Genomic DNA, 144179 nt, shown 5'->3' with positions numbered 1-144179 from the left:
AATGAAATAGTTTGGAACCTGGGCCCTAAACTGTCCATCCTGTCGAGCTGTGAGAGCCGAATGCGGGGCCTCTCGGCCCGGAGTCTGCGGTATTCCGTTACAGAAGCCCAAACTTCAGCTAAAGGCTTTTCCAAAACATCCGGCAGATAGTGTGGGCTCGGTCATGACTCATCCTCACCTTGTGCATTGAGCAAGACATGCAGAGGTCAGGATGTTAGGACTATGGCACGCATCGGGGGACCAAGGGCACCTCTGGGGTCAGGACACCGCTGAGATCAGCTGTTCTCCAATCAGAAGCAACCTCATGTCACACACCTCACATTCTCCCTGTCCTGTTCTTCACCAGGTCTTCCCCCAGCTCGGGACATGGTTCAGCAGCCTCCCCAGAGGTTGGGAGCCTCGGCAGTGCCGCCTTAGTGGTGGATACTCTGATCATGTGACTTCATACCTCTGCTGACTGCTTCTCGAAGGGCCAACTGTTCACAGTGACACAGCTGAGCCCCGGCCATCTGGTCTGCCCATCCTTTACTCTCCAGCTAACCTCTGTCTGGTCTCAACACTGGTCTCCAACTCTGCTTTGGCCAATTTTTTAACTCCTACCCATTGTACACACCCTAGAGTTCCATCACTGAGGACGATGGTGTTGGAGAGACGTCTCAGTCCATGGGAAGTAACTCTTGGGCCGCTGCCTCACTTCTCACCGTTTCCTCTCCATGTTTCCCGGATGTATCCACAGAGATCCTTCAAGATTCAAAGAGGAAGACAGGAATCCTAGGTTCCCTCCAGGAACCACAGAGTTAGCCTCCAGGAAGCCAGAAGCACACAGAATGACTGGCTTTGACATCTTAGGGGCAATCTAGAATTCCAGTTGTCCTCCTTTTATTTCTTATATTCCTTGCATGTGTTTCCTGTGTTGTGTTTTGTTTTGTTTTCAGGCAGTCTCATGGATCCGGGACTAGCCTCGCTCTTGCTGCACAGCTGAAACAGGGAGGCAGAGGCAGGCAGATCTCCACGAGTTTGAGGCCTACCTGATCTACATAGAGAATTCCAGGCCAGCCAGGGATACATATTGAGACCCTGTCTTAAAAAAAGGAAAAAAAAAAAAAAGCATTAGTGCTTTCCACAGACACTCAGACAGGTTAGAGCAAAGTTATCAAAGATTTTATTCTCTGCTCCACCTTTGGAATTTATCCTAAGAACCAAGCCCGTGGAGGCCGGACAGTAGGTGTCCCGTACACTTACAGCTGTGTACTTGACAGTCACCAAAGACCACAGCACAACAACATGGAGCAGGCCGGAAAAGACACAGAATGTTGGCTAGGACTGCCAGGCGTGACACCGTAGCCCTGGAGAAGCAGAGGGAGGGGGCACACAAGCTGCAACACAGCCTGGCCTATATAGTAAGACCCTAACAAATTAATTAGTTTCATTTTTTTAAAAGCTGAACAAGAGCAAATGAAACTGAACCTCAGACTGAAGTCTGCCCTCCCCTGTCTTCTTCGCTTTTTCAGACTGGGAACTTTGCCCCACTTCTGTCCCTCACCGCCAGCCTCCTTGGACCTGCTGGCTCATCTCTACCTGGAAGCCTAGCTTTTGCTCCCTTTGGTTCAGAATTATTAACACAAGCCCAGGGATGTCTCTGGCCCTGGCTGCTAGGGAAATTAGTGCCCTCTCACCTTTCCAACCTGAGAGACCCGTCCTGACTGGCTCTGCTTCTCCCTTCTTCTCCTTCCCCATACTCCAACACCTGTTCCCCCCGACCCACCTTTTTGTCTCCAACACCTGCCCCCCCCACCTTTTTGTCTAGTGCTGGGAATAATCTAGTAATCATTGTGTGCATGAGCAAGGGCACGGGCAGCAGACACTTCCTAAAGACAATGAACCTTCCTCCCGGCAGCCATCAACTGCCAATACTCCTGTGTAGGGGTGGATCTCCACGAGCCTCCTCCCATCCACGATGGAATTTTTGACTAGTTTGATCTGGTTCAAACAACCAGAGCTGCTGTGGGTTCGTGGATACAACTACCAGGCCACGTGGGAGAACAGCGGTTCCTAGTTCTCTTTCCCAGCTGTAGCACTTACATCCTTTCTACCACCTCTTCCTTAGTGTTCTCTAATCCTTGTAGGGAGGTGTGTGTGTGTGTGTGTGTGTGTGTGTGTGTGTGTGTGTGTGTGTCTGTAAGCCGTAGGGAGTTGTGTGTGTGTGTGTGTGTGTGTAAGCCAGAGGTCAATGGCAAGTGTCTTCCCTCAATTGATCTCCATCTTTTTTTCACTTTAGAAAGAGTCTATCACTGAGTCTGAAGCTTATTGATTTAGCAAGACTGACCAGCCAGTGAGATCCAGGTAACCACCTATAATATCTTAGCTAGGGTTTTGCTGTGATAAAGCATCATGACCACAGAAACTCTTGGGGGAGGAGTTCAAGATAGGGTTTCTCTGTGTAGCCTTGGCTGTCCTAGAACTTGTTCTGTAGACCAGGCTGGCCTCGAACTCATAGAGATTCACCTATCTCTGACTCCTGATTGCTGGGATTAAAGGCATGCACTACCACCACTTAGCTACACAGAAACTCTTATAAAAGAAAGTATTTAATTGGGGCTGACTTACAGTTCAGAGGTTTTGTCCATTGTCATTAAGGTGGGAAGCATGGCAGTGCCCAGGCAGACATGGTGCTGGAGAAGGAGCCCAGAGATCTCCATCCTCATCTGGAGGCAGCAGGCAGAGAGAAAGAGCCACCAGACCTGACTTGAGCATCTGAAACCTCAGAGTCCACCCCCAGTAACGCACTTCCTCCAACAAAGCCATACCTACTCCAACAAGTCCACACCTCTGAAGAGTGCCCCTCCCTAGGACCCTATGGGGGCCGTTTTCATTCAGACAACCACAACCTATCTCCACCCCAGCTCTGGGTTACAGATGTGCATCACCATGGCAGGCATTCGCTTGTGAGCTGGTGCTCCAAACACGAGTCCTTATTACTATGGCAAGGAGTTTACTGACTGAGCCATCTCCTCAACTCCCTTGGGTAGTTCTCAGAAGAAGGTGCTAGGGAAGCACCGAGGATACGACTGTTACAGCCACTCATTTGTCCATCCAGATGCTACGTATCACCTTTATTTTATGCAACAATGAAGAGAAATAGGAGAAATTCAGTGGCTTTGTCTTCTTTGCCAGTGTTTGTCCTTTGAGTGGTGGAAATTTTAGAAACTCAAATTCTAGTTCTCATCATAGAGCCTTCATCCAGCAACTGATGGAAGCAGATGAAGAGACCCACCGCCAAGCTCTGGGCTGAACTCCGCGAGGTCAGTTGAAGAGAGGGTAGAGGGATTGTATAAACAAGGGTGATGGTCAAGATGGTGACAGGGAAGCCCGCAGAGAGAGCTGACCTGAGCTTGTGGGAGCTCATGGACTCTGGAGGGACAGCTAGGGAGCCGGCATGGGACCCACCTAGGCCCTCTTCATCAGGGGAACAATTGTGTCGTTTGGTCTTTTGTGGGCCCCTAGCAATAGGACCTGTTCCTGATGCATGAACTGGCTTTTTGGAACCTATTCCCTAGAGTGGGGTGTCTTGTTTAGCCTTGATGCAGCAGGGAGGAGCTTGTTTCTGCCTCAGCTGGATGTGCCCTGCTTTGTTGACTCCCGTGTGACGCCTTACCCCATCTAGTGGAGACAGAGGAAGAGTGGATGGGGGAGGGAGTAAGAAGGAGGGGAGGGGAGGGAGAAGAAGGAGAGGAAGGAGGGGAGATGGTGGTTGATGTGTAAAATAAATTTTAAAATGACGGGAAAAAAAGAAACTCAAATTCAAAATTTTATTAAAACAAAGATGCTTGGCAAATCCCCAGCAAGCAAAGCGAGACACTGGCAGTGAGATCTGTTCTCTCCGCTCAGCCAGACTGCAGACAGGAATGAGCTATGTGTCCTGCCAAGGCGGGAGCACACGCAGCTGTGACGTGGATGCTTTTAGATTGATGTTGAAACTGAAACTTTGAAACACAGACAGTCATTAACAATGACTCCGCTCATCTTTTCTAATGAGAACCAATATGCAAGTTACTCAATCTCCACAACAGGAGTTAGATAAATCAGTTACAGAGGCAGGAACGGCGTGAAGGACACCTTGCTACTGCTGGTGAATCTTGACTCGTTTCTCATCTGTACACCAGTCTGATTAACTTGAGGGGTCATGAATTTGCTTAACTTGGGCAAAGGTAGCTTTGACACCAATATATCTTTTTGATCCAAAGTCTACTCAATTTACTTTGGGGGGGATCTTTTAAGTTTCACTAATGTGAAGGTAAGTAATAAAGAAAAATTCTCCTTTGACGATATCTTTTTAATTTTTTTGTTTATTTATTGATTTTATGCATAGATGCATGTGGACACTTTCATGTGTGAGGGCTCTTGAATGCCACGACACACATGCAGAAGCCAGAGGTCAGTCATTGCCGTCCAGCCTTTTTTTCTGAGGCAGGTCGTTGTTGCCTTTTGCTGCCGTGCTGAGCTTCTGTGTGTGTGGGGGGGTGTTCTCCTGGCTCCAGCTCCCAAGTGCTGGGATTGCAGACATGCACTCTGCCTAGCTCTTACATAGATAATGGTGTCCGTCTCAGGGCCTGAAGCTTTCATTCCAATGCTTTCACCTGCTGGGCCCATACCTGGCCGAGTAAGTTGCCCTCAAACATGTCATTGTCCTGCTTCGTCCTCCTGAATGCTGAGATTGCAGGCAGACACCATTATATCTAGCTAATGTTAGTTGTTTTTTTATTAATAAAAAATCATTTAATTTTTTGTTTTATTTTTTGTTTTTGTTTTTCAAGATAGGGTTTATGTGCAGCCCTGGCTATTAAGGAACTCGCTCTACAGACCAGGCTGCCCTCAAACTCAGAGATCTGCCTCCCTCTGCTTTCCAAGTGCTGGGATTAAAGGTATGTACCATCTCTAACTGACTTAATATGTAAAAATTTTGGGCCATCTTATGTAAACCTACGTCTTCAACCATGTTACATGAAACTCAATACAAAGGAAGTATTTCAATGGAAGTTTCACGTTGAAATCAGCATGTGCTATAAGTAAAATCTAAACACTAAGCTTCCCAGACTTAATATGAAAAATCATATAAAGCATCTCATTTATAATTTTTAAATCAAATGTTGGAATGAGACTATTAGGGGTATTATTAAACGAAATATATCATTAAAATTAATTTCACTTACTTTTTGATGTGAATACTAGAACACTCGTGTGCATGCATGTGTATGCACGTGTACATGTGAGTACAGAGCACAGAACAGCACAGATGTTCCCCGGGAGCTTCCACCTTGCTTTTCGACAGGGTATCTTACTGGTATGGAATATAACAAGTAGGTCAGGCTGTCCAGTAAGCCTCAGGGGTCTGCATGTCTCTGCCTCCCCAGGACTTAGAAGATGCCATACCTCATGTCCCCACCACGGGTTCTGAGGGTCAAACGTGGGTCCCCATGCTGACACAGCAAGCTCTTTGCTGACTGAGCCATCTCACCAGCCACAGACACGAAAGCACTAATGTACAAAGGTGACGCGCACTGTGTTTTTACGGGCTAGCTCTCATCAAGAATGTAACTGTTGGTGAGGGGATAGCCCAGTAGAGGAGACCCTGAGTTTGACTGCTAGTACAAGAGAGAGAGAGAGACAGAGACAGAGAGAGACAGAGAGACAGAGACAGAGACACGCAGAGAGAAACTGCTATAAGCCATAATTTCTTCACTATGGAAGCTGAGGCAGGAGGATGATAAGTTTTACAGATGCATGAAGCAGCAGTCTCATTCCCCAGCAATCTAAAAGAGGAAAGGAGAGAAGGGAAAGAAAAGGGCAAAATAAAAAGAAAGGACAAGAACATGGGAGTTTAGGGACTGAGATTACAGCTCATTTAGAGTTCTTGCCTTGCACGAATGAGGCTCTAGATTCAATCACAACCTCCCCACACACACCACCACTACCACACATGAAAGTATACAGGCATGCACGCATGTAGGCATGGAAGAATTTACAGAAGAGGCCATCAAGATAGCTCAGTGTGTAAAGGCTCTTGCCACCAAGCTTGGTAACCTGAGCTTGAACACCAAGGCCCACACGGTAGAGAGGACTCACTCCCTCAAGTTGTGTTTTGATCTCCATGACACACACAGATAAATAAAGCAGGTAAAAGAATGTGCAGAAATGATAGGAAGGGCTAGAGCCACACCCTTGGAAGTAGTGCTTGGAACTGCACTGCAGGCTTCCCAGGGTCTGCCACCCCCAAAAAAGCAGGACTGGGGAAGCCTCATCCGCGGCTGCTGACTTCCATTGCTATGGCTTCAAGTGCTCATGATACACCATTCCCAGGAGAACCAGTCCAGGGAGAAACAGGTCCCTGATCTGCCTCTTGACAACCACAGTGCCAGCGGCTGGCCAATGGACACACTGCCAAGACTGCAGTGGCGAGCCTGCCCACACAGCACCATGCAGATGCCTTGCAAAGCCCACACCAGTCTATCGAGACTGCAGCACTTGAGAAACAGCCCCGAAGAATCCTCTCCCAGATCCCCACCCTCCTCATCTGGTTACCCTCTCACATGAACACTCTCTCCTCCAGGAAATCTTCCCTGATTTCCACAGACTATGTGGAGCAAGCTTCCATCTGTTTCGTTCAGCTATCTGATTCTAGTGTGTTTGTATTTTCCCTCTGATAGATCATGAGCTCCACGAGGAGGCCTAGGCCTGCTCACTCACAACCACTTCCTCCACACGATGCTAAATTAGCAGGGAATGAATGAATAAACACATGAAGATTTGAACCCATCTTTATGCCACAGACTTCCTTCAGAAGCCACCTGCAGGCTACCAACAGGGGTCTGGCACCTGCCAGTGAGAAGACTGTGATTGGCGCTTCCCTCACTAGAAGACAAGCTTGCCATCTTGGAGAAGAGCCTGGGGCCATTTCTAAGAAACAGAGGGAGACTGTAACTTGCACAATAGCTTTCAGGAAAATGCCACAGGCTCTACGACACTGGGCTCAAGTTCAAGTCCTTGTCTATCATCAGCCAAGGAAAGGCTGGCGAATGCAGTGCCAGGCACGGCCCGTGGCACACCCAGACGGGGCTCCTGCCATCAGGACACCAGTGAGGGACTGGGAGAAAGAGCGGGTTGGGCAAACAATGACATTTTGCACATGAACATTTCCGTGCCTCGTGACGCTCCTGCAAATATGGTGACTCACCATGCGCTGCCTGTGGAATCTGAGGCACAGAGAAATGAGCACCTTGCTGAAGGGCAAGGGTCAAGTCCTGGTCATGAACTCAGGCTGTCTTGGGCTATGGTTACAACAGCGGCTGTGGAACTGCACGGGGACGAGTTCCAAGTCACCCTTTGCCACTCGGCCATCACCAGTGCTTCGTATTTCCATGTCCATTTTCTCAAGTCTGACACACAGACGCTGCTTTCTAACTCACAGGCTTGCGTGGGACTTCAAAGAAGAGGTTTGGGTGAACAACTTAGGCCAGTTGTGGGGGTGCAGGCCTATAACCCTAGTGCTCAGGATGAAGAGGCAGGAAGACTTCAAAATCAAGGCCAGCCCGGGCTACACAGAGAACGGAGCTGAGCTCCACGCCTTGCGAAGATGACGGATTTAGTAAACAATGTTTGTCACACTGATCTTTCAAGCTTAGAATCTCTTCCATTACCACAGACTGCCTGCCGATTGTTCAGACATTAAGATGGTGTTTTGCATTTACCCTCGCATGCCTCTGGAAAGCTGAAGTGACAAGATTGAAGGAGGGAAGTCAACAGACGTTAGAGGGACGGTGCACATTCCAGGGCAGATAGACTCACGTACCGCCATACACCTTCCCTAGAGACTAAATTGCAAATGGCATTGCAAAATGGCAAAACCAACTTAGACTAACCTTCAGCAAAGGTTCTCTGGATAACCCACATGCTGGAATGTAGCACCATCAAAGAAGTAGTTGCACCAGGCCCTTGATAGGATGTGGAAGACCACAGAGGACAGGATGTTATCAAGATTTCTCTAGTGTGGTGATGCAAACCTGGAATCCCAGCACTCAGGATGAGACAGGAGGCATACAAGAGCCCAGGGTCAGCCTGGGCTACAGGGCGAGTGGGGAAGACAAGCTCCACGTGGCTCCTGGGCAAGCTTCTGGGCGGCTTGGCTTCCTTCGCCAGGAATCCTGGAAGCCCCTTCTCTGAGGCCACCTCTAGCACTCAATATCCTTAAAGACCAGCATAGGCCAAGGGCCTCCAGAGTGTGTGTCTAGCCTCAGCCTTTCCCCTGAGTTTTGGGTGGCACATGCCTGATGCCCACTTGACACTCCAGCTGTAGGGCATCAAACAGGACTCTAAACTCTCAATAGCCAAAACTCAGCCCTTGGCCCCTCCCTCCCAAGCCTCCAGCTCTCCATTACCACAGCCTCGAAGCTTAGAAGATGGCCAAGTCCTAGAAATCAGCCTTGGTTCCTACCCTCTGCCTCACCCCCCACCTGCCAATCAATCATCAAGGCCAAGGCCTCAGATGAAACCCCTATGACCTCCATCCTCTCTCAAATGACCCTCAGGAGCCTCCCAATTGACTTCCCTGACACACATCAGGCTCTCACGCTAGTTTCCCCTTCCCTAGGGGCTGTACTTTCTACTGCTGCCTCCTGTCGGCCCCAGACTTGTGGGCTTCAACCTCTAACTGCGGACTTGCACCAGCAACTTGCGAAGACCTTTGAGAGCTTTGCAACCTTTGATGAGGCACTGGGCCTCAGTGCTCACTCTGGGGCTTCCTGGCCCTCCAGCCTGCAGTCTGCCACTACCGCCCCGTCGGCTGCTCTAAGGAGTCCCCTCACAGTGTAAAGTAGGCAAGTCAAGACTTCCAGCGGAAGCCTCCAGGGGGCTCCTCTCCCTCAGCCTGGCTCCACCCTCCCCCTCTCTAGCTCTTCCTCCTCGCATCCACACCTGGCTTACTTGAGTCCAGGGCGCTGGCTTCTTTTTCTCCTTCCACAGTGACGACATGTGACCTCCTTAGAACTGAATCACAGCCTACTTACTGTTGGCCCTTCTGTTAGGGATACTTCTCCACCGGGCTTTGCCTTGTCCACATCCCCGTGTCACCTTTAAGTCACCTCCTCAGAGAAATCTTCCCCAGCTACCGTGTCTGTAGAAGCCACTCCAGGGCTCCAGGACAGTTGTAATGTGCCCACAACCCTTATCCCAGCTGCCTTTGTCTCTTCTCTAATTGTTTGTGTGTGTTTCTCTCCTAGTTTGATGAGGCAAAAACTGCTATTCCCTGGAGTCTCCGTGTACCTCCAGCAATGCTTGGCAAGGAGGAAGCGGAGAAATAGTTACCCAATGAATACATAAATGATGTGATTAGGATCACTTTTATGGCACTTGTGAAATATTCTGTCCGTGTGAAAATTTCTGTCCGTGAAGACAATGTAGTGTGTTTGTTTATATTACAGACCACTAGTCAGCGATGAAAAGCAATAAGCAGCAAATAAATACACTAAAAGTCTGTTGAGCAAAAGAAGGTAGGCCCAAAAGACTATATATGCCACGTGACTCTACTCATATAAAAAGACAGATAAAATTAATCTATGGGATTAGAATTAAATTAGTCATCTTTGGAGTTGGAGACTAACCAGAACAAGCAAGCATACAGAAGGTTTCCGTAAGAATGAAGCCACTCTGTCCCTACCATTAGTTAAGATACACAGGTTTATGTATTTGCTAAAGTTCATCAAATCTGTCTACATCCCTGTATGCATTTGGACCCAAAGAAAAGAATCTGCATTAACCAATAGTAACTCTGTTTCATTATGTTTGGGGTCCCCTTTACCCAAGGCTCCTCTTCATTACCAAGCCAGGAAGTGAATATCATTTGCCCAGTAGCTGCCTTATTGACTGGCAAGAGAGGCTCAGGGAAGTAGAGCACCTGGTGTGAGCGTCTGTGGCCAGAGCCAGGTTCTGTCCCTCTTTGTGGGTAACAGAGGAGGAGAAAGCCTTGACAGTCCCAGAATAGTATGATCAGCAGCAGCGGGTTCCATATTCCTACAAGGACTGTGCTCTGCCGGCAGTCAGTTAGGGGTACCTCAGGTGAACCACCTCCTTGTGGGATGAAGCCTCTTCCCAAGCAATGGCATCAGCTTAGCTTGTCGCTTCCCCAGGGCTGACATTAAGCTCCCTCTGTGCTTTCCAGCAGGTTTTAAAGGGCCTGTTTCTGCACGCCCATACCTTCCCAGAAAGATTGTTATCTTGGGCACCTAGGCAGGATGCTTGGGCCAGCAAGATTGTGTGAGCGATAAGCCTATGACATTCTGCTCACGTCAGGGAAACTGACATGGGTCAGATGGACCCAGTACGAAGTGAGAGCCTTTGAGAAGCCACATGGAGTCAGGGGGAAGTGAGTGGGAGGTGGCCCCAGTTTGTTCAGGAATGGTTTCTGCCATTGGCCTTCCCCAAACCCACAGTTCAATCTTCACAGGAAGGCAAGGCAAAAATGCCCAGATAAGGGAGGGGCGTGGCTTCCTCAGGAGGAACTTGGAGCTCTGGGTCCAGTGATTACCCAGTTGAACTAAGCACTGGGGACTTCCTGTGTGTACATGGCATTCAGCTCTTGTCTGCATTAACGAAAATTCCAAGGATAGATCTCAGTACATAAGAAGACCCTTTCTCTTACATCTCTCTCAAATGGCAGTCCAAGAAGCCAATGCCCTGGTTCCGATTCCAAATCCATTGGCTATATGCATGCTCTTAAGGGCATCCTTAACCTCCTTGAGTCTTTGCCTGCATGTAAGACAGGAAGACTAGCTCTTACTTTTAGGGTTTGTTGTAAAAACCAATGTGCACATCATTTAGCACAGTGTCTGCCACATTAAAAAGACCCATAAATGAGCTTCATCCACCCAGTAAGTACTTAGTTTAGGTACCACGTCTCATACCAGGAATGGTTAACTTAAGTCAGTTATTCAGCTGAACTAGGTAACTGGCTTAACTAGAGCAAAAATGGTATATCTCCCGAATAATTAACCAACGAATATGACCTGCCTGGTTTCCCTGGAATGTGGCCAAGCCACCTGTCTATCTTGGCAGTGATGCTGATTCATAAGGCTGAGTTCTCAGTTATGAATTGAGACGTTCAGAGTTGACAAAAGGAGGCCAAAAATGAAATTTTCAGAAGACTGTCTCTAACTCTATAGATAAGAATTAAATGTTTGAAAAGTTAGGATTTAGTCCAATAGGATGACATTATGGGAAACAGGATTCTTTCTTTATCTTCCTTATGATTTGTTTGTTTGTGTGAGACAGGTTATTATTACCTCGTTCTGGCTTGTCACAAATTTAGTGGTACTCCTATCTCAGTTTTTGGATGTTGAACTTTCAAGTTTTGAGTGAGTACCTCAATACCTATTAAGAAACGAATTTCTGCTCTGAGTCGGGATGGGATCTTTGTCTCACGGAGCTTCCTGGGATACATGTGTTGTCTCCAGAAACAATGAGCTCCTGGCTCTGGGGCGAGCATGAGCCCCCAGCATGACCCTTTCAGGCCAGCGTCTACACAGCTTTCAGATTTGCACACACACGAAAACTACCAAGGAAGCTTGCTTTTCTTCTCCCCTCCTTCCAATGCAGAAGCAGGCTCAGGGGAAGCATGTTCCTTGCCTAAGGACACACACTCAGGAGGTGGTACCACCAGAACTGGACCTCTGATCCTTTGCTCCATCCACTTCAGTCTACTCGGGCAAGCTTCTATGACAACGGGCATCCACCAGTCCCAGCTCACAACTGGGTGTGTATTGGGGGGGTTCTTTACAGAGTACAGATTCTGGGGTTCCATCCAGGCCTCCCAATCCAAACTTGCAGAGATTGGCTGTGATGGTTTTTCTTAAATCCCCTTATTGACAAGACAGGTATTAGATTCAGGAAAAGTTACCTGGAGGTGCAGGAGAGAAATACTTGACTGGCGAGAGGCCCATGGGGTGTCCGGCCACCCTGGGAAAATGGCAACCTACAGGGAAGTGCTTGGGGTCACATAGCCCTCATGCTGTTCCGATGGACCAAACTGCTATGAAAGCTGCAGGCCTCTGCCGCTACCGCAATGCAGCAGCACTGGGCTCCATTCGGCCCTTAGGGTTTCTTTCTACCTTAAAGTGATCCGACCCTGAATTAAGGAGAATTTCTGCAACCCCGTGGAGTTCTCAAGAGCTAAGCTGGGCTCCGCCAGGTTGCTAGATACAGCTGTTAGTGCAGCACCTCCACCCGTTGCTGGGCTCCTGACATGCCACAGGTCATTGCTGCTTTGGGGTTTCCTGGGTCACCAGCATCCTGCCTGCTAAGCATGAGAGGACCTGACAGAGTCCGGGTTAGTCTTGACAAGAAGACAGCTTCTAACAGGAGGATTGTCTGCCCATGTGGGCGAGCCACGGTCTGTTTTTAGGTTGCTCTGCCTTAATGTGCTGGTTGAAATGATGACAGGTTTCACCACCCAGACTGACATATAGCTGTCCCCACTGGCCACTGTCTCCCAGGCTTAATTTAAGCTCAGCGGGGTTGCTTCAACCCAAGGTGGCATATACAAATAAGAGGCTGAGCCCAGGCCACCATCACCTCCCTGCAACACCCCCACCCGCAAGAGTGAGTCAGAGGGACTGGTGATGAGGACATACACATACAGACAGACACACACACAGACACAGACACACAGACACTCACAGATAGACATTCACATACATACACACAGAGAGAGAGAGAGACAGAAACACACATACATACACACACACACACAGACATATGCATGTACATACAGACACACACAGACAGACACACACATACATACACACAGACACATGAACATGCAGACATATACACATAGACACACAGACACTCTCACTCCACACATACACATATACACAGAGAAACACACAGACACATGCATACATATACATATATACACACACAGACACTCCTGCACTCCACATATACACACACAAACACACACACACATTCCATACATATACACACAGACATAAGCAAACACACATATCCACAGACACACACACACTGCATACATATACACACAGAGACACACAAGCAAACACGCACAAACACAGACACACACACATACACACACACTGCATACATATACACACAGAGAAACACAAGCAAACACACATATTCACACACACACACACACACACACACTGGCCTGATTACTATTGTCAGCAGAAAGGCCGAGAGCTCAATGTAAAAATGACAGCACAGAAATCTGAGTGCAGAAGAAGCCACTTAGAATCCCCCAACCTCCACAGAGTGGACATTCCTGTGCCAGAGGTCTCTAAAGGGAGGAGGATGCGCCCCCAAGTTTACAGGACAATCACTGGCATGGAAGAACGTATTAGAACCTTCACTGAATTTTAGTTATTTTTCTCTAGCATTTAGTTTTTCTATTCCCTTTGTATTTTTACATTCTATTTGTCTTCTTGCACAGCAGCCAGAAGAATGAGTGATGTTAAGGCATTCTTACTCCACGCCAGGCAGCATTCGGAGAGCTTATGTATATATACAGCGTCTGCTTCACCCCCACAGCCTCCTACAGCTACAGAGAGACTGGGGACTCCGCCCACACCACAGTTGACCAACTACAGAGCTGAAACTCAAACCCTGTGATTCGCCTGCAGAATTTAAATGCACTGCTCTCCTATTCTGCTTCTCACATAGAAACACAATTTGCATTAAGACATTTTTACTAGCAAATATTCATTACATAAAATATCAGATATCAATGTGACATTTGCATATGTGCAAATAGTATGCCTTGATCTCATAATTTACAAATTTAAACAAATATGTCTAACTGTCTGCCCAAGATTTGAAAAAAACTTTTACTAAATTTATGTGTATGATTGGTTTGCCTGCATGTCGGTATGTGTGCCACATGCGTGTCTGGTGCCCAAGGAGGTCAGATACGGCATCAGATCCCCTGGGACTGGAGATGTAGACAGTTGTGAGCCACCCCTGTGGGTGCTGGGAACTGGACTGGAGTCCTCTGCAAGAGCAGGAAGTGCTCTTAGCCACTGTGCTTTCTCTCCAGCCCCAGAGCCCTTCCAACGCCTTTCACTCCATGAAGGTTAGGAGAGCATGTGCTTGTAGACACATGTGTGGGTCAGAGGACAATTTCACTTCCTTCCACCATGTGGATCCCAGAAACTGAGTTCACATTGCCAGGCTTGGCAGCAAGCGCTGTCATCCAGTAGGTCGCCTCTGTGACTCCTGCTCAAGACTTTGAGGGGTTTTTGTTGTGTTTGTTTTTCTATTTTTCCTGAAACATGATCTCACTGTATGACCCTGGCAAGCCTCACACAAGACGTTTCTGTCAATGCTGGAATTCCATCACTCAACCCTCGTCAGAGAAACTTCCCGAGGTAGATGGAAATTAACAAAAGAGTCACAGCTGCATGGCGTGCAGAGAGCGAGAGTCTGTGGGGCCTAAATGCGACGTCTGCACTGAAGCTCTCCCCTTAAGGCCCAGGGATCTGGGAGAGGAGGAGACAGAGTGAGCGCCAGAGGTGGTGGGTGAGTCTCCAAGGAAACAGAATCTTCTAGACACAGCAGGTCTGACGCACCTAAGAGCTCACAGAGACTGTGACAGGACACACAGAACCTGCACATACTCAAATCAAGTAAAAATCCCAGCACTGAGAAGGGGAAGCAGACATAAAATCCCACGCTTAAGTAAGAAGCTATTTGCAATTGACAACTGCTGGAAAAGGGAAACTCTGATTTTCCAACGATGTATCGCTGGTACATCAGCCACAGTCCGGGACAGGTTCCACGCCCAGGCAAAGTTGGCTAACACAAAACAGACACCATGGTTTGTTCTGTTCTGTTTGGTTTGGTTTTGTTTTGGTGCACTTTTTGTCTTGTTCACCTTATTTTTTCGTCTTGTTGATTTTCTTTATAGTTCGTCTTGATTTTTCTTTGTTTTTCCTGTTAGAGAGAACAAGAAGGTGGATAGGGAGAGGAGCAGGGAGGGTCTGGGAGGGGTCTGAGGAGGGGGAAATATGATCAAAATATAATATGCAAAAAAATAATAGAATATTTTTTAAAAACAAACAAAAAAGAGAATGCGTTTGTTTAGTAGTTGGACTATTGAGTTGCTGGGCTTCGCACAGGCTAGGTAGGCGATCCCCGGCACAGCTGCCAGCCTCAGCACCAGCGTTCACTAACGTGACCCTTTCGTTGATTATCTTGGGCTCTGAGCAGGTAATTACATTATCTGGACATTGTAACGACTTTATCCCTTCCCTTATTTGCTTTGTTTTTTGGTTTTGTTACAATGGCCAGGACCTAACTTCCTGCAGCTAGGTTTTAGCACCTTGTGTATGCATGGAACAACGGGCTCTCTTGTATTACTCCTGACATCACTGGATGCTTTACGCTTCCACTGTTAATGAGACATTTTGGATAGACTTCTTTAAGATACCGATTCTAAAGTTAAAATAGATTCTTTTCAGGGTTTGATTGGATTTTAAAATCAGCCATTGGTGTAAAATTTAATTGGGTATCTTTTTATGATTTATTCTGATAACCATAATTACTTCTACATAAATGAATTATTGAAAAGGACTTTCTTGCTAGATTTCTCTATGTTGAACTATCTTGAAAGCTTTGGAATAAACTCTGATGAGTACTTTTTTATTATATTAATAATTCAATTTAGTATAATTTACCTAGGATATTTGCACCTGTGCTCATAAACATATTAGATTACATTTTTTCTCTTATTCTTTTATGTTGTCCACAACCTGTTTTCCTGAATTATCAAATGGTGCTAGCTATGTCAAATGAACCCAATCGCCATTATTTTTTTCTCATGCTTCTAAAACATCTAATAAAACACATGGAAATGCTTAGACCTGTTCTGTAACTTAATTCTAGAATAGTCTGACCCAGTGTCTTTCTCTCAAATTTGAGGAAGAGGATGATGTACTGATCTGCTCTGTCTCTTTAAGAGACAGGCCACGCCCACTCCCCCCTCTTGCTGAGACAGGCTGATCTTCAGCTTCCAGCCTGAGTTCTCTCTCTTTTCCATCTCCCTCTTAGAGAGGCAGTTTTCGTCTCTCCCTTCTCTCTCCTCTCTCTCTCTCCCTCCCTCTCTGTTCTTCTCCCCTTCTCCCCTCCCTTCCATGACCACTAAATAAATATCCAACCTCACTCTGCATGGCATGCCTATTCATGTCTCTGTCTCTTGCCTGCCACTGCATGTCTCCCTGCCCTGGACCAGCCACTGCTCGGGGATCTGCAGCCGTCCCTGCCTGAGACTGGCTGCTCTCAGGGCTCAGCTGCCTGCTGCCACATGGCCCACTGCCACTGCTTGGGGACCTGCAGTGTTTCTGCTGCCTGCCACCACGGGGGATTGCCGCCACGGGGAATTCTACAGCAATTTTTTAAAAATATTTATTTATTATGTATACAATGTTCTGTATGTGTGTATGCCTGCAGGCCAGAAGAGGGCACCAGACCTCATTACAGATAGTTGTGAGCCACCATGTGGTTGCTGGGAATTGAACTCAGGACCTTTGGAAGAGCAGGCAATGCTCTTAACCGCTGAGCCATCTCTCCAGCCCCTCTGCAGCAATTTTTTATTAATTAATCCATTACAGATAAGGATAGAGATTTTCCAAATATCTTTTACATTTCTTCTAGGGTCTCTCAATTATTCTTATTTTTAATTTTTCCTCAATTAATTTTTAAATTTTCCTGGAAACTGACCACATTTTTTAAACATTTTTATTGAAATGTGCCTCAAGTACCATACAGCTCATTCCTTTGAAGTATGCAATTCAACGGTTTTTATAACATCCAGAGTTACAAAACTATCAATTTCAGGACATTTCCATCAATCATCCCAACAGTCATTAGCAGCCATCATGTTTCCCCTTCATTTCCTCTCTATTTCCCCTTCATTTCCTCCCTATTTCCTCTTCATTTCCCAATTCTCCAGTCTTGGGCAGCTACTAACTGACAAAGAATAATTATGTCTCATCTGCTAACGAAGACAGTCTGCTCCTCTTTTCCAATCTGAATGTCTCTTATTTTTGTTTTGAATATGGCTAAGCGGGATTTACCTCAGGAATGTAAGAGTGACTCAACACATAAATGACAGCCATGGGGCTGGAGAGATGACTCAGTGGTTAAGAGTGCTTGCTGCTTTTTCAGAAGTCCAGAAATTAGTCCTCAGCATCTACATCAGACACCTGTAGCTCCAGCTCCAGGGGAGCCGACACCCTCTTCTGGCCTCCAGGGGCAGTCGCATGCATGAGTACAAAGGACACAGACACATAAACATGCACACAAATAAATAAAACAGGTACTTAAAATCAATCAGGCTAAGAGACTATATATGTATATATTGGTTTTTCGAGACAAGGTTTCTCTGTGTAGCTTTGGAGCCTGTCCTGGCACTAGCTCTTGTAGACCAGGCTGGCTTTGAACTCACAGAGATCCACCTGCCTTTGCCTCTGCCTCCTGAGTGCTGAGATTAAAGGCGTGCGCCACCACCGCCTGGCTGCTAATAGACTATATTAATGGAATAAGGAAAAGCCATTGAAAGGTCATCTCAGAAGTTGTAATATTGTTGTAATATGAACAGCGGGGCTGCGTCCCCGGCACCCGGCCGCCCGCATGGCTAGCTTATGCCCCGAAATAATTACACGGAAACTGTATTCTTTTAATCACTGCCTGGCCCATTAGTTCCAGCCTCTTATTGGCTAGCTCTTACATATTGATCTAACCCATTTCTAATATTCTGTGTAGTACCACGAGCTGGCTTACCAGGAAAGATCTTAACCTGCGTCTGTCTGGAGTGGGAGAATCATGGCGACTCTATGACTTGGCTTCTTTCTCCCAGCATTCTGTTCTGTTTACTCCACCCACCTAAGGGCTGGCCTATAAATGGGCCAAGGCAGTTTCTTTATTATTTAACCAATGACCTTCCTCCATCATAATATTCAATTAAAATTGTAATACTCAATTAAAGCTGTAATCAATTTAAAAAAAAAAAGTCACCTCAACAGAAATAAGAGGCAAAAAGTTGAGGCCAGAACTACAGTTTTTCTCTCAGAAATGTGTGCTTGCTATCACGTGAAGCTGTGTGGACCAGAAGCTAAGCCACAAAGAAAGTCTCAGACATAAGCAACTGAGGGTAGTCCAAAGGGAGAGAACAGCCAGAGGCAGTCACGGCCATTTGAGCCAGGGCTTGAGACTTAACAGAGACCAAACTGAGGGTGGCACAAGTGCTGGCAATCATGTTACCACCGAGTGGTGCCCCCAACCCTTTTATAAAACTTCATCTGTAATTTTAGATAGGTTGATGTTTTCCTTGTCTTGTTCTGAGTGACACAGATAGAAAGGCTGACTCACCACTGAGGTAGATGATATTTACTTGTTTACTTATTTGCTTATTTCGATTTTTCGAGACAGGGTTCCTCTGTGTAGGAATCCTGACTGTCCTGGAACTCACTCTGTAGATCAGGCTGACCTCAACATGCAGAGATCCCACCTGCCTCTGACTTCTGAGTGCTGGGATTAAAGGTGTGCACCACCACCGCCTGGCACGGGGGTTATCTTATTAAGTGGACTGACTTCAGAAACCTCTAACCAGCACTTCCTAACTAGGTACCTATCTGTGGGGACATTTCCAGAGAGGACTACCAGAGGAGGGAAGACCCACCCTGAGTATGAAAGGCACAGCTACCAGACCATCCTGGAAGAGGGAGAGGGAAAGGCACAGCCAGCAAACCATCCTGGAAGGAGAGAGAAGGGCACAGTCACCAGACTGTCCTGGAAGGAAAGAGGAAGGCACACCCCTCAGGCTGACATCCTGGAAGGAGAAACCAGCTGAGAACCCAGACTGGAGATCCGGAGTCTCTCAACCTCCTGGTCTGTGTAACATGATCAAGTCTTGCCACCGCTGGCTAAGCCACGCCTGCCATCAAGCTCCGCCTGCTGTGGTAGCCTGTCTTCCCTGAACCATGAGCCGAAACAAACCTTCTTCCTTACCTTGTTTCTTACTGTGTTCCAGCCACAGAGGCAAGGAAAGTTAAGATTCACCTGTATAACTGGAATCGGCAAATAAAAATGAAACCAAAATGCTGGGAGTAAAAAATATCATACACAAAAAAGTTGAAATCTAATTTAAGAGTAGTTTGGACCTAGGCCAATGTCTGAGTTATGGCATGGATCCGCAATGCAGAACAGTTTGGAGATATTGTTTCTGTCACCTTTGACCTCTAGTTACACATATTACCTCTTTCACCGTGTTTTGTCTCTTGGCTTCATATCTATAGGTGCATCATCTAATTTTTAAAACTATTATTATTTTATTTATGCGTCTGAGTGCTACTCATTCATCTTTGCATGTACACCGTGTGTGCTTGCTGTCTGTGAAGGTCAGAATTGGGTATCAGGTCTGACGAGAGTTCCAGGTGGTTGTGCGTCACTTGGTGGATGCTGGAAACAGAACCTAGGTCCTCTACAATAGCAGCAAGTGTTCAAAGCTGCTAAAACGTCTCTCCAGACCCCACATTTGTCATTTAAAAAAATCTATAGTCTGAATATTTTCTTTTATAATTCAGTCACTAATCCATTCTTTCTGGCTCCAATTGCATTGGCCTACGTCCTTGAGGTGCCCTTGCCAATTGGCCTCTATGAGTGTGGCCAGTAGGAGACAAAAGGGTAAGAAGAGAGAGGGGTTGGGGGTCACCTTCCCTGTTCCCTCTATCCTTGGATGCTGCGTTCACAGCTCTTGTGTACACAATTCCTCAGTTCCGTTGGTACCACTTTCCCTTCAGGTGGAGATAGTAGCAACTTCCTGCTGTCCTGGTTGCCTTGACATCCACTGATGGGCCCTGCAGCTCCAAAGAGTCATTCTCTAAGAGTCTCATAACTTGATCTTGTGGAGTTTGGGTCTTTCAGTGCTGTCTCTAGATCTCCTGTGTCCTTAGATGCAGACTCAAGCTCAATGGTTTAACTGAAGTGTTGTTTCCAATGGCAAAATACCAGAGCCTGACTGATGTACCTCCCAGAAAGCAGAGACATCGATATCAATAGTGTGACACTTGTGGGATGGGATTCAGCTCTGTTATTAAAAAAAATCATAGTTTCTCTGCAAGGAAGTAAACAGTAATGTTCCCCCAGATTTAATATTATGAAATAAGAGATAACCCTGTCAGTATCTCAATTGGTTACCCAACAAAGAAGTTCATGTGTATATATAAATATAAAAAAGTATGTATGTGTGTATAAATACATGAACATGGTACTCTCAATTGACTTTTTACCTGTTTGAATTTTTGCTCTCTTGTGTGGATGTGGCAGTTTCTCAAGAGATTTCTTTTAAACATTTTTAAAAATAAAGTACCATATTTAGTCAGAACCACTCGTTAATCATTTGGCAACGCAGCCTCCTCTTTCCTTCTTGCCTCGTGTCACTTGAAAATACACCGTCAGCCAATCTCAGTCTCTTGCTTAAGCCGAGCTTCAAAGGAACTTGAGTAACTCAAACAGTCGGTCCGGGTTTCGCTGACCTTTGCCAGGTGCCTGCGTGGCTTTGCTCGTTATCGGGGAGATAAACCTCCTCTAGGTTGACACTTGTTCTGGAGGAGAGAGAAGGATAGGAAGTGACTACTTACATCCTCTCCCCACCCAGGCCTGCCCTGGGGTGAGTATCACTTAATCCGCAGAGGTTCAAACTCTAGATGCTTCTGGATTGGTTGAATTCCTGGTCACCTCTTGCTGATGAGTGAGGCCAGGCACCTAACACGGGTTGTGCTCCCTGGCATAGCTAAAAGGTTACCAAGTGGTCAGTCCTAAGAGAGTACCAAAACTAAAACTTCAGAGTGGCCTTCAGCAATGATGGCAGAGGGGCGCTTCAGAAAGTATTGTCCACTGAGGACTCCTCGCGTTATAACTGCCCATGCTGCCATCTGCCGTGACTGAGAAGATGCTCAGACATGAAATTGCTTCCCACTTTGAAAGGTTTTTATTTTTTTTTTTGAGTTGGGGTCACATAGCCCAGGCTGACCTCAAAGTCACCATCTAGCTGGTGGTAACTTGGAGCTGACCCTCCCACTCAAACAGCACCTCCTCTAGGAAGATCCCAGAATACCCAAGGAGAGTTCTCCACCTAAGGACCTTTGAGGTCCTGAGGTCAGGTAACTGATGGCCCTAAAGTCACACCCGGTGGCTTGTTGTGAATGCAAGTGTGTGCCTGTTTTCCCTGCAGAACTGCAACTTCCAGGAAGCCTCAAATAGACCAGGGGCTCAATACACTGTGACATTAATGAATCATTAAAAACTGTAATAATTTCCTAGCTCATGCCCACTGTCTCATTCGAATTCATACTCAGCCTGTGGCTCAGTGGGGGTGTTTATTTTTCCTATCTGTCAAGTGGGACCTCAGGATCAGGCAGGGGAAGCCATATACATAACCAAACACACAGCAGAGCCCCAAGCAGGGGTCCTCATTCCCTTGGTGGATTATACATTTGGCCCAACTGTACTTTAAGAAAAAAAAAATGATAATGAAATCTGGAAAGGTCAAAGTTGAAGGTTCATTCGAATGAATCTAAGTAGAGTACCTAAGGTAGCACCGACAGCAGATTCAACACAATCTCCCCAGAGTAGGGGAGGACCTGCCCCGGTGACCAGGAAGGAGGCTGGAGTGAGGACATCTTGGGTCATTATCAGGTCAAAGTCTTGCCAATGGGAGGGACAGGTCTGTTTCTTTTGTGCTGTTTTGTTGTGTTTGTCTTTCAACAGCATCTCTTGTAGCCCAGGCTGGCCTCCAACTTCCTAGGTATCTGAGGATGCCCTTTAACTTCTAATCATCCTGCTTCCATCTCCCAAAGGCCAGGATGACAGCAGCATGCCTTTAGGCCTGGTTTATGTGTCACTCAAGATTAAAGCCAGAGTTTCATCCATGCTAGGCAGGTATTCTACAAAATAAACGACATCTCTAGGTCGTAGGCCTGTTTCTTATCGGCAGGACCAATTGTCCAGGTTTGCTCTGGATGACAGAAGTCCCAGGATCCTAGACATTAGGAGATACAAGAAAGCAATTCACTCTATTAATTTACAAATAGCAAGTAGGGAATGCCAAGTATTTCCAACAATGGCTTCAAAAATTCCTTGGCCAGTGGTTCTCATTCTGTCCTTATTAGAACCTTATGGGACTATTTTCGCTTTGGAACACGGTATGATAGTAACTTCAATCTGTGCTTCTACGCCTTGGTCACTCCTGTTTGTCTCCCTTCCAGGTGAGAGCTGGATTCTCCTGTCCCATGGAATGGAACCGAGGGCAGCCTTTCTGGGCTTCAGAAGGCTTGCTGAGATGATGAGCCTCAATGTCAGACACGGAATAGAGAGTACCAGCTGTCCACAGGCAAAGGGGATCTGCTAGCTGGGCAAGTCTGTGCTGAGCTGAAGAACTCTTGAGATGTGACTCAGGAAGACAAGGGGGGTGTAGGGGGTAGTCGGTGCAGAGGGTACAGGTGCTGGTGGTGGCATGAGTGGAGACACAGCCATGGTCCCTGAATGGCAGCCTCTGCCTATCGTGGCTTTATTGTTTATCTAATCTCACAACCCTGAATACACTGCCTAACTATTCTGCACCTCATTTTTCTCCTTTATAAAACTGAGGCTAGGGAAGCCAGAATCAGGCGAGACTGTAGTTTAGTTGGCAGAGTACTCGCCTGGCATGCAGGAGGCCCTGGGTTTGCTCACTGGCGACACACAGAATGAGCATGGCGATGCTTCTCACCTGGAGGTGGAGGCAAGAGGATCACAGGTTCGAGCCACATAGTGAATTTGAGGGTCGGCCAGAGATGCATGAGACTACTTCAGAACAAGACAAGAACACCTAAGAAGCTGGAATCTACTTCCTTGGGTGGATCCTGAAAGTAAACGAAGCAATAGACACAAAATGTGGATTCGTGACCCGCACTCAGAAAGCACTCCATACAACCCGCCAAGCTCACAGTTGGCAAGGGACTCAGGAAGGTCTTGTTTGTTCGGAGCTTTTCCGTCGCTTCCCTCCTGTGCCTTATTTATCATCTTGGCTTGCCATTATTTCGGGAGTCACTTACAAGCAATCTCAGATGGGCTTACGCAATATCGGCGGAGGCTAATTAGTATTCGAGCACACGAAGCCTCCTTTATGCTCACATAATGAGACAGCCATTCATTGACTTAAGCTCTCTGGCTCTAATTATGAGTCTCGGTACACGAACGTGCCGGCCCAGTCTCTGTCGCTGCTTTGCCGCGCAGTATCTGTGAAGGAGGCATGCCGGTGGGGTGGACGCAAGCGCCTCAGACGTCTTCACACACCCGCCGTGACTCACAGCTGCAGTCGGGGGCAATCACTATCGATTACCTCAGTGGTAAAAAACACACAAACAACTGGTTTTGTCTGTGGTCAGAGGAATCAGTCAGGATTAGCAAATTTGGCTCCAGCTCATCCTTTCCACGAAAGCCTCATATTAGAACTCAAATCTTGCTCTGTTGTAAAAGAAATTGCCGTGTGTGTATGTGTATCCATGCATTTCCCATCATTCACTGGACACCAGTTGGAAGGCGGAGCCTCTGGCAGCCTGCCAACTTCACATATACCTCAAGTGACAATGCAACCTGAAGCCTTTCTCATCTACTAAATGTTTATAAACTAATAGGACTGCTTACAATAGAGTGTTTTTATATCTATTTAATGATGTTTTTCTGAGCATGCGTGGGGATGTGGATGTTTGTAAGTGTACAGGTGCTAAGAAGACGGCTCAGTCAGTAAAGCATTGGCCATGCAAGCGTGAGGACCTGCGTTTGGATCCCCAGACCCATTTAAGGGTGAAGTGTGAAGTCTAGCACCTCAGCTAGAAGGAAACGGGAGGATCCATGAGGCTTGCTGCCCAGTCTGGCCTAAGTGTCAAACTACAGGTTCTGTGAGAGACCCTACATCAAAAACTAAGGTGGAGGGCAGTTGGGGAAGGTACCTGGTGTTGAACTCTGACCCCACATGCTCAAGGACATGGGAAGAATTAGACAACAGGCCCTCCAGGCTCCTTCGGGAGATTTGGAGGCTCAATGCCAGACATGGGACGTAAGCATCAGGTCCGGGGGCAAATACGATGTACCCATAGGAAGCTGTCTGTGTTGAGCTGAAGGGACCTTGAGACATGACTCAGGAAGATGGGATAAAGGGGGAGGGTGTGGGTAGTCAGTGAAGAGGGTACAGGTGCTGATGACATGCATGAAGATACAACCACAGTACCTGAGAAAGACAACGCCAGACCCAGGACCTCCAAGAGCAGTCTTGACACTGTTAGGGCTTCATTTTGGTCCAATTCCCTGAGCCTGAACACACCGTCTAAGCTCTGTGTGTCAAACACCTAGAGATACATGTACTTTTCTCATCTTACCAAGTAGTCTTTTCAGACAAAGTTGTAGCTGATGAGGTTATAAACTTCTTCCGGGGCAACACAGACCACCCCCCCCCCCTCAGTGGAGCCCTGGTTTGCCATCATATGCAGAATGACAGAGATGGCCCTCCCTGGCGTTTGAGGGTCTTCACTGGTTTGGTTTCAGGCAGCCTTCCCAGCACTGTCTCCACTTAGTCCTAACTGACAAATGTCCTCCAACAGGTTCTAAGCAAATGAAAAAATGTGGAGGAGGGACAAGAGGCCAGAATGACATTGAGGGCTGGGAATTCAGGTTAGTGGTAAAGCCCTTGCCTAGCATGTGGAAGGTCCTGGGTTCGGTACCACCACCAGAAAACAAACAAAAAACAGAAAGGTCATTCTTCTACTCCAACACAAGGACATTCAGAATCAAAAATCAGAATAATGTGTCCTCCCACTGAGGAAATCTATCTTCAAGTCTATTCTCAGTGACTCCAGAATTCTAAGAAAGTGGTTAACCAAAGATGCTTCTCATTCCTCTTTTCTCCCCTCTCAAATGGCTTTAATGCATCCATTAAGTGAGACATCCATTACGGTTTCTACTAGAAAATGTGCAAATGCTCTTCTTGGAAGGCCCCACCGTGTGACACAAAAGTGAGCCCATCCCGGGGTGCAGGGGTTATTCAGACAAGTGTCTCACGGACGAGCTCTAAGAAAACGTCAGATACGGGATCTGAGTTATGTTTTCTGCTGTCGTTTTTTGTTTGTTTGCTTGCTTTTTTGAGACAAAGTTTCACTATGTGACCTAGGTTGGCGCCAAACTCATTTATCTCCCTTTCATAGCTTTCCAAGTGCTGGGGCTGCCAGCCTGTTACGCCCAACTTTTTACTTTTTGACTTCTCATTTTTAATAGGCTGTTTTTTAAGAAGAGTAATTTGAGATCGGTAGCAAAATTGAGAACGGTTCATAGATTTCCCAATACCTCTCCCTGTCGTCATGCCTCAGTCAGAACTGTACCCGCGTTAGGATTGATGGCCATGTATTGATGCCTCAACACCCAACGTCCCCGCTCACTCATCTTCTCAGCGGAAATAACTGCCTCCAAAGTCTTCCATTCGGAGCCTATAACTTCCAGATGTTAATTCTGGCATTCCTATTCCCATGCTTCGGTAGAGGCAGCTTGTTATTGCCCCTCAATTGAGCAACTCTGCCTTCAGGGAATCATGACTTTTTAAATGCCGCAAACCTGATGCTTAAACATTCTTCTTAGAGTTTGCCTGGGCATTGGATAAGATTCTCGCCATGTGTGCGTGTTTGTTTCTCATCACGGACAGGAGCCAGCTCTAAGGAGCACTTACTATAGTCCTCCATGCTCAGAACTTCACAGACATCAACTCAGCTCTATTTCAAGGTGGACTGTGAGGACCCCCAACTCACTAAGAAGGGAGTAGACCCAAAGGGTGAGGCAACCTGCCCGAAAGCCCATGACAAGTAAGCATTGGCCTGGGCTGGGAAGTCAGGCTGCCTGACTCAAGCTATTTCATTTGGAAGTAGCATTCTTAAGTGAATGTGTTTTGAATCCTGTGGACTTCGACAGGAAGCACTTTATGGCCACATTAATGTGTATCTTGTCATTCATCCCTGGTCCCCAAACCAGGACGTAGTTTGCTATGTGATAAAAGTAGGATTCCCCTTGGTTGGATCTAAAATACCACAGATTCTGTCTGATTTATAATCCATGCTTGAGTCTTGTAACGTACCGTGCTGCTTAGCTTTGCCCATGTTAGAGATGTTCAAGTCGATTCACAGTAACTACTAAAACTAAATCATGTCCTTTATAATGTTTGTGCATGGAAGTCCTAAGCCTCAGGGCAGCTACACTTGTAATAAAAAGGAAGGAAGGTTTCCAGGCACGCCAGCTCACTGGGTAAAGGCATCTGAGTTCAATCTCCAGGCCCCATTTGGGAAGAGAGTATTGACTTCTCCAAATTATCCTCTGACTTCTACAAGCACACACATTCTGTTAGCATGCACAGTGACACACAGACACACACACACACGATATACAAATACACACACATAGACATGCAGATGCACACACATGATATACAAACACACACAGAGACATGTAGACACACACACACACACAAAGTTAATGTGATAAAAACTTCTTTAAGACGTCTGGGGAGACAATTCAGCAGTTAGGAGACTGCACTGCTTCCAGAGGACCTGGGTTCAGTTTCCAGCACCCGTATCTGGTAGTTCCAAATCGCCTTCAAGCTCAGCCCTCAAAGATCAACACTCTCTTCCAGTCTCCAAGGACACAGCACTCAAATGCACAAACCATCACTCTGATATGCATATACATAATTAAAAGTTAAATTTAAAAGGAAATACTAGCCTGATCCAGTGGCATATGCCTTCAATCCCCACACTTGGGAGGCAGAAGAAGATGGAAGTCTGTGTGTTTGAGACCAGCCTGATCTATACAGTGTGATTCTGGCATAAACAAACAAACAAATGTTTTGTACATTTTGTTTTAAAGATGGAGTCTCCATTTATAGGATTATTGATTTGTTTTTGGTTTTTTTTTTTTTTTTTTGGTTTTTCGAGACAGGGTTTCTCTGTGGTTTTGGAGTCTATCCTGGCACTAGCTCTTGTAGACCAGGCTGGTCTCGAACTCACAGAGATCCGCCTGCCTCTGCCTCCCGAGTGCTGGGATTAAAGGCGTGCGCCACCACCGCCCGGCTTAGGATTATTGATTTGTAACTAGTGACATCAGAGTACATTTCTGTAACTAGTCTTTCTTATTGGCTGCCAGGTCCCAAATAACAACATGGAGATTTATTATTAATTATGAAAGCTTGGTTTTAGCTTAGGTTTACCCGCAACTAGCTCTTATAACTTAAATTAACCTGTTTCTATTCATCTACGTACTGCCATGTGGTTCAGTCACCTCTCCTCTGTACCATATGTCTGACTTCTTCAACATCTCACTGTGTGTCTCCTGCATGCCTAGATTCATCCCGTTTCTCCTCTTCCCAGAAGTTCCACTTTATATAACTGTTGGCTATCTTTATTAAATCAATCACAGTGACACACATTCACACAGTGTAAACAAATATTCTACAACACATTCCCAGAAATGGCAGGTGCTTTGGTCTTAGACTTCGCAGCCCTCAGGATCCATGAGTAAATAGATTCTATTGCCTAAACTATTGTAGGAGGCCACTTTTCATTCCTGGCTGCTCAGACCTGAAATAAATAATCACACAGAAACTATATTATTTAAATCACTGCTTGGCCAATCACTTGATGGTATTGCTAGCTAGCTTCTATATCTTTTGTTAACCCATTTCCATTAATCTGTGTAATGCCACATGGCTGTGGCTTACGGGTAAAGTTCTGTCCGGTATCTGTTTCTGGCGGGACTTCATGGCTTCTCCTGACTTCCAACATTCAGTTTAGTTTTCCCAGCCCTGCACAGGCTCAAGACAGCTTCTTTATTAACCAATGGTATTCACAGCATACAGAAAGGAATCCCAGATCACTAAACTACATAATCTGTTGGAGAGATTGAAGATTCTTAATCCTGAAATCTGAAATGCTTCAAAATCTGCAACTTTTCTGAGTTGGCTTAACTCTACAGTCAGAAAGTTCCATGCCATGAAACTTTCTTGCATGCCAAAAAAAAAAAAAACCATTAAAGTAGTGTACAAAATTACCTTTGTCTCTGTGTGTAAGATATCTATGAAACATGAGCACTTTGTGTCTCGTTGTTCACAGAGTGTGGCCTGCCAGCTGCTTCTCCGTGCTCACCCTTTCTTTCCTTCCCTGCTCTCCCCCTTGCTCTGCGACAGGTAAGTGGTGTTCAACTGTGTGATGAGTCCATCTGAACTATCCCTCTAATTTATAAAATGATTGATTGATTGCTGGAGTCCAGCTTTAGTGCTTGCTCAGGCCAGAAAGCCAAACTTTAAAAGGATTCTTTCACAAGTGCTGGTTTTATTTATTTATGTTATTTTTTCAATTTTCTTTTGGAGACTGAGACAGGGTCCCACTGTATAGCCCTGGCTAGCCTGAAGCTCACTATGCAGACCACGCCGTCCTCGAATTCACAGAGCTCTGCCTGTGTTCTGTCCATGTTCTGAGTGCTGGGATTAAGGTTGTGTACCACCATGCCCAGCTCAGTTTCTCTTTTTTTAAAATTTACTTTTGTATAGTGTAGTGCTCTTCATAGCAATCCAGTTTGTCCACTGAGAACCTTGGGATGTGACTGCTTTAGGAAGGCTGTTCTCCAGGTATTACATAGCCATCGCATTCTTGTAACCAGAGCAACTGTGTGTCCCATACTCGAAGCTCATAGGGTTGAGCCCACCAACACCCCCTTATAGGAAACAGGGATCCCTCCCTGCCACAAGGATGTGTAAGCAGTTACAGTCACTGGGGCATGGAGGAGCCCTCTGCTTCAGTAGTTCAACTTCCTATAAGTTGTCCGTGCTCCTGTAAGGGACCCCAGCTGACTTTAGTGACTCACCAAGCTAATTTGGGTGGAAGCATTACTTCAATCTGTTAGTACGCGGTTCATTGCAGACAGATGTTTCTGTTCACATCTCCCCAGGAAAGAGACACTTGAACACACAGAACCAAGACGGGGTTTGAGAGAAAAGAAGTAGTTTCATTGATGCTGTGATAATAAGGCATGCAACTGAAGCTAAGATTGTTTTAAGAGGCTGTGGGGATAATCCCAATGTGCCATCCTCTCCAACGCCCTATGGGATGGTGGGACTCCTTGCCATGGTGGCAGTCATATTGTCCCTACATGGCTAATCAGTGCCCAGGAGAGAACTCTTCCTCTCCCCCTCCTCACTCTGTGGCCCCAAGAACGCCTCCCCACCTTCTTGAGGAGCAGAGTTTTCAGATGGGAATGAAAATGCCCACCACATCAATGGCTGCCAGGGAGCAGGGCAGTGTGTTCTGCAATCATTACCCAATGGGCCTATGTCCATCTGTGAAGCAAACGGAAGTGAAGAAGTAAAGATAACCGCACTGCGGATGCAGCCCCATTATTCATTGCACGCTTTGCCTCACCACAGTAGAACATTTGCTCTGTCATGCCAAGATCAACAGTGAAAGGGAATTGGGATAATATTGATCCTGAGGTAGTTGGAACACCAAAAGCTCACAGAATACACAAGCTTTCTCACGTTCCCGGCTGTCTGCTTGGCCCAGGAACTTCCCTGGGCATCTTGTGAAAAACCCGAGGACAAAACCATATGAACCCTTAGTGGATTTTCCCTGCCAGTAAACATGCCACCCACCAAGGTCGGGGCCACTAAACTGATGGATGAGGACAGTAGGCACAGAACCAGGCCAGTCTGTAACCACTCAGACCGAATGGGGGAGGGGCTCAGGCTCAGTCAGGAAAGGAGATTGGAAATAGAAGGCTAGCTCATAGAAAAGGGACCCCAAGACTGACAAAAAGTACCCTCCCCAGTCTTCTCATGTTTCAGGTGAGCCAACAGGCATCCACATCAAGCCTGCTCCGAGAGCCACCGGGTCCTTGCTGTGTGCTGAAGTGTGTCTCTCTATTCACCGGTTCACAGGTTAGAATCACACTCCCATGTCCCAGACTGCCACATGGTCTCAAAAGAGAAATTCATTAAAAGAATAGCCCTTAATGAGATTAGGACGGACCCTCACCTACTGTGACTAGCAGTAGAAGAAGATGAAATATTTAGACCAGGCGAGCACAGAGGGAAGGCGCATAAAGACAGCAAGAAATCTGTGAGTCAGAGAGAGAGGCTTCTGGTGGCCGCTGTCAAGGCCCTGAGGAAGGGCCAGTCTTGCCAACTCCTGTGTCTCGGAACAAAGCTGATACATGTCTGGGAGCTTGCTTGACTTCATTTGCTCTGCTTCTGAGGCAGGGTCTCATTAGAGAACATAGGTTGATCTCAAAGTCACGATCCTGATCCTGTCGCTACCTCCTGAATGCTGAGGTTACAAGCGTGATGGTGTCTGACTAAGCCATCATCAGTCTGGTGTCCTGGAAGAGTGAGAGGGTCAGACCACAGGGACAAAACCCCTGGGGTTGGGGATTGTTCAACCCTAGTTATCTGAGACCACCAACTTCAACAATAATGATACCAGCCTACTCAGCCCTACTCAGCCCTACCCAGGTCTATTCAACCCTACCCAACCCTACTCAACCCTTCCCAACTCTATCTAGCCCTATTCAGCCCCACCCAGCCCTACACAGCTCTGCTCAGCCCTACCTAGCCTTTCTCAGCCCTACTCACTCTATCCAGATCTACCCAGCCTTATCCAACCCTACCCAGCCTTTCTCAGCCCTACCCAGGTCTACTCAGCCTTAACCAGCCCTGCAGCCTGTCTTCCTCTTCTAGGCCACTCTAGTCTATAGCCGTGTTTTAGAATCCAGAACCAGAACATAGTATAAGACAGCATCCTCTGTCATGAGCCCTCATGCTATCCTGAACAGCAGTACTTGCTGTTTTGTAACACTGAGGGGAGTATGCAATCCACTTACTTCATGTCACATTGAACCTGTCCCTCAGCCCAGAAGCACTGTCACACCGGATGAAGAAGGGAAGGCTCCACACAACCCCCTCCGCCTGTCCTCTTTATAGAGTGGTAAGTCATGGCTCTATACCAGCTGCTATGAGCCAGCGCCTTCATCCCAGGAAAATGACAAGTTATGACAATGAAGGCCCTCATCTTCCCCATCCCTCCCCACTCCCCAGACCAAAAGCCAGATGCCTGGGACACAGCGATAGCACACTAATAATGAAAACAGGCTAAGAGGAAACGGCCTTTATGTAGAACAGTGGCGGGAGCAGAAGCAGCCTGGACAGAGCCCGTGGAGCAGAGACATCCAGGTCATTCCTGGATTCCACATCAGCACCTCTCAGGCAGTGCCTGAGCCGTCTGCACTGTGCCAGCGCCCTTATTTCTAAACCAATCAGATCCCGAAGGAGGCCCTGAGGACAGCCTCCAATGCCATTGCACCAGCCATGATGAGGCAGTACTGGGCAGACTTGATATTTCAACCTATGATTTGTTTTTGCATGTGTGCACATGGACACATGTGTAGAAGCATGTTGAGGGCCAAGGTTTGCATTCTATGCCTTCTTCAATTGCTTCTCCTCTTTATTGTTTTTGAGATAGACTCTTGTTGAAGCTCGATTTTACCATTTCGGCTAGACTGGCTGGCCAGCAAGCCCCGGGAATCTGCCGGCTTCCACCCCCACAGCACTGGAGTTACAGGTCCTCACACTTGCCCAGCTTTCGGTGTGTATTTGAAATAAGAGGCCAACAGGTGATTGTTTATTCGTGGTTTGGCTGCACTATTGAGACGCTCAAAGGGATTTGAAGGATATTTTGTTATAGGACTCTTCTAAGGGAGAGTATCAAATCCATGTCAAGGCAGTGGTATGAGGAAATCTCACCTGGGAATTGTGTCCACAACGTGCCCAATCCGGACTGATTTCCAAATCTGTCAACAAGAAATCTGCTCTATGTCAAAGGGCCTTTTTAAAAATGTGAGATCACGAACTGCGGAGACAGCTCAGTCAGTAGGTTGCTTGTCATGCAAGCGAGCACAAGAATATGAGTTACAGCTCCAGAACCCACATTGTACAAAGCTGGGGTTGATGATGCGTGGAGGCAGAAACAGGCAGATTCCTGGGGTTCACTGACTGGCCAGCTGAGTCCAGTCTTAAGGCTCCAGGACCAAGAGAGGCACTATCTGTAAAGGGAAAGGTGGATGGATGGCTCGTTAGGATTGACCATTAGGTTAGACCTCGTCTACCCACTGTTCAGATCCCTCATCCCCTAGTGTAACTCTATAGCTTTTTCTGTTGGACAAGATTTCTCTGTGTAGCCCTAGCTGTCCTGTAACTTGCTCTGTAGACCAGATAGCCTTGAATTTAGAGATCTGCCTGCCTCTGCCTTCCTAATTCTGGGATTAAAGATGTGTGCCACCATGCCTGACTCCTTGCCGTAACCCTTAAATACATGCAGAAAACGTCATGGCCCTCAGCAAAGCTCAAGGGGCAACTGGGCAGCCTTTGAAGACCCACAGACGGGGTCTTCTCACCATGGGTGAGAATGAACTGACCCAGGCAGGCAGAGCGAGGCACAGAGTGCAGTGAAGCCTGGGTAATCAGCATGCCCAGAACAATAACCAAAGGCTCTGAGGATTTCCTGGGAAACAGCGAATTCTGCCTGTGATCATTTGTCATCACATCAGAAACCAAGTTTTGTGGGGGTATTCATTCTACCCTGTCCAATTCCACTGCCCGGGAAGCTGGGAATGAAGTTCTTCCGTGGGTCACATCGCATGCCTCAGTTCTACTGAGAGCTACCTGTTCTACAGTAGCCACTGGGCCTCACCCATCAGCTCTGGAAGGAGACAAAGAGATCTACCATCAATGTTTGTGCCCAAATGAGGGAGGGAAAGTGGAAAATGGATAGGAAGGTTTTTAAGAACCTGAGCACCCACCCACCCACCACCTGCTTCCTCCATATCTAGGCTTAGCAGCTAAACAGAACTCCCCACCTTCCCTGTGAGCACAGACTGACTGATATTTTTCTCTGGAGTCCAGCCCATCAGCACAGCCTTTCCGCAGGGCCTAAGATGCTTTTTGCAGGAAACCCTCTCTCACCTGGTGACCCAGCAGGCTGGCTTGACCTGGCCCTGTCTTCAGATCCCAGAGTCCCAAATGGCTCCTGCTACGCCCATTCCCTGCATTTGTGCATTAGCTCCAGCCAAGTGTGAACTCCATTTTAGTCATGTATCATAGAGAAATGAAGACGTCGGGTCAAGTCACAAAAGATGCCTCGTCTGGGTCACAGCAGACAGAGCTGAAACGCCATGTTCAACTGAAAGTCAAGGTGTCAGGCAGAAGTAAGCTTGGTGAACGGCCCTTCCCTGAAGCCTCTGTACTCAAATGACCTCTGTCTTTACAGTTGGTGGCTAGGATGATACTTTACACTCTGAAAGCTGGGGAGAGGGTGACTTTTTCTGGACAAACCAAACTGAGAAAACAGATCAAGAGTAAATGCAGCTATTGTTTTTGGAGATTTCAGGAAGAAAGAAAGACTCAGCACAGCCCAGATGTCCATAGTGATGTCTACTGGCTAAAAGCTCCACTCATCTGTATGTTCGTACCTTGTTTCTAAAGATGAACAGTCAATGAACTCGAGGCATTTAAGGACAGAGAACAAAAAAATCTCACAAGGAAGTTCAACAGGAAGTAGGAAGAAATCAGGAAGCAGAAGGAAACCTTGCAAGTGCACACACAGCATCTTAGACTCGAGAAAGAATAGAGGGTGCCCCTGACGCAAGAAGGAGAGCTGCAAAAGCAGCACTCAGCGCGCAAAGGACAGCTCTTACAAACACGCTCAGTCACGGGAACGAACAACAAAACAGCAGCAAAGAGAGCATAAAGAAAACAAGGAGGAGAAAAGTAATGCTATAAGAAAATGATTGCCAGGGGCTAGAGAGATGGCTCAGCAGTTAGGAGCACTGGCTGCTCTCCCAGAGGTCCAGAGTTCAGTTTTCAGCGCCCACATGGTGGCTCACAACCATCTTCAACATGATCTGGTGCCCTCTACTGGCAGTTTACATACAGTCACTGGTCCATGAAAACACATAAAGAGCTGGCAGGGCAGTGCATACCAGCACACAGGAGGTAGAGGCAGGTGCAGGTGGATCTCTGTGAGTTCAAGACCAGCCTGGTTTACAGAGTAAGTTCCAGGACAGCCAGGGCTATTGCACAGAGAAACCTTGTCTCGAAAAACAAAAACAAAAAATACAAAAAAAAAAAAAAATCCCAAACTGAAGAACCTTTTTCAGATTTTAAAAGTTCTCCAAATACCTGACAAGCAGAACAAACCAAAATACAAAAAACAACAAAACAGCTACAACAAAAACAAACTCACATACATTCTCACGGTCATGAGATGTCAAAACATTAGGGTTATGTGTAAAGCAAGGGTTTGGGCACCAGATGTATAAACTGAGGACATGACCACTCCAAGGTGTGGTTGAGGGAAAGATTTTTTATTGTAGATATGAGGGAGAGTGCAGACAGAGGCATTCAGAAGAATCCTGAGCACAAGAGTAAGTAGTAGACGAAACATGACCTGCAGACTGCTCTGGGCCATGGGAGTGGGGGCAGGGACTGAGAGAGAGCCGAGGGACCAAGAGAGTCAAGAGAGACTCTGGCTGAAATAGCAGGGTTATACAGGAATGAGAAGCGGGGGAAGGAAGTCCATGAGCTGGAGAAGTTCAGAGTAAGGGCTGGGTGAGAAGAGCCAGGATGCCAGCATAGGCTCTGTAACCACTATTAACCATTTGTCCTCAGTTTCTTTTGGACCTGACTGGTCACAGAGCACCCAGACTGAGAATCGGAACAGCATCAGTTTCCACAGAACACTGGAAACTTGACCACAGTGAGGCGCCGTCTTCAACATTCTCGCGGGAAGTTGGTTTTAACCTGGAAACTTTTATCTAGTCTGATAACCCAAAAGGTGGGAAGGAAGATGAAAGGCAATTTTTAAAATTACAGGCAGTGTAAGTCATCCAACATGGATGCTGGGAACCAAAGTCAGTCTTCTCAAAGAGCGGCAAACATTCTGACCCACTGAGCCAACCCCCAGCCCACAAAAGGCCATTTTCGATATTCGAGATGATTATCCACCCCTGTCGCCGCTCCCCGCTGACAGAGGGCCAGAAACCTGCCTGCTCATCCAAGCGATGTCCTGATTGCTTCCTGCCATGTATTCCTCACTGAGTCAGTTCACCTCCAAACAGGAGGAAAGTTGGTCGTTGGAAGACAAAAAGAATCCTGAGCTCTCTATGTAGAAAGCACAATTACATAGAACATACAACCAAATACATAGTACATAACTATGTCAGGATAACTATATGGAAAAAGAGGTCAGAAAGCGTTCCTTAGGGGTCAATAATGAACCACTATTGAGAAACGTTGGCTTTGGTAGCGGAAGACACTGGTGGAGAACTGAGGGGAGAGAGTATTGCAAGAGGAAGCTTCCAGAGCTGAGGAGATAGCTCAGCTGGCAGGAAGCCCTGGGTTTGATCCTCCATGCAGCCTGAGCTGAGCGTGGTAGTACATGGTCACTTCCTGACAGCATCTTTGTCCAAGGTAAGACAGCAATCATTCCTTGTCCACTGTTTCGGTTACTCACCATTGATTGCAGTTCAAAATATTAAATGAAAAAGTACATAAGTAAATAATTATACATTTTAATTTGGCTTGATTTCTTTTTTAAGATTTATTTATTTATTATATATAGAGTTCTGTCTGCATGTGTGCCTACAGGCCAGAAGAGAGCACCAAATCTACTACAGATGGTTGTGAGACACCATGCGGTTGCTGGGAATTGAACTCAGGACCTCTGGAAGAGAACAGCCAGTGCTCTTAACCTCTAAGCCATCTCTCGAGCTCTGGTTTGATTGCTTAAGATAGAGTCTTGCTATGTAGGCAAGGCTGGCCCAAAACTCACTACATAAACCAGGATGGCCTTGAACTCTTGTCTCTCCTTCTCCATCAGCCTCTCCATCCAGCGGCATGCTTCTGTGCCCAGCTATAGCAGGAAGTTTTCAACTAAGCTGAATTCTGAGCACCAGGTGAAATCTCTTAATGTCCTACTTAGGATGTAAATTGTCTTTTGCTTCAAAGTATCCACTCAGTATCCATTGCCCTCTTGCTGGTCACTTAGTAGCCATCCCAGTTGCCAGATTGATGGGCATAGTGCCACTGTGATCATATTGAAGCAACACTGATCTTCTAATATTGATCTCCAAGTACTAGCTTAAGACGTAGGTGGTTGGGATATGCTGGCAAGAAGCTGTGAATATTTTACATGAAAAGATGAAGGTACAAGATAATTTGAGATAAATTACTCTCATATAACTTATTTTAATCATTTTTATATTGTCTTATTTCATTTATAATTGCTGTCATGAATCACTTGTCTAATTTATAAATTGTGTTTTTAAATCATAGGTATGGACATTTAAGAAAAAACTATCTATAGAATTTGGTATTGTGTATTCGAGCATCTACTGTAAGCCTAATAAGGTCCCCGTAGATAAGGGGGACCACGGCACGGTTCCCTAAGGTACCCGAGGATAAGGGAGATCACCGCCTATCTCCCGAAGGTTTCCATGGGAACGGGGACTATTGTGCATCTCCCTAACTTGGGTCCAACATCCAGAACATATGTCTGAGCCCAGCTCTGGGCTCCAGAAAGACCATTTCCCCACTGGGCATGGTTCCCTAAGGTACCCAAGGATAAGGGAAATCACTGCCTATCTCCCGAAGGTTCCCATGGGAACAGAGACTACTATGCATCTCCCTATCTTGGGTCCAGCATCCAGATCATATGTCTGAGCCCAGATCTGGGCTCCAGGAAGACCATCTCTCCGCTGGCTCCTTCTGGACAGAGCAGCACCCGTGCTTGCCAGTGTCATCTGGCTTTGTAGTCCTTCCCTCACTGTTGGGACCATTCCCTTCGTATTCCATAGGAACAGAGAAGAAATAATTTGTCCCGTGCTTCACAAGCGACGAACTTTATAGTACCATGAAAAGTGTTTTTAATTAAACTAATATATTTTTAAACTTGTAGAAAGCATGATAGTTTATTATATATTAAACTGAAATAAAAATAGTTGGCCCTAAACAATGGAGGTGGGAGGCAGGAGAGAATGAAGACAATAAACAAACCACGCAGCTAACTCTGGCTGCATCTTTCTTCCTCACACCCCGGAGTGCAGAGTGATTTCAGCCTAGGGCATAGTAGATGCTAAGTTTAGGGATGAATGACATGGGTGGACCAGAGGTCTAGGAGTTGGCAAAACAGGACAGGACCATAGCACCCTTCCTGGGAGCCCTTGAGTCTCTTGAAATGACCTGGAGCTTCTTTATGCAGTAAATCTAGAACCATTGTAAACTTGGCTGTCTGCCATTCATACATCTTTCTCAGCTTCTGTCTGTGTGAGGGCTCCAGGCTGCTTCAGAAACTGGAGGCGAGGTATTTAAGGTTAGGATGCCGTAGGGAGCTTCTCTCCTCCTCTCTGTCCATTCAAACTCCCAGGGAAACCTCGTCCTTTCTTGACACACGGGACATCTTAGGAAGGGGACGGATGGTCTTTTCAGAATGTGTTCTCACTCTACAGGGAGCGACAGGTCACAGCTTGGCCCCATGCTCTCTCCTGGCCTCTCTTAGCCCAGCTAATTACAGGGCATCATCAAGGAAAATTAAGCAGCAAAGTAGTAGGGACGGCTGTGTGCTATATTGACCTCCTCCCTGCTAACCAGACAGTTAAAGGAAAAGGAACAAAGAAAACAAACAAAAGCCAGACAGACAGATTGGGGTGGGGGGTGAAATTCAGGGTTTGTCCTACACATGGCCTACAAACTATACATGCAGCCCAGGACAGCCATGAGTAAGGTCCAACACAAAATCAGAGAGCTACTTAAAACATCATAAGATGTGCCCCTTGGTTTTAACATGTGACCTGAGACAATTTGCCTTTGTCTAGTGTGGCTCAGAGAACCCAAAGCTTGGATGGCCTTCGTCTGCAGCAGGAACTGCCACACTTGGCTGCCGCGCTGTTGAACTTGGCCGCCACGGCCTTGCTTTCCTTTCTGTTTGCATCCACTCATTTGTCTGGTTCCCAGTTTGGTACAAACTGGGATGGGAGCGAAAGCAGTGCAGCTTTTGCTGCTGTTCTTGTTTCTTTATCATTTTTGTGAAATGAGAAAAAGAGGGGAGTGTGAGACCCGAAGGAAGGGCACCTTCAAACCGGGGAGTTTGCTCAGAGAGCTGGGGGGGGGGGGCTTTTTCTTCTCACGTCTTTTCTTCAATGATGTTTCCTACTCTTTCCACACTTTATTTTTAAACAAAACTCCTTAAATATAAAAAAAAAATGCTGCAATGGTTTTCTTGTTTGAAATAAATGGAAAAGAGCCAGTCATAGTGGCTCAAACCTTTAATCCCAGCACTCAGGAGGCAGAAGCAGGCAGATCTCTGTGCATTTGAGGTCAGCCTGGTCTACATAGTGACATACATGGTCCAAGATAGCCAGAGATACATGGAGAGACTCTGACTCAAAAACATATATATATATATATATATATATATATATATATATATATAACCAAATTACGTAGACTATAAAGTCATTTTATCTCTGAATGTGTAACTTTGGCTGATTTTTCTGGTGGTGGTGGCAGTGGTGTTTTATCTATCTTTGTGTTTGACGTGTCCACCATGAGAGGCTATTGCTCACGTAAGCAGGAAAATAAAGGCTCTTTGTGTCTTGCTTCCCACCACCCACCCACTCACGCCTGGCGTATCTCAGGAGAGTTCCCGAAGTCCAGCTGGAGCCAAGAGCCTAGAGCTGTGTGAGTGAGCTCGGTGTTTTCTCATGGCCTCTCCTTTTTAGTGTCTGAGGAGGAGGAAGCAATAAAACAATCTTAAAATGTATTTGCATTTGTTCTCAGTTAGGTTCTAAATTACATTGGAGAAAACTTTATGTGTATGTATTTCAGTTTGATTTTAAAAGTGTGTGTGAGTGTGCGCGCATTCAGATGCCTGTGAGAGCGGAAAGAAGGCTTTCGTGAGATCCCCTGGGGCTAGAGTTACAGGTAGCTGTGCATCACCAAATGTGGGCACTGAGAACTGAACTCAGAACCTCTGCAAGAGCAGCCAGAGTTCTTAACCGCTGAGCTAAGATAACCAGGCCTAAGATAACCCTCTTCGATGAGTTTTTCTGTTCAAAGAGTTTTTCTCTTTAGTTTAAACAACAAATGTGTTTCTCCGGTAGACTGTAGCATCTTCGACAGTAGTACTTTTCTTAGGGATTTTGGTCCCTCGTCCTATCTATTGGTGCGCTGTGATTGCTAATAGGAACTTCACCATCCGTTCTGCAAACCTATCCTGGGGACACGCTGAGTGCCACCAGTTCACTCAGCTCCTGGGACATGAAGACCAGAGCATGGGCTCTGATAAAGGAACCCCTATCCCCCTCATCTCTGAGGATAAACTGATCGGATGGGATTGGCAGAGGACATGCACACTTGCAGTCCCCGCACTGGAGAGGCAGAGACAGGAAGACTCACCATGTTGCTGCAACGAAATATTTGATAAAAAGCAGTTTAAGAACGGAAGGGATTTTCCCCTCACAGTTCCAGGAATCAGTCCATCCTGGCGGGAAGATACGATCTAGCGGACCTGAGCTTGAGCCCCAGCACCTACAGGATTGCTCATAAATGTTTGTAACCCCAGCCCCGTGGATCCACCGCCCTCTTCTGGCTCTCGTAGGTATTGCATGTGCACAGTCGTACATGTAGGCAATTTAAAACAAAATAAAAATTGAAAAAAGAGAGAAGATAAAATTGTTAAGTTATTTTAATATATCTGTATGCAGCCAGAAGAGGGTGTCATATCCCCTAGCGTTAGAACCACGGGTGAGTTTGAGCTGCCAGTTGTAGGTGTGTGCCGGTAACCAAACTCCGGTCCTCAGGAAAAGCAGCAAGGACTATTAACCACAGAGACAACACTTTAGCACCAGAAACTGGACGTTCTTGTAGAAAAGACTCTCCGTGTGTCCTTGCTTGTTTTGAGGAATCAGTTAAGATCTTCGATGATGCGCACGGTAATTGCGTTGTGCGAAAGCAGCCAGGTAGCTTGCTCAGACACCCTAACCATGATTCTTAGAGGGACTCACCTACAGGCTACCCACTCGTCCTTTTTAACAATTAGCTGTTTACCATGGGCCAGAACGGGCCTGGCTTGGGGGCCCACCCACGAAAAGCTGTGGTCAGTGGGAAGAGTAAAATGAAAGCAAACACGCAATCAGGAAATCCCACGGGCGGGCGCAGACGCTGGACTCTAATAGAGGGGTGCGAACTCAGGGGCTGGCACGGAGGGCAACAGTAAACAGTGACTGAGAAGCGTGAGTAAGCGTCTAGGAAGGAAGAAGGGAAGAAAAAGCAGTCAGACAGAGGCAGCTAGAAGCGGGTATGCAAAGCAGGAGGGAGGGGCCGAGAGCCCGTGGAAGGGAAAGGACACTCGGCAGTGAGTGGAGGTGAGGTACCTCAAGGACTCCAGAGCCGGCTCTCCCAAGCCTGGTAACCTGTGAAAGACACAGCACTGTATCCGCAGGTGCTGAAGTCACTAAAGAACTTGAGGTGAGGGAGTGAGCCGTCCAAACTGGGAGACTGCTTCAGAGGAAGAACCGTGAGTCAGAATGGCCAAAACACAGAAATGAAGCCAGGTATGTGGGCAAGTATTTGCAATCCCAGTACTCAGGAAGCTGAGGCAGGAGGATTGCTACAAGTTCGAGGTCAACCTGTGCTCATAGTGAGCTCCAGGGCAGACGGTCTACAAAGTGAAACCCTGTCTCAAAAAACAAAACAAAACAAAGAACAAAAAAGGTCAAGGCCGTAGGGTGGTGGTAGAGCCCTTGCTTGGTTTTCCTGAGATGCTAGTTGTCATGTCCAGCACGGCAAAAAAGACAGAAAGACTGAAATGAAAGCCAGACCTGATGCTTCAAATGAAATAAAGAAAAGGCTTAAAATCCCCTGCATATCACATTTATAAAGTAGAGGCCACAGAGAAGGAAGAAGCACTTGGGAAGGGGAAAGGCTACCGCAGGGGGACAGAGACAGAAGGTAAGAGGGCCTGGAACACGAGCCAGTGTCAGGCAAAGGTGATGGAGAAGAGGGGACAGATGAGAGAGAGACTGAAGGGGCTGAAAGGACAGGATTCGGTGGCTCATTGTACCTGGGAACAGCTACGGCCTGGACTGAGAAGTGACCCTGAACCTGACCCTGTGAGCTCAGAGAGATCACAGGACAAAAGTCTCTAGGTAGTGACAGAAACAAAGGGGCGAGTTTCGCAGAGAGTTAGGGCACAGGGAGGGAAACAGACGCAGAAACAGTAGCTGGAGGCTACTGGAGACCCAGCTGGGGGAGGGAAGTCTTGGGTCTAAAGTAGGAGAGATCTACTCATTCTGTACGCTGATGGGAATAAGCCAAGGGAAGGGGGCACCTAGAGGTGCAGGAGGAAGAGGTGAAGGCCGAGCAGGAGCAAGCAGGGTGAAGAGACTAGCTCTACGGGGAGGAGCGGCAGGGCGCACAGTCGCAAGGGCAGGAGTGTGTTTCCTGTTGGCACCTGTCTCCTCCGTGACATAAGCTGCATCGTGGTCAGAGTGAGGATGGGAAGAGATGCTGGGAGGCTTAAGGATGGAGGAGAAGCAGGGAACAGCTCGCTGTCCAGCAGGTGAGACAATGGGGCCCAGAGCAGAGAAGATAATGTTGAGCCAGGCACTTGGAGTGTCCATGCGCGCAGACTGGAGTGACCAGGAGGTCAGCAAGCCACAGCGACAAAGACAGGGCAAAGTGGGGTATCGAGGAGGTGGAAAGACTTTCGACTGGACTGAAAATTCCAGCACACGCCTGGAGAATACCCTCATTCTGAGCTGGCAGCGAGGTGCAGAGAAAGCAGTCTCTTCCTGTCAAAAGCTTCAGGGAAAGTGGGGGACCTGGTTTCTATTCGAGGGAGGAGGTCAGGAATGAGGGAGGGCATCAGTGACATGGGATTCCTCAGGAAGTCTCAGGAAGAAACTCAGCAGTCATGAGAAAGTTACTAGAAAGTTCCATCCTGATTCATGGAGAGGATGCTCTCCTTCCCAGCCTTGCATCCAAAGCCAACAGACTTGCTGAGTGGATCGCCTGACTGCACGCGCAAGTGATGCAATTGCCGAAGGGGTGGAGCTGGCTTTTCCTGTGTCATAGAGTGCTATTTCGCTTTCTCAACCTAACCATGATTAATTAAGACCTTATCCCCAAGTAAACCACAACACCCATTTATGGCTTTGGTGTTTGTGTGAGTGCATGGATGCATGGATGTGTGTGTTCTGAGGATCACTGGGGGTGGCTTGGGTGTTGGGCTTGGCAGCAAGAGCCTTTGCCCACCGAAACATCTCACTGGCCCTTATGACCTCTGTGCTCTCCCTCCTCGGGAACATCAAGACATGGCTCCTGCATTCTTCTGAAAGGCAGAATGCCACCAAGGAGAAGGCTCCTCGCCTCCACCTCCATGCGCACAGAGCAACAACAGTCTCTGCACAGAAACATCTCAGGAAGACACACACCAGGGAGTCTCTTCCTCAGGCTGGGACCTCCTAGCCCAAGTGACCAGAGAGCTGCCATAACCGACTGGCGCCGCTTACCCAGTTCTGTCCTGCATCAGGAGGGACATGGTTCCATCTACTTCTTAGGTTTTCAATGCCCAGTGCCTCCCTCTGCCACACCTTACCGCTGAGGGTTTTCATTGTGAAATATTTGCAACCTTTCTCTAGCCAGGCCCAGCCAAAGAAAACCCATAAACAGTCCCAAGAGAAAGACACCTGCAGGAAGAGCACCAAGTTCCTGGTTTTATCAGCAAAGCCCTGGCATCGACTTAACTGCGTGGTGAGCTGGTGAGAGAGCAAAGGGAGGGTGTTCACCCGGGTGGCGATCTCCTGGGAGACTTTGGAGGGAAGAACTAGTATTGCGGGCATCTTTGATGATGTACCCAGTGCTTAAACAAGGCTCTGCTGTCACTGCTCAGCATGTTCTGCAGGACAAAGAGCCTCTCAGAGGACAAGAAAGAGACCTGCCCTCACTAGTGGGACACCAGGGCTCTGCAGTGAACGGCTTCGGTCCAGAAACTTCTCTACTACTGTATGATTTTGAGAGTGACCTAACCTGCCTGAGGGTCAGTGTTCCAGCCTCTAAAATGGGACAGCGCTCACCACCCGGGGTATTTGTAGGGAGTCCATGGTTAATAGGAGCTGAGTGGGAGGCCGCATGAGGGAGGCGCTGGGATCATCTCGGTCGCCATCTTTCTGCATAGTCTTCAGTGGCCTTGGGACCACTTAGCACAGTCCTGTGGGTAGTTCCGTCAGCAGGTTCACGTGCATGAGACTCCATCCTTCTCACCACCATGACAGAGCATCTGGCGGGGCAACTCAACAGAAGAACCCTATTTGGGGTCATGGCTGCAGACTCTCAGTTCTGGAAGGAGAAGGCACGGCGGTCTGTCTGTGGCAGGGGCAGTCTGAGGAAATTTGTGGTAGCAGAAAGAATGGAGGAGACTCCTCCTAGTGGTATCAGGGGTGGGGAGGCAGAGGTGCAACATTATGATGGCTTCTTCTCTCCCTCCCCTTTTTTATTCTGTCTGGGCATCCAAACAATAGGATCACGCCACTTGCCTTCAGTTGGCTCCTTTAAGACCCCTGCAGAAATGCACCCTTGGTCTCCTAGGCAATTCTAAATCCAGACAAGTTGACAGTGAAAACTGACCGAACAGTGACCTCCTGGTTTGTTTATTTGGTTAGGGTATGACAACTCAGCCAATACCCTAGGGAAACTCTCACAAGCGTGCCGCATACCACGCCCCTCTGTGCTCCATGCGCTACCATACAGTTCGTGAACTGGGCAAGGGGCTGGAGATTGAAACACACAAAGACTCATAGATAGAGACACAGGTCATTCTTGACACCAAAATGCCCCCTTTATTGTGTACCAGAGCCGCTTATATAGAGATCCTTAACTGATAGCCACGCCCCAGCCAAACCCACTAGAAACCACTCAGGAACTTCTGAGGGTCTCGTGCTCAGAGCAGCTGCAAGCATTACAAGAAATTTAGGATCTGGGGGGTGCGCAGCTCCCAGCACAAGAGATAGGGCGCAGAAAATGTTAACTGAAGCATTATTTGTAGTGTCACAAACTTGCAGTACCTACATTCCCACTGGCAGAAGTCTGGACAGTAACTTGTATAAGCTCACTGGAGCAACCTACCAATGGCAGGCTCAAAGGGACTATGCTTGCTCCCTGTGTCACCACGAGTAAAGTTCCCAAAGCAAACACTGACTCACACACACACACACACACGCACACACGCATGTGTATACACACACACGGTAAGCTTCAGAAGGCTAGATAGATGGAGTGACATAAAAGTTGACGAGTGTGCATTTTATAGTGTAATCAGTGCTGTGTTTCATCTATGGCTTTAAAACACACACATCTCATACATGCTACAGAGACAATACATACTTTCACAGTGTGAAAACATGCCTGGGAATAGCTAACAATCACGTTCAGAGAGAACGATAAAAGGAAAGGACTTGGGAAAGGTTACCAAAGGAACTTCAATCATGCCTGCGGCTCGTCTTTTTTTTTACATATGTGTATAAGCGTTTGCGTGAACACACACTTTCCATGGCACGTGCTTGTAGAAATCAGGTGACGACTTGGGAGCTGGTTCTTTCCTTCTAGTACATGGGCCCTGGGTTTGAACTCAGGTCGCCAGGCTGGGCTACAAGCGCCCTCACTCTCTGAGCCATCACTGGCCTTTATCACATCAGAAGATACAGCCCCCGTTCACACCTGGTATCGCCATGGAGCAGACTCACAAGGGTGCTTGCTCTACTCTTCCATTAGCTGAAACCACACATAAAATTTTAAGGTCTCTGGTATTTCATGAACTTCGTCCTGGAGACCCTTGGGCTTAATGTTTTCAATCACAGTTTAGTGAACCATCCTAGCTCGCTTGTCCTGATGGCCATAGACTTCCATTCCTCCAGCCCTGCCCTGCCAGCTCGGTGAGAGAGGCACCCTAGGTGGTGAGTTCATTAGCCTGGTGCCCTGCAGTGCTCAGCCATGGCTACTCTGAGCGCCCCACAGTGCCTACCTGTGTCTACTCTGAGCACCCTGCAGTGTCCACCCCATGGCTACTCTGAGCACCCTGCAGTGCCCACCCAAGGCTACTCTGAGCGCCCCACAGTGCCTACCTGTGTCTACTCTGAGTACCCTGCTGTGCCCACCCCATGGCTACTCTGAGTGCCCTGCTGTGCCCATCCGGGGCTACTCTGAGCTCTTCCTTCCTGCTGATCATCAGATCTGAAGTCGAAATCGCTCTAGAGCCCTTGACAGTCTCCTCCTGACTCCCTGGAGAGGTTTCAAGAGGTTTCAAGGACCAGGGATAACACTGTTTTTCTCACCAGGTGACTATTCTCAATGACAGGTACCAGGAAGCCTGAGGACACTTATGCAGAATCAAAGCTTACCTGGGCGCTGTCACCAAGCCTCAGCCAGAGAGCCTGAGAAAATGCCCACTCCTACTTCCAATCAGGACCACCTGCCCCAAACTACCTTTGCCACAACAAAAACTACCCCTGGAGTTTTGGGGTATCAGGTGGCCACAAATAGTGGCCCTGAAGGGACTGCCCAAATTATACTTTAAAAAGCAATAAAAACACTCCATCAATTTGGCCTGAGGATCTCAAGAAAAACCCAAACTATCTCTTGTTTTTCTCCATCAGAGCTTCCCCCTAGGTAGCTCACACCTGCCTCCCCAGTCTCTTCTGAAACTAAGAGACATGGACAAGTCTGTATGGGATACAGGGAAGACTAACCAGGAAGATGGAGAATAGACAGGTGGTCTGCCTGGTCTCCCTGCCCTTCAGCACTGAACGCTCTTCCCCAAGGACACCACCAGCTGGGTTCCACACTGCCCACCAAAGGGGACTGTTCCACAGGGAGCCAGGCAAGAAAGCCCTGGTCTCCCAGATCTTACACCCGCAGGCACAGGTAACTTCCACACAAACAGGTTACCCCGTCGCCTCCCTTAGAGAGGGTCTGTGTCAGACAAGCAAAGCAAGAGCGTGGGAGAGAGGTGGCCTGTGACAGAGGAGGCTGGGAGAGGTCATTGGGGCCGTTTGGCCCCTAAACACAGGAAGAGAGGTAGGCCTGGAGGCGTGTGAGGGAGACATGGTCTGTAAGGACATATGAAGAGGTGAGAGGCGATACAGACAGCAAGGGACAAACCGTGTCCTGGCGCTGGGAGATCAATGTCGTGGCAACCTTTTCACTGAAGGAGAAACAGAGGGTCGAGGAGCTGACGGGGCTCACTGCAACCACACAGCTCAGTATGAGATACCGGAAGCCAGGTCTGATGGCAGGAGCGTGATCTCACAGGTACCCTAATCCTTACTTTAGATAACTCATAGTGTGCAGGTGACCATCCCTGGAATGCCTGGGGGGACCTGGGATAGATGTCTCAATCAGACATATTAACATTTCTGCACTGAAACCTACTGCCCTTTAGGAAGTCAGTGCTGCGCTGTGGATCATCTAAATCCAGGGTCTGCCGAGATGGCTCAGTAGTTAAGAGCATTTGCTGCTCTCGCAGAGGACCCAGGCTTACATTTTAACCTCATATTTAAATGGCAACTGCCAGCTAACTCTCAGAGTTCAGAGACTTCTATGGTCCCTCTAAAGGCTTTGAGGACACATAGCATAGAGATTATGGAAGTAGAGGGTATTAAAGCAAGCAAGACACACACACACACACACACCATACACAGATTCACATCCTGGTTTTATTCAGCTTATGCCAAGAACAGCCTAGGGGCTGGACCACACTGGTACACCCTTCCAGCTATGGTGAGTGTGAGCTACAGTGCCCTGGGGCAAGGAAGCAATAGGACCTGAGAGTCAGGATGCATGGCCCAGTTAGAAAGCACACAAGGGAGGCCACCGGCTAGGTAGACAGTCTGTGGATGGGGCTGGGGAGATAGTCCAGTTGAGAAAGAATCTGCTGTGTAAGCATGAAGTCTTGACTTTATAGCCTGGTACCCACTGAGGAGGCAGAGACAGGCAGGTCCCTGTAGTTCGTTACCCAGACAACATGGCAGGACTAGGGAACCTCAGAGGACAAGGTTGACCTTTGGCCTCCACATGCGCATATGCACGGATATGTACCTGCAAACACACATGCAACCAAAGCACTCACACATAGAAAATAAATAAGAAAATCTAAAAAAAGCATTTTGTTGTTGTTTGGTTTTTAGTTTGTTTTTTAAAGAGTTTTACTGCTAGGCTGTGTCCTCAGCCTCCCCAAGAGGCCACAGAGCAAGTACTGTGTGGCCAGGATTTGGGATTCTCAGTCAAGAAAACAACAAAAACTCTTGTTCTCGTACCGGACAGGATCTCAAATTCAAAGTCTCCTAGCACAAAGAGGGGCCTTGAGCAGAAGGCTGCGTGAGATGAAGAAGGCAGGGAGCCTGGGGAAGGCATCAAAGGAAGCCGAAGGGTTGCAGCAGGAAGGAGGAGGGAGGCTCGGTAGTGTGAGGGAGAGTGTCCCCGGAAGAGGACAGAGCCAGGGCAGAGCTGCAGCAAGGACTGTGCTGGCCACGGCTGGAGCTGAATACAGAAAGTAGAAAGGGGCTTTATGGGCAGAGGGAGGTAGATAGGCAGCAGATCACTTCAGGGAGGAAAGGCCTTTTGGGGACTCTGCCGCTTATTACAGACGAAAGAGGAATTGTTAGGGGGGCCTAAACCAAGACGCTCTCAGGATTTGCAATGTGTTATGGATTTGAAATGATTGTTGGGGGTTCCCTATCAAGTTTGGGGAATGAGGCTGAGCTGTAGGTTCATTTTTATTTATTTATTTATTTATTCGTTATTATTGTTGTTGTGTTGTGAATGCCATCGTATGAGTGTCGAATCAGAGGGTAGCTACGGGCAATAGATTCTCATCTTCAACCATGGATTCCAGAGATCGAAACTCAGGCATCAGGCTTATGGGGCAAATGCTTCTTGCTTCTAAGTGAGGAGCCACACTGTGACCGCAGAACTGTAGGGAGGTGGCCTGAGAGCCTCCCACACTAGCATTTCCAAGTTGACATTAATATCAGCGTAGTGTATTTGTTGGCCGCTCGGCCTTGGAGTTTTGGGTTTATTATTTGTGTATTGAGCTCCTCATAAAGGCCAAAACAAACAGACGCTTCCTGCAGCGGACCCTCCCTGTGGCCTGGGTATTCCCTCCTGAGACACAGAGGTGGCAGCAGCAGTCGCTTTGCTGCAGGTGAGTCAGTCCATGCTGGTCTCAGACCTGGCATCTCAGGGAGCTTCACTCTCAGGGAAAAGAACTTGGTCAGCAGACACAGGCTTCAAATTGTGGGGAATTCTCCTTGCAAATTGTGACTTATCTATTCATCCATTTACCTACCTAGCTAGCAGTGCTGGGGATTTAAGCAGGACCCATCCATGTTAGGCAACCACACTTTCATTTTAAAGACCTTTTCTTACTAATGATAGACGGCAAATGAAATAACAGGACTAACACGTAGTTGACAAAAATCAAGACAAAGGATGATGGTGATATTAAAAGAGGATTTCTTTTTTTGTTTTTTGTTTTTTGTTTTTTTTTTTAAGTAATAGAAGTGAAAAGAAGAAAGGAGAAGTCATGTCCAGCCTGCAAGGGTCCAGTCACATCCACATCCGCAAGCATCACGAGGGTCAGGCTGCACAGGCCAGAGTCGGCTAAGCAGCTGAACTTATGTCGCCCTCTAGTGGCCAAATCCATTTCTGCACCCGCCCCTTGGTTAGGCACAAGGGCTCGGTTTGCCACAGGCCTCCCAGGAATTGCTGCTTTGACTTTTTCTCCGCGTCGTCTCCACGTTTCCCTTGGCCTCTAATCCTCAGCCTGCACCTTAGCAAGATCTTCTCCGTTAGATTTTGATGACCAGCTGTATCAAATCGGAAATTTAACATAGTCACGTGTTCGATAATCACGAGTTCGCAGTTTGGTTCTGTGCCAGTTACCTGAGCCTATCGTTGGAAGGCAGCTCTACCCGAGTCGAGCATAATGGATCTCAGAGAGGTAAAGTGACTGATCCAAGACACACCAGTTGATGTTTTCCTGGACTTAGACTTTGATAGCCTTACTCCGAGTCGCAATCCTCTCCATTCGCATGGCGGCTGCCGCCGCTGAAGGAGGAGCATAGTCGGTGACTCTGAAATACAGACGGGTGTAAGAGAGGGGTTAAACTTTGCTGTCATCCCAAACGTCCCGTGAGTGAGATGAGCTTGAGTGGCAGGCAGTTAAGTGGAGAAGGTCGTGTGGCCTCCGTCCAGCTGGATGACATGGTGAGGGCCGAGTCACACGGGTGCACAGCGCTCTAGAGTGCTTTACAGACAGCTGTCAACAGAGGCTGGGCCACCGGCTGGAGGCTGGAGAGAAGGCGCCTTGCTGGAAACCAGGCTCGGACCCAGCCCCTAAGGAGTCTTTTACATTCTCCAGCACACTGGAGAGGCCAACAGCCTCTGGCAGACAGAATGACAGAGGAATTTCTCAACTATGAACATCCCAGTGACCCCAGAGCTGATCACTGAGAACTACATTTTTAATATAGTGGTGGCCCCTAAGGTTCCTGTCTTTTGGTTTTAGAAACACTGCCAGAGGAAGTATAAATTTATATAATCACTTTAAAAAAACTATTGATGTCTGTCTCATGACCCACTCCTAGGTAGGTACCCAAGAGAAATGGTCAAAGATATTAACCAAAATACACCTAGTAAGAATGCTGTAGCTGTTTTATTCCTCACAGCACCCATCCGGAATCAACTCAATGCCCAACAGCAAGGCGGAAGATAAAGTTGAGAGTAAGCATTTCAGAAAATAGAGCAAAAGCAATGAGATAGACAAACAAACAAACAAATAAACAAATAAGTAGGTTGTTCCTGGCTAGTTTTGTTTTTTTGCCAACTTGACCCAAGTTAAGAATTACTTGGGAAGAACTTCAGCTGCGTCTCCCTCACCTTGGCTGTCGGCAAATCCATGGGGTAGTCTTAGTCGGTGCTCTGTTGCTGTGAGGAAATGCCATGACCACAGCAACTCTTATAACAGAAAACATTTAACTGGAGCTTGTTTGCATTCAGAGGTTTAGTCCATGGTTGTCATGGCAGGAAGCATGGCAGAACACAGGCAGACATGGTGCTAAGTAAGAAGTGGCTGAGAGTTCTGCAACCAGACCGGCAGGCAGCAGGAAGAAAGTGAGACACTGGGCTTGGCTTGAGCATTTGGAATTCCAAAGCCCACCCCTAGTGACACTCTTCCTCCAACAAGGTCACACCTACTCCAGCAAGGCCAGGGCTCCCAATCACTGAGTAGCAACACTCCCTAATGAACAAGCCTTCAAAACTATGAGCCTCTGGGGGCCATTCCTATTCAAACCACCATTAAACATCTCATTAAACAAAACAAAAGCAGAAGTAACCGAGAGGCTGAAAAAAAATTAAAGATTTTTAAAACAAAGAATTAATTCTTCAAAAGGATAAAATTGGCACACCTTTAGCTAGTCTAAAAGAAAAAAAATCATCTAAATCAGATATGAGGAAAGCAAGATGGCAATGAACTTTAGAGAAACACAAAGGAGCATTTAAGGTTTTTATGAATTGCAGTCAATAAATTTGATAACCTAGAAGAGATGGACAAATCCCTGGACACATATTTCACACCAAGATTCTGACATTAACCTCGTTTGCCAATTCGACTGGATCTAGAACCAACTCAGAGACAAGGTCCTGGGTTCACTTGGCAGGGGTTTTCATGATCAGATTATTTGCAGTGGGAAGACTCCCTCTAAATATGGGTGGAACCTTTGGGCGGCAGGCTGGATAACAGGAATTCTAAGGAGAAAGCTTTGCTTTGTCCTCCAGCACCTTTACAACTGACGTGGGACAGTGCCACTCCCAGGCCACGGGACAGTGCCATTCTCAGCCCACAGGACAGTGCCACTCCCAGCCCACGGGACAGTGCCACTCCCAGGCCATGGGACAGTGCCACACTCCTAGGCCACGGGACAGTGCCACACTCCTAGCCCACGGGACAGTGCCACTCCCAGGCCATGGGACAGTGCCACTCCCAGCCCACAGGACAGTGCCACTCCCAGCCCACGGGACAGTGCCACTCCCAGCCCACGGGACAGTGCCACTCCCAGCCCACGGGACAGTGCCACTCCCAGGCCACGGGACAGTGCCACTCCCAGCCCACGGGACAGTGCCACTTCCAGCCCACGGGACAGTGCCACTCCCAGGCCACGGGACAGTGCCACTCATAGGCCACAGGACAGTGCCACACTCCCAGCCCACAGGACAGTGCCACTCCCAGGCCATGGGACAGTGCCACTCCCAGCCCACGGGACAGTGCCACTCTCCCACGGGACAGTGCCACTCCCAGCCCCCGGGACAGTGCCACTCCCAGCCCATGGGACAGTGCCACTCCCAGGCCATGGGACAGTGCCACTTCCAGCCCATGGGATATTGCCACTCCCAGGCCACGGGACAGTGCCACACTCCCAGCCCATGGGACAGTGCCACTCCAGCCCATGGGACAGTGCTGCTCCCAGCCCACGGAACAGTGCCACACTCCCAGCCCACGGGACAGTGCCACTCCCAGCCCACAGGACATTACTGCTCTCAGTCCACGGGACTGTGCCGCTCCATGCAAAGTGAGTCTTTTCTACTCGGTTAAACCTTTTGGGAAAGATTCACTCGTCGGGTGTCCATTTCTAAAGTGGCACAGACAGAATTCCATTTCTGACTCCCAAGATAGTCTTTCCCCACCAAGTCTCTTTGTACATTGAATGGATAAAGATGATAATTGACCTGTGATGTTTATTTGGTGGAGACATTCATTATATAAAACAGTTTAGGGCTGGTGAAATGGGCCAGCAGGTGGAACACTTGCCTTGAAAACATAAGGGCCAGAGCGTGGATCCCCTGCACCTACATTAATGCCAGGATATCAGGCTGCCCACCTGGGGTCCTAGTGCTCAGGGAGAGGATGCGGGGGATCCATGAAGCAAAGCAGCTAGCTAGACTAGCCAAATCAAGAAGCTCTAGGTTCCAGAGAGAGGCTCTTTCTCAACATCTGAGGTAGAAAGCTCACAGATATGGAAGCATATACCCACCCATGCACCACCCACACATGTACAAACCAAACCAAAACCCAATTAGTTCCCGGATACTGCATTATTATAATTTGAAGTTTCCATCTAATGGGTCAAGAAATAAAATGTGAGCCTTTCTGGTCTACATTTCACCAAGTCACACAGTTTAAGTTCCTGTTGCAAACACCAAGTCTGCCTTCAATGTCGCTTACTTATTCATTATAAAGCATTCCCTTTCCCTAAGGTCCTGCCTTCCTGGGGGACTTTGATACACTCAAGTCTGGTGTGGGGGGTCCTTCTGTTTATGTGTTGCTTTTATTGGTTAGTGAATAAAGAACTGATTTGAGCCTATGGCAGGGAAGAACAGAACTAGGCAGGGAAAGGTAAACTGAATGCTGGGAGAAAGAAAGGCGGAGTCAGGGAGATGCCATGGTGCCGCCCACCAGAGTCAGACATGCAAAACTTTGCCAGTAAGCCACTGTCATGTGGCGATACACAGATCAGTAGAAATGGGTTTAATTAATATGTAAGAGTTAGCCAGTAAGAAACTAATGGGCCAAGCAGTGATTTAAATAATACAGTTTCTGTGTGATTATTTGGGGGCAGAGAGCCGGGAACCAGCAAGCAGCCTCCCACTACACAAGTATGCATACCAGCCAAATGCAAAGTCTTCTTGGCAAACAGGAAATGGACTGGAGAGAAGACATGGTCCATTGCCCTTCTTTCAACATCATGAGCTGGTTGCCTGTCTAGGGACGGAGCCTGTCTCTGTGAGACCTGACAGAACAGAATAGATCTCCACAGGGGACAAAGGTGACCCAGGGGACATGCACATTGGTGTCATGGAAGGAATTTACATTCAACTGAAGTCAGAAGTGGGACTTCTGTTTCCAGCTCCGCAAATTCCATTTCCAGTCTGCAGGGAACCAAAGCAAAAGTCCTTCATGGGCTGCTTTCTGGCAGGGCTGAGAGTAGAAGCACTGTGCATTGCAGATGATCAAGATCAGCCTCAGCTGCTCCTGGTTCCATCACAGCTCTGCTCAGGGAGGATGGTGGCCAGGGTCCCGCAGTTAGCACGGGCTGTGGAGCACAGTGAAGGGAGGAACCCTGAGCCTGCCGAAGCCAGCTAGATCAGCAGACTCTACAGCTGGACTGCCTGGCTGAGCATCCTGCCCCAGGGCCATAGAGTGCCCAAAGGCAAGTTACTCAGTGTCCCTGCATCTCCGTTTCTTCATCTGTGAAATGAGGCTAACAATAGCACTCATCTTGTGAGATGCAGGCAGGCGGCAAGGATTGAATGAGTTATCACCGCTATGCTTGAAAGGGCTCTTACTAAAGGCTCGGTCTGTGACAGCAGCACTTGTCAGCTGAGGCCAGGACTATCATCTTGGTTTGCACTCTGTCCCTACTAGCTGTGCAGCTCGGGGCCAGTCAATCCAAACTTCTCTGAACTCCACCGCGTTGTTTCTGAACTGTGAACAGTATCCCTTTGTTGTGGAGTAGACCCGAGAACTTGAGCTAGCATTCTTTAAGACACCTGGAAGGCTTTCCCATGTTCCTCCTCTTCTATAACAGACTCCTACAGAGAACCTTAGTAAACCAACTCAACACAAGGAGCAGGAAGGCAACAGGTGCAGGTGGGGATCCTTAGCAGCACCATGTGCCTGAGGGCTGGAGTGGCCCCAAGAGCCCAGGACTTTTGGTGCAATTTGGCAGATGCAGTCGTTCCCAGGTTCGGCAGAATTCGGGCACTTTCTGAGTCTTCTAAGCCTGAGTCAGTTGAAGCCTGCATGATCTCCTAGGACTTTCTGAGTCAGTTGAAGCCTGAATGATCTCCTAGGACTCAGAAACCAGAACTGAACATAAAAGCCAGTGCTGGCTGTACTGGGCACTTTCTCTGGAGATGGCCATTTGGTCCACAATGACAGAGCTGGGGCAGTGGAGGGTCTCTCATTCTGCCATCTTGATCCCCCAACCTCTAAGAAAAAGGGGCTTGCTTAAGTCCAGTCTCCTGGCACCTCACTGAGCCCTGTGTACGATCAGCAGTGCATTAAGGCATGAGGCAGGAGGATAACTATCAACACTTGTTTCCCAGAGTCCTCAGCGACAGCTGCTACTTCTAGGTATGGAGCCAAATCAGAACTGGCCCCACACACATCACAGGCTCCATCCTCCCCTGACTCCTTTACAAATAACTCCTTCCAGTTTTGGTCTTAGTAAATTGGAGACATTCCATCTCAGCTTAAACCTAACTCTCATCTCAACTACAGTTGCTACTTCCAGGTGTGGAGCCAAATCAGAATTGGCCCCACCTACATCACAGACTCCGACATTCCATGACCCCCCCCCCTTGTAAATACTCCCTCCAGTTTGGGTCTTAGTAAATTGGATAAATCCTGTCTCAGCTTAAACCTAACTCTCATCCACGTTAACCCTACGACTGAGCAGCTTTAGAGAGTGATCTTAACCATGCTCATTCTAAATATACATCACCCATCTTCAATGAACTCTCAACACTATCATACCCTTGTGGGATTTATGTTACCCATCTAAAATGACATTCACACCTGTCCTCTCCACTGTGCCCTGGAGGGAGTGGACTATGGGCCATCTATCTTTTCTCCTCCCGAGGTCCCAATGACAAACTGAAGTTTGATTCTGCCCAAGTTTCCTCTGGGGAAACTGATGAGTTTCTTCAGCTTAATTACAGAGATGATAAGGGTGTGGGTGACCGTCAAAGCAGCCACTGGAAAATTTTGCCCAGCATTGATGACTTCCCCATAGCTGCAGACAGGGAACTCTCCTCACCTCTTCCTAGCCTGCATTCTCGAGCCCCTCCTCAAAACCGCATGCTTTTAGGGAAGACTTGTCGAGAAGCATGGCTGGATTCTCAGGTGAAGGTCTCATGACCCTCTCCACTGCCTCCTCTGCAGGAATGTCAACAAGCTGGGATTCCTTTGCAGAGAGAGAGAGAGAGAGAGAGAGAGAGAGAGAGAGAGAGAGAATTGTTGGGTGTGGTGGCACACATTTAATCCCAGCACTTGGGAGGCAGAGGCAGGGAGATCTCCAAGTTCAAGGACAGCCTGTTCTACTACAGAGTAAGTTCCAGGACAGCCAAAGATACACAGAGAAATCATATTCTCAAAACCCCAAAAACTTAAAAATAAAAAAAAATGAGTTTAAAATAAAACCACATAAAGATGGAAACCACACAGAGAATCTGGATATTGTATGTTATTGTGTTGTCTTTGAATTGCATGGCTGCTGAGGAAGGAACAACAGCTGCTAAGACATTTGATTATAAATGCTGCTGGATTAACCCAACATACATATTTTGAAAATGTCTTGACTTCAAATTTTAAGTCAAAAGATATGTTAAGATATGTTACTTTGGAGAAGAGGTTTTGCTTTTTTGTTGTTGTTGTTGTTTTGTTTTGTTTTGTTTTTTTTTTTTTTTTGAGCCAGTCCTGGAACTAGCTCTTGTAGACCAGGCTGGTCTCAAACTCACAGAAATCCACCTGCCTCTGCCTCCCGAGTGCTGGAATTAAAGGCGTGCACCACCACCTTTGGTTTTGCTTTTGTTTCCACAGGAAATGAGGGGCTGTAGATTCATTCTGGGTTAAGAAAAATCAGGTTTGATCAAGGAAGACCTCCTTGAAGAATCTCCAATAGGAGCAGATGGTCCAGATGATCCAACATTTCAGACGGCCTCTGTTGGAGTTTCCTTTGAGTTCTACATCCAGAACAGTTTCAAGCCTGCTGGCTGAGATGATCAAGCCTCATAGAATATTCCAGTCAGTACTTGATCATAATTCTAAATCTTCTTTAGGTCCCCATAAGATTACCAGCACCCCCAATCAGCAGGAAGTAGCCTAGAAAACTATACCCACATTCCCAAAAAATGGATTATGAATATTTGCCTTTGTTTAGAATGTTGGTTACAAGTTGTTATGGATAACGGTCAGGAAAAAAGCTAAACAAAGGAGATTTGATTCAGAGTTCTTGTTTTGGAAAAAAGGGGGGGGTGTGCTGTGGGACAATGCTCTTGTACACTGTCACTTGTATTGTTTTAATAAAACGTTGATTGGCCAATAGCCAGGCAGGAAGTATAGGCAAGGTGACCAGGCAGGAAGTAGAGGCTGAGCAATGAGAACAGAATTCTGGGAAGGGAAAAGATACAGTCTGCAGTCATCACCCAGACACAGAAGTTGCAGATGTGAATGCCTTAATGATAAAAGGTTCCAAGCCACATGGCTAACACAGATAAGAATTATGGGTTAATGTCAGATGTAAGAGTTAATAAGAAGCCTGAGCTAATAGGCCAACCATTTTATAATTAATGTCAACCTCTGTGTATTTCTTTGGTACTGAACAGCTGCAGGACCAGGCGGGACAGAAATCTCAGGCAACAGGCACTGATCTTTCCTTTCTCCACATCCCAGCAGCATTTAGCATGCCTGACTCCCCTAGCCTGACGGAATCTATCAAGCAGTAACTTGGGTCCCCTCCCAGCTCTGATGGTGCCTTCAATTCTTGCAGAGGAGGAAACGATCCCGTATGGTATAGAGCCACAGAGCAGCAGTTGCAAGCCTTTGCTACCCACAGACACATGGAGGTGTTGATCTTAACCCCATTCAAAGAGGCTGCTGTGGATACACTTGACCCCTCACCCCCTTCCTGTCACAAGCAGGCAAAGCAAGCAGAGAAAGGGAGGAGGTGCCTGAGTTGTTACAAGTTTTACAGTCTCCCTGAAATGTGTGCAAGGAGGACTATGGTTTATAGCCACTTCCCACTCATCTCCTCTCACTCCCAAGTACCCAGTTTTACCATCTAAACTGTGGAAAGAAATACAACTTTATGTTTACTCACTAGCAGGAGTCAGGAATGCAGAAATGAAAAAAATTGTCCCTAAAGTTTTTAGTCTTGGACCATAGGTGAACCTTGTAAATTTATGGCAAACAATAGGCCCGCTTCCTTGTTTTAGCGTTGAAAACATAACAAGCCAGTAAACACTCATCTCATCTCAAGTCTTGTCATGGGGCAGATTTATCATCCATACGACAATAAGTACACATTACACTTTGCGTCTTGAGGCACCAAGTTCAGTCTGACTGCACACACCAGAGGAAAGGTGACATTTATGAACTGTAATGGCTTATTACCAGCATGACCATACATATCCAACTCGGCCTCCACTGCTCAGCGGACATAATCTTGTTAGGACTGAAATGGGGCCCTAAGGGATTCATTTCTACACGCTGCAATGCATGTGGAGAGTTGAGGTACAATTATGCCTCCGTCATTTAAACAGATTTATAGATGCATGAACATCTTGCGTGTGTAATTAACTTCCAGTTAGGATCATTTAAGAACAAAAAATAACTTCCAAAGTCTGTAAGTGAACCGTTTATGCTCTTATAAAACTACAAAACTTAATTTCCAAAAAAAAAATTTTCAAAGAAAGTAGTTCTCAACCTGAAAAGGCGGACTTATTTACCACGGATGCAGCCCTGGGCTCTACCCTCATATGCTGGGTGCATGGGATCAGGAGAAAACCTGAATTTGCAGTTGTATTCACGAACTGGGGCAATTCTGATGTGAGAAGTACATGCTTGGGAAATCTTGGTCTAGAAAGAAATATTAAACTGCAATGTGAACATCTATGATATCCCTACTGTATTAGCGATGCATCTCCTAGAATTAACTACTTGACAAACTTCTATTTGGGTGTTAGAGTTTGGATATGAAGCGTCCTTCCTGATAGCATGTGTGTTTCAGCCCTTAGTCCCCAGCTAATGACACTGGTGAGTGAGGTTGTGGAACCCTTATGGCAAGAAAATGTGAAGAGGTAGGCCACTGGAGGTGGGTCTCTGGGGCTTTTAGTCTGGCTCACTGAGTGTCAACTCTCTGCACACTGCTTGCCACTGCAATGAAACCGGCCACTTCACACTTCTGTTTCCCACCATCATGGACAGGAGTGGGTCCCGTTACCATGCCTTCTCTACCATGACATGAACTATTTTATGAACTGTGAGTCAAAATAAACCTGCCCTTCAGCAAGGTGTTTCTTTTGGGTATGTTGTCACAAGGACCAGGAAGCAACCAATATTGGGTATGGTGATATGTGCTGTATTGTTTTAAACAGGTATTTTATGGGTATGAGTGTTTTGCCTGTATGTATTTATGTGCACCACATGAAAGCCTAGTGCCTGGCAGAGGCCAGAAGAGAGCACCAGATCTTCTGAAACTGGAGTTCAGAGACAGTCATGAGCCCCAAAGTGGGTGCTGGGAACTGAGCCTGGACCCTCTGCAAGAACAGCCAGTGCTCTTAACTGCTACGCTATCTCTGGTCCTGATGCTGGTGTACACATACACTGGTGAGGCTATCGCTGGAACACAGTGAATTTTAAGGTCTAACTGGCTATACAGTGAGACCTTACCTCAACAAAACAAAAACACGGTCCTGGACTACATGTCTATGTTTAATATTCTTTGCTATCACAGTGTAAGATTTTCATGACCTTGGAAGTATAATTGTATTAGGTCCTGATGCTCTACTGGAACTAAAAAAAATGATAGGGCAGACAGTCAAAACAAAAGGTTTGTTGTCAAGGCTATAGTTGTCTATCCTAACTTCAACATATGCCATTAACACTGACTAGCTCCTAGTGAAATCAAAAAATCTAATTTCAGTTACAGCCACAGTTTAGCAATGTGTTGACTAGCTGAATGTCCCCCAAGGCACAAAACTATTAACTCCTCTACTTATATGTAAGTAGCCATAAGCCCAAGGTGATACTGCTTGGCTTCCCTTTGTATTTAGACTCAACTATTTTGATTTTAAAAGATGGGGTGCTTTAGCATTTGATGAGTGTAAGATTCCCATTGTGGAAAAACCAAACAAACCAAGAATATAATGGGAAGGAAACAAAAACTGCAAAGTCAGAGAATTAGAAAGGATTTGCCACAGTTAATATTAAGTCTGGTATAAAGTAACCGAATAGCTAAATAAAATGGGAGGAGAGACGAGGGTATGCTATTTAAGTTTCTAAAGCTTCCACGTGACTCGCCCTGGAAAGAGGCAGCACAGGACACCTTAGAAGAGAAGTGTTCATCTAGCCAGGCATGGTGGTGCACACCTTTAATTCCCTTAAATTCCCCTTCTCCCAGCTACTCAGGGTCAGCCGAACTCCTCTACCCCTGCATGGGATATGAGTCTCGGTCCCAGTGTGATGGTTCCTGCCAATAAACCTCATGTGATTACAGCAAGGACAGTTTCTTGTGAGTACTGGGGGGTCGTGTTATCCCGAGACTTGAGTGAGAGTCTCCCAACTCCGGGGGTCTTTCAATAGTAATAAAAGTACTGTACATCTCATTAAAGTTTGGTTATCAGTTTAAAATTTTTATTTGGATACAGCAGGAATCCAGTTAATATCTGTTATACATAGGAAAAGCATTAACCACAAACTATTTTCCCCAAATCAGGAAGTCAGCTTCAAAGGGTACCTGGTATACCCACAGACATGCACTGATCCTAGCTCTAGTCAAGTCTGGGAATTTCAACTCCAACTTAAAGGAATCACAGGAAGTCACCGTGCATGTCCCAAAGCCTTTATGAACCTAACACTGAAGTCACCTGGAAAGATTCCTGGCTAATAAGGAACCAACTGCTTATCTGAAAGAACAATTCATTCTAAAAATAATCTGGTTATCTGCTCCCTCGATCCTTCCACGTTAGGTAAATGTATGCAATGCAGTCATTCCACAATGCCTGGCATACCTGCAGCCTGCTATTTCTCCACACTGTCTGACAGGTACCGTCACTGCTAATAATATCTACTGTAAAACATTTGACACCATACTAGAAACACTGGCCAACTAGCAGGACATTTATGTAGAGGCCGGCCAGTTTCAAGATTACCTTGTGTGGCACAGCAGGGCATCTTCTGAAACCAGGACGCCCTGCAGCTGCGCAGGAGAGCGGCTTCCACTCAGTTTTCCTTCCAAAGCCCACAGATCAGGTGCATGAAGACACCCAGACAAATTTAACAAATAAAGATTGTAACTGTCTCTACCTTGTGATTCCAGAACTGGACAAAACCTAACCCCATAAAAGAGTAAGTGTTCTGATGAACTCAGACGAGAAGGCTGATGGCAACAGAGACAAACAACAAATAGTTAATCTTGTTAATAGTTAAACTTGTAAGTGGGAGACAGAACACAGGAAAACAAGGAGTTGACACCCATCCCTTCTGTGACGATTAAGGCAGAGGGAAGGAACTGTTTGGGGAACTACCTCTGTTCTGATTTCTCTCAAGTTTAGACTGAAGGACTTGGTTTCTTTCGGATGACACTGACTTCAGCACAGGTTAACTCCTTTGTTCAGTGGATCCAATACAGAGGCCTGAAAACAAAGAGCTGCTGTTCTGTTTAGTACTCTACACTCAATGGTGAGCCATCTACCTATTAAACCACATAGCAACCCTACAGTTACCCACTCACCTGGTTATTAATACACCTTCTTGCCTACAGATATTTAAGGCTTTCAAAAGCAGCCCTTCGTTTATCAGTGACCTATATACTAGCATTCACACATGCACTGAAATCTCTCTATTGGTTAGGAGCATTAGGAAGTTAACACCGCCCACATCTTTCCCAAAGTCAGGTTATGTATAGTTGTCGGCACAGCTCAAGTTCCCAGTGGCCAACAGTTAGCTTGTGCCTACACAGAGAGAAGGACCCGTCTAAACACCAAAGCGTACATCAACAGGGACAGAGCCAAGAAAGATAATCACATATCCATGAAGCAGAGTGCTGTTATTTAAATCATAAGACAGGATATATCTTCTGGCTAGCATTAGAGTAAATCAACATAATCTACTTTAAATTTTTCCAAGTATCCTAGAAACCTAAATAGCAAGGGAAAATAAAGATTAGGCCTGATTTTAAAATATAAAATGTAGGTGCAGAAGAGGTGACTCAAAATTGAAAGTGCTCTCTGCTCTTCCGGAGGACCTGGGTTCAGTTCTTAGCACCCATGCTGGGAGGCTCACAACTGCCCTTAACTCCAGCTCCAGGGGATCTGACACCTCTGGCTTCTGAGGGCTCCCACACACACCTCTGTATAACTACACACAGACACACACACACAAGCAAAAATAATAAAAAGAAATGTTTAAATAACATACATGAAATGCACCAAAATATAGGGATAAATGGTTATTTACATTTAGTTCAGCCTCCTGCCTCAGCCTCCTAAGTGCTGAGGTTACGGGAATATATGCCCTGACTATTCGAATGTAAGGCCCCCTCACACAGGAATAATCAGGCTACCTTTTGACAGAAATGACTTGCCTTTTCTTCTATTCAAATCAGTGTTTTCTTTAAACATTATTTCTGCACAGCATGAAAGAGAAATCTCAACAAGAAAGAAATCTACCAGTGACTCACCTCCAAAAGGATAAAACAGTATGAAAAAATAAAATTTACCATTTATTTTTGTTACACAGATAATTCAATGTGACCCACACCATCTCAGTCCACAGTAACACATGCTGTGAAACTGGGTCACGAGTCCAGCTCAGGGTCGAGTTTCTCCACTTTGATGACGATGTCTGGGTCGAGGGCAGCGGCATCCTGCTGCTCCTCTGTGTCCGACTCCGACAGCACTTCCCCCTTGACCTTCACGGGCCTCCCCCCGGCCTCGTCGTCGTCATCATCGTCTGAAGAATCGTCGAGCTCCCACTCATCATCGATGTCCATCTCAAACACCCGCACATGTCGGAGGTTTGAGCTTAACTAATAGAAACAAGGCCAGATAAACACTGCTTAAATGAACACGTAACAAATACATTATGTGTAGGAATTAAAATCGGAAACTTAAATCAAAGGACGGCTTTATGGGAGTTACATTCCTAATCATTTTCTGTAATGTCACTCAACTCAGCTTTCACCTTATGTAAAATGACCTCTACATAAAACAATTCATAAGATTAGCAAAATCCAGAGATTTTTACCTATTTAGTAAGCTTTCTTAGAACAAGAAATGAACAGTCAAGGCTGCTACATGCGTATAGCTAATAGAAACTATGTCTCATAAAATGACAGAGACAGGGCCTTGTATACCATTCATCTAACGAAGGCTCTGCAGAGACGAGGTCGGACCCCGAGTTGCCTGCAGTACTTACCACACAGGACACTTTCCGGAGGCCATTCCCAGCAACATACTGTGCCTTCATGCTTTCCAGCAGCCTCCAGTGCTTCTCCAAGTGCAGGGTGCGTGTGGGGATAATGCTGCCCTGCTCATCTAGCCTACAGAAACAACGAGTCAAAGGGACTGTCACTCTCAACAGAATTCTAGCAGCACCACAAAACAGCCGTGATAAGGGAGGCTGTAAAAACACTGCAATGCCAAACATACAGAATAGCACGCCAGTTAAGGTTTGATTTTCTTTCAGAGAGAGAAAATAAATGCATTTTAAAATTTGAGAGAATCTAGTTACTTAACAGTCAGACTCAACTAAACCCACCTCTTAGAATAGGTCATATACTCTTAAAATGAATAATGAAGTCCTAATTCTGGAAAACACCAAGTACAAATCTAAACAGAATTTCACTATAAACTACAGCTAACAATGCCCTTGGAAATGGAACAAAGCCACCCCATTCTCAGGAATTCCTCTTCATTAACTGTTAAACCAAAAGAACAGGAAAGTTAGTAAAGTTTGCACACACCCCCACACACACACACAAAACATGAGCCGAGCTTATCCGAAACAAAAGGATCACAAGTTACTGAGAAACAGAGTGAGTTCAAGACCAGCCTGGGCAATTTGGTGAGACTGCCAAAAATAAAAAGAGGGGTGTGGCGCAAACCTTTAATGCCATCACACACAAGGCAGAGCCCTATGAGATCAAGGCCAGCTTGGGCTACATAGTGAGTTCCAGGCTAGCCAAAGGTACACTTTGAGACTTTTGTCAGCTCTCAAAAAATTTTTTTTTAAAAAAGGTTGGAATATGGAATATAGTAGCGTGGTAGAGAACTTTCTTAGCATATGGAAAACCTAGGGCTCAATTTCCAGTACAACAACACAGAAAATCACAGACAAAAAATATAAAGTAGTATTTCCATTCAGCTGCCTCAACAGTTATGCCTACCAAATAAAAATCTATTAATTGGCATGCCTAAACAAGAAGAATCTTATATATATATATATATATATATATATATATATATATATATATATATATATATATATCAAAATATAGTTGCTAAGCATGGTAGTGTACACCTTTAAACCCCGAGTCAGGTGTGTCTTTATGAGTTCAAGATCAGCCTGGTCTACATATCAAGACTTTGTCTCAAAACAAAATGAAAAACCTAAGCAAACAAATAAAAACACAACACCAGTTAATTGCTAACTAGAATGGGGATATACACCAGTAGTTCCAGCACTGGGAGGCCAGCTAAGGTAAGGCTGTCCAGAAGAGGCAAGGGAGGGTGGGGCAGGACAAGTTAACAGTTCCTTGTCCTATGAGGCTGACGCTCTCCTACGAGTCGGTTAGTTACCTTGTCGAGTAAGTCCCAGTGAACTGATACTCTTCGGAATCTTCACTGTTATACACTAAGGACAACGGCAACTGAACCAAGATCCTGTCTCTTCCTTCACGTCCCAGGGAGTCTTTAAGGATGAGTGTTACAGTGTCATCATCATAAAACTGGGCGTCTAGACAACTGTAAGTGCTAGGAGAGAACGCTCTGTTAAAGCAAAATGATCACAGCTGCTAAGAAAACGTTGCATGGGTCACTTCTTGCTGACACTGAGGTCAAAAACATAACTTAAGACATTGACATTCTCTATAAGACAATGAAATTATCTCGTTCATTTTTATTAAAAATTTCTAAATTACCTTCTGTACTATTTTTCCCAATATAACTAAGTCTTAAAAATAGGTAATCATGAGAAAAGAAAAAAAAATCTGTGAAGTTAGCTCACAGTTACACCTAACATCAATGGCCATGCCTTATGTCTACTAAGATTTCATGAGTGGCACTCATGTTATATTCTAAATGTAAAAATAAGATTTCACACTTGAAAAACAGACCTATCTCCAAAGTATCACTAAAAATTCTGGAAAAGGAAAACCGAGTAAAAAGACCAGCCAGTGGTCAGAGTGGTCTTCCCCCATAAAGCATTAGGGCTGGCTTGGATGTTACTGTGCTTCTGAACCCTAGGAAAATCAAGAGATGAACATTCATTCTGTTGCTGCTTCAGGGCAGTAACAAAGACTTCACTCTCACTGAACATCTGCTTCCTGAACCACATCACTTCTTGGCTTAGAAGAACTGCAGAAAGCACAGCACAGAAGGGCACACAAATTCCTGTGGGGTTGTAAAGTTCTCATCAGGTCTAAGTAAATTAGCCTTATGTATATATTATAAGGAGCCCTATCTTCTGCAGGAGAGAACACTTGCCCTTACCATGGCTGAGTGTGACGCCCTCCTACCCAATAACTAGAGTACACAGAAACCCCCACCCCAGGACCTGTGCTTGTCATCTAAACCAGCGTCAAAACTTACCTTCTTCTGACTTTTTCAGTTGTGGAATATGTGAAGCTCCCAAAGTTAATACCAATTAGTCCATTACTTACAGATCTTGGGGAAAGAAAGGGAATAAAGAAGAATTTATGGAACAAACTGAATAGTCAGAAACCTAAACACTTGAAAGAATGCAGTTGGCAGATGGAAAAGTCTACACTTTTGCTACAGAATGCTGCTATTGAGCACTGGGGAGGCAGAGGCAGGTGGATCTCTTGATTTGTAGACCAATTTGGTCAACATCAGTGTGTTGTTACAGGACAGCCAAAGCTACACAGTAAGACTCTATCTCAAAACAAACACCATCAACAAAAAGTAGTTAGATGCTTAACTAAGGGTGTCTGGAGAGGACAAACTGTTTCTCTACGGCTATCTCAGCCTGAAAACTTCCCTTTAAAACCGAAATCTAGCACCATTTAAGGTGCTGGTGGAGCTGTGAACTTGAGCTCTCTTCAGAATTCAAAGTGAGTTTCTGTGGACACAGCTTCCCATTTACTGACAGACATCACTGGCCCCAGATGAAAGGCTTTCCATAATGTACCCAGAAATATGGCTGCAAATGTCAAAAAGTTCTTCTGATAGAACCCTGATTCTATTGTCAGATTGTTTTTCTGATCCTAAAAAAGAGTCACCATACAGGGGCTGGAGAGATGGCTCAGAGGTTAAGAGTACTGACTGCTCTTCCAGAGGTCCTGAGTTCAATTCCCAGCAACCACATGGTGGTCCACAACCATCTGTAATGAGATCTGGTGCCTTCTTCGGGCGTGCAGGCATACATGGAGGCAGAATATTGTATACATAATAAATAAATCTTTAAAAAAAAAAAAGAGTCACCATACAATATCATTATAATCTAGAAGGGCTCATCAACCTTAAGGATGTGAAAACCACAACTGAGAACAGTTAAGAGACAAATGAAAGTCATAAGGAACTTCACTAGAACACGATAGGCTAAAGAGATGGCTCGGCAGTTAAGAGTGCTTATTGCTCTTCCAGAGGAGCCAACCCCATATGGGTCAGTTTAAAACTGCCCGTAACTCCAGTTTCAGGAGATCCAAAGCCCTCTTCTGGCTTCTGTAAACACACACACAAGGAGGGGGACTAACAAATAAATATTTTTAGAATCAAAAACAATGGCAGAAAAGCTGTGTGTTAACTGTTAAAATATAATAAAATCTTGCCAGGCGGTGGTGGCACTTGCCTTTAATCCCAGCACTCGGGAGGCAGAGGCAGGAGGATCTCTGTGAATTTGAAGCCAGCCTGGTCTACAGAGTGAGTTCCAGGACAGGCTCCAAAGCTGCACAGAGAAACTCTGTCTCAAAAAACAAACAAACAAACAAACAAAAAACAAAAAAGCAAAACAACAATAAATAATAATAATGATGATAAAATCTTATCTCTACAATTTCAAACTTCAGATCCATACTTACTGGGAAATATCAGTATGTCTCCTTAAGATGCACATTTTATAAACCGAATCTTCTAAAATAGTAAAAAGAAGATAATGTAGATTTGAAGTTTTATTATTCCACCTACGGAACAAAATTTAATGTCAGGATATGGTATCAAGCTGCCTAAGGTTAAAACACAATTATATTTCTCAGACAGGATGGGAAGAGACTTACAGAAATGGGAATTTTAGCAATCTACGAGCAGAGTCCATACTAAAACAACAAGAAAACAAAATGAGAAAAATGTAGAATCATTGCTAAATGTACAGCACACAATAGGTAAAGAGAATTACCTCCTAGCATCTCTATATAATGGAATGCAAATTGCTTGATTCATCGATCTTCCGATTACATCCTATATAGAGTAAAATTTAAAAACAAATTATCAAGGGTGGGGATGCAGTTATTGGTAAAAATGTCTAGCCAGAATGCTCAAATGCTGGGTTTGACCCCCACCCCACTCCCAATATAAAGCAAAAAGGGAAAAGGAAAAAGACATAATTAGTGCAATTACATACGGAGATACTCTACAGAAAATGTGAACATCACTATTAAAGTTTGGTTTTTAAAAATCCCTATCATCAAACCTTAGTGTGAGAAACCTCAATGACAGGTGGGAAGGAAGAAAGAACTTAAAAGGAGCTGGCAATGATGCACAGGCGAATGAAAGCCTACCTCTCACTAGTTTCTCAACATCCACCACTCAGCAGTGAAAACAAGACACGCAAGCTCTGAAACTAAAACTTAAAAAAAAAATACTAAGCCGCTTTCTGGAAACAAATTCCTAAAGATGCCAACACTTTCACTAATCCAATTTTAAAATTCATGTAAGGAGTTAGCAAGATGGACCATAAGAAACTGCCCATTTTAACAATGAAAATATATTATGGTCATTTACATAAGCGGGCCAGACACTGCACTTTTCTCACTCCCACATAAAGACATGCATTTCTTTCAGACTTACTGCTGGCTTTTGCAAACACTGATCAATAATGTTCTCCATCCGCCTTTTCACAAAATGCAATGATTTTCGAGGATAATAAGGAAACAGCAAAGGACTTTCTGGATTCAAACAAAAACAGAAACAAAACCCAAAACAAGCTATAGTAAAGCACTAATTAGGAGAAAACAGAACCAGCCCAGTGTATCTCATGGTGGACTTTTTATCCCTTATATATATATACCTCATTAAGAACCATCACAGCACCTGCATCCCATCACCCCTCACTACTAAACCAGCTACTTCTCTCCTCATCCACGTCCACCTGCATTTCTGCTGGTCTAATAAGGAAGGAGCACAGCTCACTCTGCTCTGTGGTGACAAGGGGCAGCTGGTGTTCTCTTGGAGAGAATGGTATTAAAACAGAAACATGAAATAAGAAACTACTCTACACAAATATATTTTTTTTAACTTTTTTTTAAAAGACTACTTTATCAGTAGAAAGTGATATATGGCTCGGTGGTGGTGGTGCACACTTTTAATCCCTGCACTCAGGAGGCAGAGTCAGACAGATCTCTGAGTTTGAGGTCAGCCTGGTCTACAAAGAGAGCTCCAGAACAGCCAAGGCTGATACACAGAACACTGTGTCTCAAAAAACAAAATAAAACCAAAGTGATACGCAATAGCATTTTCTCCTTCCTGCTCTGCAAAATTGTTTGGTTTTGTTATTTATTTTTAATTATATCCACATGTATGGGTCTGCATATGTGAGTGCCAGTGTCTGCATCATCAGATTCCCCTAGAGCTTGAGTTATAGGCCATTGTGAGCTCCTGCTGTGGGTGCTGGGAGCCAAACTGGGGTCCTCTGCAAGAGGATAGTGGTTCTTAACTGCTGAACTCTGCCCTGTGAGATTCTTTTTCTGTTGTTAATGTTGCTTACAATAACTATATGAAGTAATTTACAAATTAAACAAAACAGGGTTAGCAGGCTCTGACAATTGCATGGAATAAAAATGACTTCCTAGAGCTATAAATAGAGTCTGACTCTGAAGACCCATTCTTCTGCGGCTCTGTAGGCATCCCTACACACAGCACCTTACACTCTTACTATGCCGGTAAATGTATTTTAAACATTAGTCTGTTAAGCCCCCAACAGAAAATGATATGAGAAAAAGGCTGCAATCGCTGTCTCCCACCCCTAGAACAATTCCACAAAGGTTTCTGCCTTACCGAGGCCACTACGGAAGGGCACCTTGATCAGAAGCTGTATTTTCAACTCTATCTGCCAACCCCGGTGGAGGGAAATGGGGTGGAGGTCGAGTTTAATCACCGGTGGCCAATGACATCATCACTCACATCTATGTAATGAAATCTGTTAAGGAGATCCATGTGCTAGGGCTTTGCAGAGACTCCGGGCTGGCGAGCACCGAGTGCTGGGAGGATGTAGACTCCTGGCCTCTCCTCACTCCTACTCCATACACCTCCTGCTTAGTTACTCCTGAGCTGCATTTTTTTTTTTTAAAGTAAGCAAGCTAGGAAACCTGAGCATTTCCACACTGAAGATAGGAAGACATGGACACTCCCTGTAGCCTGCTAGGCAACCTGGGGACTGACTTTTGTGGGGCAGCCTGGTAAGAATACTAAGCTCTGAATCCTACAGACTTTGACACTCACTTGAGGTTTGTAGTGTCATACTGAAGCAAGCATCAGAACCCTCGGTGATATCATGTAAAGAGAAAACACGTCAGTTGGTGTCATAGAGTTTTCTACCCATCATGAGAGTATAACAACCTATTTGTTGTTTCGCTGTCTCTCCAAACAAACACAACAGACATGAAAACTAGCCCTAGGAAGTCAGGAACATTCATCAGGTCTCCACTCCATTAGCAACTGTGCACTAAGGACCTGGCCTTAGGTGACTGTCAGCAAGCTCGTGAGGTACCTTTCAGGTGACTGCTGCCTTGGAGGAAGTCATACCACTGGTTTCCTTCCGTGTTAGGGGGTGACACGAGGTCGTCATCTTCATCCTTCAAGTACTGTAAGTAAAGTTGACCACTGACTTTCAGTAAAGAATGGAGCTACCCAAATCGCTTGTTTCCTATTAAGTACTTTGCTGTGCTTGACTACCAAATCCTCTGGAAGTCTATTGTTAAAAAGCAAGAGGAAGCCAGGAGGTGGTGGCGCATGCCTTTAAGCCCAGCACTCGGGAGGCAAGGGCAGGGGGATCTCTGAGTTGGAGGGCCAGCCTGGTCTACTGATGGAGTTTCAGGACAGTCAGAGCTATACAGAAAAGCCCTATCTTGAGGGGGAAAAAAAGTAAGAGGAGAAAAGTCTGCTAAATGCCAAGCAAACAAACTGCAAATGATTAGAAAGATCAGAATGAAGTCAGCGTAGAGATCACAACTGAGTCAAGTGTGTGCTTCATTTCCACGAGCCTATTTTAAGCTGTTATGAATTAGGTGCCAACAATCACTGTACTCTAGAGTGTAGCCACAGACCCCTGGGAGTTCTCAAGCCACAAGGGATCCAACAGATCGACAGCAGCTTGGTACCAACCCCAAGACCACATGCCCTTTTCATTGCCCTAGCATTTGTTCTCACTGTGGTGGGGAATGTGGCTGGTATCTACACCAAGAATCAGGACAGTTGCCCAGCTCAAAAAGGCACTCACTACAGCACCCCGTCCCCACATATTCGTACTTCTAAAAGTATTGATTTTATTAAATCTCAACCCAAGTACAGATCTTTAATATTCTGTGTGACAGAACTGGAAAGAGGGCACACAACGCTTCTGCTGCACATGAAAGTCACCCTACCGAGAGGCACTTGCGGAGCTCTTTCGGTTTAAAGTCAGACAAAACACTTTTTAAGACACAGAATTGCATCTTTACTTAAGAAAGTGGCTGGAGGAAAAACTATTCATCTTGGGTATGAGGAAGATACCTTCTGGAAAATAAAGTAAGCTGATCTCTCTGAGCCAAACAACCAGAAGGCATTCCATGTCAATACAACATTTAAACTCCCAGCTGGGTGCGATGGCACAGACATAAGCCCAGCAAGAAAACTGTGGGCTCACAGCAAGACGAGAATTCTTCATAAGATCTTGTCTCAATAAAGAGGCAAACTTTTAAGCAAGAATTAAAAGTTAAGAACATGCACCTGCCACTGCTATGTGTGACAGTTTCACAGTACTAAAGAGTTCTCTGACCAGGCTAGTGAGCGATGAAATGCCACTTTGGGAGGCTTACTGACTGTAAGATGATGTCAGCACCTCTGAGATCCATGACCTCACAGAACCAAGATTTGCAAAAGTACTAAGACATGATTTTATAAAGCCACACATGGATAAAAGAGTATTCCCCATTAAAGAAGATGAACAGATTCAGTGATCAAGCAATGGACAGTTCACTAAGAGAATCTCAGATTCCACACAAAAACTAACCTCTGAGAATCCACCATTTATTGCATTTGGTGTTATTGTATCAAAAGACACAGACAAAGCTGTTACACTGCTGTCCCTCCCGAGAACAGGCGGGCAGGAGTCCAGAGATCCTTGAACTACATTAACCAAATCAGCACATCCAGCAGAGATTGGACACAGAAGTGAACAGGGAACCTAAACTGTTTTCTACTGGCTAGGCAGAGATGAGACTTGCTAATACATAAGCAATGTCAAGCCTCTAAAAATTTCCATTAAAATATTAATGACACATGGGTTATTTTTAATTAATAAATGAATAAATAATTTCTACACTAACAATATCATCCACATGTGGCAGTTAACACTTGACTTAAAAGTGCTTGGGGTCCTCAATAATTGTTCAGAATATAAAAGGGTTCTGAGTCAAATATTTTAGTATTATTTATCTTTGGTCATTTTACTAAAAAGGCAGACCTGCGGGCAGTGGTGGCGCATGCCTTTAATCCCAGCACTCAGGAGGCAGAGGCAGGCGAATCTCTGTGAGTTCAAGGCCAGCCTGGTCTACAGAGCTAGTTCCAGGACAGCTAGGACTGTTACACAGAGAAACCCTGTCTCGGGAAAAAAAAAAAAAGCAGACCTGCAATATATATGTATTAAATTACCATAAACTTTGGATAATACAGAGAGTAACACTAAGTTTTTTAATTTTTATTTTAATTAAAATATAACATCATTTCACCCCTTTCCTTTTCTCCCTCCAAACCATCCTAGGTCCCCTCCCTTCAGCCCTTCCTATGCCCCCGACTCCCTCTCAAATTAACACTATTCAGTTTAAGGTTAGTTCTTAAAAATCAAACAAGTTTAAGCCAGTGTCCATACCTGACCAACTCTTTCAACATTGAAGTATTTTCCTTTCCGATTATAAAGGTCTGGAGCCTGGAGGATAAATAAATAAAAAGAAAGCAATCTTAAATTGACGCAAAGACACGTAATTACAAGAGAGCTGTAGCTGGAGCTGCTCTTGTGAAGACTATGAGACACACACAAAAAGAAGAGACTAAGTGTGCTAAGTAAGTACGGTCAATGATTAGCTCAATCGTTTTTAAAAAGTAATCACTAAGGTCTTAACTAAAATAGATTAAATGCAATTACTTCTTACCACTGCTGAGGGTTAGCAAAATTATTCTCAAAAACCACAGAAATAAGCCGGGCAGTGGTAGTGCACGCCTTTAATCCCAGTACTCGAGAGGCAGATGCAGGCGGATCTCTGGGAGTTCGAGGCCAGCCTGGTCTACAAGAGCTAGTTCCGGGACAGGAACCAAAGCTACAGAGAAAACCTGTCTCGAAAAACCAAACCAAAAAAAAAAAAACAAAAAAAAACAAAAAAAAAAACACAGAAATATAAATTTCTTACCTCATTGAAATGCTCAGTGAGAAATTCAGCAACAAATGTTATATCCTTCTGAGTCATCTATTAACAAAATGAGACAAAGAAAGCAAATCAAGACCAAGAAAGCGTCCCAATCAAAGACTCCACAGAACATAGAGTTCTGACCAGGTGGGCGTGTAGGCCTCACACAGCTTATTCCTACTCCATACACCCACACACACGCAGGAGAGACCATGGGTACCTGCCACAATCCTGATAACTAGAAACTACTGCATACCAAGTGCTGACTTAGGTGCTATAGTCTTTTCAAGAAAAATAAGCAAGCATTTAAGGTTTAAGGAAGTTAATGTAGGGATTATAAGGATGCTTTCTCACAGGTCAAAGAACTTTACGAAAACATAGATATCATAAAGGTAGGATAATGTGATGTGAGATTAAAAAAAAAAGCTGGGTGGTGGCGGCGTACACTTTTAATCCCAGTGCTCAGGGGCTGGAGGAGGTGGATCTGAGTTAGAGGCCAGCCTGACAGGCAGGGCTACACAGGGACACCCTGCTGTGAATGCTGTGTAAACACACTTGCTGACGTGGACACACAGCCCTTATCCACTACCTTGTTCAGCTCAGGAAGCACATGGTCTTCTGTCATTCGCAGCATTGCTGGAAAGAAAAAGGTTTGAAAGATGATCTGTAACGGTCATCAGAAACACAGTTTTAACTACAGGTACATTTCCAAGGCTAAATGTGCTTTACTGCACTAAACCTCTTATTTTGAAGAGTTTCTTTTCACTAAGGAAGCATATTTCTCACAAAAAAATTAAACTATAAAGAATTTAAATCTGATTTATATTTGTACTCAACTTACCTACATACAGCCACCGAAAAAATGCCTTGAAGTTTTTCATACTACTATCTATAACTCTAAAAAGGGAAAAATAAAACAGAACAAAGATTATCATGTGCAGTTCACACATCATTGTCCAACTGTCATCAATACAGCACTGTTTTGTATCCTGTCTGATGACATCTAAGCACCTGCAACAGCATTCTACACATCAAACACATCCCTAAAAATATTGTCTAAATGGCAAAGTGGTTCTTTTAAAAAACAAAGTAAGGAATTTAGATTGTAACTGGTTCTGAGTGCTGTGCTGTAAGTTACATGACAGTCTCGGTATTCAGAAACAATCAGGAAGAAATAGTTTTCAACATTATTTTCAGTTAAAAACAATATTTACTGGTCAGTAAAAAGAAAAAATTAACTCCAAAAGTAAATCATCACTACAAATTTGTATGATGTCACCACTTCTAACATCAATAGACATGCTAAGCTGATTTTGGATTCTGACAATAAATGAGATCTCTCAAAAATTGAATCACCCTGGGCATTACACACATGTATCACCAAATTTACTACTGTAAATCTTTATCTTAAAGAAACCACTTCTGAACTCCTTAAGATTGCATCTATGAGGTAATTACCCTAAGCAAGTAACACTGGGACTTCTCATTCCTGTCTTTCAAACCCACCCAGTACTGCACTGTAGATCAGCTCTGAAAAGTGAATTGGCATCAGTGATAGTTTGTGCTAACGATCAACAAGACATGAAGCAGAATCCTAGGAAGAGTCTCCAAGAAGGAGCATCTAGATGAGGTTAGCCTGTGAGGGACTGCCTTGACTGTGTTAACTGATGAGGGAAGACCCAGCCCACGGTGGGCAACAGCATTTCTCGGGTCTGAGTCCTGAGTTATATAGGAGTGGAAAATGAGTAGAAAGCACTCAAAGTAACTAGCTGTTTTAAGTTCCCGCTGCCTCGACTGCTCTGTTACAATGAACTGTACCATACGCCCTTTCCCCCGCCAAGCTGCTTTTTGCCTGGGTATTATCACACCAAGAATTAAAGGAAGCCAGTCTCTTACTTTTCTGTATAAAAATACTTGACAGAAGACTATAACATCTTTTACAAGTTACCAAGTGATGTAACAAAAAACTTTTGCAACAACAATGAAAACAGAAAGCTTCTTTGTGTATTTTCTAAAAGCTAAGTTTTGCCCCAGACAATCAGCCTAACAACAAAATGTTCATTGCCTCAGTTTCCCCATCTGTAATTATAATAATGCTGCAATTCACTTACTTGAAAGGAACAAGTAATTTACCTGTCTTCAACTTATATCGAAAGGTAATCACAGAAACTTTAATATTTTATATGTGCTTTCAGCTAATGTGGTAAACTGCTTTGGAAGGATTAGAAAGTACGGCATTGTTGGGGTTTGTCACTGAGGGCAGGCTTTGAGGTTTCAAAAGACTCCTGCCAGTCCTAATGTGCTCTCTGCCTCCTGCTTTCAGATCAAGATGTGAGCTCTCAGTTGTTCCTGCCATCATGCATTTACTCTCCCATCACGGGCTCTAACTATTTGAGACCTTAAGCCCAATTAAACACTTTCTTTCTTAAGTTCTTTGGTCATGGTGTTTTATCACAGCAACAGAAAAGCAACAAAAACACCAGGATACCCGCACCCAAGGATGTGTAGTGTTTGCATATGAGTCATCATCTCTAGACTAGTTACAATGTCTGTTATAATGACAGCTCTTTCATAGCAGCACCACAAGCAGAAAGACCCACATCTAGAAATGCTACTGTGAAACCTCAAGATGTCAGGGACTGAGAAATAGAAAACATCCTTCAAAGCCATGAGAAAGCAAGAGATTGCCGCCTACCAGCAATAAAAAGCCCTCAAAGCAATGGTGCAATGCTGTGGAAATTCTAGGAGAAATTATTTCACCTTCAGATTCTAATTCCCAGCAAAATGATCAATTTTGCATAAGGGTAGGAAAAAGAAAGGGAACGTGTACCTTCCATGTCTACTTTCTGAGTAAGTTACTAAATTTACGATGTGCTTTGGTGAAGAGTAATTCAGGAAAGGATCAGATGTGATCCTGAAAGCCCTGTCTACTGAGGAAAGCAAGAGAGGCCGTGTCTCTGCAAATAGTCGGGCAGGAAGCAAAGCAGGAAGCACAGAACTAACGGTGCAGGGTGAGAGGGCACCTGTAGGGCAGAGGATGCCAGAATGGGGCAGACCCTTCAGAGACACCAGGGAGGCTGTGCTAGAGACAGAAGGTACAGAAAACAAGAAAGCCTGCAGGGGTGGGAGAACACTGGACTGAAGCACTTGAAAGGCTGAGAGGAGGGCTCTGAGTTTCAGGTCAGCCCAGGAACACAGAAAAGACCCAGCCACAATACAACAAAACAAGACAAGACGAGAATGCCAGCGAGGTTCATAAAAATAAAGATAAACAAAAAGAATGAAAATTGGTAGGCACAAGAAATAAAATACAACTGTATTTAGGAGAAGAAGTAAAGGAAGTAGAGGCAGAAAGAAACACCTTGTTTCCCTCTGCAAAGACAACTCGGAATGAGGGAATGGCAATACAGTTTTTCTTTAAATGATCTCTGTGTTACTGGCATCATTCTCACTAAAATTCAACTTAAGAGAATCTGGTCAATTTGGTAGGTTCTTATCTAAATAAGAAGTAAATATTCTCACACCCAGGCTCCTAGGTAACCCATTACTTACTGGAGAAGTTCATTTGCCTTGAGGATGAAAGAGCCCACAGCAGTAATAGCATCTAAAGAAAACAAACAAACAAACGTCACTTGCTGAATAAGCGAACTGTATCTAATGCAGACTACTGAGAAACTCCGTCAGTACCTTCAATGCACGTAGCATCCAGTCCTAGAGGTTCATATTTTTGTTTCCATGAAGCCATTCCTTTAAGTTCACTCAAATGATACAGTAAAGACTCGGACCCACTAGCAAAGAGCAGAGATAAACAGCATTACTATCGCCAAGGTCAGCAATCACTTGCATCTCAGAAATAAAACCAAACATAACAATCTTTCTATAGCAAAGAACTGTTTCCCAGAACTAATTCTAAGAACTAGAAGAATCATTTGCCCATCATGACAACTGAAATGAAAACACAAACCCACCGGATTAGATTATCTGGTGTGATCAGACTATGTCCCGTGCCAGTTAAGCTCTTACCAACTGATCTGCATCTTTAGTCCCAATCCTGGCACTTTACCATATGGACATTGTTCAACAATAGACACTTCTGTTTAAAGAACAGGCTCTTAATAAGTAGGCCTGACCAGCCTGAAACTATACAAACGAGGCTGGTCTAAATTCTACCTCCTGAGTGCTGGGACTAAAGGCATCTGACACCAGGCTGTCCTCCCAAGTATTTTTAAGCTGACTTCATATCAGACCTTAGATGCTGGAGGCACAGTGGAAAACAATGGTAAAGACAACCAGTCATACAGCACATCTTCCTGAAGGCCTTAAGGGAAATGAAGACCCTGATCTACTCCAGAAACCGAGGGCTTTTCTGACGGCACGAATGGAGCCAAGAGCTGAAGAACTCAAGTGACAGGAGGTGAGAATGCTCCACAAAGAACGGAGATGATATAAAGTCCTTATATGGAGCTGGAGCCGTACTTCAATAGCACCGTTTACCAAACATGCCTAAGACCCTGGGCTCCATTCCCAGCACCATTATAAATAAATTAACAAACAAATCAAGGAAAGGGTATTTATTTTAAAGAGAGAGAGATTTAAAAAAAAGAAAGAAAGAGAAAAGCCTTGGGTGGAAGACATCATTGAGTTTGGAAAACCAAGTGACTCCTAGTACGGGTAAAGCAGAGAGGCAGGCATGCTCAAGGCCCAAAAGGCCTTGCTTCTAAGAGCAAAGTAAATGTAGTGCAAGCTTTTAAGGTACAACATTAGAGTCACTAGGGAAAGTGAAGTCAAAGACAGTATGGTACGGAACAGACCAATGCAGATTGTACTCGGGGACCTCAGAGGACTGAGGCTTGTCTAGGTACCCATGATGAAAACTGTCAAAATGCAAATCAATCACTTAGCAGCCAGTTACAAACTGCTTCACTCAAGTAGCTATGCACAGAAACAGCAGTAGGCCTGGAGGATCCATCAGCCTTGGCCTAATACTGAGGAACACTAGGTCAGTCACATGACTAACTCTTGAGGGAAATGAAGATGACAAGAACAAACTGCCAATATATTAAATGAAAAAATATATAACATATTAGAAGCCATGAGGCCTATTTCATTGTTAAATGAGGGGGGGGGGGGTGGGAAGCCCAAATAGAGTTCAGCCTGGTTAAAAAATGTCAGAAAACTATTTCACAAAAAAGAATTGTCATTACTGACTTTAATCTTGGGTACGCTGAGTTCCCTAAAATACCAGTGCATAGCTAGAAACAGCTTGAAAAGAGAATGTCAGACAATGGAGAGAAGGAAGCAGAAAGATGACCAACGTATGTATAAATGTAGTATCAAAAAATTCTGTATCACCTCCATACCTCTGTAAGTGACTTATAACCAATTTTTGTATACTGGAATAGGATGACTCTATAGACTGGCCAAGCTTTTTTAAGCCCTAGTTAAGAGAAGAAAATACATTTAGCATATAACTAGGATATTATATGTCATTCCCCAAAAGAAAAAAGCTAGGACTGTGTTAACAACCATTTAAACAAATACACTTTAACAGCACCTTCACTGTTAACTGGTTCATCAGGAGAGTCTGAAGTTCAGCACTAGAACAAAAAAAAAAGTTAAGAAAAAGTATTTTAGTAACTTCTCCATTTAAAACCTACACTTCTAAGTACAAACATGATGCTGGAACAATACCCATCAAAAGACAGAGCTGACACACCAGAACCCAGAGATGAATGAACTATACATTTCCAAACATCCAGAAGGTTATGCTAATTGTCACCCTGGGCAGATCTACCCAAGGTACAAGCAAGGAAAGGGTTAGCATGGATAAAGGTTCTGAGACATTTACACATCCAGCACACATACATATAGACAAAATCATTACATTTATATAAAAAGTTCATGAAAAACCCTAAAAACTCACACGTGGGGGGGTCTTATAGCAGAACTTATATTTTGTTTTTACAGAGAAAATAATTACTTTTGAAATAATCACTGTCAGAAGAAGGTAGCAAAGGGAGTCAGATCAGAAGCACCCGGTGTGCACACACCTGGCTTTCCCCCACAGCAGTAAGTGCATGAACTCATCCTGCACTGATGTCGTTGTAGTTTTTTCCTAGACAAAATGAAAAAAAGAGGGGATACGTATTTTATGAATAATCAGCATATGTATTCAAAATAACAGGATCACAATCTTCTTCCTTGGTTTCAACCTTTCCTCCGATACTGAACTCATCATCTGGACATCAGTGACTAGAGACGGCCAGTCCTCTATTTCAAGACCTGCCCTTCCTCCCCACCCCACCCACTCCATCTCACAGTCCTGCCCCACCCAACCAAAGGAAAGAGAGTCTACCATGGTTTGGGTGTGATTTGTCCCCCAAGAGTTCATCTGCTGGAGGCCTGTCCTCGGTGTGATGACATTTAAACTGGGGACTCTTTAAGAAGTAGGTGAGGATGGAAGGTGGGTAAGTCATTGGGAAGAAGCCAAGGTGACACTCAGAGGACCCTGGCTAGTGCTTCCAAGAGTGACTGCTAAAGAGACTACCCAACCACACTGCCTGGATTCCTTTGCTAATATGCTCCTGTGAAGTTGCCACTGAAGGGACTCTAGGCAGCCCGAGCATGGCAAACATGGCTCTGGTAGGCCTTGTCCTTCTCCCTCAGACCCCCCGCCTTGCTAAAGAACCATTGCATTACATTCCTAAAGCTAGCCACCAAGGCCTATTCTCTTATTTGGTCACTTCTCCAGAGGCCAAATGCCAAGGTACAGCTATCAGAGTATTGAAATCTAGTAATCAAAAGTGTCCTTTGGCTCCCCTAATTAACATGCCCAATTAAAATTAAGCACCTTATCCTAACACGGGCTTTCCCCTTTAACCTTTATAAACCACCATTTTCCTCTGTGCCATATCTGTCTCCTCTCTCTCCAGAGGCAGTCCTTTGTCCCCCTCCAGGACAAGTACCCCTTCCCCTCTCTCTTGTTCCCTTCCCCTTCTCCCTCCTTCTCTATCTTCTGTCTTTGTCCCTTAGCCCCTTGCCCTCCGCACCTTTGTGTTGAGAGCTAGGTCTTGGGGGTCCTGAGCCATTACCAATCTTTTCAGCCCCCAGAATGAACCCTCCTCAGTATCTGGAGAACAAGTGATGCTAAATGACCCTGAACTTTCGGAATCTGAAACTAGGAACTAAGAAAACATCTGTTCTTGATAGATTATCCAGCCTCAGTTCTTTGTTACAGCAACAGAAAACTGACGAGCACAATTCTTTTTGCACACCCCCAAAATACTGAGGTTATATCAACCCATCTGAAACAAATAATGATCTTAGCCTTTTACAAATCAAACTAATCTTACTCTTTTTTTTAAAGATTTTTATTTTAAATCACATGTGTATGTGTGTGTGCACACGCATGTGTGTGTATATGTACACACACACATGAGTAGAGGTACCCTCAGAAGCTAAAGACATCAGAGTTCTCTGAAGCTGGAGTTACAAGTTGGATGTGAGCCAACCACTGTGAACTTGGGCCTGCTACGAGAGGAACAAAAGCTTTTAACTACTGAGGGATTTCTCCAGCCTGCCACCTTTGAGGCAGGGTTTCACTCTGTAGCTCTCATCAACCTTGAACTCAGGGCAAACTTTCTGTCTTGTCTTTTTGAGTGTTGGGATTATAGCTTGAACCACCTTGTCCAGTTCTGACCCCATACATCTCATAAAACAAACACAGAGAGAATGTACTCTATCTCCACAGGAGAGTTCAGTTACTAGTGCATTACCTGCACAAACTTGGTGAGACGAGAGTCCATCTGCATCAGTATTTCTTCCCATGCTTCACACATACAAGTCAGCGACAAATTTATATACTATTAACAAAAAAAGATAGTAAAAATATCAAAACAACATGTTATTTCATTCTTCTTTGGCTAAGTGTCAGAGAAATCCAGAGTTTACTTTCAACTACTCTTCTAACTCATTAAAGCTGTAGGAAAAAAGAAGAGCTTTGGTAATCACTTAGCTAAGAAACTAAATTATCCAGTGACTCTTACAAATTTACAACAACACATTCCCAAGATTGTGTCTGGGAAAACAAGTATCCTTGTGATTTTTATATTTTAATCATACCATCACATGCTGCTTTGTTCAGCTACTCAACTGCCAGACAGGTCCCCTAAGAAAATACCAACCTCTAGAAACTATAACATCAAGCAAAATAGGAACCGTAGTAAAGCAAACAAAAGATCAGTAAGTCTTTGTAGGGGTTCCATCCGGGTACACTGTCTAGCCCGGCCTGTGTCTTGTTCTAACAACACATCAGAAACAGCGTGACTAAGCCCAAGGTCTCAGAAGCCTTTGCCTCCTTAGACTCACGCTGCTGAGACTTCTGTGGCCATTGCCATGTGAAAGAGCATGGTCAAGCTGCTAGAGGAGGATGCAGAGCAGTGACAAAGCCATTCCAGCACTGGGACGCACATCTGTTTGCAAGATCAGTTTCTTTAAAGTGAGCTACACCAGCCATACGTCTATAGAACCATCTGGATCAGTCTAGTCCAAACTGCTACCTACAAAACTATGAGCTACTTTAGGATGGATTTATTATGAACAAAAGCTGAGTCATATGAAGACTCTTTTCCCACAATTTATCTATAATTTGTTTTAAGTTGCATTTTCATTATGAATAGCTTAGAAGATTTACAGGATTTTCCCATTTTCTTTTGGAGGCAATTAACAGGATTGGTCATGAGACTTATAATATTAACAAATATTATAAGATTAGCTTATAGCACTTCTATTGCAGGTAGTTTTACAACAAACTTTTGGTGGTTTTTCTTTATGGATAAATTAGATACTTCCAGTAAAATGCTAACATGAAGCAAGTTACGGATTCATACCTGTAAGAGAGCTGAGATGTGAGTAAACTTTCTGGCCATCCGAGTTACTTCGGGTAAGTAGGAATACAACAGATTGGTTTCAAGCTACAAAGTAAAACAATAAATAAAAGGGTCATAGGAGCATTTGCTTCCTTTCAAGATAAATCAATCTCGCCCAGCTCAAAAACAAGCAAGTCCTTAGCACAGAGAAGGGTCCGTATCTAACTACATGCCAGAGAGCCTCTTACCAGAATTCTGCCCTCTAAACACAATGGATTTTGGAAACCAGTAAGTGACTACCTCGAGATTTCCACCTGGGGCACAGCTCTGAATCATCCCTCACTTTTGTGCAGATACAGAAGCAATAACCTATAACACCATTATGAGAATATTTAAAATGTCCACAGATTAATGTAAAATTTTAATACAAGTAAAAATAACTAAAGGATATGGATTAAAACATGAATATCAGGAGAATGAGTCATTTTTCAATGAGGTTGTCATTATCCATTGTGTCTGGGCTTGGAGGCATAAATCTGTGATCAGTGTTTGGGAGGTATTGACAGGAGGAGGAAGTCAAGGTCATCTTCAGCTATATGCAATGAGATGGAGGCAAGCCTAGGGTACATGAACTCTAATCTCAAACTACAACAAAACACACACCTAACACAAACCTCACAGGAAAAAAATCACTTTATTAGAACTCAGATACAAACGTGATAACAGTTTCTCAGCCTCACAAAGAAGAGAAATGCAAACAGCTACAGTCCACGCTCTTTGATGTTCTGAACAGAGACTGTAGGAAGGACTGCAAACACCACATCTCTTATTCTTTTCTTCCCACTTCTGAGCGTTCACACACACTTAGGTTAAAGCACTGGGACAGCTCAGAAGAAATACTTGGGAAGACTTCTTGACAAAGCATGGCTATGATCTAAATATAGAAGCCCAATCAGTATCCTAGTCTATAACATAAACCACAGTTTAAAAGATGTTCCCCCATCCCGAGTGATCACTTGACGCATGTGGCAATGCGCTGGCTGAGAACACAGCTGGAAGCAGAAAGCCTAGCATGACTTTCCAATCCTGCAACAGCACTGAGTGACTCTACACTCCTGTGTGCCTGCAGTCCTACCTACAAATGAGGACAACGGTAGCACCTACCCAGTACATGACTGTGTTTAAGCACTAAGCACTTGTCAGATAGTAAGTGACCTTTCATTACTAGAAAAGACAAAGTCCTAAAGATATATTCAGTATAAAGCTACACTGGTCAAGTAACCAATCAGTAAGCCCATAATAGACCATCAAAATAGTTGTAACGATGGAAAGTAAATTGTAGTGTGTAAGAAGTAATATTCACTACAGTTGCATTCAATATACAGGATTTAGAAATCATAAATAAGCTTTTATATTTTATTTTTAGACTCTAGTGATATGAGTAATTAAAACCTGTAAAGAGTGGGGTATGGCTCAATGTCAGAGGGCCTGCTCTACACATGTGAGACCCTGAGTTCAATTCCTAGTACCAAGAGAAAAAACTCTCTATAAAAACCATGTACCTAAGCCGGGCGGTGGTGGCGCACGCCTTTAATCCCAGCACTCGGGAGGCAGAGGCAGGCGGATCTCTGTGAGTTTGAGGCCAGCCTGGTCTACAAGAGCTAGTTCCAGGACAGGAACCAAAAGCTACGGAGAAACCCTGTCTCAAAAAATCAAAAAAAAAAAAAAAAAAAAACAAAAAAAACCATGTACCTAGCCAAGCAATGGTAGCACACCTTTAATCCCAGCACTCAGGATGCAGAGGCAGGCAGATCCCTGCGAGTTGGAGGCCAGTCTGGCTTATAAAGTGAGTTCCAGGACAGGCTCCAAAGATACACAGAAAACCCTACCTCGAAAAACAAACAACAACAAAAACCCCATGTACCTGCTATTGCTGTAAGTGTCTAATACTCACCTGAAAATATGAAACCTCTGCTTCGCCACTGCTGGAAACCTCTGTGACCACTGATAATGACTTCAAGTCGCTTGATAAACACAGAGCAAGACAAGTACCGGCAATCTGCAAAAACAGTTATCGCCATGCCCGATACATTTGCTATACTGACAGGCTGCATCTGCTTACAACAATGGGAGCAAAAATTCACACAAACTTTAAAAAGTAGAAATGCATAACCCTGGTTCCTGACATAGCTATGGGGTGGCCCAAGCACACACCAACCCTCTGTCTGTCCTCCTCCCATGAAGGGACCCACAACAAATACTGGAGAACCAACACAATCCATAGAATCTGAGATACTCTCCCCCTTCATGAGTAAGAAGACTTCACATCCCAGGGAGAGCTGGTACCACGCTGAGGGCTGCTTTTGTGACTGCTTTCACATGCCAATCACCCACTTTCACTCCTGCCCACTGCAGACTTAAAAATCAACCAATCATAATCAAGTGGACCATGCCAGTCTGTAAAAGGGAATAACTTGACTAGCTCCACCAGTAGCTCCTGACTGCTACAAACACAGGAACACTAAATTCTATCTTACTAAAATTAACCTCTAAACATTTCAACATGAACAAAGTTAACCTGCTCTCTCCTTGTTCTGTAGGTAAATCAGCTGCCGTTTTCTAAGAGAAACAGAAAATTTTGAAGAACTTACCCCTGTTACTCGGGCAATTTTGAACATCCCATAAGCATAAAGCTCAATAAATCCAGAGCTTCCTCCAAGGACAAGGATGTTCAGCCTGATTGAGAACAATGCGACACGCTGAGGCCGACTGACAGCAGAGCTGAGATAGGAGCTGCCAACCTAAGCTTACAGCTGCACTGCACACAGCAAGCCCTGCTACTAATACTAAGGCCTGTTACTTTTTTTTCAAAATGAACAATAGACTTCCCAATAGCTTCCCCAAAAAATTCTGTTTACAGTAAAATTCCCTGGCACCAACTGTATTTCACACAATCAGTAATGAAATGATCCATCTGCCAACTAACACACAGTGCCATCAGTTCCTATGACGGTAATAAAAAATACATTAAATAGACTTTAAAAACTTGGGAAATTAAAATTAAACCTAGAAACCCTAGCACCTCTATCCTGTGAAGATGCACTACGACATTACTAAGATTTAGAAAAATCAACGGCCACACAATAGACACTGCTATCTGTATGCTGCTAGAGATTTCAACGTCAACAGTGAAGTAACAAGAGGAAGAATCCGCTGCTCACGTTCTGAAAACTGCCACAGATACAAACATCAACTTCAAGAAATAAAACAAGACATCTGTAAAATTTACCTGACATCTCCTAAGAGCTTAATAATTTCATCAGAATTTTCTTCACTAAAACAAAAACATAAATTGGGTCATCCTTCAATATTATCTTTCAAATAATAAAAGACCACCTCATTTGAAAATAAGAAAGGTATACTTACCTAAATATTTTTGAGGTGTTGCTGTAACTATAAGAAAATAAGAGATAAGAGAAAATAGAGATAAGGTTTACTCTTGAGAAACGCATGGGAAACTGGTAATATGTTAAAGGGGAAGAGAAATGGCAGGGCTCATTCGAGAGAAAGAAAACCGATACATACTTTTTCGGCAGTGTGGGCAGCTTAGGCAAGAGAAGGTTGGATTCATCCTCAGCATTATAAAATGATGTTAAGACACTAAAAGGGAGGGGGAAACCAAGTATCACACAACAGCAAAGATTCGACTTCTCTTTCCATTAAAAATAAATGCAGCAAAAAAAGATTCCTAGTTTTATAATTTCACCACAGAGATACATATAAAACAAACATTGTTAGCAATCCTGTGTGATAAGACAAAGGGGGAATTGAGGTTTTTGTTTTGTTTCAAAACAAACTGACAAACACCTATTCACTGTACATATAGAGAAATATCAAGAAATGATTTTTGTCAGCATATGAATATATTTATATGTATTCAATATTCAGATAAACTGTGAGCTTATGATTTCTGAATTTGATCTAAGAAACCACAGTAAACAAAGTGCTAAGAATAATTTAAAGCAACTTAGAGTAATTATTGTATCATTTAATAACTGGTTCTATGGCTTATACCGACTTGGGGATGTGGCAGTCTGGTGGGTATATAAAACTATGCCATTTGCCATTATTTCTGAATAGTCTATATTTTTCATTCTTTTTGGATTTATTATGTGTATGTGTGTTCTGCCTGCAAGGATGTGTATACACCACATATGTGCCTGCTGCCTGAGGTCAGAAGAGAGCAGCAGATGCCTGGAACTGGGGTTATAGTTGTGAGCCATCGTGTGGATGCTGGCAACCAAACCCAGGTCCTCTGCAAGAGCAGGAAGTGTTCTTAACTGCTGAGGCATCCTCCAGCTTCCTGAAATATTCTTCACAGCTGGGATTATAGGTGTGCACCACCATGGACGGCTCAGGTAATCTTTTTTTTTTTTTTTTTTTTTTTTTTTTTTGGTTTTTTGAGACAGGGTTTCTCTGTAGCTTTGGTGCTTGTCCTGGAACTAGCTCTTGTAGACCAGGCTGGTCAGGTAATCTTTATTGCCTTTTCTTTCTCAATTCTACCTCCAAATACAATTGGAGGTAAATGGCTGAGAAAGTGAAAAAGTAGTGACCTGAAATCACGGTTTTCACCCTGGAACACACAGTGCTAGAATCTCCCTTTGGAGATGGGCTGGGATACAAATCACAAGACATGTTGTTTCCCTCACCTTCTAAACTCATGTAATTATCTGTTATCCTTGAGCATCAGAAGATGGTTGATCACTCTGGCTTATCTTTAATGAATTTCAAACTCAGGCTAAATCCTTGTCCCCTGTTTCTTATGTACCGCTTAAGAAAGCTGTCAATTAACATTCAGGATTTATAATTTCATTTGATAGTAATTTAGTGAAAATCAGTAAGAAAAAAACTACTGGAAAAAAGGACTCAATTTTCAAAAATCCTTCTGTCCCCAATATGAGCCAGTGTCACTGATGCCTTAGCAGTTCCTCCTCGTCTACACAGACTAAGGAAAAACTATTCCAGGGAACAGGGGAAAGACCCAGGCCAAGAACACAGAAGGAACCTATCAGGCTGTCTGCTCCGTCCAGCACTGTTCATGCCCTAAGAATGTCCATTAACACATGACAGAGCTCCTCGCAAAACAGATGGCACACACACAAATAAAATAAGCACAACCACTCTATCTAGATAATTTCAACTAAAAGCCGCAGTGTATACGGAATCACAGCGCTGACAGTCATTTCCACTCTAAACAATGAAAATTTCAGCTGGCGGTGCCTGTAAAATGTCCACGATCACCCTACATTTGTGAAGCAGAGAAGCAAAAGGATCTCAAGCTTGAGAATGGCCTAGCCATAGAGCAAGGACATGTCTCAGAAATAACATGACAACAAGCTTGGAAAACCTCCCAAGTCTTCCCCGTGGTATTCTACCTGCTTTCCACAGTCACCTCCATCCAATGCATACAGGAAACCGGAGCCTCCACGGAGAAAGAGTGTAAGCTTTCAGGCTTTTCTACATCACACAAAATAATCTTCTTGGTATCAGCGAGAGCAAAGGCCAAAACTAAAAAAAATGTAAGAAAATAATCAGACTAAATTAGCATGATTATTTCAGAAAAACGAGTATTTCACTTACTGTCCAATTTTACTTTTTCAAACACATTCTAATTACCTACAAATTCTTTTTTGGGAGCCAGCAAGACGGCTCAGCAAGTGAAAACTTTTGTTATTGGCCTGATTGAGTTTTTCCCCGGATGCCACAGGGTGGAAGAATGGAAACGATTTCTACAGGCTGTCCTGTCTCAGCACGTGCTACGGCACAGGCATCCCACACACATCACAAGCAAATGTAACTAAAGCAAAAGCTTTTATTTTTTGAGACTATAATACAATCACATCACTTCCTCTTCCCTTTCCTCCCTCCAAATCATCCCATATACCTCTCCTTGCTCTCTTCCAAATCTTCTAAATTCACGCCCCCCCTCCTTTTTTTTTAAATTGTTCTTTGTTTTCATTTTTTGAGACAGGATTTCTCTGTGTAGCTCTGGCTGTCCTGGAATTTGCTCTGTATACCAGGTTGGCCTGAAACTCAGAGATCCACCTGCCTCTGCCTCCCGAGTGCTGGGATTAAAGGTGTGCACCATCACTGCCTGGCTCCTCTTTTCTTTTAATTAACTGTTGTTACGTATGTACATATATACATATTCCTGAATACATATATACAATCTGCTCAGTTTGTATGTTACTTGCATGTTTTCAGGGCTGCCCACTTGTAATGGATAGACAATTGTGTACTCTTCCCTGAGGAAAACCATTTCTCCTGTTCTCACATTTCTTAGTTGCCTGTAGTTCTTTGTGCAGGGTGAGGCCTCCTGGGCTTTCTCCTGTTCACATTAACATTTCCATTGTTTCTTTGTTCAGCTCCTGTTTAAAGAGCCACGTTGGTGAGACTTTTATGGGTTTATCTATTCCTTTAGGTAATATTTTAGAGACTTAAAGAGATCCTTGCATATAGTTATGCCTATTACTTAAGCTTATTGTCACGTGTTTAAACTACTTCACTTGTCTACTATCTTCCCACATACTCTATTTATTAACTTACACAACAAAGTCTCTAGACTGGGACCCGCTTTCAACAAGAAAACATCTAGCAAGTGCTGGGAGATGACTCACAAGAGATATATACCACCATTGTTGTCCCCCAGTCCTGTTCACAAGTCTACAAGACAGAACGTGGCTCCATTTGCTGTTTGCTTAAAATCTTTTTATTCTCTTTATTCCATCCCATGCTAAGAAACAAGAGGAACAGATGCCAGGAATCTCTGTCCTCTGGCTGTGGCTGAACTATCTAGTGTAGTTCCTTTAGGTAAGTCATCATCTCCTAACATGCACAACTTCAGAGCTTCAGAGTCACCTCACACTCCTACAAGCCACTGCCTGGAGAAGGCTAAACCAGCTTGCCCCTCCCCATCTTTATGTCTTTTGTTCTGTTTTGTTTTTTGCTGTGCTGGGAACTAAACCTAAGCTCCCTCACACATTCTACTACTAAGCTATATCCCCAGCACTCTTTCTTTTAAACAAATACTAATAGCAGCTTTATTTGTAATAGCTAGCAAATGGAAATGACCCAGATGTCCTTCAAAATCCAGCCCATTTTACTTTTTATTTTGAAAAAAGTTCTAAGTTGCCAAGGCTATCCTCAAACTCACTCAAGTCAGTTATCCTCCTGCCTCAGAATTCCAAATAGTTGGGATTATAGGCCTGCACCACTAGGCAAGGGCTCCAGCCACCACTCTCAAAAATCTTAAAATGATTTAAAATGATTACTTTAATAAAAACATAAAATTCTGTTTATATGAGACACATTTTAACATACATTTGGCTTTAATGATTTCTCTTGGAGCTTCTATACTTTTAGATGAATAATAAAGTCCTCAAAATGTGCGGCAGTCAAAGAACAATTTATGGGAGTCAGTTCTCTTCTCTCATCAAGCGTGTACTGGAGGTCAGATTCTTGGGCTCTGAGGCTTGGCGACAAACACTGTAACCTACAGAGCCACGTCCCTCTGATTTTATACACTTTATTCATCTTCTAAGAAAAAGCAGAGGATGAGTATGGTATTTTAAAGCAATCCTAAAAATAAAAATTCTTTTATTTTATGTGCATTTGTGTTTTGCCATGGGTGTTGGGTCCCCTGAAACTCCAGTTACAGACAGTTGTGAACTGCTATACAGGTGCTGGGAATCAAACCAGGGTTCTCTGGAAGATCAGTCAGTGCTCTTAACCACTGAGCCATCCCTTTGGTCCCTGGAAATTCTATATTTAGGAATTAATCTAAGGAGTTAATCACACCAAGTTCTCCTACCTGTTCAGAATACTTAACTTATCCACTACCTAAAAGCTGAAAACCAGCAATAAAATAAGCATTATGGGTGCTGGAGAGATGGCTCAGTGGTTAAGAGCACTGACTGTTCTTCCAGAGGACCTGAGTTCAATTCCCAGCAACCACATGGTGGCTCACAACCATCTGTAATGAGATCTGGTGCCCTCTTCTGGCCTGCAGGCATACATGGGGGCACAATATTGTATACATAATAAATAAATAAAATCTTTAAAAAAAAAAAAAAGCATTATGACCAAAAGATGTAAATTGCAATATATAAATACAATGGTATGTGGTCACTTAACATGGCAAATCTGTTTCTATTTGGCCTGAACAATCAGCCTGAACCAAATGTAGTGGAATAGTATGTATTAAATGAATTCTGATGAGAGTGCACAAATGGATCTCTACACACATATTTTATCAGGGAGTGTTGCCATTGGCTCACTAAAACACATTCATTGCTAGGTGATATGATTTTAAAGAAGTTTTAAGTACTTATTTATCTTTATCTAGAAAAAAATCAAGCAAGAGGACCTATTCATTTTACAAAGGCAATTTGCATTTTGTTTTTTTTTTTTTTTTTAAAAAGTACCTTCAGGCTTGTTCAATCTTTTACCATGGTAATACAATGTTGTCATCTATACAGTCCACACTGGAAAACTGTGCAACCGCATTTGCAAAAAAACAAACAAACAAACTATGTTTTGAACATGTTAACAATTTTGTATTGGGCCACACTCATTGTTATCCACAGCCCTATGTATAGCCTACAGACCACAGGTTGGACACCCTGATAAACTTCAGGCTGCAGCCCATAGCATTTTACTATTCTGACACTGTGAACAACAGCTCAAGAAACTACCAATGTAAACACACACACACAAAAAAAAACAAAAAAAACAAAAATACACATACACACACACCAAACAATCAGACCTTGTGGAAATGGAGGCATGGTCACAGAGGACAGGCCCTCAGGTGTGGCAAGCTGCCTGCACACAGGGTATTGATGAACCTCACATTCAGTGCTAAATGAATTGGGTGGAAAAGAAGGCTCTGATGGCACCGAAAGGACTGGTGAGTGGTGACTGACACTTGTCAAACAGTGAAGGACAAAAGAGCAGCGAGAACACAAGCCGAGTACTTTGTGAATGTGTTAGGCTCCGATCCCATGTGCCACAAAGTTCACTAAAGAGTCATCTTTGCCAGCAACAGACTTACATGAAAAAACTTTTAAACATTCTAAAAAAAAAAAATCTCAAACTAGTATTTATAATTCTAATATAAGGTCAGGTATCTTTAGTCCCAGCACTTGAAGGCAGAGGCAGGTGGAGCTCTCTAAGTTCTAGTCCCGGCTAGTCAGGGCTCTACAGTAAGACCTGTATAACAGAAACAAAATCATAACTAAAATATAACAAGAAAAATGTATTCTTTTATAAAACAGGCTTCCTTTTAGAATATACTTTATGAAAATGAAGAGTATGTTTATAACATTATCATTACGTTTGCCATCTGGTCTCCAGGCCAAACAGGTCACTTCTTTTCCTGTATTTTCATTTGGTGGAAAACTCCAAACTCGATGAAAACTCGCAAGCCGATGAAGTAAAACCTAAGACGAAAAGATATAATAGCAGAAACTTGCAGACTCATTTTCAGAAATAAAAGGGACCTAGATACACAGAATAAAATTTTTTAATTATTATTTGAGTACTTAGCTATCCAAAGAAAAGAGAACAGTGTCTGAATGAATATAAGATATTTTCAAAGACACGGGTGAACTGAGAAGGCCCAACTCAGCCCTGTACCCTAAACATACTTGTATGAGTATCTTGCCTACATGAATGCATTTGTACCATAACTGGGCAGTCAGTGCCTGAGGAGGCCAGAGAAGGGCATCAGAGTTCCCCAGAACTGGCGTTATAGTTATACCGGCGCTGTGGGCAAAACCCAGGCCATCTCCAAGAACACCAAGTGCTCGTGATTGCTGAGCCATGTCTCCAGGCCCGTTTAAACTTAGTTTTTGGAAAAGGTTAAGACTATCCAAGCCGACAACAAAAGAAGTCACACAAACAGCACCAAACGGTAGCTATGGCAAAGTAAAATAACAACGACTGCGACTTTAGCCCATGCTTTAGGCTACGTCACGCTCTGGCCATGGATCTCAGGGCAAAGGCATGGCAGACACCATGATAATGCAACTGGGTACACTAAGTTTCCCTAGATCGCCCTCCCATCTAGTTTTCCATACTTGGCTGCATACACACCAATTACCTGACTACTGTCAGGGGAAAACTACCAAAAGGTGAGGAGAAAATAGGCATGCGTGAAGGTTTTCTTTCAAGATGGCTGCCAAGTAAACAGTAATTCTTGACAGAAAGTTGGAGTATGCGCTGGTTATATACCCGATAAAGCATGTTTGACTGGCAACGCTCACACACGTTCTGCCAGGAATCCTGTGAGACACCAGCCTGTAAACTTAATGATCTTTTAAATAGTTAGCTAGATGTCACCAAGATGTAAAAACTCTGAAGCATCCTCCGTAGCAACTTCACACACACACACACACACACACACACACACACACGTCCAGCTAGACGTGACAACTGTTCATCTTCATTCTTCTGCTAATCGGAAAGCCATGTCTGGGTGGAGTCTGTGGAGTCTGATCGGATGGTGCATCCCTGGCCAAATCAATTCATGGAGGCCTGAGCGTGCACAACTTTGTGGGCATCTGTTCTTTTAACCACAAAGGAAATAGAACTATAAACCATGTTTAGCAGAGACGGTACTTTACACTTTCACGTGAGGTCAACTGCCACGATGAGATGTAGGGGCAGGGCAGACAGCTGATCCGCCATGTCTGCAAAAGGGGAAACTGAGGCTGGAGGCGTGACGGGTTCCTCGCCGGCTCACTTACCTCGCCTGTAGTGTTGGCCAAAGCAATGAGGTCCCGCTTGGGTGACCAGACTAGGAAAACAATCTCCTGTGGCAGCTGCTTCTCTCCCACCACCCGGAAGGATGGGAAACATGTCGGAAAGCGCAGCATGTGGACGGTCCTGCAACGATGCTCAGGGGAAGGCCGCAGGAGCACCGGGCTACTAGCCTTGGCGCAGAGTCCCGCCTGCAGCGGTACCTGCCAGAGTCACAAACCCGGCCTACGCCTAGCCAGCGGCCTTCCCCGCCCTGTCCCTCCGCCCTCCGCGCTCAGAGGAAGCTTCCGGCGCCGAAACCAGGACGTCCTCGCGAGAGGAAGTGAGTGGCGCGCCAGCGGAGCGGGGCGGGGCGAACGGACGAGGGGCGGGGCTGTGTGGGCGGGGCGGGCGAGTGCGGCAGGCAAAGCTGTAAGTGCCAGGGCGGAGTGTGCTCTGAGGTCCTTGGGCTTCGCTATTTCTGCTAACCGGTTGTCCGGCAAGCACCGAGAGCAATCCTTAGTGTGTATGTGCAGATCTATGGAACGCTTCCGCGTCTTTTCCTTTTGCTCAGAAATTCTCTGCTGTGGAAAAAGGCATTGCCACAGGTTTATGCTCTGATCAAAACTCCCGATCCACACACTGAACCGTCTTTGATACCTCTTGGTAGTTTCCAGCCCTGGCTGCACAGAATAACTGGAGAGAGAGGAAAGCAACAACAAACAAACAAACAAACCTCCCTATCGGGCAGCATTTTAGCAAATTAAAAGTTAATTAACCATTAAAAAAACACTAAATGATTCCGATTTACAGCCAAATGTTAAAGAGCTTTCACCCTCCGTGACACGGAACAAACAATAGTTTGATTTCTCACACTATTTAAATGAGCACTTCACAAATCTAACACAGTTAAGAGGAACCAAAATTTGTTCTACAGCTATCTAAGCACTCATTCTGTGAGTGACTGTGGACAGACACCGCCCAGGCAAAGTCAGTAGTCGGTATGCTGATTACAACTGAGCTGAGGGGCAGTTTCAAGAATAAAGCCCATACTACAAGATGGGAGAGGACTCTTCTGGCCAGAGTGAGCCACAGTTTATCATCTGAAGTACTCTTTTTTCTTTCATTTTTAAACTGTCTCCTTACTCCTTCACTTACTGTCCTCGGAAAGAAATTCAGAGACTAACTCAAGTGCCTCCAGTTCGAAGTTCTAATAAGCGTTCTAGAACCACAGTATTTGCATGTATAAGAAATGTGTTTGCATTTATAGGAAACAAGAACTTACCAATGTGATTACTTTTACATATGAAACAAACAGCGCAGTGTATAGTAAGCAATGCATGATATTTATTAACGTGACACATCTATTTACCCTAAGGAAGTTCCAGATTGGATAAGAAATATGTTAACATAGTGGAAAAAGGGAAAACCAAATAAATGTCCAACCATAGGATCTTTTTTAAGATATGGTAAATCCATCCTGAAGAATTCCATCTTTATACATTGATTCTCACATCTATGAAAAGGTACAGTTCACTAAACATTTCCAATAACGTTTTGGGGGAGGGGTAGCTTAAACATGCTTCATATTTCTACACAAAAGAATCTAACTGAAAAAATTAAGGGGGATGTAACTGACTTTCTTGGGATTGCAATTTGAGAGATCCTTTTAACGTCTGTGTGTCCCTGGATCACGGTTACTGATAAGTGACCAGGCAGTAAAGTTTCCTTTTGCCTTTAATTGTTCAGCCACACCATTCCCACCTGCAGATATAGAAACAGACCCAACCCCTCAGGCTGTTTCTTCTTGCCTCCAAATGGGGGGGTCTCGCTATGTTACCCAGGCAGGCTTCGAACTCACCATCTAGCCTTGGTGAATCCCAGGCTGGGATTCCAAACATGCAAATCCATGCCCAGCTCAGGCTTAGGTCCTCGGTGTGCACATTTAACACCCTGCTGGTTTACATAGTAACATGAAAGAAACACTAGAAATCCTGGTACTGACTAAAAGCCACCTCTCAGCGTTCTGAGATCTTTTCAGTCACTCTGGTACTATTCTCCTCAATCTTGCTGAGTTAACATTTACACTGAAAATAAATACCCGAAATCAAACAGTAGTGACCTTATCTTCACTTTATTGTAATGACCTTCTTAGCTAACCCTCAAGTAATTTAACCCGTGTCTTAATGTTCCAATTAAAATTACATCAAATAAGTGAAATTGGATTTTTCCTTTGCATTTGGTGGAAGTGCTTCCTGACCCATGCAGCCCCAAGAGTGTTAGCCTCTTAAGGAATGTGGTTAAGGATCTGAGGCAGAAAGTGTTCTGTTACCTGGCATTTCCACTTAAAGTTGGTATTTACACCAACTAGCAGGAAAACATATTATTCTGTATGCCAGCTTCCCAAGAATGGAAGTCTTATGTGATGCAGGTGAGAATCTCTGGTCAAACCCAAGGAAGACAAGAGACTTCTGCCATCAGTTCCTAGTCTGTACAGAGCTAAGTTAGTACATTAAGTTATTCTAACACATGGAAAGATGAAATTCCCTGAAGAAAGTATATTTTACACACACACACACAGAGAGAGAGAGAGAGAGAGAGAGAGAGAGAGAGAGAGAGAGAGAGAGAGAGAGAGAGAATTTTATTTCACTGGCCAGAGATGTGTTGCAGCTCTGTAGCTCCATAGGAGGGAACAAAGAGGAGGACATGGTAAGGAGGGGGACAGGAAATCAGGACCCTTTGTAGACTGTTTTCCATATTTAATTTTCTACATTACACTGAAAGGGTCGTCAACAACAAAACATTTTTATTTTTACTCCCAAAGTCCAGCTGTTCATTTCTTTATGAAGTTCAAGGCCTCAGTGTCCTCCCAGCACTGCCGTTGGACCATTACGAGGACCATTAGTCCCCGTGCAACTGTCCAGGCAGCCAGCTGTTCTGTCATTTCTCATAGTTTCTGAAGTCACTTACTGGCTCTTCCTGCTTACTTAGGTAATATTATTGCCTTCTCAGGTCTCTGATGGAGTTGAAGACTAGATAGTTATAGTTAGTCTTTCCTTGTTAACAAATTCAAAAAAGAAACTCACATAAAGAGGTGTCAAGTGTATAGGGTTGAGAGACATCCAAAGACAGTTTTTGGTTGGTAATGCAGGTTGGGATAGAAAGTGAGTTAGATACAACACTTTGAACTCACCAAGATAGGATAAATAACGGAGTATTTTCTCTGAATTTGTCAAATGTTAATAGACTAGATGTTGCTAATATAATTATTGTCTGTACATGTTTGTACATAGTTATTGTACTTATTGTGTATAGTTTTTCTATGTTAGTTATAACCTCTTTATTTTAGACAAAAGGGGGAAATGTTGATCATGTTTGTGTTCTGACAAATAAAGCTTGCCTGAAGATCACACTAGCTAGCCACTAGTTAACCATAGAGGTCTGGAGGTCTATACAGACAGGCAGGAAGGGGTAAGGTGGGATGGAGATAGGAGCTTGGCCCTTTTGATTTGAGAAGTCAGAAAGGTAAGAGGTAACTGTGGCTGGTCCTTTACTTCTCTGATCTTTCAGCTTTTACCCCATATCTGACTCCAGGTTTTTTAAATTAAGATGAATTAGGGTCATGCGCCATGCTACATCCCTCCTAGAGCTGTTGTCTGTTTTCCCTTTTTCACTTCCGAAGAAGACAAAAGCAAGTCCTCCACCTATCTCAGTTATGTCTGCAATGCCTCTAAAACTAGGTTCTAATTGATCTTAATATTAAAAACCCAGAGTCAGATATTAAGGGATGAAAGCTGAAAGATCAAAGAAGCAGAGCGGGCAGCCACTAGAGTTCTTACCTCTATTGACTCCTCTAACCGAATGGGCTGGGCTCCTGTCTCTATGAATCCTCAGATTGAATGGGCCTGAGCTCCTGTCTCCACACACCTTATATTCCTGTCTCCACCTCCCTAGTGCTGGGATTAAAGGCATGTGCCTCCCAAGTGCTGGGATCTCAGATGTGTGCCCACTACTGCCTGGCCTTTATAGTTACCTATTGGCTAGCTCTACCCTCTGATCTTCAGGCAAGCTTTATTTGTTACAGCACAAACAAAATATTACCACATCCACCTAACTTTTACTGAGCACCTATAAAACACATGAGACAAAAGGGTAGATAAAATGGGTGCTGATGTTGGAAGTCTAAATCTTCCAGGGAGAAATAAAATCTGTAAACAGATTCTAACTTAGGCTTTTTCCATTAACTCATGTAACTTAAATTAACCCACACCTTTTAATCTACATTCTTTTAAGTGGTTCGGTTACCTTTTCTCTGTACTGCCCATTCTGTTTCAGGAATTGGTTCTCTTCCACCATTTGGGCTCCAACTATCAAACGCAGGCTTGGCAGCATCATTAACTACTAAGCCACCTGTTGTTGGAGGCTGCTCATTCATTTCCCAGCCACCTAGACCTGAAATAACCACACAGAAACTGTATTATTACAACACTACTTGGCCTATCAGCTTATGCATATTTCTAGCTAACCCTTACATCTTAAAATAACTCACCTCTATTAATTTGTGCATCACCACGAGGTAGTGGCCTACTGGCAAAGTTCTGGCTGGCAGCTCACTTCTTTCCCGTCTGGTGGCTACATGGCTTCTCACTGCCTCTGCCTCCTTTATCCCAGCATTCAGTTTAGTTTTTCAGTCTAGCTCTAATCTGCTAAGCCACTGGCCGAAACAGCTTCTTTATTAACCAATGGCAATAAAACATATTCACAGCATACAGAGGGGAGTCCCACATCACCAACCCAGCACCAGATATTTTGTAATATAAGTAAAATGAAATTTACCTGTAATTATTGTGCCGGTTACTTTTTTGTCAATGGGCCACAAGCTAGGGTCACTTTGAAAGAGGTTAACCTCAGTTGAGAAAATGCCTCCATAAGATTGACCTGTACGGAGGTGGAACATTTTCTTGGCTAATAATTAATATATGAGAGTCCAGCCTATTGTGGATGGAGCCACCTCTGGGCAGGCTATCCTGGGTTTTCTAAGAAAGCAAACTGAGCTAGCTAGCCACTGAGAGTAAGCAGTATTCCTGTGGCCTCTGCTTCAGTCCCTGCCTTCAAGTTCCTGCCCTAATTCGATCCATGAATGAACTGTGGCTAGGAACATACAAGCCCTTTGTTCCCCAAGTTGCGTTTGGCCATGGTTTTTATCATAGCAATAGAAAGCAAATTACATTATTACTTGGGGGAGCTGGATATTGCTAATTGTATGGCAGTCAGAATTCTGAGCGACCTGACAAGGCACCTTCCACACAGAAGGTGGTCGCTTAGCTTTTGATAGTGGTTTTGAGACAACCTGATACCAAGAGGTGTTAATTCAGTCTATGTAACAGAGCAGCCATAGTTGCAGATGTGACCTAAGTCATTCTCCTCCGCTACCCAGGAAACAGAATGCTAATGAACTTCCCCCTCAGTTTACCTTTCGATATAAAAGCTGTTTGGGTAATAAACGCAGGTGATCTTCCTGATTTGAATGAACCCTGAGACTCCCTCCTGATATTGCTGAGTGAACTGTGCCTCAATAATTCCCATGCCTCCATTCTGGTTCCAGAAACAGTTATGTCTGGGCTGGACCCCGACAATTACTCATTTAAAATTCCCCTTTAAAAGCTTAGAGATCCTCTACTGCTGTCTCAAGCACGGGCTCTAATGTTTCTAGTGATAACTGATCCCATTCTCAATTCACATCCTACCTCTCAGAGATACATATGACATTTTCTGATTAGTTTATTTTCAGGACACCAGTTATGTCCCTAAAATTAGCATTCACTGACTGTAAGAACAGACTCATTAAACCATTTTTTAAATTTTCTAAGAAAATAACTTTTTTTAAACTGTATGTGCCCACGTGTCCATGCGTGTGTGTGTGTCCGTATGTCTGAGTATCTGTATGTCTGTGTGTCCGTGTGTGTCTGTATGTGTGTGTTTGCAGGAGCCAGAGGAGAATGTTGGATCCCTGGATCTGGCATTATAGGCAGTTGGGAACTGTCTGATGCAGTGCTGGGAACTGAACTCAGGTCGACTGGACAAACAGCAGGTGCTCTTAAGTACTGAACAGTCAGTCACTCCAGCCCTGAAAGCAACTTTTTAAAGCTCATTTTCATTTTGCAGTTCTGGAAGTTAAACCCAGGCATTACTCATGCCAGGCAAATACTCTACCACTAACTAAGCCGTATCCCTACCCCTTATTTTATTGCTTTTACCTTGAGGCAGGGTCTGGCTAGGTTACCCAAGTTGTTCTTGAACTTCTGATCCTACCCTCTCAAACAGCTGAGATTGTAGGCATGTATCACCTCGCCACAGAGTTTTAAAAGGTGCATTACTCTTGACTGTTATTACTAAGGATCAGGTTCCTTAATTCTCAGATGTAAAATTTCTACATTTCAATATTTCCAAAATCAGAAAATCTAAAAACCAGTAGGTGCAATTAATGAAGCACTGTTTCTTTCACCCAGGGAAATGTATGATAAAATCAATGCTGAATTCTTGGTGTTGAATAGGCTAGGGTTAAACACAGGTTCCAGCAATCCTCCTTCCTCAGCCTCTAGAACAGCCAGATTGGAGGTATATTCCATAGTCCCTAGTTGAATGATGTGATTTATAACTGATTTTATCTTAAAATGAAGGAATATGGAGATAAAATGACCACTGGCCATCAAGGCCCAACTCTTCAGGGGTCCCTCAGGTGTGGAGAATTCCATAGATTTGACCATGGTATGGTAGACACCATAAAGTCTGGCAATGTCCCTCCCCAGAATGGAAGCAGAGAGATGAACTCAGCGATCGCCAGGTCATGTCTCAGCTGTGCCCCTCCTGTCATCACAGCCATGCGCATAACACATGACAGGACAGGACGGAGGGGTGGGGAGGGGTGGGGGCGTGAAGTTCAGGGCTACAACACTTGCCCAGCATACACACACACACACACACACACACAAGGGAGCACGCGTGCACATGAGCCTGGGTTTCACCAAAGGAAACTAAACACAAGAGAACACAAAACGCAAGGGGTCCGTGAAAAGTTTCTTGAAGTTTATTAAGTCTCAGAGCTTAACTAGCCTAAAACAAACAAATCTTTTTTTTTTTTTTTATGTATGTGTACATGCATGTGGGGAACGTGTACTACAGATATGTGTGGCAGTCAGTTCTCTCCCTCCACCGTGGTTTGACAGGGTCTCTCTTATTTCTGCTACTGCACTGGTACCATAAGCTAGCTCACCCAGAGCTTCTGGCCATTCTTCTGGCTCTGCCTCCCATGTTGCTATAGAGTACTGGGTTATACATCCGGCTTTTTCCAGGTATGGAACTCAGATCAGAAGGCTTGCATACCAAGCACTTTCAACCACTGAACCATCGGCTTGTCTTTTGATGTCATCTGATGTTTACCACTATGCAGCACGAATTGTAATTGGTATTAATAATAAAAAACTCCGAGCCAGATAGGGGTTAATGCTGGAGATCAGAGAAGCAGAGTGGGCAGTCACTAGAGTTCTTTTACCATTACCAGTGCTAAGACGGAAGGGGAGATCCTGTCTTCAGACTGTATCAGTCTCCACCAAACCTCAGACTTGTCTGCCTTATAGTCCTCTCTCCACCCAGCCATATCACTCCTGTCTCTACTTTGCTAGTGCTGGAATTAAAGGCATGTGATCCCAAGTGCTGGGACCATCTTTGTGTGAGTTCTGTTTCTCTTTTAGACAGGTTCAATCTTGTGTAGCCCAGGGTAGCCTTGAACTAAACAGAGATCCCTCTGCCTCTGTCTCCTGGGATTAAAGATGTGTGGCACCACTGCCCGGCCTCTGACCTTCAGACAGGCTTTGTTAAAACACAAATAAAACATCACTACACCACTATCCTTTTGATCTGCCCCAGGCTTAAACATCTCACAGACGCATCCACCCGTCCTGAATACAGGGAGTGGGTACAGTACTCACAGGGCTCCAGCTAACACCAAGCCAAAAGGGCTCACTATGAGCTCCAGAGCAGCTGTTTGGAAACAAGAGAAAAGTCATTATGCAAATTAATCCATTTACAACTAATCAGTCTTAAATAGAAAAAGTCAGGTACCTAGCAGAGAAACGGAGCAATGAATTGCTAGTTCTAGGAGACGGAACCACGCACGCTCTTCAGTGCTAGCTAGGCACCTGGGCCAAAAGACAAGCATCTGGCCTCTGGGGTCACACGGTTCGCTCACTACCGAAAACCGAGAGCTGGGCACATATGTCTTAGTCACAAACCAAATGTGACATGTATGAGATGCTCCCAGTGCCACACTGTTGACACAAAGTCTTCTAGAGGGGGATCTGACCATGGCACATAGTCAGGAAGTGTTCCTCAGTGGGCATGAGGGTTCGTCACTATCCTGCCTTCTGTACCAGCTCCTCTCTCAGAGATAAACTATAGCGCGGGTGAGGACACTGAAATGGCAGGGCAGTCACAGTTCAACATCTGAGTGACCCACACCATAAGACCACACCTGATGATGTCAGGTCAACTCCGAGGAACCACACGGTGGAGAACAGGCTCTCACAAGCTGTCCTCTGACTCACATGTGAGCACTGCAGCACACACGGTACTCATGGGCACACATACAGTATATCAACTGGTTAATGCAAATAATAATAATAATAAAGACAACTTGGAAAGTACTGAAAAATAAAGATTTAATAATAAAACAATTACAATCTTTTCATCTTTACAAGACTTTAATAACAATTTACCCCATCATATTCTGATACAATCTTTAAATATTTATATGTCATACTTTTTGTTGAGTCTGGGCATGTCCAACCTTTTGACTTTACAGCATGACATTTTCTACAAAGTTCCTACTCAAGGACTGTGTGATTATGAAAAAAGTCACACAAAGTCATAATATTTAAATGTGTTTATGATTCTGTGTTGGGCCAGATTCATAGCTATCCTGGAACACACATGGCCCATGGGCCATGGGCTAGATGTGCCTTAATGTCTTGCTTGGTCATTTTATAAAAAGTTTCATATTTAAATTAAAACAAAAGCTTGACATAAGGAAAACTATGAACTTTCATTTGTATTAATATCTGGTATTATATGTAAACATACACTGTATGCCCATTTTTCAGAAAAAAAGAAGCCAAAACAAAGACTGGTGGGATTTAAAGAGTGGAAAAAGTATGCAGCCAGAACCAGGGAACCTGCTGAGGGTAGAAAGCTCCCAGGTCTGCAGAGGCTGCTGCCGAAGGGGCTCGAAGCCCACAAACGCCACCTGCCTATTCCTGAGCTCAGGAAGGCACACGTCTTTGAAAGCAGCTGGATTGAAGTCCAGTGTGGCACTTGGAGAAAATGGCATCAAAGGTTGGACTATAAATCTTCCTTATTCTCAAGTCACTGGACTTTTAAGAGCAGGGATATTGATGGGCCCGCTCCCTCCTCTTCTTCCTTCTTGGAGCAGATGTGTGATTCATGGATTGTCCTTTAGTGGCTCCGTTTTTATCTTATTACTTTTTCTTTGCTTCTGCTTTCTGACAGTTCTGAAAAGCAAGGTGCTAAATTATTTTATGGATGAGCACAGTGAATTATGTAATTATGTTGGGGTTTAATTAACTGGCTAACCAAATAGGGAAATAGAAGACACGAAAGAATTCACTGTGTAGTAAGCATAAATCCTCGGTGTCCTAACCATGACAACAACGAAATAGACAGAGGCCTGATCAAGCAAAATGTTTCCGAAGACATTTCTTTAAAAGATGGTTACTACAGATTTAGAACACGCTATTCAGGACAGACACGCCGCAGAAGTGAGCAGCCACACCAATGGGCTTGTCTCTCTGCTACATTTATACTGCTCAACTCAGCACTTCCATTTCCAAATCCCCCAATTACATTTCTCTCTCTCTCTTTTCCTTTTCTTTAAGAAAAGGATTAATACATGTGGAGTCGGCAGGGGCAGAAAGATGAAACAGCACAACAGGAAAAAAAGAAGAGGGGCCATTCCTAAAGCCCCAACACTAATCTTCCTCTCCCTCCTAGGTGTAAAAATGCCAGCAAGCAAGTCAAGGGATGCCCAGCTTTTGTGTCCCAAGCTTCCTGAAAACAAGCCTCTAAATGAACAGGCTGGAACTGCCCCTCTACGACACGTCCAGCAGGCAGAACAGGTCCTCTGCTCTGCTGGTCTCAGAGCCAAGATACAGACAGCCTGTGGTGCAAGATTACTATGTATTCTCCTCTCTATGCTGGCAGAGCCATTTACTCTGCCGAGGACTGGGCTGGCACTCACAGCACTGGGCATTACCTGGAAATGGCCTGACTACTTGGCAGCATCAGTCTCGAGAGTAAGAAGCCATGACTCTCATAAGAGGTAACAAGCTGCCGGGCAGTGGTGGCACACGCCTTTAATCCCAGCACTCGGGAGGCAGAGACAGGCGGATCTCTGTGAGTTTGAGGCCAGCCTGGTCTACAAGAGCTAGTTCCAGGACAGGAACCAAAAAAGCTATGGAGAAACCCTGTCTCAAAAATCAAAAAAAAAAAAAAAAAAAAAAAAGAGGTAACAAGCTAGGCCCAGCTTGGTCTTCCCAGAACCAAACCTGGGTAAAGGGCTTCATGAAGAGTCAGTTGACTAACCAGAGGAGATCAAATCCGGGCCTTCCTTCTTGTTCCCTCAGTACAGTATAGTATGTGTCCGGTGTGGGATATAAAATGAGCGAGCGTAGTCTTGAAAGTCAACGAGCTAGGGAACTGAGCAAAGCAGATCTCTCTCCCTTTCCCCTAATTGTTTTCAGGTAAAAAAAACTTGAGGCTTTGAAGTTCTAGAATCATCCAAGGAGAAAGGGGCAGGGCCAGTCTGACTCTAGACTGTTTCCACACTCTCCTGACAGTGACTACTAGCTAGTAGAACGCCAGCCCCACAGGTCACTGATAGACATCAGCTATGCACAGGTCTCCTGCTACTCACAGAGCTCTGCCTGACTTATAGCGCCAATATTTTGTGCTATGGCCGAGAATATGCACCAGCAGCCCCCCAAAACTTCACTTTTTATTGTTTCTTTGCATATTACATAAACCTCTTCTTTCAACCAGTCAATTTCTTAAAGTAGGATATACTTTCCTGATAAGTAAGGACTTAGCAAATTTAATGAACTCAAGTATAATCTCTAATAGAAAAATCAATGAAGCCATGTGTCTCTATTCAAATTTTAAATTTCTCTTTGGTTCATCTACTCATAAGCAGGATTAAAAATGAACCAGAGTTCCCCAGGGAGTAAGCAGAAGGAAAAGAATTTAAAAGCATTCACTTGTAATGTAAATAAACAAAACTTTCAAGAGCTAAGTATGTGAGCGTGGGTGAACTGGCTGAGTAAAATTAATCATTTTAGTTTCCTTAAAATTATCCTGACCTAGCATTTGTCCTCTAACCGGCAGGATTTATGTAACTGACAACGAGCTTCCACCACAAGAGGGAGCCAGCACCATTTTAGTTAGTTCACAGCCACAGAAAAATTTAACCATAGAAAAACAAAATACAAAAGGCAGCTGTAAAATGCTTAGGACTAAAAAATATTGCATGCCACGGTGTGCTCAAATGTATCTTAAAACAACTGCTATATATAAAGGAAGCGCATTTGTCAGGGCTGGAGAGGTGGCTCGGTGGTTAAGAGGACTTGATGCTTTTGCAAGAGGACCCAGGTTTGATTCCCAGCACCCACGCAGCAGCTAGAACCATCCATGACTCTAGTTCCAGGGCATCTTCTGGCCTCTGCAGACACCAGGCAGGCACATGGCGCACATACATATGTGCAGGCAAAACACTCATACAGATAATTTTTTTAAAAAAAATTACGTATTTTTGTCAATTTCATTATGCAGGTTTTTTAGAAGGCAAAGACAGAGTCTAAAAGAGTTCTCTGAGTAAAGAAAGCAATGCTACCTAAGGACCACCAGGTACATTATACCACAAAGGATTTACTCTTTGAATGTTACTAAACACTCCAACAAACAGACTAGTTTCTTTCTTTCTTTTCTTTCCTTCTTTCCTTCTTTCCTTCTTTCCTTCTTTCCTTCCTTCCTTCCTTCCTTCCTTCCTTCCTTCCTTCCTTCCTTCCTTCCTTCCTTCCTTCTTTCTTTCTTTCTTTCTTTCTTTCTTTCTTTCTTTCTTCAGTCAGGGTCTTACTATATATCCCTGGCTGGCATAGAACTCAAAGATCTTACTGCCACTGCTTCCCTGGTGCTGGGAAATCAAGGTATGCACCACTATGCCAGGCTAAACCAGCTTTTCTCAACAGTAGTAGAGAGTCTATAATCCATTAGTAAACATTACAAGTCCCAGGCCACTGGACCATACAGCAAAACTGTCTCAAAATCAAAATGCACACCAAAATGAAGATTCGGTTTTCATATGCATTAATTCAAAGAATTAAAGGCATGTTAACCCCTGACTGTACTCAAAATTACACTGTAAATGATACATCCATCCTAGAACAAAGGCAGATAGATGGGTTGTATTTTATTATTGAAGGCTTCTAAGGGTAAAAAACCAAAAATTACAAAATTCTTCATTTTTTTTTTTCTTTTTTGAGATAGGGTTTCTTTTAACAGACCTGGCTGTCCTGGAACTCACTCTGTAGACCAGGCTGGCTTCGAACTCATAGAGATCCACCTGCTTCTGCCTCTCAAGTGCTGGGATTAAAGATGTGCACTAGCACTGCCTGGTTCATTTAATTAGTTTTTTTTGTTTGTTTGTTTGTTTGTTTTGAGACAGGGTTTCTCTGTAGCTTTGGAGCCTGTCCTGGAACTCCCTTCGTAGACCAGGCTGGCCTCGAACTCACAGAGATCCGCCTGCCTCTGCCTCCCAAGTGCTGGGATTAAAGGCATGCACCACCACCGCCCGGCTTTAATTAGTTTTTTAAAAGTATTCTTCTACCTTGAACTACTCAGTAGAAATAATTACAAAGTAAGTTTATGAAAAAGGCATTCTAAATAGGAATCACAGTTCAACAGACTGGAAAAAGTCCCTCTGGCTATAAACAAATAAATAGACAGAAACAACTATAACATAATCATAGTAACAAAAACTTCAAATACTTGTCAAACTTTTTATCTTATCAATATCATCCGGCAAAATTTTTAACCATAATCTCAATTTTCACATTAGATGACTAAATTTAGCTATTTAGTCATCTGCAAGAAGTATGTGACACCAAGGTTCTATCTTATTTTCTAATTTAAATCACTCAAACAGGAAGACGTTATTCCTATCATCAATTTTAAAGTTTTTCTTTTTCAAGACAGGGTTTTCCGTGTAACAAACAGCTCAATCTGTCTTGGGACTGGTTCTGTAGACCAGGCTGGCCTCGAACTCATAGAGATCTGCCTACTCTGCCTGCTCTGCCTCTCAGGTGATGGTATTAAAGGCATGTACCACCACCACTCTGCAACTGGACTAATTTTATTCTTTGTTATCAATGTCAAATGTTGGTGGGAGATGTGAAAACAGTCATGGAGGGAAATAGCATTTAGCTATTTATTTATTTATTTATTTATTTATTTATTTATTTATTTATTTATTTTGGTTTTGCGAGACAGGGTTTCTCTGTGGTTTTGGAGCCTGTCCTGGAACTAGCTCTTGTAGCATTTAGCTACAAGTAGAAAGCACATGTAAATGTTCGTAAGAGGTGACAGAGTTTACAGAACTAACTAGTACTAGCAATGCTTCAAATACTCTGGTTTGTTTGCTCATTTCAGTTTGGTTAAAGAGATCAAACTGTTGGGTTTGAATCCCACATAAACTGGTAACTTCTGTTATAATACAATCAATTCAGCCCTTTTCTGCTTTGGAATTCACGCTTTTCTGTTATGGAACGGCTCCATTCCATCGAGATGCCTTTCTCCTCCTGCCACCAGGTGTCTGCCCTGGTCCTCGCATACAGCTGGACCCTAGTATCATTTCCTTCAGTGAAGTCTGAATTACAATTACAATAAAATTACAACTTCAGCTAGGTGGTGGTGGCACACGCCTTTAATTCCAGCACTCAGGAGGCAGAGGCAGGTGGATCTCTGTGAGTTTGAGGCCAGCCTGGTCTACAAGAGCTAGTTCCAGGACAGGCCCCAAAGCTACATAGCTTCTGGAAAGCTTGATGCCAGCAATCTTTTGGGTTTTTTTTCCTAGAAAGTAAAAGACCTCAACTAACCTCTTAGTTCTCTTCAAGGCACCAATGTTGGGACAATTGCTGCGTTTGTGATCCAATGCACCACAAATAAAGCAGCCATCTCTAGGGCCAGCACAGGAATGATCGGGGAGCGCACAGCGATGGCAAGTGCTACAATGGATCCAGGCTGTAAGAGAAAAACTGAGTTTCAGAAGAGGTTCATTAACATGATTTTTCATTTCATTAACTTCTGAGGTAGGCTACAGGACTAATGTTTACTTCAAATATTGTAGCTGGTGGGCTTAGCTCATTTTAATTTGGCTAAAGAGATCAAGGTGAAGTGTTTGAATCCCACATAAACCAGTAACTTCTGCTATAAAGCAAACAAATTCAGCCCTTGCCCAATACATCATGAGCTGACAGCAGCTGCCACCACAGTAGAGGCTGGTTCAGAGGCACAGTGCCCAGTGGAGCCAGATGCCACACTGACATAGGCTAGCAGTCAGCTTTCCCATGAAAGACGTGTGCAGGTAATTACAAAAGTCAATGTCGGTCTCTGCATTATTTTCCTTTTATGAATATAATAAAAATTCTATTTGCGTGAGCAGAACTAAACATGTTTTCCCAGGATCTCGGACACTTACAAGGCTTTACACACTTTCTGCAGAGAAAGCAATGGCTCCATTTCCTGCCATCCTACAAAAACAAATTTTAAAATGTTCAATTCGTTATAAAAGCCAAGTTCCACAATTAAAAATTAAAATGTCTTATTAAAATATGTGTAAATTATTCATTCCCTATTTCTCCCTTTCCTGGGCTTCACAATTAAATACTCTGATTCTAATTTATGCATTTCTCCACTTAACTCAAATGCCTCCTTGATGGGCCTCAATTTCCTTAACTATGAAACTAGATTTATCCAAATGATCTTGAAAATCCACTCTGCTTCAAGCCATCCAATCTTCACAAAGAAGGACGCAAATGAAAATTTCAAGAGAATTAATGATTCCATAATTTTATGTTCTCTATACTACATAGCCCTTAATGAAATTCATATTTGAGAGCTTCGTGTAATTTAGCAAGATAGATTACAGGTTACTACTTGAGTTATTTTTTTAAAAAATGAAATAAAACATACCTAGAAAAGTACATTCAATACATATGTGCACTTTACGAATATTAAAGTAACAGCCTATCAAGAATTGGGGCCTTTTGAGCCCCGAAAACCTCTCGATGTGGCTTCTCACCACAGCACCCCTCCTTCCCATTGGATAGACCTGCTTTGAGTTTTGTGACCCTCAATTCCCTAGTCTTGATATTTATCACCCATTTGCATATTTCTAAATAAGTTTTTTCTCCCTCAATTTTAAACTTTATACAACCTGGGCATAATATAAACCATTTCTAAATTAATTGAAAATAGTTGTATGAACCTAAACTTTTCTTTGGAAAGTGATTTGTGCTGTTTAGAAAACTTAAGCTCCATATGTTCTTTCTGAGTAAACTGAGTAAAGATGAACAAAGTGGCTGAGAGGTCATCCTCCTGTCTCCATAAAAATAAGCAGGAAGCTTAGTCATTATTGCTCAAAGTAGGAAGCAAGCCAGATGTCCTTCGGTAGGTGAATGGTTACAAACTGTGATACACCCAGACAACAGCAAGTCCTTAACAAGAATGAGCCATTTAGTCACGGAAAGACAGACAGGCGCTTCAGATGGCCATTTCAGGTGAGAAGCCAGTCTGAGAAGCAGCGCGCATGCTGTGTGACTTTCTGGAAAAGGTAGAACTCTATAGAGACAGTAAGATCAGTTGCCTGAGGTTAGGGAAGGGAAGGGTGACCAAGCAGTGCATAGATTTTCAGGGAACATAGTGAAGTCACGCTGCATGACCCCACAGTGGCAGAAGCCAGCCATTATACATATTCATCCAATTGAAAGAACACACAGCACCAAAAGTGAACCCCAAAGTAAACATGGACTCTGGGGTGAAAAATAAGTGGGTTCATCAACCGTCACCCAAGGTATACTGCAGTCCCAGACACTAATGAAAGAAGGCTGTGCGGGGAATAGGAAGGATATACGCATCTCAGTACCTTCTGTTTCACTGTGCAGCAAATCTAAAACGCTTTCAAAAACAAAGGCTCTGGAGAAAAGCACAAGAACTAAACCCATCAACAGAAGACAGGTCTCTTGTTCTGCAGCAGCTGTAAAAGAGCAGAGAGTAACCACCCTACCTCTCAGGGGCTACTTGAGGACATAAGTTTTAACCCATGCAAAGCTCTGAGGAACAAGCCTGGCACATAAAAAGTGCATGGTCTATGCTACTAATCACTGCTTCATCAGAGCGGCAATGCTACCTAATGGTCCAATGCCTGATTTGAAATATCATAATTTTACCCTTAACAGACATATAAATTCAGCACTTAGTGCCTTATTTGAAACACTTTTGGTAAGTACCATATGAAAATGATTGAAATAGCTATTTACAATGATGAAAGAAATTAAGTACCTTAAAAAGCCTGTTTTAGGGCTGGAGATATGGCTAAGTGGTAAAGGCACCACCAAGCCTGATGACCTGAAATTGATTCATGGAACCCACATGGTAGAAGGAGAAAACCGCCTCCTGCAAGTAGTCCTCTGACCTCCTCATGTGCCTACACATATACACCTTCCACACACAAGGTATTTTTAAGACTACTAAATTTTTTATTAGAAATAAGGTACTACTATATTAAGATATAGGAAGTGATAATATTTATGAATTCAAGTAGTAACAAAACTTTTTGTTGTTGTTGTTGTTTTTGTTTTTTTTCCAGACAGGGTTTCTCTGTATTGCAGCTTTGCTGTTCTGGAACTCACTCTGTAGATTAGGCTGGCCTTGAACTCACGAAGATCTGCTTGCCTCTGCCTCCCAAGCGCTGGGATCAAAGGTGTGTACCACCACCTCCAGGCAACAAAACATTTCAAGAGTAATAAAATTATCAAACTAACATACAACAAACACTCACATAAATATTTTACAGACGAGAACTATACCTTGGATGTGCAGGAATTACAGTGCACACAGTGCTGATTCTCAAGAGAAACATATCTCTGACAGAGAGAGCAAAATCTAAAGAGAGAAACAAAAAAGGAGCTGCATGGATTCATTGAGATTCACAGAGCAGGCTTGCTCCAAAAATTGGAGGTAATCAGAATTCAATTCAATGTGAAATTCTGGACCAAATCTAAGAGCAATACAAGAACCAACTGACAATATTGAAAGCATTTTACTGTTAGGTACACAGAATTGCATTTTCAGATGACCTGGGAAGTTCAAAGTGGTCTCACCTGTACCCTTCTTCTGCAGGAAGGATTATTTTGTTGGGTGAAATGTTGGTGAAAATCCGCACAGGAGACTGTTTTCGACCTGTCTTTCCATGTTTGTAGAGTGTGTGATTATCATAGTCTACCTAGAAAGTAAAAAGAAAATTCACTCAAATGAGCCAACATTCTCTAAGCCCCTTTAACCAATAAACAGACTGATGCCAAGATAGAGGCTGAAGCAAGTAGCAAATAAGAAACTCCGAAAAGCAAGTTTACTCACAGCCAGCCTCGAGAGGCCTCCATGGCAGGGGCATCTCATTACAACAAGGGTAAGATGTGTTACAACACACTCATGTTGGTGGGCCAGGGAAATGACTCTAATTCTATCTAAAAGGGTCCATAAGAAAGTCTGGTTTGTAATTAAGAACTTTATTTCGGATGCTAAAAACAAGGCCTTCGTTTGAAGATGCCAGTGTCACTGAGCCGTTCCACTTCCTTGGAGAAACGTTTGTCATTCACCAAGTCAAAGTGCATCCTCAGTCTGGCCTTCCACCCCTGACTTGTCATTTTACTTTGCAATGGACAGAGGTTAGGTGCCAGACGAGGGCTGTCACTTGTTAGATGACCTTAGACAACCTTGTAAATGTTTTTAAACTGTAAAAGGGGTCACGGATCCTGACGTTACAAGTTGCTGTGAGGGTCAATACTCAGCCCAGAGTCTGGTATAAGGCAGAAGATGAAGTGAGAACACTTGTGCTTCCGCTCCACACCAACACTGACCTCCCCTAACGTCAGAACTTGGCATTTCAGCCGATTATCTGGACAGGCCAACAAGTATTGTTTTATAATTCCCTGTCCTCCTCCAGCCTATTACCCACACACATTCTCAGGGTGGCTTTTGGTCTGTTGAAAATCCCGTAGCTACTAAATCTGTTTTTTGTTTTGTTTTGTTTTGTTTTTGTTTTTAGCTCAGTAACACTCAAAGTGTTTGAGCAACACCAACATTACCTAGGTCCTGTTAGAAGTGCAAATGTTTACTCAACCTAGCACCAACTACATGAGAAACTTTGGAAGTGGGGCCCAGCAGGTGGTTTTAGCAAGCCCACCCTGCACACTCAAGTTTGAGAAGCACTGGTTTAGATCACCCCCAAGAATGCCAGGAGATGGTTATGAGCTCAAGTTATGAGGGCACCAATTCAAGATGCAGAACAATAGCGAGGTGCACTTCTCCAGGATGTGCAGCAGCCATCTCAAGAGGAGTGGGATAAAACCCATGAGGCCATGGAAGCTGCTTTGGCCCCGAAGAAAAACCCGAATCAGGCCCTCTTGGACCTGCATTCCCTGGATCCTGCCTGCACAGAGCCTCACCTCTGTGATTTGTTGGAAAACCACTTCCTAGATGAGGAGGTGAAACTCAGCAAGATGAGACACCACCTGACCAAGCTCCGCAGGCTGGCTAGGCCACAGCCAATACAGACAGCAATGCCCCAGCCATCTCTGGGCACAGAGTGTCTCTTGGAGGGGCTCATTCTCAATGACTAGGAGGCCTTGCCTTCCAAGAGGGCTCCCTTCTCCACTCTGCACCACCAGACTCAGGACCTCCATCGGAATCTTTCAAGCCACTAGGCAGCTTTGTAACTGCCCTGGAGCTCCCACCCACAAAGTCGTGGACCAAGTAAAAAGAAGCTTTTTGAAATATCAAAAGGAAAAAAAAAAGTCCCATTTAGGGCTGAATACTTGGTCTCCACACTTCAACCAACTGTGAAGGGCCAGGCTTTTAAGGTTACACTGCTTGCCTCTCTCCACAGCTCTGGTTTAACTCAGTGTTACCAGATTTACAAGTAACTGCACTCCCTAAGGCTCACTAACAAGCTCCAGCAGTGAGCAGAAGCTAAGTAGATGAGATGAGGACAGGGCAAGGGTCAGGTGAAAAGCCCTGGGCTTCTGACTGGCTGCTAGCAGGGGCATCCTCAGTTATGCCTTATGGTCCATGAAGGGTGGCTGGAGATCTCTACTTATGCGCAGCATCCTAACAAGGGGAGACTAAGTTAGATAGCATTTGCAGCCCTATGCTCAGTTCCCACATTTTAAGAGAGACACTGATAAAACCGGCCCATTTCTACTGAAAATAATAGCAATGAACAGGATTTATAGTTTAACAAATTGGGGATGTTTGCTCAGAAAAGACAGGGAGGAACTGACAGCTAGTTCATAACTGAAGGGTATCATATAGAATAGAAATTAGACTTATCCTTTATTGCCTCGAAGAATAGAACCAGGAGCAATGGTTAGAAGTTAATGGGGAGCATATTTTATCTCAATATGAGAAAATTCTCTAACGATTAGAGCTATTAAATAAATTGAGTTGCCTTGTAAGGCTGTGGGGCTCTGCACCCCGAAAGCATCCGAGTGAAGCTGGATGAGTGTCATGAATTTGGCAAAGAGGATTATTACATCGGGAAGTCAGCCCAGGTAACCTCTACGTTTCTTCCCAACTTCCAAAATCCTTTGAATATATGTTACCTATTAGAGGCAAGACACGAAAATAGATTTTACTTAAAAAAATCAACCTAAAATAGTAGTTGAAGTAATTTTCTTTTAAAGGGATTTAAATTGATAATGTCTCCCCAGTGCACTCCTTTGTGAACTCGAATACATGTGGCACCTTATTAAATTCAACAAAAGATATTTTGCACATAAACTTGAGAGTATCGTAAGAAAAACCATTCTTCCCAAGAGAATCTTATGAAGATTTTGAATGCTGGAGAGTTATAGTGTGGGAAGACCCCACTGTGTGGGCGCTCTGTGCACTATACCAGCAGATGGAGGGGGCAGTTTCTTTATGGCTTCCCAAGGAGCCGGAGAATGCATGTGTCAGGAAGGTGGCTGATTGCTCGATTTTGCATAACCTAATTGAGATTATTATTATTTTTAAATGCGGGTTTGTTGTGCTAATTAACTATAAACATATGGTATGTAAAACGCATGCTGCTAGAGTAAATTAATGTACCTCTAACATACATCCATATTTCATAGCTTCATCCACACAAATAAACCTCCCGTGGAAGTGCTGTAAAGCAAACACAATTTTGCAAATTGCCTCTCGCTAGTGCTAGAGCTGATCCACCATGTTCCCATCATTATCCCTGACATCTCACTCACAATGATGATGAGAGGCATTTTCAAATGGAAAATTTCTCCCACAGAACTGATTAATGTGATGAAGTACTGTATAGAAATGAGGAAAAGCACAAAAATCTCTGCAATTCCCAACTTTTAATTTGAGCCATACGCAAATATCTTCCGCAATATGAGACTGAAACTAGTTATATGGAACACTGAGGCCTTCGTTGTACCTACTATGTTCCAGGCAGCACGCCAGGCCACCCTAGCATTCGCACAGCTGCCTGAGGACTATGCTCTATGTCGTTTCACTAAGGTCTCAAGACCATGCCTCAGTTCCTACCACCACGGTCAGCCTTAACCTCACAGCCTTGGAACCCCGACTTAAAATTTCCACACAGACCTCATCCTGCTTTTTACTCAATCCCTACTAAGTCTTTATTGCACACTAAGTTTCAAAAATGTGGTTGCCTCTTTTTTTCCCCTTTTTTTCGAGACAGGGTCTCACTATGTAGCTCTGACTGTCCTGGAACTCACTATGTAGACCAGGTTGGCCTGGAACTCACAGAGATCTGCCTGCCTCTGCCTCCCAAGTGCTGGGATTAAAGACATGCCCAAGTTGACATCTTTTAATATTCAATAATTTCTCAAAATTCCTATCAAAATATTTTCTTTTCTATTGTAAAAAAATAAGCTAGAAAAGGTTTCCTACACAGGCTGAGTATAAAAAAAAATTAGCTTTTCAAAGCAAATAGCTCTATTTCAACACATAAGATGCATTCCATGTTAGGATATGATGACACATGAGAGAACATTCCAGGAAGGTTGAACTGTGAAACCATCTCACTGGGATGTGATAATCACATGAACACTGCCACTCCCTGACCCAGCTTCTAGCTCTTCACCCTGTGGCAGACATCACTAATCAATCCTGCTAGCTTGTCATATAGCCTGGCATTTGTTGAATAGATCTAGACAGTCACTACTAGAGGAGTCTCAGGCTCAGCAACACTGCAAGGGAAGCCTGTCTGCCGCCCCTCTGCTCTTCCAGGCATTTACTTTACAGGTGAGGCACAGAAATCTGGAAAGCCAGCGGATCACATGACTCTACAGGCAGTGCTGGGACCAGTCTTCTAACTCTAAATTGGAATTCACCTCCTTCCTAATTCACCCTTCATGAAGTTGCAATTAGGTTTCTGATAACTATTTTATTGTCTGTTTATCAAGTACTTAATTGCTGAAGTCCTCGTGATTTATATTTCATGAAGGTTTGCAGCATTTGAGTCATCCACTTATCTGAAAAGTACCCTCCCTAATCCTAAAAAGAGATTCAGTGATTATGGCATTTTATTTTAACTTTTTTACTATGTTGTGACTTGGAGTCTTATTGTGGCTTTGGTGACAGTTGGGGCAGGGTTGGAGCTATGTGAAAAGACCTCAAATGCAGGACAGGAGACATGCAATTTTCGTTTGATCTAGATTTGTCTGCAGTGCTGGGGACTGAACCTGGGGCCTCAGGCATGCTATGTTCTGTCTTACAGATCTTATTCTCATTCTTCTTTCCAGCGGTTGGCTTCTGTTTTATGAAAATCACTGCTTTGCTCCCAGACAGATACACATGCTCTAACCTGAACATTTTTTTCAATAACATAGTGAATTACACAATTATTTCCAGTAAGCGTAGGCTGTCAACTATTCCCCAAAGCCCTTTCCTAATGACACAGGCAGGCAAAGAAAGAGACATGGAAATGTCAAGTCTACATTAACATAATTTGTCTACCCTATTAAAGAGCTGCCTTCTTTTGCCCCATCACCATTTCAAATTCTTGCTACTTCTCTGTATACAGATGCAACCACCTTCCAGGTACTTGTGTTATCTAATCTTAAGCTCACAGATATACAGGGCGGGGAAAAGGCTGAGAAAAAGTTCTGCCTACCTTGGGACTACCTGAATGATGACCGTGCTGATAACAACAGCCCGGACTCTATGAGTGTGGAGACTGGCTGCACTGTCCATACATTACCTCATGAACCATCTGTCATCGTAGCTACTAACATCACTATCGCCATCGCCACATTCAGTTCACAGACAGGAGTGCGTCAGAGAACCTAAGCAGCTGAGTCAAGACTAAGACCCAGATGCCCTCGACGCTAGAGTCTGTGATCCTTTCATTCAATCATTTGAAATATACAAGAAACCTACTGTGCGCCAACCATCACACCAGGGCACCACTTCCTCCAAAGGCAGCAGGTGCCACTGAGACTGGAAACAGTTTAGTTCGTGAACATCTTTAGATTAAGTCAGCTGTGTCTGCCTTGCAAATGCCAATTCTAGAAACAGCCCTCACTCAAACAAGAACAAAACCCTGCAAACTTGAAACAGCTGTGGAGGGAGCCATGCTGTAGGCTATATTTACCTAGAAGTCAAGGCTGAAATGGCTTACACTACCCACTTTTGGAAAGGACCCTGTTAATATGGCTCAACATCCACAGAAATGTCCACCACACCTGAGAAAATAATCCAATATTCAAAATTTCTACTATGTAAAAATTCTATGCATCAGAAATCAGCAGTTTCATTTATAGTGCCTTAAAGACAGAAGAAACATAAGAAAGAATGAAATGACAGCACAGTCAGTTAAGGAAGTAATTGGAAATTATTAAATAAAGATTATATAGCTACCTCTAAAAGTATGTACTTTTAAGAACAGAGAAGAATTCCAGAAAGTCTTTTAAAACTGGCATTGCAGGTGCAGCCGCCTCCCCAACCATCCCTTCAATCTCTTCACGACGGCATGTGCCTTTGAGAGCAGACAGATGAGAGACAGTGCTGTCTTGCAACAGCTGGGAAAGACATTTACAATTTCATGGCTGAAAACTTCAGTCAGTCAATTATTCAGATCTCAAAAGGAAAACTGTCTATGTACACAGAAGAAACGGTCTAATTTGGTGAACACACCAAGTTTGGGGGACGACAGGGTTAACTTTAGAACCCCAGGAAAGAAAGAAGTTGAGGGGCAGAGTGCAACTTTCTGGGCCTTGGCCTGTATGTAATCTCAGAGATGCTCGTGTCAGTGGGCTGGCACACTCACACACAGATCTCCACTGCTCTAGACACCCCACTCCTTTCCGATAACCTGTGCCGACGAAAGAGTAGATCAGCTGATCTAAAACCCTAGCTGCACTCTGTGCTCACCTGGGATACCTGAGAAAGCATTTTTTTTTTTAGGGTTTTATTCTCTGATTTTATTTGGCAAGGGTGTTCTGTTTTGTTTTGAGTGGGCATACTCAAGAATCTGTATTTTTAGCAAGTACCCTAGAAGCTGCAGACATTAGGAGCCGTAAGTAACCTATACACAGTATAATTTCATTGTTTATATAGTTCAAAACACTTTAATTTACTAAAAATCAAAGGCTAGTCTTATCAGAATATTCCAGCAGCACAACCATTCCCCAGCCGCACCGGAAGACAGGGTGTTACGATACCTGGTAATCCAGCATGGTGAAGCTTGGAAAACACTGACAAATCCGGGACTCAAAAAAATAGGGGAATATCCAGAAAATGGGCAGTTCTTTGTGACTGTCATCTAATGAATCACACAGAAAAAAGTAAATGGATACACAAAAGAAAATAAGAAATTGATTCTAAAAACAGAACTAAAGTTTTCAACAGACATTTCAGTTGTTCAATACATATGTCTGTCATACAGAAAGGGAATTCTTACAACAGTGCCGTTCTGCCTTGAGCATTCCCAAAGGTTAATGGAAATATCACATGTCTACACAATGCACAGCCTTACTCTTCTGATTAGTGATCGTAAGAGCAGCAAATAATAAGTGGTATTTAACAACGAGCTATGCTTCAGAATCCTGGAAATTCTGTCCCTGAAGCACACTACTTCCAGCTCAGCTAGTGGAGCCTGACCACATGCCCCGGACACTCGTGGAATTTAGAAGCTCCATCTAAAACTGAATGGACTCACTAATGGGATAATGGAATGAAACACTTTGAAGTTTCCAGGCACTTCAAACTGAGAAATTCCCCCACTTGTTAACCCACCTCTAGAGCTAGAAGTCTACGTTCTGTTACTGTTGATTGCCCACTTGGGTGTCCAACCTCCGTTTAAGTCATGCTGAAATTCAAGGCTCTGGGCCTGAGGTTGATAATGTTCTGGTTGGTGTTTATGACAAGTTGGCATAAGCTAAAATCATTTGGGAAGAGGGAACCTCAACTGAGCAAATGTCTCCATGAGATTGGCTGCTGGGGTATATTCCTGGTTCATGGTTGATACGGGAGGGCCCAGACAATTGTGGACAGTGTTGCTCCTAGGCAGGTTGAGCAAGCCATTTGTGTGTGTGTGTGGGGGGGGGAGCAACCAGTAAGCAGCCTCCTTCATGGCCTCTGCACCAGCTCCCGCCTCTAGGTTCCTGCCTTGGCTTCCCTCACTGGACCGTGATTCAGGACGTGTAAGTCAAATAAACCCTTACCTGTCCAAGTTGCTTTTGGTCATGGACTTTATCACAGCAATAGAAAAACTTTAGGGACAGGAAAAGTAAGGGCCACAGAGCTCACTAACCTATTCTTAGCATCTAAGCAGCGCCTGCACACAGCAGCCACTAAGCATTTTTGAACAAATGACGGCAGTAACTGCTGTGCTTCACAATGCTCCATAACCTTATAACCGTGTTACTGAGAAGCCATTCGGAAACATGAGTAGGGTAAAAGGAAGTGTCCCAGGATCACGGAGTCTGCCATGATCAAATCAACACGCTCTTAAAGAGTCCAGGAGCTACATACTGCATCCATGCTGGCTTGGCTAGTATTCACAGGAAGCAGATACATAAACCCATGCTCATTTTACAGCAATTTAAAGTAAAAAAAAAAAAAAAAGTACCTTGGCTTTGACCTTCTTTCCACATAGCAATTAACTTCTTGAATGTAATAGCCAGAGGTTCAACCAAGCCACCAAAAGGAGGGTCTGTCACCATAATCACCCCTTCACCTTCCTCTTCCTGTAAGAATGCCTTGCACACTTCAAGGGCAGCCTGTAACAAATAAAAGTCATTTCTAAATTAGAACCAGAGAGCAGCCCTTTATCCTACTGGGAGAATGCATTAAGCTTGGTCTCTCTCAGGACTGGAAACGTCACCAAGTCACCCCGCCATTGCAAAGTCCCTCAGTGACATCCAAAGTCTCTCTCAGTCACTCACGTCAGATTTTATCTTTGGGTCCCTGGATAAGCAGGTTTTTAAATTGCAAATTCAAATACCATCACTATCACACAACTACACATTTCAAATAGTTAAATTAAAGAACTAAATTTAGTAACCCAAAAAAGAGAAAGCCGTCACCCGTGAAAACAACCTACACATTCAATTCAACAAACAGGAGCAGAGGCGGTGCTGAGCCTCGAGGACACGAGGAGGCCAATTGTGGTTTTTGCTGTCTGTCTTGTCTACTGCCACAAGTTCAGCTTAAGAACTGCTTCGAGTCAGCAGGTAAGCATGCACACTCTGAGTACTAGGTGAGCAGCAGACATAGGTGAGCATGCACAGCAAGTAAATAAAGAAAGTCCACAAATGGCAAACCCCATCCGGTCCTGGAAACTGCGCCAGTAACACACTTTCCCACCAGGCTGCTGGTGTTTCCAGGAGCTGCCAAACTAACCACAGCTAGGAGGTTTACCACTTTCTGCTTTGAGTGCCGTTGACAGAGCTACACCTATGATAGTATCACTATGGTACTACTAGTTAGTCTACTGACTTGGAAGCAGTTGGCAAATCAACACCTTCAGTATTCAAAAAGCACAAGCTTTTAAAGTTACGTGGAACTTTAGACTGTACTTAGCCTAGTAATGCGACATCAAGGATGCAAACCCACTTCCTCACCCATTACCCTAATCTCATGCCTCCCTGCCCCCCATCAAATGGTCACCAACCACCCCATATCAGTACCCCACTGGCCACACCAACACAGCACTTCTAGGCCTCACTCTTCCCCCTGCCCTGTATTCTTCAGAGCAGTCCACAGAGCAGGCTGGCCTTGACTGCCACCTGGGCATGGCTGCAGAGTCCACCCCCTGCCTCCTTCCTGTCACTAAGAAATGCTGGTAGGTGGCTTCAGCTCCCATCCTCCTCTACACGATGGAATCAGTTCTCAAATGCAGAGATACCCTTTGGGAACAGTGACACACACCTAACTCTAACTGCTGTTCATTGTGACCCTTAGGTTGGTGGCTTCATAGCTGAGATACATGCCATGGCAAACTGATCCCATTGGATGGAAAACTGTGTTTGCTACATCACAAGACTCACATTTCAAGCCTGACCAATAACTTAACATTTGTGCTCATGTCCTGAAAGCTCTGTTTTCATTCCATCATTAGCTAGTATCTCAAATTTTTAGTATACAAAGCTAAGATGAGTTCCAGATCTAAAACGACAGATTGACAATACACCTCCAGGGATGCTTCAAACTGTTACTGACATCCAAGCCTGACCTCCACACCTCCCGTCAGGTGTGACTATTTGGTTGTTTGGTTTGGCTCAAGGACTAACGAGAGCTGCAGCTAGAAACAGTCATGTAGGTAGTCCAATCCGTTTATCCTTGGTGATGTTAGAAACAGCACACCTTGAAAGCTGCTTTCCCCTACAACTTTCCTCTTTGTTAGAGCTTGTTTGTCTGTTTAAATTTATTTTGGCTACCTGGAACTTGCTATGTAGACCAGGCTGGCTTCAAACTCAGAGATCTGCCTGCCTCTGCCTCCTGAGCGCTAGGATTAAAGGTTCAGTGAGCCAGCATATCCAGCTCTTACTTATTATTTTAATAACAACTTTAGGTCATGGAAAAGCAAGAGAAAGGTACGGAGTTCACATAGAGTCCTTGTCTGGAATATGCATTTAATTACAGTATGGTAGAAAACAAAGGAGAATTTGCCCTTGCTAGGGGTTCAGGGGAGGCTGGAGGAAGTGATTTGGAGCAGAGCTCTAAAAGTCATCAAAGCAAAGCAATGGCCCTGTGGTGGGGGTCACTGGACTAGCTGAAGGTGTACAGCTTGCATCCTCAACACAAACAGCAAGGACAAGGACAGGTGAGGCAGGAAAGGTTAACGGAAGTCAGAGCCCATGGCGCCCTGTGGGCCTTGCCGAGTGTGGCACGCTCAAGTGTAATACCTGCACTTAGAAGGCAGGGGCGGGAAAATTCCCTTAAGTCCCGGCCAAGCTAACCTATTGTATGTGGTGAGCGGCAGGCTAGGCAGACTATATAGTGAGACGCTGTCTGAAGGAACCAGTGAAAACGGAACAGCGCTTCCCTCCTAGCTGTTCAGTAACAAGCAGTGAGGGAGACTGGCATAACTCAGAGATAGAGCACCTGTCTAGCACACCCGAGGCCCGACATTCCATCCCCGGCACCACTAGACAAAACAGGGAAGATACACTAAAAAATAATTATAACAAAAAGGTGCTCTCGAATGTGTTAATCAACAATAACAGAAGGAGATGATGGCCATAAATTTTACCTTTCCATCAAAGAAATGATGGTTGAACATGTTGTAGCGGCAAAAGCTATCTTCCAGGTAAAACTGCGAATACCTGTAAAACAATTCATTACCAAATGACGTACCCCGGCACATAATATAGCAAATGAACAAACATTAAAATAGGATTTTAAACCCCCAAATCACATTTTGATTAAATTTCATCATCCTTAGTTTTTTTAAAAATGAAGAATACTTTACAAACAAAGTTAAGTGAATCTGTAACAGTAAATAGTGAATTTATTTTCCCAAGTAGGCCAGTGCAAAACCAAAGAATAATCATACATAAAAGATACAAGTTCCAAGCAGCTGATGGTAGAGGCCTGTAAGCCCAGTGTTTTGGGAGGTTGAGGAAGGAGGACTGCAAGTTTAAAGCCAGCCTGGGCTACAGAGTGAGTTCAAGGGCATCTTGGCGAGACCCCATCTCAAGTAACAAAGTAAGGGCTGTGAGTAGGGCTCAGTGACAAAGCACCTGCCGGATTGATATTCCTGAAGCCCATGGTCAACTCTCTGAACCACAAAACCAGCAATCAAGACCCATGTTCTTATGGACCAGACCACCACACATAAACGACTGGGCTAGACATATCGTGCAACGTAAGTTCGCGGTATGTTTACATTTAAGATATGTCTCTCCTGGTTAGTAGTTTCTTAAAATCTTATTTTTAATTATGTGTGTGCGTCTATGTGTATGGGTTTGTGAGAGGTGTCTAGCCTCTGGTGTTTGTGAGGTGCCTGCTGTGGGTTTCTGCAAGGGCAGTTTATTTCCTTCTGAGCCATCTCTCCAGTTCCTCATGGTTAATCAATTTAAGGAAATATTAAGTCAACATTTCTGTTAACAGCTATTATTTCTTCTGTGATGAACAAAAAAAAAGCACTTAATGCAAAAGTTTTCCTTGTCTAATACAAATTAGTTTAATAAAATATATTTCTCAATATAATCCTGAAAGAAGTATGAGCATTTAGTGTTTGCTGAATTTGTGCCAGGAGAATGAATTATTCTATTCTAACCACTACTTTAAAATGCCATCAAAAATGAATCAGAGCACCAGCTTTGGGAATTCACATTTTATAATTTATTTTTGTTTTTTACTAATTTGCTAAGAAAACCTCATACTGCATAGCGGCTTCAGTTTATATTCACTTAATTATGTAGCAGGCCAAATCTTTGTTTCCCAGCTGAACTACCTGTTTCTTCATTTGTGTGCCTGGGCCTCGCTGTCTTTATCGCTGTTTCCTGACGTTTTCACACACAAACTTTTGAGACTTCAAAAACTCTTGAGCTTTTTCTATCTTATTATAAATAATGCACATGTGAACCATGCCATCCTTGTTGGAAAGACTGACAAAACTAAAAAAATAAGAAAATCAGAAATGCAGCCTTACTTTCTAACCTCTTGGAAAGGCCATGGCGCTGACACTGCTTGGAGCACGACCCCTCGCTGTGTGGAAGGGACCGGGACCCCTCGCTGTGTGGAAGGGACCAGCACAGCCGAGCGTTTCCTCCAGTGGCCAGCCTGGCTCAGCCTCTTCTCATTCACACTGTGGTAACACTGCAGGCTTGTGGTCTGGTTCAAGCTTGCCGTCCTTTGTGTACTTGTAACCTTAGGACTCAGTCAACCTTCTTGAGCCTCAGTTTCTTCATCAACTCGATTGAGCAAGTAAAACAATGATACATAGCACTCTAAAGTGTGTATTGACTTTAATAAATATTAGCTGTAAAGACTTCTGTCTTAATGCCACCAGTACTAAAAAGTCATGTTTTCATTCACTGCATCATAATCTAAACCCATTTTTCCTTGCTCCGCTCACCACTCCTTAATGTTATTTAAGATGTGGTCAGCATATCTGCTGGTTTCATAAAATATTGATCTGCACTGAAGAAGTAAATAAAGGCTTGAGTGCCTTAGGAACTGTCAGACCACCACACTGGTCTTAACAGCCATTTCCAAACCACAGGGCAAAGCCAATTCCTATTAGTAAACAAACACTTCCTCCAATCTAATTAAATTTCTGAAAGGGTCTTATTTGTTTATTTGTTTCCATCTTCTGAGACAGGATGACAAGATCCTGTAACTCAGACCGCCCTGGAGCTCACTGTAGCCCAGGCTAGCCTTGAACTCACAGTGGTCTTCCTGCTTCGGGCTCCCAAGTGACAGGACTATACGCTTGCACCACTGTGCTCCACTTTTTATTGTTTAACCAATACTAGTACAGAGAGCTGTCCATCTAATATCATTTGAGGGTGTTCCGTGCTTTAAGAAAGGGAAATACAATCCCCTTTGAATTTAGTCTCTAGTTTTTCAGTGCTTCACAAAGGCAGAGTCAGCTGTAAAAATTGAAAAGAGGATTTGACTGACATCCAGCACAGCACACCTGGTCAAAGCATCCTGGGTAGCAGTATGCTGAGCCAGAGCGGGGAAAGGCCAAGATTTCAGCCCTAAGTTTCCATCAAACACAAACAAGGGAACATAATTATTCATATTTTAAATTATATTAAAAAAAATCACCCAACATTGCCCTCTTAAAATGAAATTGGCCACAAAGAATTATTCTCTCCACTGAACAAGGCAAACAAAACCAATCAGAAAAGTATGCACTTGAAAACCGCTCAGAAGGACATTGGCTTAATTTGGCCATTCATTCTCTTTAAATGAGAGTCAGTCACCAAGTGTGAAGCACGCTCTTCCACAGGAAATGTAATCAAGAGCTGAATAAAATTACTTCATAAATGAACCTAAGAAATTCATTTTTTGCTCTAACTTTATTTGGATAATAGTTTGCCAAATAGAGTCTCACATCTTTCATGCTAAAATTAGAGTGTATAGAAACCATCTTAGCAAATGTTAACTTCACATCACTCAGCCCCTACTATCTATAGCCCACAACAGAAAACACTGTTGTTGAGGTACTTGGATAGCCTTAAACGGGCCTTTCATGGGGCAACAGGAAACTAGAGTGCCTTGAACTTATTATGGCAATCCTCCTGCTTCAGCCTCCTAAGAAGAAGGATTACAGGCATGAGCCATCAGGCCTAGCTACTGGAGTTTCTTGTGGGAGCTACCAATGTGACCTATGAAACCTATGTACCTTCCAAGTACATACCCTCCTGCCAATGGCCTCCCATCAGGTCCCAAACCAACCCTAAAGGTTCTGCTACAACACAACTTTAGGAAAGAATGGAATATACAGTTTTTAAAAAGAAATTGATGTCTCTATGCAATGGATGTTAAACAGTCACAAAAAGAAAGGAAATGCTGTTGCACACTGTATGTATAAACCGTGCAAACACAATGCTAACTAAAGGAAGCTAGACACAAGGTCACTTACTAAATGGGTCCATTCATAGAAAATGTCCAGAACAGGCAAACCCACGGAGGCAGCAAGTGGCTGCTGTCAGGAGCAGCGACCATGAGGTTTCTTTCCTGCAGATGGAATGCTCTAACACAGGCACGGTGGCTCACAGCTGTAATTCCTGCACTTGAGAGGCAGCTGGGGGTTTAAGGCACATGTTCAAGACCAGAGTGGACTCTACGAGACCCTATATCAAAAGCCCCCAATAAAGAAATAGAGAGCCGGGCGTGGTGGCGCACGCCTGTAATCCCAGCACTTGGGAGGCAGAGGCAGGCGGATCTCTGTGAGTTCGAGACCAGCCTGGTCTACAAGAGCTAGTTCCAGGAAAGGCACCAAAACCACAGAGAAACCCTGTCTCGAAAAACCAAAAAATAAATAAATAAATAAATAAATAAAAATAAATAAATAAATAAAAAAGAAATAGAGAAACCTGCCCAACATACCACTGACTACATACTGGAAACCAATGAGACACACACCTCAAACTGGTAGATGATAATAATTACATCTCAGTTTTAAAATAAAGCTGAGGCTGGAGGGATGGCACATACTGAGCACATACTGCTCTTACAGAGGACCCAAGTTCAGTTCCCAGCTCTCACATCAGGTGGCTCACAACCGCCTGTGGCTCCAGCTCTGAGATGTCTAATAATGCCCTCTTTGGGCCTCTGAGGGCACCTGCATACGTGCACATACCCACACACAGACACACCGACACATAATTTTAAATAAATCTTTATAAAAGAAATCTGTATTGCCACTTTGGGAAGGATCGCTCCTGTTACACACAGACAAGTTCTGTCAACAAGGGATAAGTGGTTAATGGGCCAGTCCTGCTCCTGTGGCTCAGCCAGCAGGATGAAGAACCAGAATCTGCTGCTGCAGATAGTATAGTTGATTTGGAATTATAAAGAAAAATACGACATAAAATCTGTACTTCTGGAGGTGATGGGTGTGTGGTATGTGAGAAAGTCAAGGCTTAACACTGGCAGTCTTGCAACCTTCCTCAAACATTTCTCCACCTTACCTGTGGAGACAGGGTCTCCTCCTGAATCTGAAGCTCACCTTCTCAGTGAGGCTGGCTGGCCAGCAAGCCCTAGGGATGCTCCTATCTCTGTCTCACAGTTCATTCCGTCATACCCACCTTTACCTAAACTCAGGCATACATACCCCCCATTCCCACTCTTTAACCCTTGTACCATCTTCCCAGCCCCACAGCTGTGCTGTTTCATGTGACATATTACGCTTTAAGAATCTGCTTTGGGGGCTGGAGAGATGGCTCAGTGGTTAGGCGAAGACCTGGGTTCAAGTCCCAGCACCCACGTGGCAGCTCACAATTCAATTCCAAAGGATCCAGTTCCAAAGGATCTAATACCCTCACACAGACATACATGTAGGCAAAACACCAATGCACATGAAATAAAAACCAAATAAAAAATTAAATTAAAAAAAAAGACTGCTAAAAAAAAAAAAAAAAAAAAAAGACTGCTTTGGAGCTGCACAGATTGCCAGTGTTTAAGAACACTTGTTCAGTTCCCAGCACCCACATGGTGGCTTACAACCATCCTTAATCCAGTTCTAGGAGATCTGATACCCTCTTCTGACCTCCCCAGGTACCAGACACACATATGATGATGTCTATACTACATGCAAATAAAAACACTTACACATATAAATAATTTTCTAAACCTGCCTTATTTGCAGGGAGAGAAAGCATATTTAATGGCATATATCCTAACAAATACTGTAGTACTGATCAAACAGAAACTATCAGATCTAAATGAAAGACACAAAGCCTGATCCCTCTAATATAGTCCACAATATGAGACAATAATAGTTGTCTCATAAAGTCTCTATGAGGCAGTACTCAAACCATTATAGAAACTAAGAGGGACATTTCAACTCAGCATACTCGGGCAGTGATGGACCTTGTACCATTTACACTGTAAGTCAGCACCGGGGTACATCCCAACAGAAGTGCCATCCAGCGCTCACACAGCTATCTCCCACAAACACACCTGCTTTCTAGCCCCCAGCCAAGACCTGCCTCCTCCAAGTTAGCCCTCCCGCCACTTCGGCTGCACCTAGGAAGCAGTATGCACATCACCTGGCAAGACAGTATTTTTAAAATGTCTCATCACATGACCAAGATCTGAAGATGAAACAAAGTCCCAAAAATCTGACCACAATGAGGCAGTTCAGTTTATCTGGAAGTATTATTACATTAGAAAAGACTGTACAAAGGAGAAGGCATCTCTAATTCTGAGTCACATACAAGGAGACACATTCACAGAGGCAAGTCGGTGACACGGTAGTAAAAAAGAGAAACCAACTGCCAGCTTATGTGAGATCCTACAGGTTGGGTGTTGACTTTGCATGACCATCAAGATGTTCACAACCTACGACTACTGAATGTTGGTTAAAGAGTGTGACAGGTTATGAATGGTTAGAGAGAAAAAAACACAGAAAGAAATGAGACAATAAGGAAGAGATATTATATTATAAACCTACCGAAAATCAATATCCAATAAGAGGCTTTTTGTGTTGGACTTTTCACCTGGTGCTGTCAGTCTGATGTGCTCGTGTAGCCTGAAGGAAGTAATGAAAACCAATCTAATAAGAAGCTACAAACGCCACAGACAATCATCAAACAAAACCCGTAGCTGTTCTTCTCCCATCTCGGGTATTTCAATGAAACACTGCAGAGAATCTGGCCCAGTTTAGTTTTGCAGATATTTTTTAAAGGGCAGAACTTTAACAGAGAAATCTAACATAAAACATTTCACTCTCAGATCAGAAAGTATCCACCCTACAAGGCTTCTCTCAAACGGGCTAAGGGGTGCAAACCCTCTGAGAGGCCACACTTTCCATGTCCTCTTACATCCAGAGCTCACGCCTCACTCCGCACAGTACAGAACCACTTCATAGAACGTTTGTAAGGATAACGTAGTGCTGCGAGGAGAACGAATACAGTGGCCATACCTTGGTGTTCCAACACACAGTACTCTTCTGAATCCGAGGGTAGCGAGGAGGCCCGCCAGAAACTGGCAGCTCCTATCCGTGAACAGGTACTGGGCGTGTGTCTTCTTGTTCTCCAGCGGATAGAGCAGCTGACTGGGCCTCCGGAGCTGGGTGATAGAGATGTCAGACAACAGCTGGTGCTCACCATGCTGCCCCCAATCCACAGGTAACAGCAATTGCTGGCAACTTCGACAGAACTTTCTCTGAGTCAAGGGCAATTGAATAAAACTCAGGTACCTTCAAGATACAACCAAGGACATGGGGTGTATGTTTTAACTTTGTTTTTGTTTATTAGGACAATGTACTTTGCTATTCTTAGTTTCCACAAAGTATTCTTACTTCCCAAAGAGTATTGCATAAAGAAGCAAAAATGAGAAAAAGGATCCATGGAATGTTGGCCAGAATTTATGTCTGGCTATATACCTCCAAAGTGGAAAAGAGTCAGCAATTTCATAAGAATTGAGATGCTCCAATTTAGTCACTGAATGAAGATCAATATCCATTTAAAATGTGAATATAATATATTACTCAAACAGTTTAGTAGTAATGGCAACTACTAGCACATTTAAATTTATTGACAAATCCATGTGCTCTAACTTTGACATGTTAAACAGTCTGGCGCAGTTGGCAGTCATTTTAAAATGAGAAATCAAAATCATTCTTCAAGTTCTTATGACATATTTAGCAAGAAAAATTACCCCCTAAAAGGAAAGATGTTCCAACCGAGCTCTTTGCTCTTAGCAGTACTGACACAGGCTGTCAGCAGCCCCTCCCCAGGCCAGCAAGGCAGGACCGAGAGCCTTTAAAAGGACTATTCAGAGCCAGCTGGGGCAGCATAGGTCTGCAACCCCAGCACCCACAAACCAAAAGAGGAAGACCATGAGTCCCAGGCCAGCCTGGACTAAATGGTAAACCAGTCTCAAAAACCAGAAACCGGGTCAGTACTGGATACCCTGCTTATTTGTTTCCAAATGTGATTCCAGAGTTACTACATTTCTTTTCTTTCTTCAGTGTATTAAAGATTACTGAAGAAACCACAGTCACTATATCTTAAAGGCTAACGGTTTTTATATATGTGACACCAGTTACAAAATCAGAGTAAGGAAAAGAAATGAACAGCAGGTGTGAGTGCAATGACGGCACGCGGACTGTGCTACAGGGTTCCTGCATCCAGCAAGTCAACAGCATCACTGGGATCTGCAGAAGGGTGTGAGTGCAATCACGGCACGTGGACTGTGCTACAGGGTTCCTGCATCCGGCAAGTCAATGGGTTCAGTTGGGATCTGCATGGCAGAAGCTATAAAAGAGGAACCCAGAGAGCATTAGAACTTCTTAAGCTGTTTCACTCCAAAGGCCCCAAGGCAGTGGCAAGTATTCTAAACGGTTACAGCAAGAAATCAGCCGCTGCCTACAACCAACATGTCTGTAGCCCCTGCTAAGGGCTCCTCTGACAGCTTCATTCATGACTACAAAGAAGAAAGAGATGAGGAAACTTCAGAGTGACACATAGTAAGGTCAGCAAGGAAGGACCCTAAGGCACAGATGGCCAGTGAGAAGTCTAGCAGAGCCTTCAGCAGCCCTGGTGTGAAGTCACCACGGCTGCCTCTCCACCAGTGACAGACTCATGGAGTCCAGATTTACCATCTGACCCTCCAAAACCTGACAAAACATACAAAAGTTTTCAGCACTGGAGGAAACAGAGGGAGGGAGGGAGCAGCTGACCACACACCGCCTGGAAGGGGTGAGCAGACCACGACTGAAGTAGCCATACGGTCCCCAGAAGAGCCTTGCACACGGTCCCCAGAGCCTTGCACCTATGTGAAAAGATGAACACGGCTACATATGCTGTTTATTAACTCTAGCACTGCGGGGAGGGGGACACAAAGACAGGCAGGTCCCTCACAAAAATGACAAGGAGTCAACTTCCATGAAGGAAGCCCAAGGCTGACATCTTCCTGAGGAACACCCGATGCCGTCCCCCTAGCTATTCTTAGCTTTCTTCTGCTGGAGTTTCCAGTCAACCTAATTAGACACAATAATGGACGGGACAGGGAACATTAAAATCTCCTTGATCGCAGTCAGCACTGTCATATATGCGAAAAGTCCTTAGAAAATCTTCAGAAAGTCTGCTGAACTAGTAAGCAAACTTCTCCGGGCTGCAGAGCAAACGTTGATGTAGAAAGTTAACTGTACTGTTGCAGACTACAACACCATGGCGTTGGTCTCCAGTGTAGAAATAAACAAACACACAAACCAAAAGAACGGGGGGGGGGGGGGAGAATTCAACAGTATCTTGCTTCCCCACATGAGCTTCAACGAGGTGATCCACAGCGGTGGTTCCACAGCACTATGTTTTAAGCAACGATCAGATTCTGCCGCCCTTCTAAGCTCTAGGCAACAGTTAGCAATTACTGCTAGAACTCACCAACTGAAACACTGGCAGGTTTTAGATAAGCTAGCTAATATCGATCTTAATATCACAAAAGGGAACAACGAACCAGTCTTCCTTACAGTGCAGAAGGAGAAGTAAAAGTAGGAAGGCCAAATCTATAAGAAATCATCTAAAAGAGCTGGCTGTAGCTACTTTGAGCAAGGGCAGCTCTTTTTGAAGCCTTGGGACTATTTGCGTCGTCTGCCTCAGACAGATGTTTTCAATTGAGATGTAATTCGCATGCCACACACAATCCACCAGTTGCTATGTAGTCAAGGAATAGCAGAAAGGGTATTTAAAAGTCATGCTACAATGCCATAGCCTAACTCCAGATCATTTTCATCACCACCAAAAGAAACCTCACCCCATTGGCAGTTGCTCCCCATTATCCCACCCCCAGCCTTGGCCACCAGTGACCTACTTCTAGTCTCCAGGAATTTGCCTACCCTAGACAGGTCACATAAATGGAATCATGGAGTAGCTACATACAGACTCTTACGTAAAACTTTTAAATAAAAGTCTTTTGCTTCAAAATGGAAACGACTTGGACTTTCAGCCAAATGGATACATAAACAAGTCCTGCCAAGGGGGCTATTATGGCACTGAAGCAAGTCACAGAATCTCAGAGCAAAAGTGGGTGTTAAGTTGGGAGCATAGCCCACAGGTCTGAGAGTTGCATTGGTCTGGACTCCAAATCCCAGTGGTCAGGACCATTCCCACAGGGTATTTAAGTGAGCTCCCAAAGGAGAAACACAGGGTCTCTTTTCCTTGCTCCTGGTGGTCGAGCTAGCAGCCTCCTGGTTCCCTTCGGGGCCACCTGAGAGCACAGGAATCCCATTAAACCTGGATATATTTTAATTTGGCTTGTTGTGATTTGGCTTGATTGGGATTTTTGTGTCGGCAGAGAGCTCGCATTAGGAAAAATTCCTGACAGTGAGGACGATGGCTGCAGCACAACCAAGAGGAAAGGGCGACGGGAGAGAGGCTGGGAGTCAGCTGCGGAGCAGAGGCTCTGCTACGGAATAGCGCATAGGCCGACACATAGAACCTAAAACTAAAAGAGTCAAGTAAAAGATTTCTAAGACATATTCAAAAGATTCAAAGGTAACTAAAGAAAAAAATCAACTAAAATGAAAATAATAAAACACAAGGAAGAAACAGATGGCCTTCTCTCATTTTACAGTGATGAAAGTCAGAGAAAGGATTAGACACGGCATTCAAAAGTACAAAGGAGGTCAAGCAAGGTGACTTATTAGGTACAGCACAACAGCCTGGTGACTCAAGTCCCACCCACAGGGTTCACAAAACCACACTGGAAGGGAAGAACCAACTCCCAGAAGTTGTGCCCCAACCTCTCTACCTGTGCTGCAGTTCACATGCACCTGCACTTACACACATAACATACAACAAAGTTTCCAAGGTGATAGAAAAATATAAAAGACACACCACCCTGCCCCAAAAGGAGAACACATAAACTGTAATATAAAGAGAACAAGCAGAATTAGACAACAAAACCCAGAGCATGCAGACTGATACAACAGGACAGCCAAAAATGGGTTGATTCACCATGACAACAAAATCCAAGCAACTTATTTCCAATGCCAGAGGTGCCTGGGCTTGAGTTTGCCAGATGACAAACAAGCAGGAGCAGCGGGCCCTGGCCCTGTCTTCCCGAGCAGGTGGCACCTGCTTAGCGAAGAGCTTGTAGTGCATCCTAGAGTAGGGTGCACTGGACAGTCTACTTCCCGATGGGGACCATGTGTCAGAGTGGGGAGGGAGTCTTGAGCCCCAGAGGATGGCAAGTTTGGGGCAGGGCTATACAGATGACCATCAACTGTGCTCCATGCCAGTAAGGAACACAGGAGCGGGAAGAATTTGCGCTGTGACTATAAAAACCACTGCTTTGTGCCAAAGTGAACTCTGAACATCAGCTGTGTGAGTATAAGAGTTTGTCTGGGCTGGCACGGGTTCTGGAGGAAGGAACTGCAGGAAGCCCAATACTTGGAGTACCAATAGTCTGCTTTCAATACTTGGAGTATCTTGACCTCATCATTGTAGGGTTGGGGGCCTGTTTCTCACAATCATGCTATCAAAAAAAGTGCATCACTCTGGATCAAAGCAAAATCTAGAATGTTATTTCATCACATATTTTACATTTTGTTTTAGCTCATGGATGTTACTGAGATTGGACGGGTATCTGCTGTCACTTGAGGGGGAACTCAACTGTACGCTCACATGAAAGCGTGATGCAAGTTCCTAACCCATCACATATTTAAGTCAGTACTGAACTCACTTGAATCCCAGTGAAGGATTGTCTGCCATCAAGCCACGGCTTAGCATGAAGGCACACTACCATGCAGGCACATTTGGTACTGGAGATGAATGCACTCGCCAACCACAACAAACACAGGCTTTATAAAAGATGCCTGAGACAGTTTATGTGATCATCAATTTGATAACATCTGCAATCAAGGAAACAAGCCTCCAGGCAGAGCTGTGAAGGACTACCTTGATTAGGTTAACCCGTGGGAAGAGTGCCCAAATAAAGGGCACCACCCTTCCCTGGGCTTGTGTCCTGCACTGCACAAAAAGGAGAAAGCTCACAGAGCACCAGCACTCACTGGGTCCTGAGACAGACATAAGTGACCAGCTGCCTCAAGCCCTGGCCCCCACGACATCCTTGCCAAGACGGACCACACTCTCAAACTGTGCCAGAATAGTCCTTTCTCCTTTAGGTTGCTTTTGTCAGGGTACTGACCACAGCAACACCAAGAGGAAAACAATCCCACATGCAGATGAAGTGTGAGATGTTCAATCAGATTCTGATACTCAATTGAACTACCTACCACACAAGGGAACAGACAGCTGACAGCAGAAGCCATGAATTCTCTAGGAAGGTAAGTGTGGTGGTTTGAACAAACTGTCCTCCATAAGTCTCAGGCATCTGAATACTTGGTACCCAGTTGGTAGCCTTAGGTGGGGCCTTGCTAGAGGAAATATGTCACTGGGGGCTGGCTCTGACGTTTCAAGACTCATGCCAGTTGGTGCTCTCTACATCCTGCTTTGGCTCAAGATAAGAACTCTTCACTGTTCCTGCTACCATCTCTTTGGTCCGCCATCATGGACTCAACTCTCTAGAACGTAAGCCCAATTAAATGCTTTCTTTTATAATGTTGCCTTTATCCCAACAATAGAAAAGCAACTCATACAGAAAGCAATAGTGAGCAGGAGGACAATTCACACACCTGAGAGTAACTAGTATCAAAAGGAGCAAAGCACAGTACTGTCTGCACCCTGATAGCTTACTTCCTTTAGGGCCCCCCAAACTAATCTTCAGAGGCCCCCGCAGCCATCTTAGTAAGCCTTTCTTGATGCAAGACAAACAGATCTTACATTTCTTTTGTGTCTCGTGACCACAACATCATCATTCACTTACACCGCTTTAAATTTAGCATTCGGGCTGGTTTCTGAAGTTTGAGAGAAGAAGGAACAGGAGCCGGAAGCTCTCGGGATTACTCAGCTCCTGCCTCCTGTTTACTGCACATGCCCTGAGGGAGAGGAAATTTCATTCTGCCGCATGGCTCAGCATGATTCACAAATTGCAGGCTAGCATTTTGAAATGTCATTTTTATTGATCTCCATTTGATGTTCCATTTGCCTTTCCTGGAGTACACAAATTATGTTTATGGCATTTGTCTAACAGCAGACCTTGAAAATCTAAGTTTAAATGAGTTCTAAAAAAAAATAACCAAATGAAATATCAACCAAGCAAAATTATCTAGATGCACATAAATTAACACTGATCTCCACATTCAGATTTATCTTCCTCTCAGACTTCATAGGTCGCAATAAGTATAGAAGTACACCATATAATAGAATATTAACACATTTTAAAGCATAACAGTCAGCTAAAAACTATAAAGAAAAGCAAATCTCAGGCACAAAATGTAAATCTGTCAGTTGAGCATCTATGAAATATTACATGATTCAAAGACCATGTTATAAAAAATGCTTATCAAGCCAGGCGGTGGTGACGCACGCTTTTAATCCCAGCACTCGGGAGGCAGAGACAGGTGGATCTCTGTGAGTTCGAGGCCAGCCTGGTCTACAAGAGCTAGTTCCAGGACAGGAACCAAAAAGCTCCGGAGAAACCCTGTCTCGAAAATAAAAAAAATAAAAAAAAATGCTTATCAAATACCATTCCATAAACTAGAAATCTGTGCAATATTCCCAGGCCCACAACAAAAACTGGGTAACAAAGATCTACTCATCTTACTGCATCATCTTTCTCTAACAACACAAGTCAGCTGGGAATCACGGTCCATGTCTATAAGACCAGCACTTGGGGGGTTGAGGCTGGAAGATTGTAAGTTCAAGGCTAGCCTAAGCTACAGACCAAGACCTTATCTAAAAAAGAAAAAAAGCAGTAGGAAGCGCTTTCTACTTACACTGAGACCATGGTTGTATTCTATCCTAAGTATCAAGTTTAAATATACTTTATGCTTGCAATATGGTTCTTTAATAAGTTAATTTACAGATGAGTTGACATGATTAAATTACCTAAAATAGAAAACAATTACAATCTCAAGAATATATCACCCCTATGTTCATTCACACACAAAAACAAACTCCTAATCTCAACATGAAGGCATATTAAAGGAACAGGTAAATCCACCAAGCTTTGACTTTAAAAACGCCAAGATCTCAACACGATCTATCTTAAGGTAAATCTTAGAAGAATGACCTATCTAGAACTTTTACTCCACACAGCATATAACAAAACATTGGAGCATCGACTAGAAAGTCATGCAGTGAAATCAATTCAGCCTCTATGAATTTCCCAAACCCGATTAGATGCTACGTCTTCACGGTGTGCGGGTCAGCTAATGCACGAGTCAGCAGTAATGTCCTCACTTTCCTGAGCACCTAAGTCTCTAAATGGAGTGAGCTGACACTTAGGGCATTCTTTATACGCCGCATCTTTGTATCTATGCAAGTGTAAGCACACACACACATTGGCTCCAATGGAAGCACTCCTGTTCTCTTTGAACTCTTAACAAATATCTGCTGTATGAACAAATGACTGGAGGGACAGGGGTTTCTGACAATAAACCCAAGGTTATGGGTCATGTATGGTTTAAGATGTTGAAGATAATTTTATCAAAACATACTCTCAAGAGATCAGCATAAAATAGATGAAGTTACTGTCGTCCTCCCCTTCCATACCAAATAGCTTTTTGGAAATTCAATACTTCATATTTTAGCCAATTTTATAGATTAATTACACATTTAAAAATTTACTTAACAGGAGCTAGAGAGATGGCTCAATAGTTAAGGACACTTGTTGTTGTTACAGAGGACCAGGGTTTGGCAACCAAGACCTAAATGATGGCTTAGAAACATCCATAACTACGATTCCAAGAAATCTAATACCTTTTTTTGGCCTCCTTAGGCATTAGGGACACACATGGTGAACATACATACATGCAGGCAAAATTCAAGCATAAGAGAAAATAAATTTAAAAACAGATTTTAAAAAATTCCTTATCAGCCAGGCGTGGTGGAATACCCTTTATCCCAGCACATGGGAGGCAGAGGCAGGTGAATTACTGTGAGTTTGAGGCCAACTGGTCTACAAATCAAGTTCCAGGACAGTTAGGGTTGTTAAACAGAGACAGCCTGTCCCAAATAACCAAAATAAAATATTCTTCATCAGGTCTTTAACTTAAACATAATTGAGTGGTGGGTGCTTGCCTTGAATACATGAGGCATGTGTAAAAAATAACTCCCACACTCTGGCAATACAGGGATGAGAACGGACTCCACTTCTGGACTAGAAGTTTATTATGCAGAGAAAAGGATTATCTAGATCTTCTTGGGGTCTAACCATGCCACCAATATCCTTATGTGACATGAAAACACGTTTAACAGACAAAAATGGCTGACAGCAGAGTAAAAAACTAAATACATATTATTATCACAACTCTGTAAAAAAAGCACATTTTAGTGTCAGTTCTAATGTGCCCCCCCCCATGGCTGTGCTGATGAAAATGTTCTAAATAGAATAACTCTGGTCAGGTACACAGAAGGATTGTTATCTGGTAAACAGAGAGCTACAGGGGGTTTCTGTTTACAGGAACCTCCCTTAAACCAATTTGCCCCCAAAAGTCAACAACCTTGGGCAAAGGCATCCAGTCCTGGTCAGTCAGCTCCAAGACCCCCACCCTGCTGACTGTCATAAAATCCTCTTGCTTTTCCACCATTTTGCTCCTCTCTGCCTCTCCGATAAACCTCTCTTTCTACCCATAGAGTGATACAGCTTGTTGGTTTCACTGAGGAAAAATAAAAGCCAGCACTAAATCCTACCCGGCTGCAAAAGGGATGGGCTGCTGGGCAGAAAGCGCAGGCCACGCTTTTCTAGTCCCAAACCATTGATACTCTGCTTCCTACAGCTATGATAATCTCATCCTGACATCTCCTATCTATACAGGAAATCATTGTCAGTCACGAATCACTATTTTCTTTCATATCTAAAATTATACTTTGAATCAGAGAGGCAGAAAGCATGAATCATGGTTCAGTCATGCTGAGTGGATGAACGTCAAGTTACTTCAGGGCTCCAAGCCTCCAATTTCCACCAAGTGTGGCCACCTTGGCGAGACTGAAGGTCACCTCAGGGGGGCACTGCTGAGCACCAGCCTCACAAGAGTGCTCACTCACACTCACTCACACTCCTGTCTAACATCTCTCACTGTTGACTGGGCTTCTACCCAGGAAACAGACCCCTCTGGTTAAGTACTAAAGTTATCTTAGAAAAGCATCCTCTACCACAAGCTTTAAAGTCTAAGAAAGCTCAGGAAAGATATTTTATTTACCTGTCCACTCGTTGTGGTTTGGGTTGGGTTAGCTTTATTTTGTTGAAGAAGGATCTCTCTTCTTTACCCTGGCTGGCCTGGTACTCCCTACATAGATAAGCCAGGCAGGCCTGAAACTCACGGAGAGCACCACCTACCTCTGATTCCCAGTGCTGGGATTAAAGGATTCATAACCACCCTCAGCTTCAAGCAAGATATTTTAAACAGACCACAGGACTCTTTTGTACTTGGCCAGAATAAGGCCTCACACTGCTGAATGCTGAAGCCTGGGTAGCAGAAGGAAGCACCATAAATGAAAACCTGTTATCAGTAAACTGTCAATCATACGCAGCTTCCTGGACAGCTTCGCCCAGCACATGCAGCACGATGCAGATGAATCAGGGCAGAAAGGAATTCTTGTCACAGGTTTCCTACGGAAATAAGTCTGTGAATTCCAACGCATCCAATAACATTTTAATAATGCCAGTTTTAAAGTGTTTATAGCTTCACCCATAACCCTGCACTTGAGAGGCAGAGGCACACAGAATGTAAGATCAAATCCAGGTAGAGGCTGGGCGGTGGTGTCACACGCCTTTAATCCCAGCACTTGGGAGGCAGAGGCAGGCGGATCTCTGTGAGTTCGAGACCAGCCTGGTCTACAAGAGCTAGTTCCAGGACAGGCTCCAAAACCACAGAAAAACCCTGTCTCGAAAAAACCAAAAAAAAAAAAAAAATCCAGGTAGAGCTATATAGTAAGATTCTATCTCAAAACACACACACACACAGAGAGAGAGAGAGAGAGAGAACACAATGGCTAGAGCTGGAAAGATGTTTCATCCGTTAAGAAAGGATACTGCTCTTCCAGTGTACCCAGGTCCAGTTCCCAGCATGAATATGGAGGCTTAAAATCATCTCTATCTCTAATTCCAGCTCCAGGGAAGTCAATGCCCTTTTCTGGCCTCTACAGGCACCAGGCATGAATATGGTGCACAGATACACATAAAGGCAAAACACTCATAAAAATAAATCAATTTTTTAAGCCCATGGCTAAACACAGGCTTTGCAAAATACAGCCATGGAGCTGCTCAAGGTCTCAAGGACAAGTGAGCGCTCAAGTTCATCAAGAGCAAGGGAACAAATATCAATGCCAACACAAGTCAGGAGTTGGGCAACATACTAGAGGCCACAAGGAAAGCAGAAGCCAAGGACTGAGCCCACTCTGTTGTCTCCTCCCTCAATAAATCTTCATAACACACATACACACACATACACAAACTCACACACACAGAACAAAAGTACTTGAATAGATATTCTCCAAAGAAATCACAAATTCCAATATGCACATGAAATAAACATCAGTACTAATTAGGGAAATAAAAATCAAAAGCACAACAAAGTTCTTCTCAACTACTAGGACGACAATACTGAAAACGAGAGAGCAGTGCCTGTGTTCCAAGCTGAACACTTCCCTAAAGGCTGGGTGGGCGTGTGTCCCATGCACCTCTATTCACAGAGCCCCTAGGGGAAGACAGCAGGCGGGGAGAGCAGAATCCCTGGAAGCTTGCAGACAAATTAGCCTGGTCCACAAAGCAGTGAACACGACAGACCCCACCTCAAGCAAACTGAGGACACCTCTTAAAGATGTCCTGTGACCTCAAGGTGCCTGTTGTGGAACCTGCTCTTGTACACCCCCCCAACAAACACACACACTAAAAATCATAATAATATGGCTACAGTGTAATTTAGAGCTACATCACTTGCCTCCCACACACAAGACCTGTGGTGTTTGATCTCCAGCATCACACAAGAAAAGTAAATGTTAGCTGGACAGTGGTGGTGCACACCTTTAATCCCGGCACTTGGGAGGCAGAGGCAGGTGGCTCTCTGTGAGTTCTGTGGTCTACAGAGTAAGTTCCAGGGCAGCCAGGACTACACAGAGAAACTGTCTTGAAAAAAATAAACAACAAAAAAGGAAATGTTAGCAAGAACGTGGAGAACTTCTATCCAATGCTGACAGAGACATTAAACTGTTCTCAGCCACTGTGGAAGACTTTGGTGGCTCATCAAAAAGAATAGCTACCACACAACCAAGCACCCGTGTCCACTGGAAAGACATGAAAACACACACTTTGTATGTCTGTGCTCACTGAAGCACTATTCACAACAGTCAAAATGTGCAAGCAAGCCAGTGCCATCAACAGATGGGTGGGCTTTCGGAATGTGGTTCGTTCATACAATGAAGTTCTACTCAAAAGAGAAAGCTTTGTCACATGCTGTAACATGAATGTGCCCTGGAAACATGCTAAATGTGAAAGTCATAGATATCAAGAACAAATACTATATTATTCCACTCATATGTACCCAGAATAATCAAATTCATAGCAACAAAAAGTAGGTAAGAAGTCACCAAGTCCCAGCACTTGGGAGGCAGAGGCAGGCGGATCTCTGTGAGTTCGAGACCAGCCTGGTCTACAAGAGCTAGTTCCAGGACAGGCTCCAAAACCACAGAGAAAACCTGTCTCGAAAAACCAAAAAAAAAAAAAAAGAAGAAGAAGAAGTCACCAAGGTTTGGGGAGGCAGAATTAGGAGTTACTATTTCATAGTGACAGAATTTCTGTCTGACTGGATAAAAACGTTTAAGAAACAGCAGTAATGGTTGCACACATCGTGAATGCAATCAAATCCAGTGAATTGCACACATACCAGTGATTCAAGTGGAAAGCCTTGTGTTGAAAATAAATAAATGAAAGCTAAAAGGAACAGAAAAAATAAAAGCAACATTATTGCCAAAATGATAAAGAAAAAAGACATCACACCAATACCTTTCTATGCACTGTGCTCGGGACAGAGGGGGCTGATATCTTTGGTTATGAGCTTCTCGGGCAGCAAGTCTGGCTTCTGACAACTGAAAGAGAGAGCAAACCGTATATAGTCAGTCATTTATTTATTTATTTATTTATTATCAGGAGGGTAGAACGCACCATCACCCGTTGTTAGCTTGGACTTCCCAGTTTCCAGAGCTCTTGAGAAATAAATGATTATGGTTTTCTAATATTCTTGTTAACAAACGTAGAAGCTGCTGAGAGCAGTGCTGCATGTCTTTACCCCAGCACTGAGTAAGCAGAAGTAGGCGGATCTGATCTTTGTGAGTTTGAAGCCATCCTGGTCTACATAGTGAGTTCCAGGACAGCCAGGGCTACACAGAGAAACCCTGTCTCAAAAATAAAATAAAATAAGGTAAAACAGAGGCTGACTACTCAAACTCATTTTCTTTTGAGACAGTAACACAACAAAGTTCAGAGACAAGTAATAACTCCAATGCCCAGAATTAAGAAAAAAATCCAAAGCGTGGGATTTTCTTTCCTCTTAAAGTATTTATCTTGGGGCTGGAAAGATGGCTCAGCAGTTGAGATCAAATACTACTCTAAGACCTGAGTCTGTTCAAAGCACCCACATCAGGAGGCTCACAACTGCCTGTAACTCCAGTTCTAGAGAATCCCAACACCTCCTCTGACAGCCATGGGCATTTGCACACATTTGAACATACCCATAAAAAGGCACATAAACACACAGTTAAAAATAAATCTTAAAAAAAAAACCCAGCGTATTAAAATTAACAAAAGATATCATTTTACATAATGTTTAAACTGTATGTTTACTGGTTCATTCTCAATAAATCTGGCCAAAAAATATTATCATACCTTTTCATCTTCCCATTGAAAAAAATTACAGTCTTTTCTATCTCTACAGGCTGAGCAGGCATAAAACTTCCGTGTTTCTTCCTTTCCTTGGCTCACTTTTACAAACAGAAGAGTGGGCCCTAGTTTCAGAACAGGAAGGAAAAAGAAGCGTCAAGCAGCAGTCTACAAATTATGTTGCATAAAATTTACTTAGGCATTATAGGTAATTTATAATTCAATGCACTGTTCTCTGTGATAAACTTTATGCAGTTGTAACATTGATGCATTAGAATATTAGAATCCTCCAAAAAGAAAATGCTTGCTGTCTACATTATTAAAGACACCAGCTTGGGTCCATAATGAAAGTAGACTTAAAGGAACAGACTTGGATAAACAAGGGGAAAATCCCAGAGAACTTCAAGGAGTGTCAAAACTGGGGATGACTTCGGGTGGGTGAAAACCTACACTTTACAGTTGGACAAGGCCTCTTTCTCCAAGAGCGAAAGTTGATTTGACTTCCCTTTTGTCGTTGTTGTTTTTGTTCATTCTAACTCAAAAACAAGCCAACAAAAACCTAGCAAACAAACAAATGAAATTCCCCTAAGAACATGTCTACGAGAATCCTTCAGTCCCCTGAGCCTTCATTCTGCTTACTCCCTACCCCGCCCCCCAAACCAGAGCCGTTAACAGCTCTGGAGCCAGAGCGCCAACAGCCAGGACTTCTCTAGGGGTTTCTTAAACACAAGGAAAAACACTTTCTAATACGGGTGGTGCTCAAGCATCACACAAGGTGAGGAAGAGGGACAGAGAAAAGCCTTTTCTCTTCCACAGACAAGTCCTAAAGTGCCTTTGGCGCCAGCCGGCCAGGCTGAGCACAGACACCGACCCACCGTGTGGGCACATCGGGGCGGGAGCCGCGGGGTCCGAGGGGAGCGACAGTTCCACCCCGGACGCCCTGCGCCCCGTGCTGCCTTCTCCCTCCACCGGCTCAAGACAGCCCATGGGCGCCGCCATCTTACCGCCACCGTCCCGAAAGCCTCAGTCCCAACCGAGGAGGCGGAGAAAGAGTGCCGCCGCGGCGCCAGGGACCCACAGCGCCCCGCGCGTCCCGGAGGAACCAAGCGTCGGAACAAGAGAGCCTGGGGGAGGAAGGGGGCTGGCCAACCTGTGCCAAGACCAGGAAAAGAGAGAGAAGATGACTTTTTCTTTTTCTTTTATCTTGTCTTTTTCTCTTCTTTCCTTTTTTCTCTCTGTCTCGTGATTTTTTTTTTTTTTTTTTTTTTTGAGTTAGGGTTTCTTTGTGTAACAGCCCTCGCTGTCCAGGAGCTCGCTCATGTAGACCAGGCTGGCCTCGATCCACCTACCTCTACCTTCCAAGTGCGGGGACTAAAGGCATGCCCCACCACTGCCGGCGAGATGAATCTTTAGAACAAAAATCTGATTCGATGATAGAGTCAAAAGACCAACAAAGAGCTAAAACAATAGCTGAACTAACAGCTCAGCAGCTCTGCTGTGTTTTACAAACCACAGTACCACTAGCCTCTTGTTTTGTTTTGTTTTGTTTTGTTTGACAGGGTCTCACTGTAGCTCAGGCTAGCCTCCAACTCCTCAGTAGCACAGTATGACCTTGAACTCCTGATCTTCTGCCTCCACCTCCCTAATGCTGGGATCACCAGCAAGTACAACTACGCCTGGAGCTCACCTAACATTTAAGTTGTACTTGATTATTGGATTCCCACTGATATTTGTACATCAGTAAAAGAATGTCCCCATTTGCCAGTGGCAATTTTCTATGAGAATAACAAATAAAGCACAGTTTTTATAACCTCTAGTTTAACTTGAGTTTGGCAAACTTGCAGGACATGAGAGTAATATTAAAAAAAAGATCATCTAAACATATCATTTAGAATACTATTCAGAATTCCCAAATAAATAGTGTATGTGTAATATGCACAGATCTCAGAGCAGAAAACTAGAACATGTTGCTGAAAAAAAAATCAAGAAAGATCTAGAGAAATGTGGAAGCACAGCCTGATCATTAAGTGGGCCACAAACATGGTAGAGATGCCAGTTCCTCCCAGGTTCAATGCAGACTGATTTAGTGCAATTTGAAAGCATGATTCTGAAATGTATAGGAAAAGTTAAAGAAATAGCTAAAACAATTTTGAAAGAAAGTACCAGAGGGGAAGAAATTAGTCTATACAATTCCAAGCATGGTGGGAGTCATAATCAAGACACACACACAACGTCTGATTGTCAATAAAACTGTCAAACATGTCATTTTGTAGTATCCCTAACACAGCACACACACACACACACACACACACACACACAAAGCTCAACAAAGGTTGATCTGAGTAAGGTGTATGAGGAGTACATAATTAAAAAGATAATGTAGGCTTCAAAAAATACTGCAGTTTTCTCGTCTGATGAAAATCTTTGGGGAGAAAAAGAAGCCCACTCCTTATAATTAGGCACACGGTTAGTCACCAGTTCACAACAGGCAGGCTTGTTCTCTAAGAACTGTGCCACTAGTGGATTCTGTCACAGAAACGTCACATTCAACACAACTGGGGAGGCTGCAATATCACCAAGGTCCTAGTTTTCTAGAATTTTGTTATGTGTATATCCCATCAATGACTGGAATGTTGTTATGAGAAGTTAACTACGATTGATTGACTATATGAATATTGGTTGAGGGGGTTATAATCATTAGTAAGTTATGATTGTTTTTATTGCCTAATAGTGTCTTCAGTTCATACTGGAAAATCCTGTGTGCAGAGATACACTGAAAGCCTTGGGAGGATTCTGATGGAAAAACTGAAAAGAGACCTGAGTCCTGGAATGGACTCTGGCCATGTGTCCCATCGTTCAGAGCGGAATCCTAAGGCTAAGACCTAAGGAATTCAGAAACGCTTCCCACAAAGGCTCTGGACAAAGCAGTGAACTCCTACAAGCACCAGGAAGTCCAGTCCATCGTCCTTAGAGAATTACAATCCCTAAATCTCCTTCAAAAACCATGAATAAAGCCAAATCATTTTGTAGAGGATGTCTTACCATTGTCTCTATTTTCTGGTAGAAGGAGGTTGGTCCTGGCCCTCACAACCAGCATCACTGACACTGCAGTCACAGCTGGAGGTGTGTAGCCACTACTGGGGCACCCTTTTCCAGCCAAGACCCATACCTGGCTGCATTCTCTGCCATAGGCAGCTCTGCCTGTTAGCCTCCCTCAAGTCTTCTAGGTTCTTGGGAGAATGTGGTCTCCTCAGAAGTCTTTGCTTTACTTCCCCAATCTCAGATCTGAGCCCTGATTCCTTGCTGAGCTGGTCAGGAAGCCCCCTAAATGCCCTTTCTCTGCTTTCCCTCTGCAGCCCTGAAGAGCTCCAAATGGAAATTTGGCTGGGAAGACATGGGACCCAAAGGAACTATGAAAGATTTCTGAAACCTTTGAAAACAGTGACAACACCGAAGAGCTACACACCCTGGAACTGTCACTGAGCCTTTTGTGATTGTGTTTTTATCGTTTCTGTGTTTAGAGACAAGGTCTCACTGTATATCACTGATTGATCTGGAATTTACTATTGCAAGCAGTTTGGCCTCGAACCTATGTTCATTTTCTTGATTTTTTTTGGGGGGGGGAGAGTTGGGGGGTTCGAGACAGGGTTTCTCTGCAGCTTTGGAGCCTGTCCTGGAACTAGTTCTTATAGACCAGGCTGGCCTCAAACTCACAAAGATGTGCCTGCCTCTGCTTCCCAAGTGCTGGAATTAAAGGCATGTGCCACCACCACCACCCAGCTTATGTTCATTTTCTTGCCTCAGTCTCTAAAGCACTAGGATTACAGGCATCTGGCCTTTACCTAGCATATCTGATGTGCTCTGCAAAAGTCCCAAGGAGTGGGTCTCCAGGATGCCAGAACAGCCCTGAATCTGAGTCTAGGTCAGTGGCAGAGTGATTGCCTTGTGTGCAGGAGATCCGGTCTCCCACACAGCAAAACACAAACAACCTGCAGATCTGGAAGTTTCGAAGAGCTCTTTCATCAAATCTGGAAGAGCAGGCCAGCCCCTTTTTCCTGCCTGCAAAGCCTTTCTGGCAAGAAAGCTAGAGAAAGGCAGGAGGAAACAGGACACAGATATGAAAGTGACTGTCGCCTTAAAGAGTATAAAATGGAAACCTTGAGATGAAGCCATCTGCTAGAGAGAGCTGCACAAATGGTGGCCGAAGGTGTCCTCCAAGATTCCCGCCCATCTGGAACTCCCATTGCCTTCCTGTGAGTTAACCTTTAGGAAATACCAGATTGTTCCTCAAGCTGAGAATATGGTGGTAGGTCCTAATCCAATGATTCTAAGGGTATCTGCCATGGTTTAAATGAGAATAGCTCCCACAGCCCACATTTCAGTTGCTGGAACTATTTAGGAAGGATTAAAGGGTGTGGCCTCAGAAGACGATGTGTCACTGGGAGTGGGGCTTTGTGCTTTGAAAATCCCATACCAAAGCTAGGCATAGTGGTACACATGTTTAATACCAGCACTCAGGAGGCAGGAGCAGATAAACATCTCTGTGACTTTAAGACCAGTCTGGTCCTCAGTGAATTCTAGGTAGAGAAACCCTGTCTCAAAAAACAAAACCAAAAAGAAAAGCCTACACCATTCCCAGGGTCTGTCTTGTGAATCAGATGGAAGATTTGCACACTGCTCTGGCACAATACCATGCCTACTGCCACGCTTCTGGCCATGACGGTCATGGACTCTATTGCCCCAGGGAACTGTAAGGTTCCCTAATGATCTAAGGTGTCTTGATCATTGTGTTGTTACAGCAATAGAAGAATTTCTAAAACACCTAGACAAGGATACTGGAGGGCAACAGGGAGATTATAGAGCTCAAGGCCATGTAGAGACAGAGGCAGTCTAAGC

General features: G+C 44.2%; 2 protein-coding genes across 3 annotated transcripts; both read right to left on the bottom strand.

Moving 5' to 3' along the window:
- Positions 1-61778: 61778 nt before the first annotated feature.
- Anapc4 (anaphase promoting complex subunit 4) lies at positions 61779-92092 on the bottom strand. 2 transcript variants are annotated; one of them, XM_057771737.1, is made up of 28 exons: positions 91796-92092; positions 90382-90487; positions 86423-86555; positions 84573-84647; positions 84414-84440; positions 84277-84321; positions 83639-83723; positions 82942-83046; positions 81009-81092; positions 79896-79982; positions 78171-78235; positions 77675-77717; positions 77481-77557; positions 75808-75908; positions 75673-75724; positions 72962-73017; positions 72710-72756; positions 72124-72180; positions 71589-71645; positions 69231-69324; positions 67313-67410; positions 66642-66703; positions 66523-66561; positions 66328-66429; positions 64880-64954; positions 63869-64057; positions 62487-62610; positions 61779-62097 (listed from the first exon to the last, which is right to left on the bottom strand). In XM_057771737.1, the coding sequence occupies exons 1-28, from the start codon at positions 91922-91924 to the stop codon at positions 61867-61869; spliced, it is 2445 nt and encodes an 814-aa protein (XP_057627720.1). In that variant the 5' UTR covers positions 91925-92092; the 3' UTR covers positions 61779-61866. The 2 variants fall into 2 exon arrangements, with proteins under 2 accessions (XP_057627720.1, XP_057627722.1); XM_057771739.1 differs by having other exon boundaries at positions 63869-64042.
- An 8473-nt stretch (positions 92093-100565) lies between these two features.
- Zcchc4 (zinc finger CCHC-type containing 4) lies at positions 100566-140284 on the bottom strand. The gene is made up of 13 exons (XM_057772178.1): positions 140159-140284; positions 139290-139408; positions 138411-138493; positions 126265-126540; positions 125794-125871; positions 119911-119983; positions 117286-117436; positions 115877-115977; positions 109292-109413; positions 108998-109073; positions 106609-106660; positions 106007-106151; positions 100566-101353 (listed from the first exon to the last, which is right to left on the bottom strand). The coding sequence occupies exons 1-13, from the start codon at positions 140280-140282 to the stop codon at positions 101284-101286; spliced, it is 1470 nt and encodes a 489-aa protein (XP_057628161.1). The 5' UTR covers positions 140283-140284; the 3' UTR covers positions 100566-101283.
- Between the last annotated feature and the right edge of the window lie 3895 nt (positions 140285-144179).

The sequence above is a fragment of the Chionomys nivalis genome, chromosome 6, assembly GCF_950005125.1.
Source record: "Chionomys nivalis chromosome 6, mChiNiv1.1, whole genome shotgun sequence".
NCBI classification, from domain to species: Eukaryota; Metazoa; Chordata; class Mammalia; order Rodentia; family Cricetidae; genus Chionomys; species Chionomys nivalis.
This window is presented reverse-complemented; position numbering and strand designations above follow the sequence as displayed.

Bases quoted from the DNA above. Each gene is read 5' to 3' on its own strand.
- Zcchc4 (XM_057772178.1), bottom strand. From the start codon at position 140,282: ATGGCGGCGCCCATGGGCTGTCTTGAGCCGGTGGAGGGAGAAGGCAGC. The intron at 138,494-139,289 runs GTATGATAATAT...TCTCTCTTTCAG, and splicing joins TTCAATGGGAAGATGAAAAG to TTGTCAGAAGCCAGACTTGC. The intron at 106,661-108,997 runs GTATAGTTCTCG...TTGTTTTTGTAG, and splicing joins GTAATTCCTGCACATCCAAG to GATGGCAGGAAATGGAGCCA.
- Anapc4 (XM_057771737.1), bottom strand. From the start codon at position 91,924: ATGCTGCGCTTTCCGACATGTTTCCCATCCTTCCGGGTGGTGGGAGAG. The intron at 86,556-90,381 runs GTAATGATAATG...CATTTTTTTTAG, and splicing joins CTGGAGACCAGATGGCAAAC to TTTTGGCCTTTGCTCTCGCT. The intron at 81,093-82,941 runs GTGAGTATTAGA...TTTACTTTGTAG, and splicing joins CAGAGGTTTCATATTTTCAG to CTTGAAACCAATCTGTTGTA.